This window comes from Oppia nitens, unplaced genomic scaffold, assembly GCF_028296485.1.
Source record: "Oppia nitens isolate AA-2021 unplaced genomic scaffold, nextdenovo-longstitch-racon4-pilon3 scaffold21_pilon_pilon_pilon, whole genome shotgun sequence".
Taxonomy (NCBI): Eukaryota; Metazoa; Arthropoda; class Arachnida; order Sarcoptiformes; family Oppiidae; genus Oppia; species Oppia nitens.
Window position 1 is genome coordinate 1,468,024 of NW_026533201.1, and position 127,930 is coordinate 1,595,953.

At 27.2% G+C, this 127,930-nt stretch overlaps 13 protein-coding genes across 15 annotated transcripts; 8 read left to right on the forward strand and 5 right to left on the reverse strand.

Moving 5' to 3' along the window:
- Window positions 1-26,487: 26,487 nt before the first annotated feature.
- LOC128953264 (cardiomyopathy-associated protein 5-like) lies at window positions 26,488-28,024 on the forward strand. Its single transcript, XM_054298741.1, has 2 exons — window positions 26,488-26,627; window positions 26,744-28,024. The coding sequence occupies exons 1-2, from the start codon at window positions 26,579-26,581 to the stop codon at window positions 27,880-27,882; spliced, it is 1,188 nt and encodes a 395-aa protein (XP_054154716.1). The 5' UTR covers window positions 26,488-26,578; the 3' UTR covers window positions 27,883-28,024.
- A 26,832-nt stretch (window positions 28,025-54,856) lies between these two features.
- LOC128953265 (uncharacterized) lies at window positions 54,857-58,742 on the reverse strand. 3 transcript variants are annotated; one of them, XM_054298744.1, is made up of 4 exons: window positions 56,514-56,575; window positions 56,377-56,442; window positions 56,077-56,223; window positions 54,857-55,367 (listed from the first exon to the last, which is right to left on the reverse strand). In XM_054298744.1, the coding sequence occupies exons 2-4, from the start codon at window positions 56,432-56,434 to the stop codon at window positions 54,919-54,921; spliced, it is 654 nt and encodes a 217-aa protein (XP_054154719.1). In that variant the 5' UTR covers window positions 56,435-56,442; window positions 56,514-56,575; the 3' UTR covers window positions 54,857-54,918. The 3 variants fall into 3 exon arrangements, with proteins under 3 accessions (XP_054154719.1, XP_054154720.1, XP_054154717.1); XM_054298745.1 differs by lacking the exons at window positions 56,077-56,223; window positions 56,377-56,442; window positions 56,514-56,575 and adding exons at window positions 58,240-58,386; window positions 58,486-58,593; window positions 58,678-58,742 and having other exon boundaries at window positions 54,866-55,367; XM_054298742.1 differs by lacking the exons at window positions 54,857-55,367; window positions 56,077-56,223; window positions 56,377-56,442; window positions 56,514-56,575 and adding exons at window positions 57,201-57,819; window positions 58,240-58,386; window positions 58,486-58,593; window positions 58,678-58,742.
- A 1,080-nt stretch (window positions 58,743-59,822) lies between these two features.
- Window positions 59,823-66,948, reverse strand: LOC128953261 (uncharacterized). The gene is made up of 7 exons (XM_054298739.1): window positions 66,909-66,948; window positions 65,913-66,767; window positions 64,631-65,870; window positions 63,615-64,018; window positions 62,514-62,931; window positions 61,495-61,862; window positions 59,823-60,787 (listed from the first exon to the last, which is right to left on the reverse strand). The coding sequence occupies exons 2-7, from the start codon at window positions 66,658-66,660 to the stop codon at window positions 59,841-59,843; spliced, it is 4,125 nt and encodes a 1,374-aa protein (XP_054154714.1). The 5' UTR covers window positions 66,661-66,767; window positions 66,909-66,948; the 3' UTR covers window positions 59,823-59,840.
- A 902-nt stretch (window positions 66,949-67,850) lies between these two features.
- On the reverse strand, window positions 67,851-70,302 carry LOC128953431 (arylsulfatase B-like). The gene is made up of 6 exons (XM_054298914.1): window positions 69,999-70,302; window positions 69,031-69,555; window positions 68,896-68,952; window positions 68,588-68,746; window positions 67,925-68,493; window positions 67,851-67,859 (listed from the first exon to the last, which is right to left on the reverse strand). Exons 1-6 carry the CDS (start codon window positions 70,300-70,302, stop codon window positions 67,851-67,853), a joined length of 1,623 nt encoding a protein of 540 aa, XP_054154889.1.
- A 1,037-nt stretch (window positions 70,303-71,339) lies between these two features.
- Window positions 71,340-72,872, reverse strand: LOC128953432 (arylsulfatase J-like). The gene is made up of 4 exons (XM_054298915.1): window positions 72,515-72,872; window positions 72,267-72,323; window positions 72,026-72,193; window positions 71,340-71,938 (listed from the first exon to the last, which is right to left on the reverse strand). Exons 1-4 carry the CDS (start codon window positions 72,870-72,872, stop codon window positions 71,340-71,342), a joined length of 1,182 nt encoding a protein of 393 aa, XP_054154890.1.
- Window positions 72,873-75,505: 2,633 nt separating this feature from the next.
- LOC128953268 (uncharacterized) lies at window positions 75,506-76,200 on the forward strand. The gene is made up of 2 exons (XM_054298747.1): window positions 75,506-75,622; window positions 75,720-76,200. The coding sequence occupies exons 1-2, from the start codon at window positions 75,583-75,585 to the stop codon at window positions 76,106-76,108; spliced, it is 429 nt and encodes a 142-aa protein (XP_054154722.1). The 5' UTR covers window positions 75,506-75,582; the 3' UTR covers window positions 76,109-76,200.
- Window positions 76,201-77,410: 1,210 nt separating this feature from the next.
- On the forward strand, window positions 77,411-78,486 carry LOC128953250 (proteoglycan 4-like). The gene is made up of 2 exons (XM_054298726.1): window positions 77,411-77,492; window positions 77,636-78,486. The coding sequence occupies exons 1-2, from the start codon at window positions 77,453-77,455 to the stop codon at window positions 78,484-78,486; spliced, it is 891 nt and encodes a 296-aa protein (XP_054154701.1). The 5' UTR covers window positions 77,411-77,452.
- A 3,022-nt stretch (window positions 78,487-81,508) lies between these two features.
- On the forward strand, window positions 81,509-82,720 carry LOC128953245 (uncharacterized). The gene is made up of 2 exons (XM_054298721.1): window positions 81,509-81,612; window positions 81,692-82,720. Exons 1-2 carry the CDS (start codon window positions 81,570-81,572, stop codon window positions 82,654-82,656), a joined length of 1,008 nt encoding a protein of 335 aa, XP_054154696.1. The 5' UTR covers window positions 81,509-81,569; the 3' UTR covers window positions 82,657-82,720.
- Window positions 82,721-87,366: 4,646 nt separating this feature from the next.
- Window positions 87,367-88,976, forward strand: LOC128953247 (uncharacterized). The gene is made up of 3 exons (XM_054298723.1): window positions 87,367-87,546; window positions 87,635-88,182; window positions 88,605-88,976. The coding sequence occupies exons 1-3, from the start codon at window positions 87,510-87,512 to the stop codon at window positions 88,935-88,937; spliced, it is 918 nt and encodes a 305-aa protein (XP_054154698.1). The 5' UTR covers window positions 87,367-87,509; the 3' UTR covers window positions 88,938-88,976.
- Window positions 88,977-90,323: 1,347 nt separating this feature from the next.
- Window positions 90,324-91,184, forward strand: LOC128953246 (probable global transcription activator SNF2L2). Its single transcript, XM_054298722.1, has 2 exons — window positions 90,324-90,396; window positions 90,468-91,184. Exons 1-2 carry the CDS (start codon window positions 90,360-90,362, stop codon window positions 91,073-91,075), a joined length of 645 nt encoding a protein of 214 aa, XP_054154697.1. The 5' UTR covers window positions 90,324-90,359; the 3' UTR covers window positions 91,076-91,184.
- Window positions 91,185-96,679: 5,495 nt separating this feature from the next.
- On the forward strand, window positions 96,680-98,209 carry LOC128953251 (low-density lipoprotein receptor-related protein 1-like). Its single transcript, XM_054298727.1, has 2 exons — window positions 96,680-97,149; window positions 97,881-98,209. Exons 1-2 carry the CDS (start codon window positions 96,731-96,733, stop codon window positions 98,176-98,178), a joined length of 717 nt encoding a protein of 238 aa, XP_054154702.1. The 5' UTR covers window positions 96,680-96,730; the 3' UTR covers window positions 98,179-98,209.
- A 2,900-nt stretch (window positions 98,210-101,109) lies between these two features.
- Window positions 101,110-103,404, forward strand: LOC128953433 (probable cytochrome P450 6a13). Its single transcript, XM_054298917.1, has 3 exons — window positions 101,110-101,152; window positions 101,283-101,438; window positions 102,093-103,404. The coding sequence occupies exon 3, from the start codon at window positions 102,121-102,123 to the stop codon at window positions 103,402-103,404; it is 1,284 nt and encodes a 427-aa protein (XP_054154892.1). The 5' UTR covers window positions 101,110-101,152; window positions 101,283-101,438; window positions 102,093-102,120.
- A 5,156-nt stretch (window positions 103,405-108,560) lies between these two features.
- Window positions 108,561-115,428, reverse strand: LOC128953434 (cytochrome P450 3A9-like). The gene is made up of 7 exons (XM_054298918.1): window positions 115,411-115,428; window positions 114,104-114,193; window positions 113,312-113,401; window positions 113,112-113,203; window positions 111,472-111,621; window positions 110,656-111,353; window positions 108,561-109,315 (listed from the first exon to the last, which is right to left on the reverse strand). The coding sequence occupies exons 1-7, from the start codon at window positions 115,426-115,428 to the stop codon at window positions 108,561-108,563; spliced, it is 1,893 nt and encodes a 630-aa protein (XP_054154893.1).
- Window positions 115,429-127,930: the final 12,502 nt, after the last annotated feature.

Sequence of the window (127,930 nt, forward strand, 5' to 3'; positions counted from 1 at the left end):
TAAATTAATTAAATTATTATTATGTAGATTTTTAAATTAAAAGTATTATCATGTAGATTTTTAAATTTATAGTAAAATTATCATGTAGGTTTTAAATAAATAGTGATATTATCTTGTAGCTTTTTAAAATTAATATTAGTATGATTATTATGGTAAATTATTATTTTAATTTTATATTAATTATACATGTAATCAAGTTAAATATTTTAATTTATTTTATTAATTTATTTAAAGTTGCCCTTGCTGCATTTATACCAAATATTGGTGCACTTACTGAGTTATCTGGAGCTTTATTTGGAAGGTATATATATATATAATAGATATTACTGTAAATGTTATTATTATCATCAACTTATTTACATACTGACATCTGTTATTATTGATTTTAATTAATAAAAAAAATTATATTTTTATTTTCCAGTTTTCTAGCTATAGTATTACCATCTATTTTACATACAGTTATGTATATATCAATGGATAATAATAATAATAATAATACTAATAATAATAATAATAGTAAGTTATATATTTATAAAAATAATATCTAATTTATTAAATTATGCTAAAAAAATTAAATTTTCTATTTTCTTTTTTTATATAAAAAATTATTAAATTTATATTTTTAATTTATTTTTTTTAAATAGATATGTTATGCAAAAATATTTTTATCTATGCTAGAAATTTTATTATTTTTAGTATAGGCATATTTGGATTGGGTATTGGTACATATTATGCAATGGGTAACATTGTACTAATATTTTAGCTTCCTAATAATAATATTAATAATTTACTATTAATAAAAATATCATGTATATAAATTATTTTATATAAATTGTATCATTAAATATATTAAACTTTTTATTTAAAAAAAATAATATTTATAATATTTTTAAATAATTTTTTTTCAAAAATTAACTATAATAAACTATTGTATTTTGTAAATTATAAAAAAACACAATTATAATTGTATAATATTTACGTTAATTTTTAAATTCAAAAAACAACAAGATAAAAAAATATAAATATTTTTTCATAATGTATTTAATTTAAAAGTTACATATATATTTTATCAATAGTGATATAATTAATTACTAATATTTATATATTTTTAGAAAAAAATTGTACTAATATTTTACCTTAAAATTAATTATAATATAATAATAATATTTTATTATTAATAATGGTATAATAAATATAAATTACTTTTTATAAAGTGTATCATTAAATATATTAAACTAATATTAAACTAAAGTATTAAAATAATATTTTTTTTTAATTAACTGCAAAATATATATATAAAAAATATTTGTTAATTTAAAATAAATTATTTACTTAAAAATATACATACGTTGATTTTTTTTAAAAAAAATAAACAAAAACAAACAACAAAAAATTATTATTTTTCATTGTTCATTTAATATTTAAATTACACAATACTGTATATATAATAATAATAATAATAAATATAAAAATTAACAAACAAACAAAAAAAAAACTTCTAAAAATAAATATTGTGAAATTATTAATATTTTTATATTTTTAGAAAAATAATATCAAAAAAAAACTTATTGATAAATTATATAATTAATACTTATTTAATTATTATTATTTTATTATTAAATGCCATTAAACTAATAAAAAAGTTTAATGATTTTTTATTTATTTTGTTTATTTATCCATTGTTAATAAGTGATTAATTTTTTTTTAGCTAGATTCATTGTTACTTTTATTTGAAGTAATTAATTTTTATTTAATTATTTATCGCAAAAACGTGTCTTTTAAATACTACTACTACTACATGTTTTTTTATAGTTAGTAATTATAAAAATATATATAAATTTATTTATTAAAAATATATATAAATTTTTTTATTAAATTAAATTATTGCAATTTGTAGACTGCAATCTAATTAACATTTAGACATAAAAATTTATTAATATTTTATTTTATGTTAAAAAAAATTTATGTAAAATTTAATAATACATAATTTATATATATATATATAATTTACTGTATATATTGTATATTGATATAAGTTATTAACTTATTATATAAGGATATACTGTATATATATRTATTGTATATTATAACCTTGCATATGCAATTTCATCATGCATATGTAAAAATAATATAATAATATATATACAGTACACACAAAAAAATTGTTAAATTGTTAAAAAATAATTTATTGATAAATTATTTATTATATATTTTTTTATAAATATATATATATATATATATATATATATATATATATATTTACAACTTTTTTCTTAACAATAAAACATTATTTAAGATGATGTTTGTTTCAGTAATTTTTCAACTCTTTTTAAAATTAATTGTTTGTTTAATGTGAATATTTTTTTTCAAAAATAAAAATTACCAAAAAATAATTATTATATTTGTTTTTTTTGTTAATATAAAAACAATGAGTGATAAAATCAATTCACTGCAAGCTTTTGCCGTATTTTGCAATTATTTTGTTGTAAGCGGTATATTGACTATGCCTTTGGGCTTTAGGTATGCCAATAGTTAATGTTATTTTTTGCAAATAAAAAATTTATTTAATTAAATTTTAAAAATAAATATATATTTATATATTTATTAAAATGAAATTTTAATAAAACATAAACTATAGATTATCTGTATAGTCACGCAGGTTATGTAGTGGGCATTACGGGCACCGTCCTAATTGGCCTACTGTGCACTGTTTGCATATATATGCTCTACGAAACTAATGAGTATATATGCCAAAAATTACAATGTGAACCAATGAATTATGAGGAGGTTAGTTTTTTTAATAATTTATTTATTTAATATATAATTTAAAATACAATATAGTATTTTAAAAAAAAAATAAAATAAACTTTTTTTAATAATTAAATATATTTTTTAAATATTTAAATATATTTTTAAAAATATTTAAATATAGATATTTTTAATTAGTTAAATAAATATTTATAATAATTAAATATATATTTTTTAAATATTTAAATATATTTTTAAAAATATTTAAATATAGATATTTTTAATTAGTTAAATAAATATTTATAATAATTAAATATATATTTTTTAAATATTTAAATATACTTTTTTAAATATTTAAATATACATTTTTAAATATTTAAATATACATTTTTAAATATTTAAATATACATTTTTAAATATTTAAATATACATTTTTAAATATTTTTAAAAAGATATTTAGATATATATTTTTTAAATATATAAATATACTTTTCTAAATATTAAGCATATTGTTAAAAAAAAATATTTAAATGTATCTATTGTTGTTACCTAGATAACTAAACAAGTATTTCTAACTGGACCATTCAAACTAAAATGTTTGGCCAATTATGCTAGATACAGTGTTACATTTTTCATAATATTTATCCAAATATTTACATGTTGCAATTATAATCTATTTATTGCCGAAAATATTGAAGCAGTAAGTACTGTATTATATAAAAAAAATATAAAATATATATTATTTATTTAATTAAAAAAAATACCTGTACACACAGTTTATATATAGTATTACCGGTTGGAAATCGGTATTAATGTCGACAAAAATCTACTTGCTTATCATATTGCCTGGTATTATATTGTTGAATCTGATAAAAAATATACGTATATTAAGCATAGCATCCATGTGCGCACATTTATTACAAATTGCATCGATAGCTATAATAATCTATAATTTAGTTCAGCCGCCAATACCATCCCTAACGTCCATCAGTATGGTTGGGCCGAAAATACCGCAATTTATTGGTATATCTATGTATATGTTTCGTGCTATTTCAATGGTATCTATATATTTTTAGTTTGTTTAAATTTTAGTTAATAAATATATATATTTTTTTAAATACTTATTTCATATTTACTTAAATTTTTTTTCGTCAAAAAACTAGGTCATGCCAATTTGTCGGGCTATGAAAAACAAACAGCATTTTGTTCAGTTATTTGGTGTACTAAACATATCAATGCTACTAATAATATCCATTTATGTAGCTATGGGACTATTAGGTTATTTGAAATATGGTGACCAAGTGGCCAGTGTTTTAACACTATCGTTGCCTAGCGATACGTTAAACAACAGTGTACGACTAATGTATTCGATTATACGTATAGTTACACATCCGCTACAAATATCGCTGATAGTCAATCAATTGTGGACGCCGTTAGAAATGCATTATAAAACTAAAAAACTATTCAACAATCATACAGAATTATTTAACAATTTATTCAGAAGTTGTATAGTTATTGTTACATGTATGTTGTTGTTGTTGACGTAATTTATTTATATAGACGTTATTTATTTATATATACCTTATTAATTTATATAGACGTTATTTATTTATAGACGTTATTTATTTATATAGACGTAATTTATATCTATAGACGTTATTTCTATAGACGTTATTTATTTATATAGATGTTATTTATTTCTATAGACGTAATTTATTTCTATAAACGTAATTTATTTATATGTACGTAATTTATTATTAATGACAATTTATTAATTTTTTGTTAAAAAATACTTACATTATAGTTGGGTTTTCGGCATTTATACCGCATATTAATCTAGTCATTGAATTATCAGGATCATTATCTGGAACGTAAGTTTTTTAAATTTCATTTTAAACTTTTTTAAGTTTAACCTAGTTAATATTTAACTTTATTAAAAATTATTAATTTATTTTATTAATACATTCCACACTATTTTATTATTTACCTGTTTATAGATTTATATGCTTAATAATGCCTGCAATACTTCATAGTATAGTTTATTATTCAATGACAATAGGTATGTATAATAATACTGTATATGTGTTAATACTGTATAATACTGTAGTAAATAATTTTGATATAAATTATTTATTTATTATTATTATAATTTTCTAATTATCATGTTATTGAAAATAGCAATAACTAATAATAATAATAAAAATATTTGTTTAAATAAACTATTATTTTATTTTATTTTTTTTTGTTATAGGAATTTATAAAAAAGTATTCATAATAAGCAAAAATCTATTAATATTTTCAATTGGCCTAGTTGCATTAGTATGGACTACATATTATTCTATACGTGATATTGTTAATATATTTTTAACATAAATATAATTTAGGTTATCTAGGTCATGCCATTATTTTTTTTGCATTATTATTATTATTATTTACTTTTTTATTTATTTATATATTTTTTTCATTTCAACTATGTATATATAATATTATATTAATAAGTTTATGATAGTAACAGATTAAATAAAATATTATTTGTATAAATAATTATATATATATATTTATATTTATAATTCAAAATAATTTTTTTTTATTACATAACTATAAATAAAATATATTTTTTACAATAATTATAACTTAATAAAAATTATTATTTATTTTTAAAAATCTACAATAAAGACTAATATTATAATAATAGTTTAATAAAAAAAATTTTAAAAACTATTATTATTATTTATTTATTATTTTGATTAGAAAAAATATTTACAAAATGATTTTTATTATTATTAATAATATATTTTTTTTAAATAAATTTAAGTACACTTAAACATTATAAACATTATGCCTGTTATCATAAATTAATTATCAAATATTATTTAATAGTTTTATTTTTTGTTTAAAAAAATATAGTGTAAAATAATTAATTATTATTAATAATAGTCATCGGATGTAATAATACTAATAATAATAATAGTAACACATGTTTTAAATTTTATTATCATTAGTAAAAAAAACATTAATAAAATAAAAACAATTAAGTTATACAATAATTTGAAAATAAATTTTTATTTAAATAATATAATATTTATATATATGTTTTATATCTTTAACTAATTTATTTTTATTTTAAAAAAATGTATCTAGATTATTTATTTTTATAAAAAAATAGTAATATTAAGCAAATTATTAATTATGTAAAGTTAATAAAATAAATCAGCGCCAATGAAAACCAAAAAATAAAAATAAAAATCAATATTTATTACATATTAATATTTTTTTAAAAAATAATAATTAATTATTAGTAAAAAGTACCAGTATAATTAATTGTAAAAATATGTTTTAGGTACATTGAGTTTGATTATATATTTTTTGTAGAAAACTATATAATTTGAACTAGCTAAACTAGCAAACAGTTAGTTGTACTGTCTCAATTATAATCTAGTTAATTAATTATACACGTGTATATAWATATAAACAATTTATTTAATGAGTTTAGTAAAATAAAACAAACAATCAACAATAAAAAAAAATCATCTACGTAAATACTAGTTCATGGACGTAAAATAATTTAACCATGATAAATTATCGTTAATCATTATACATGTGTGTGTATATATATATATACATATTTTTTTTTATTTATTATTAATTGTATTATTTTTTTACAATTTAAAAAAAAATCATCAATATTTCATTGATAAAAAAATCAACAAAAAAAATCAAATCAAATACCTATAAATACTAGAGTAATGTTAACTTTAAAATACATTATTAGTATTATTAGTGATATTAATAATAAAAAAAAGTTAAATTTTTTAATTTAAACTCAATATAATAGTTTGTTATAATTATCTAAAAAAAATTTTGTTGATGATAAACATGAAATCACAACAATTACTAGCCGTTTGGTGTTTGGTAGCACTGGTAGCCGCTATAGATGGTGGGTCTATAAAAGATATGCTAAACAATGCCCTAACGAAAGGTACAGATATGTTACACAAAGCCGACTGTTCAGCTGAACGATGGACACTGAAACAGCTGCTTAGGACCGGATCGGACATCTATATGGATAAACTTAAAGGTGATATGAATAGTCGGGTACAAAATATTACCGATTATATTAGTCAAGCACTGGGAGCTGAACAACAACAGCAACAAGTGGTCAAACGTAACATATTTGGCAATATGTTGGCCGATATGACCGATATGGGTAGTCGACTGACCAATCAAGTGGGCAACGATATCAAATCGATGGCCGACAATCTAAACACGGTTGTACACACCGGTACCGATATGGTCGACCAGGGTATCCAGGGTGCGGTCTCAATGGGTACCGGTATGGCACACCAAGGTACCGAAATGGCCAGTGGTCTGCTGGGTGCTGGCACCCAGTTGGCCACAAATGGTGTACATACGGCTACTGGTGCCCTGAACGGTATGGTCGCAGGGGGTTCGGAACTGGCCGGCAGTGTTGCCCAACATATACCGATTGTAGGCGGTTTAGCCCAACAAGGTTTACAGGCAATCAACGGAGCCACCGATTTGGCTACCGGTGCTGCTGATCGATTAGCCGACGGTACTACAGGTGCTGTATCCGGTATGCTAGATATGGGACGCAATCTGGCTGATAGTGCTGTCGATATGGCCGGTTCGGTGGCCAACAAAGGCGCACATATGGCTACCGGTGCCGTAAGCGGTACGGTTGACAAAGGTGTCGGTATGGTTGGCGAGGCCGTCGATAAAGTGGAGAAAATGGTCGACGAATCCGAGTGTCAAGTAGTTAAGGCTGTTATGAGGAAAATAGTGGCCAAAGGTATCGATATCGGGAAGTCTAAAGTTGCCGGTGCTATGGATAGTGTGAAAAATTATTTTAACAAAAATAATAATAATAATAATCAATAAAATCAATAATTATTATTATTTAATATAAAAACTTTTATTTTTTTAATTTAATTAAATCTATTAATTTTCATAAGTATTTAAATATTTTATTTTATTTTTTTATTTCTATCAATAATGTTGTGTAATATTTTCTATTATTTATTTATTATTGTATTTTTTTGTTAAAAATTTTGTTTTACTAAAAAATTATGTTAAAAATTTTATTATTAATTAATATTAATTGTTTATATTAATGTTTAAAAAAATTATATAATGTTATTAATTGATAAATTGGTTATTAATAAACTGTAATAGTTTAATTAAGCTATCTGTAATTTTTATATAATAATTTATAAACTATTTTATATATATTAGTTAATAAAATGTTTATTTATAAAAAATAAATTATCAAACAATTACTGTATATCAACTAGCAACTTGTATTAAATATTTTTTATAATAATTAATTTTTTATTATAACATAAAATGTTTGTACAGTATATTTAAAGATATTTTATAATTAATATCTATAGCTTTTATCAATAGTTTTTTTTAATAACTAATTAACTAATTAGTTGATGAATTAAATCCAATCAAACATATGATCGACACCATCGGCAACTTGATTGACAGCACCGGTACCAACAGCTTTAGTTTGACCATCGACAGCACCGGTAGACATACCGATACCACTATTGATAGCACCTTTAGCCATATTAACAGATCCGTCGACTAGGTTCAAACCATCATCAACTAAATTATTGACAGCACCGGTAACACCCGAGCTTAGACTACCAACAGTATCGGTACCAAAACTAACTGCACCGTCGACAGCATTCAGTGCTTGTTTAGTCAAATTGCCAACAAATGGTATATTACCGGCAATACTGTCTATTAGTTCAGTACCGGCTTTAGTCATATCATTGACAGCACCGGTAGCTCCTCTGATACCATCGTTAGCCAAATTCAATGCTGTATCCAAACCACTGCCCACTGCTTTGGTACCCAATTGTTCGACACCACTACCCATACCGATAGCACCGTTGATACCCTGATTAAGCATATCTGTGCCCATATGTACGGCACCGTTCAGAGCATCGGTACCTGATTTGAATAGATCGCCAAAAATGCCACGTTCTGCTACTATATGTGCACTGTTTGTGACATTAGCTACCAGTGCCACCAAAAATAATACAATCACTAGTTGAGGATTCATAATTGTTTTTGGATTATATTAACTTTTTAGTTTAACAAGTTTAAATTATACTAGTTAACTTTTTTTATTTGTTAGCTTAATCTAACTGTGCTGCCTAACTGGGTAAATTAATTTCACTATTTATACATTTTTTTTATCAATTAACAAAAAAGGAAATAATTAATCTAGATAAAAAATTAAATAAATATGATTAACACATTGATGAGTTAAAAACATAAAACTAAAAATATATAATTAACCTTAAAATGTCAATATTTATATTTTTTATAAATATTTATTATTTTTATTGTTTTAATTATTTTTGTTAATTATTGTCTAAACAAAATAGCAAAATAATTAGATTAAAAATATATATATATATATATATATATATATATAGAAACAGTTTTATTGAGTCATTAATTATTATTATTATTACTACTAAATTAATCATAAACCTAATGTTTGTATGTTTTTTTATTATCATTATTTTATATTAACTATAAAAAAGTAACTAATATTATGTTAACAAATGAAACTAATTTTTAAAAAAAATATATATATAATCACAATAGTTTAACCTTGTTAACTAACATAATAATTAATAAACGGAAATAATTAATCTAGATAATAAATATATAAAATAAAAATTTCCATAAGATTATTACAATAATTATAGTTTTTCAAATAATATTAATAAATTAATTGAAACAATATTTTAGTTAATATATATATATAAAAAATACTTATACTATTATTACTCAATGAAGTAAATAAAATTAAATAAAACAATTAACTTTGAAAATAAGTTTTAATTATCATATAATAAATTAATCATGATTAAAATAATTATTTATTTATTAAATTATTTGAATAATAAGCATATATCAAATATAAATTTATGATTTTAAAAAATTAAATTTTATCAAAAAACAAATCTATAATAGCGTTAATTTTATTATTATAAATTATAATATTTATTTAGTAGAAAATTAAATACCCTGTTTAAATTATTTTTTTATATTGATTAGAATAATATTTATATGTAAAGTTAATTTTTGATTATAAATTAATAATAAAATAAACTTTTAATTAATTCTATATTAATAATATATGCTTATAGAAAACTACCCTGTTTAAATTGTTTAACATATTTATTTATTTTTTAAAAATGATTAAACTGTTGATGAATAACACCGTTAACTACGGAACCGCCTATTTTTAGGCCCATTTGTACCAACTTTTTCAATACAGTATTAATTGCCGTACATTTGGCTCTATGTATCATATGTTCCACTTTATCCACAGTTTGTATGACAGCACCGGTAGTCGAATTAGTCAAATGGTCGACAACACCGGTAGACATATACCGATACCTTTATTGATCAGATCTGTGGCCATATCCAGTGATCCGTCAACTAAATTCAAACCTGTTTTAGTCGACCTAATCATGCCATTTTAATTGATACCAGTGCTTAGTTTATCGGCAATACCTGAACCAAAATCAACTGCACCGTCGACAGCATCCAAACCATGTTTAGCCGAAACCGCCAACAATTGGTAGCGACTATCGGCTATATTACCCGCTAGACCAGTACCCGTGTGAGTCAGTTGTTTGAACAGCACCGGTAGCCCGTTTGACGCCACGATCGACCATAGCTGTAGCCGTGTCATCCACCACTACATCGCCCACTACTTTATTGCCCATATGTGCCAAACCTGAGCCCATACTGACTGTACTGTCGATCGACTTTTTCAATCATATCTGTACCCATATGTATGCCATCGTTGACACGATTGACAACCTTTTTGATGACATCACTGATTATGTTACGTTTGTCGACAACATTTTGTTGTTGGTGTTGTTGTTGTTGATGATGGCCACCCAGTATACGGCCGATGACATTGATGGCCACATTTGATCCCGTTTTCAATGCTTGTTTGACTGTCCATCTCTAGGCTTCACACCCGACGTTTTCCAACTTTTCCCGGCCATTGGTCACCACAACACCCTTAATGGTATCGCCAATGTTGTTGAGGACATCATTGCCAATGTTTTTGGCACTAGACATACCAGTGCTGGCGGCTACCAGTGCCCGACAAATTATGTTAATAATATCAGTTGAGATTTCATTTTAAATTATTATTTATTAGGTATAATAAATAATTCAATTATAATATTATATATGTTTTTTTTAGTTATAAACTAATTTAGTTATGTTTTTCAAAAAGTTACACTGCTGAATTTATATATAATTTTTAAATCGGAAATAATAAATTATCACATTATAAAATATTGTAAATTTATATCATATTTTTATATTTTATAAATATAATTTATCTTGATAACATACACATAAAAAATTGACAATTAAATAAATCTAAATGTGGTTAGTAAATAATTATATTTGATTATAATTATATCATTAATAAATTGATTGATTAAATTGTTTTTAAAATTAAATAGTTTTTAAGTATAGTTAAAATAGTTAATGGGGAAAAACAAAATATTTTTTTTTTAAAAAAAAGGTAAACATAAAAGTAATTAATTATAATTAATGATTATCTAAGTTAATATAACTATTACGTAAACATTTTACACATTTTTTAGAAATTTTTAAATGATATATTGTTTCCGATTTTTAATTAGTTAGAAAATTATATATAAATTGAGCAGTGTAACATTTAAAAAAAATATAACAAAGTTAGTTTTTAACTTATAAAAACAAAATATATAATATTATAATTGAATTATTTTATTATACCTAATAAATAATAATAATTTAAAATGAAATCTCAACTGATATTATTAACATTATTTGTGGCACTGGTAGCCGCCGCCAACACCGGTATGTCTAATGCCAACAACATTGGCAATAATGTCCTCAACAACATTGGCGATACCATTAAGGGTGTTGTGACCAATGGCCGGGAAAAGTTGGAAAACATTGGCTGTGAAGCCGAAAGATGGACAGTCAAACAAGCATTGAAAACGGGATCAAATGTGGCCATCAATGTTATCGGCCGTATACTGGGTGGCCATCAACAACAACAACAACAACAAAAAGTTGTCGACAAACGTAACATAATCAGTGATGTCATCAAAAAGGGTGCCAATGCTGTCAACGGTGCCGTACATATGGGTACAGATATGATCGGAAAAGGCATCGACAGTACAGTCAGTATGGGCTCGGGTTTGGCACATATGGGCAGTAAAGTAGTGGGCGATTTAGTGGAGGTGACGGCTACAGCTATGGTCGATAGTGGCGTCAAACGGGCTACCGGTGCTGTTAAACAACTGACTCATGCGGGTACTGGTCTAGCGGGTAATATAGCCGATAGAATACCAATTGTTGGCGGTTTGGCTAAACATGGTTTGCACGCTGTTGACAGTGCAGTTGATTTTGGTACAGGTATTGCCGATAAACTGAGCACCGGTATCAACAATGGTATGATTAGGGCTACTAAAACTGGTTTGAATTTAGTTGACGGATCACTGGATATGGCCACTGATCTGATCAATAAGGGTGTCGATATGTCTACCGGTGTTGTCGACCATTTGACTAATTCGACTACCGGTGCTGTCGTACAAACTGTGGATAAAGTGGAACATTGGGTACATAGAGCTGAATGTACGGCAATTAATACTGTATTGAAAAAGTTGGTACAAATGGGCCTAAAAATAGGCGGTTCCGTAGTTAACGGTGTTATTCACCAATAGTTTAATAATAATAATAATAATAATAAAAACTAAATATGTTAAACAATATAATTTAAACAGGGTAGTTTTAAATAAGCATGTATTATTAATACAAAATATTAAAATTTTTAATTGATTATTAATTCATAATAAAAATTAACTTTACATATTATTACTATTTTAACCAATAAATAAAAATTAATTTAAACAAGGTATTTAATTATTAATTAAAATTATTATTCAATTTATATTTAAAAAAATAGATAAAAAGATAATTTAGATTTATTTTTTTAAAACTTTAATTTTTTTATTTTCTTAATTGTCTAATAATAGTAATATTATGTATAATTGTTTATTATAAATAATTATATATAAAATTATAATAATTATAAATATTTATATTATATTTTAAAAATTATGAATTTAACTTTTTTTCATATAAGTGTTTTTTAGTAAATGTCAAAATTATTTTAGTAAACTATTAATTTTACAATAAATATAAAAAACATAACTATTTTACAAGTTTTTTATATATTAAATAAAATATTGCTTCAATTAATTTATTAATATAATAATTAAAAACTATAATTATTGTAAACATCTTATGGATTTTTTTTTTAATAAATTTATTATCTAGATTAATTATTTCCGTTTATTAATTATTAGAGTTAACAAGGTTAAAAACAAACTATTGTGTTTATATGTATTTTTTTTAAAAAATAAGTTTTTTTTGTTAACATAATATTAGTTACTTTTTTTAGTTAGTATAGCTAAAAGCAAATAAAAAACACAAGTTTTATAATTAATTTAGTAATAATAATAATTAATTAATTACTTAATAAAAGTGTTTTATTTAATAATATTTTAATCTAATTATTTATCTAGTTTTGTTTAGATAATAAGTTAGCAAAAATAATAATAATAATAAAAAATAAACAAATATGTATTAAAAAAAATATTGACATTTTAAGGTTAATTAGTTTTTTGTTGTATGTTTTTTCCACATCATTGTGTTGATATTATTTATTTAATAAATTATCTAGATTAATTATTTCCGTTAGTTAATTATTATTTACAAAAATAACCATTGTCAAAAAAAATGTATAAATAGTGAAATTAAATTTACACAGTTAGTCAGCACAGTTAGATTTAGATAAAAAAAAAAAAAGTTAACTAGTATAATTTAAACTTGTTAAACTAAAAAGTTAATATAATCCAAAAACAATTATGAATCCTCAACTATTGATTGAATTGATTTTGGTGGCACTGGTAGCTAATAGTGCAAACAGTGCACATATATTAGCAAAACATGGAATTTTTGGCGATCTATTCAAATCGGGTACCGATGCTCTGAACGGTGCCGTACATATGGGCACAGATATGCTTAATCAAGGTATCAACGGTGCTATCGGTATGGGTAGTAGTGTCGAACAATTGGGTACCAAAGCAGTGGGCAGTGGTKTGGATACAGCATTGAATTTGGTCAACGATGGTATCAGAGGAGCTACCGGTGCTGTCAATGATATGACTAAAGCCGGTACTGACATAATARGCGGTATTGCCGATAATATACCATTTGTTGGTGGTTTGGTTAAACCAGYACTGRATGGTGTCGACGGTGCAGTTAGTTTAGGTACCRATACTGTTAATAGTCTAACCTCGGGTGCTACCGGTGCTGCAAATAATTTAATTCATGATGGTTTGAACTTAGTCGATGGATCGGTTAATATGGCTAAAGGTGCTATCAATAGTGGTGTCGGTATGTATACCGGTGCTGTCGATGATCTAACTAAAGCTGGTACCGGTGCTGTCAATCAAGTTGCCGATAGTGTCGATCATATGTTTGATTGGATTTAATCTATCAACTAATTAGTTAATTAGATTTTTTTTAAATAAAAAATAGATACATTTTTTTTAAAAAGTTATAGATATTAATAATACAAGTATAATATCATTAAATGTTATAATTAAAAATTATGTAAATGTAATTAAAAATGTATTTATTATTTTATTAATTAAACTATTATATTAAAAACATTTTTTAAAAATGCTATTTTAGATACACTTGATACTAAACTAAAATATTGTTTTAATTAATTTTTTATTTAATAAATTTATATTATTTGGTTACTTGATCACTTATTGGAATTTTTTTTTAATTAATTATCTAGATTAATTGTTTTTTGTTTAGTTTATTAATTATTGGAGTTAACAAGGTTAAACCAAACTAGTTGCTATCTGATATAATGTTAGTAACTTTTTTTTATAGTTTTTAGTTTATTTAATTTCTATTTAATATAAAGCAAATAAAACACATATATAATACAAGTTATATAATTAATAACTAATAATAATAATAATTAACGATTTAAAAGTGTTGTTTTTTATTAATTTAATTATTAGATTTAAAATTTTTAGTTAGACATAATAATTAATACTAAAAAAGATATGACGTATTTGTATTTAAAATAAATTGACAAGTTAAGGTTAAATTATATTTTTTAATAGTTTTAACTCATCATTTATATTAATCATATTTCAATTTATTATCTGAGATTAATTATAAACATTCGTTAGTAATTATATTTTTATTAAAAAAATTGAATAATTGATTTTATTTTTAAAAAAAAGTATAAATAGTGGAATAAATTTTGCACAGTTATCCAGAGCACAGTTAGATTAAGCTAACATATAATTTTAAAAAATCAGTTAACTTTATAAATGAATCAGTAGTAATTATCATATAAACAATTATGAATTCTCAACTAGTGATTGCTGTATTATTATTGGTGGCACTGGTAGCTAATAGTACAAACAGTAGTAGTGAACATATAGTGGTTGAACGTGGCATACTGGGCAATCTAATCAAATCGGGTCCCAATGCTGTCCAGGATGTCGTACACGTGGGTACCGAAGCTGTCAACGGTGTCGTACAAAAGGGTACCGATTTGGTCAATAAAGGCCTCACAGATGTTTTAAATGTGGGAACTGTTGCTGCTGTTGCTGTCCAACAATTGGCTACCATCACTCCAGTTAAACATTTAGTTTTAGATTTGGTTATCTCTGGTTTACAAGCAGTTACTAAACTAGTGGATAGTATTACAGCCAAATTACCAATTGTTGGCGATCTTTTGAAACAATTGATCAAAGATGTCGGTGCTGTCGATGGTAATTATAAAGATAGTTTAGATAAAATAATATCGTTTGCTAAGAATAGACTAGAAAACCTGGCTAAACGTATTGGAACAACAGCGAAAATAATCGAAGGATATGGTCAAACTTCAAAAATCAGTTTACCAACAATTGCCAATACTTTAGAAAATTTGAATCAATCACTTAAATTACTAATATATGGGTTATTAAAAATTTTCCAATAGATTTTATAATTTTTTAGTATTGTTGTTTTAATTAATTAATTAATTAATTAATAATATATATATACTGTATATAAATAGATATGTATTTTTTTTTTGCTTTATTATTAAAACTGGAATAAATAGTATATATATATATAATACTATAATAATAAATTTAAAGAAATTGAAAAAGAAAAAGATTTGAATAACAATATTTTTTTAAACATTTTTTTGCATTTTTAATATATGTAAAAAAATCAAATTAATGATCAGTGGGCAGTGGGTAGTGGGCAGTGGATACAGCATTGAATTTTTAGCCAACGATGGTATCAGAGGAACTACCGGTGCTGTCAAAGGACCTGACTAAAGCCGGTACTGAACTATTGGGCAGTATTGCCGGTAATATACCAATTGTTGGCGATTTGGTTAAAAAAGGACTGAATGCTGCCGACGGTGCGGTTAGTTTTGCTACCGATACTGTTAATAGTCTAACCTCGGGTGCTACCGGTGCTGTCAATAATTTAGTTGATGATGGCTTGAACTTAGTCGATGGATCGGTTAATATGGCTAAAGGTGCTATCAATAGTGGTATCGGTATGTATACCGGTGCTGTCGATGGTCTAACTAAAGCTGGTACCGGTGCTGTCAGTCAAGTTGCCGATGGTGTCGATCATATGTTTGATTGGATTTAATCTATCAACTAATTAGTCAATTAGATTTTTTTTAATAAATATATACACTTAAAGTTAAAAGTTATAGATATTAATATAATATAATATCTTTAAAATAAACAAATATTTTATGTTATAATTAAAAATTATATAAATGTAATTAAAAATAAATTTATAAATAAAAAAATGAAGTTATATATGATATCGTAATATTTTTATATATATTTATTTTTTTGTATATTCAAGTCTAGAGTTTTTATTAAATGTTTATAGATTTAAAATATAATTAATTTATTAATATATTTATCATTTTATTAAACTAAACTATTCTACAATAATTTCTAAAAAACAATTTTTTTTAAATATACAAAAAATATTGTTTTAATTAATTAATTATTTATATGACAAAAATTTTATTTTTAACTTAATCACTTAAYTTTTTTTTAATTAATTATCTAGATTAATTGTATTTAGTTAAATAATTAAGTTACAACATGGTTAAAACAAACTGGTTTTATCTAACTTTTTTTAAAAAAAAAAGTTTAATAACTATTAATATAAATCTAATATAATACAAGTATAATATAATTAATAATAATAATTAACGATTTAATACAAAAAAAACTGTTATGATTTTTATTAATAWAATTATTAGATTTCAATTTTTATTATAGACATAATAATTAATACTAAWAATMARTATGACKTATTTGTATTTAAAAAATWAATTGACATTTTAAGGTTAACTTATTTTTTTGAAAAATAGTTTTWAATGTTATTAAACTCATCCATGTCATAATAATTGTTTCAATTTATTATCTATCGATTAATTATTACWATTTAATTATTTAAAATTAGAAATTTTTAGTTAGACATAATAATTAATACTAATAATAAATATGACGTATTTTTTAAAAAAAATTGACATTTAACATCTAAATTTTTTTTAATGGCTTAAAAGCCATCATTTACTTATAATCATATTTCAATTAATTATCTATCGATTAATTATTAACATTTGTTAGTAATAATTTTTTTTTTAAATTGAAAAATTGTTTTATTAAAAAAGTATAAATAAATTGATAAAATTCGAAATACAACACATGGTCTACCAAGATTTAACAATGATTTACAAAATTTAAAAAAAAATCAATTAATATATTATTAGATAAGATTAGAATTATTTATGATGATAATTATAAAAAAAAGATTTAATTTAATTATATTTATATATATTAGTTATAATATTTAATGTAATTATAATAAATTTGAATCAAATAGAAAAATATACTTATTTTTTTTGACTAATTTTTTTTCAAAAATTATATTAGTAACTAATTCATACAAATAAAGCATTAACAGAGTTTTTTTTAATATTATTTATTTAGTAATTAATTATTGTTAAACTTATTATTTGTATCATTTTAAATCAGAAAAAAAGATGATACAAATTTTTTAAACGGATATTTTTTTTTAAAATTAATATTTATAAAAATTTTAAGAAATTATTTTCAAAACAATTATATTTCAAAAAAAACTATATAAAATATCTTAGAGCTATTATATTAATGAATAGTATCCAAATGTATTATTTGTTGTGTGGCTAGACTGACCACCCAATTTATTAGTAAACCTGTATAATAGTATAAAATTATTATTTTCACCTGTATTTTCCTGTATATTAAATATTATATTCCTGTATGTTAACCTGTACTTAAATAACTAAATATTCGTATATATTTATAATACTATAAAATAAATTTAATTTAGATACTATAATTATATAAAAAGTTGAAATTATTTTATATTGAACATGAACAATTTTACAAATATTTATAAATTTTTTATATTTAAAAAAAATATTTGAAATATTTAAACTGTATATTAAAAATACAAGCAATTTTTTACTAACAAAACTTAATTCATAGTTATTTTATACTTTTATTAATCAATTAGTTTTACATATTTTAAAACTGTATATTTTATTATACAGGTTAGCCCTTTCCTGTCACCTATATTAGACCCTTAATTCCTGTATAATACAGGCGGCACCTGTATGGGTGGTCAGTCTATGTGTGGCACTGGTAGCTAATAGTGCACAAACAGTGCTCATATAATGGTTTAATGTGGCATTTATGGCGATCTATTTAAAATCGGGTACACTACCGGTACATATGGGCCGTAGATATGCTTAATAAAGGTATCAACGATGCTGTCGACGGTATGGGTAGTGGTGTCGAACAATTGGGTTACCAAAGTAGTGGACAGTGGTGTAACAAAAGTTAACTAGCATATAATTTTTCATTAGTAAACTGTATAAAAAATATATCAAAAAAAAATATTATGAATCCTCAACTATTGTTTGTATTATTTTTGGTGGCACTGGTAGCTAATAGCGCAAACAGTGCACATATAATGGCTGAACGTGGTATTTTTGGCGATCTATTCAAATCAGGTACCGATGCTATCGACGGTGCCGTGCATATGGGCCTTAGATATGCTTAATAAATGTATCAAAAGTGCTCTCGATATATGGCAACTGGTGTCCAACAATTGGGTACCAAAGTAGTGGACAGTGGTGTGGATACAGCATTGAATTTGGCCAACGGTGGTATCAGAGTAGCTACCTGTGCTGTCAAAGGACCTGACTAAAGCCGGTACTGAACTATTGGGCAGTATTGCCGGTAATATAACATTTGTTGGCGATTTGACTAAACAAACACTGAATGCTGTCGACAGTGCAGTTAGTTTTTGGTACCGATACGGTTGATAGTCTATGCTCAGGTGCTACCGTTGCTATGAATAATTTAGTTGATGATGGTTTGAACCTAGTCGACGGATCGGTTAATATGGCTAAAGGTGCTATCAATAGTGGTGTCGGTATGTCTACCGGTGTTGTCGATGGTCTAGATAAAGCTGTTGGTACCGGTGCTGTCAATCAAGTTGTCGGTCATATGTTTGATTGGATTTAATTCATCAACTAATTAGTTTAATTAGATTTTTTTTATAAAAAATATATACACTATTTCAAAAAGTTATAGATATTAATATTTTATGTTATAATTAAAAATTAAGTAATTTTAATTGAAAATAACTTTTTATATAAAAAATTGTTTTAAACTTTTTATCTAAATTATTTGTTTTTTTTAATTAATTATTTACAACAAGGTTAAAACAAACTGGTTTTATCTGACATAATGTTATTAACTTTTTTAGTTTATTTAATTACTATCAATATAAAGCAAATAAAACAGACACATACAGTGTATATAATACAAGTTATATAATTAATAACTAATAATAATAATAATAGTTAATGATTTTTAAAAAAAACTGTTATAGTTTTTAATAATTTAATTAATTAGATTTCAATTTTTTTTGTTAGACATAATAATTAATACTTAAAATAAAAATATGACGCATTTGTATAACAAAATTGACATTTTAAGGTTAAATTATATTTTTGTAATAGTTTTAAATGATCATTGTCTTTTTTTAATTCATATTTCAATTTATTATCTGAAATTAATTATTACCATTTGTTAATAATTATATAATGAAAAAATTAATTGAAAAATTGTTTTATTAAATAAAAACGTATAAATAGTGAAATAAATTTTTAAACAGTTAATACAGTTTACAGTTAGATTAAACTGACATTAAAATAAAAAAAAAATAGTTAACTGTTTAGTGAATCAGTAGTAGTAATCGGAAAAACAACTAATTATGAATCCTCGACTAGTGATTGCATTGATTTTGGTGGCACTGGTAGCTAATAATACAACAAACAGTGCTCATATAGTTGCTGAACGTGGTGGCTTACTGGGCAATCTAATCAAATCGGGTACCGATGCTCTGAACGGTGCCGTACATACGGCCACAGATACGGTCAATGAGGTGGTCAGCAGTACTTCAAATTTGGTAACTGGTTTCCATCAATTGGCCAACAAAGCAGTAGGCAATGGTTTGAATATAGCATTGACTATTGGCAACTATACTATTCGTTTAGCTATCGGTGCTGATTCAAAAAATTTCATTAATACTACTACTACTACTGCTCCCAGATTAGATAATATTATTGTTTACAATCTGACCACACTAGCCAGTGATAGCACTATTGGTATTATTGATGATGATTTATTAATAAAAATAGATTTAAAATTTTAATTAATTATTTTTAGTTAAATATATATATATATAATATTTTATGTTATGTATAATAATTAATTAATTAATWAATTTGAAGCAATTAAATAAAAATGACTTTTTGATTTTTTTTTGATTATATTTTTTCATAATTATTTTATAGTTATGTATWATATTTGAAACAATTTATGGAAATTTTTAAACATATATTTAGTAATAATTTTATAAAATTTTATAATATTTTTAAGCAAATATATTTCATAAAAAATTTTTAATTAATTATTTAGTTATTTAACATATATAATGTTATATATAATAATTAATTAATTAATTTGAAGCAATTAAATAAAAATGACTTTTTTATTATATTTTTTTCAAAATTATTTTATAGTACTGTATTATATTTGAAAGATTTCTGAAAATTTTTTTAACATATATTTATAATATACCTAGTATAAATTTTATATTATATTTTTAATAATTATAGTATTATAAAAAATTTTATTTATACAATAAAAAATAACTACAAATATTAAATAAAACAGGTATGGCTTGTAGTATCTGTTTTGTGGCACTGGTAGCTAATATTTCAAACAGTGCTCATATATATATACTATAATATTTCTATATGAAATTGCCAATAATCAATTAATTATCTAGATTAATTGTTTTTTTGTTGTTTAATTTATTAATTAGTTTGGAGTTAGCAAGGTTAAACCAAACTGGTTATTACTGGTTAGTTACTTATATTTTTTTGATATTATTTTATTACTATTTAATATAAAGCAAATAATACTCATAAAAATATATTATTAATAATTAATTATAGATTTAAAAAAAATTAATTTAATTAATTTCAATTTATGCTAGACACAATAAATAATACTAATAATAATAAATATGACATATTTGTCTAAAAAAAAATAATTGACATTTTAAGGTTAAACTAAATAATTTATATATATATATATATATATATATATATATATATATTTAACTCATTATTACCTTAAATAGTATCTCAATCAATTATCTATGATTAATTATTTAACATTTGTTAGTAATTTATTATTAAAAATGGGTTAAAATTGTTGATAAAAAATGTATAAATAGTGAAATTATTTTTTTTTAAAAGTTATACAGTGCACTACATATTTATAAAAAAATAAAATAAATTAACTAAATGGTCTAGATGTTTATTATACAGATTAATTAGATTTAACTAAAAAAAAATAAAATATACTTTACTRTATATACAGTATGTAAAAAAATATATGACATTTTAAGGTTAATTATTTAATAAATAATTAAAACTCATCATAACTAATTGGTTATTATCTAGATTAATTATTTCCTGTTTGTTAATTATTATTTATAAATAAACATAATCATTGTTAAAACAAAATGTATAAATAGTTGAATTAATTTACCCAGTTAGACAGTACAGTTTGATTTAAGCTAACAATAGTTATATTAATTAATAAACTGTAGTGAATATATATACTATATATATATATATATAAAAACATTATGAATCCTCAACTATTGTTTGCATTATTTTTGGTGGCACTGGTAGCTAATAGTGCAAAATGTAGTAGTAGTAGTAGTAGTGCACATATTGTAGCTGAACGTGATGGCATTTTTGGCGATCTATTCAAATCAGGTACCGATGCTCTGAACGGTGCCGTACATATGGGCACAGATATGTTGAATAAAGGTATCAACGGTGCTGTCGACGGTATGGGTAGTGGTGTCGAACAATTGGTTACCAAAGCAGTGGGCAGTGGTGTGGATACAGCATTGAATTTGGCCAACAGTGGTATCAGAGGAGCTACCGGTGCTGTCAATGGTTTGACTAAAACTGGCACTGGACTAGTGGGTCGTATTGGCGGTAATATACCATTGGTTGACGATTTGGCTGAACAACCGTTGAATACTGGCGACGACGCCGATGCTGTCAGTATTGGTACGGATAGTGTCGATAGTCTAACCACAGATACTACCGGTGCTGCTGTAGTGGTGAATCAATTGGTCGATTATTTGGCTAAATTGGACATTGATGATATTATTGGTAGTCTAGAACAGCTGATTGGGAAAAGTTTGCCCAAGCTAATTTTATTAGCTAGATCAATTTTACAACCATTATTTAATACAAATACTATCGAAACATTAATTGGTTTTATTGTATATCCTTTTGGTATATCAGATAGTAATATAGCTACTATTGTTTTAAATCAATTAATTAATAAGCTAGGCAATTTACTCAATAAGGTAGATTCAATTGTTGAACCAATAGTAAAACAAAATGATCTACCAGTGCTTAGCAATGCTCTAGATAATTTTCATAAAGTTAGTCAAAATATAATTAGTTTACTCAAAAAATTAGCTAATAATTTATCAAAAACTAACTAACTAACTAACTAACTAGTTAATTAATTAATTAATTAATTAGCTAGTTAGTTTAATTAGTTTAGTTAATTACTTAATTAATTATATAAATAAATAATTAAATAAAGATAAATATATTATTATTATATAATGTTAATATGTTATAATAATATTATTAATACTAATAATAAATTTGAAACAATTATAAATAAAATGATTAAATYTTTTTTTAAAAAAATTGTCTATATTTTTATTTATACTACTTTTATTTTATTTTTATAATAATAAATATAGCAATTATTTTAATAAAATATTTAAATAAATATAAATATATAAATTTGCAAACTTATATATATATTATAAAAATAATAGTATTATAAATTAATTATTTATATATATTATTTGAAATAGATATATCATAATTATAAAAAATACTTTATTATAGTAATAAAAATTTTTTAAAAATAAAATAAAATTAATTGGTTTAAAAAATTAAATAAAAATTATTTTGCAATTATTTTTTAAAAATGTTATACAAAAAAATTATTTTGTATTGATAATAAATTAAATAAAACATATTTTAGTAGTATTTATAATCATAAAAAATAACATAAAATATAGCCTTTAAATACATATACAATAAAGTCTATAATAAGTAATTTGATTAATTGTATTGTTATTAATAATATATTTGATTGAAATGTTTTATTTTTATTTTTTATTAGAAAAAAATGATTATTTTGCTAAACATTATAATAAATAATAAGTATTTTTTATAAAAAATATATCTATAAACTTTTATAATAATAATTAACAAATTTTTATATGAGATCATTATATTACAATAATTTTTATATAATTTATTATTTCCGTTATTTAATTAAATAAATTTTWTCAAGGTTGTACAATTGTCAATAACAACAATAACATATTTATTTTAAAAAAAATAAAATAAATTAACTAAATGATCTAGATGTTTATTATACAGATGAATTAGATTTAACTAAAAAATAAAATATACTGTACTGTATATATATATGTAAAAAAATATATGACATTTTAAGGTTAATTATTTAATAAATAATTAAAACTCATCATAATTAATTGGTTATTATCTAGATTAATTATTTCCTGTTTGTTAATTATTATTTACACAAAAAAATAACCATTGTTAAAACAAAATGTATAAATAGTTGAATTAATTTACCCAAGTTAGACAGCACAGTTAGATTAAAGCTAACAAAAGTTAACTAGCATATAATTTTTCATTAGTAAACTGTATAAAAAATATATCAAAAAAATATTATGAATCCTCAACTATTGTTTGTATTATTTTTGGTGGCACTGGTAGCTAATGTAACAAACAGTGCACATATAATGGCTGAACGTGGTATTTTTGGCGATCTATTCAAATCGGGTACCGATGCTCTGAACGGTGCCGTACATATGGGCACAGATATGCTCAGTAAAGGTATCAACGGTGCTGTCGGTATGGATAGTGGTGTCGAACAATTGGGTACCAAAGCAGTGGGCAGTGGTTTGGATACAGCATTGAATTTGGCCAACGACGGTATCAGAGGAGCTACCGGTGCTGTCAAAGGCATGACTAAAGCCGGTACTGAACTATTGGGCAGTATTGCCGCTAATATACCATTTTTTAGCGATTTGGCTCAAAAAACACTAAATGATATCGACGGTGCGGTTAGGTTTGGTACCGATACTGTTAATAGTCTAAGCTCGGGTGCTACCGGTGCTGTAAATAATTTAGTTGATGATGGTTTGAACCTAGTCGACGGATCTGTTAATATGGCTAAAGGTGCTATCAATAGTGGTGTTGGTATGTCTACCGGTGCTGTCGATGGTCTAACTAAAGCTGGTACCGGTGCTGTCAGTCAAGTTGCCGATAGTGTCGATCATATGTTTGATTGGATTTAATTTTTAATTATATGTTTAATATTTTTTAGAGATTATTATTAACATTAATGATTTTTTATCCTAAATATTCATATAGTTTGTAACATTTTGTAAACTGTAATATTTTGTAATTTTATCTTAATATTCAATATATTTTTTTGAATTGTTTAAAAAATAATAAATAATTTTACTGTTTTATAATTTCGACTATAAATTATCTATGTTTTTAATAGTTGGGTTTATTTATTTTTTTAAATTAATTAATTATATATATTATTAATTGTTTATTTATAATAGTCATTAATATTATTATAGTTTATTTCAAATAATTATTTAACATTATTAACTTATTCAATAATTATTATATTTTTAATTAAATTAATATATTTTTTTTAAAAAAATACTTTTTGATTTGATATTTAGTTAATTTAGTAATAAAAATAAATTTTTAAAGATTAATAGTATTTTGACTTTAAAAAATAGTTTGAAATAAATTTAATCGCATTTTTCTAGAATATTTTGCTATTAAAAATACATTATATATTTAATTTAATAATTATTTAGTAAATATAAGTCTATATGTACTATATGATTGATATTTTTTAGTATAATAATTATTATTAGTAGTAGAAAACAATAAGCAGGTACAGTTTATCAAATAACAATAATAATTATATATTTGTTATAATTTTATTTTGTTATTGATAAAAACAATATATAAAAAATCACACTAATTATCAACTTTACACTTGACAATTTTTCTATAGTTATCTAGTTCAATTAAAAAAATATATATAATAATTTGTCACTAGAAATAAGCAATAATTAAATTATTGCATTTTTAAAATAAAAATTAGTATTATATCACATAAACAATATTATAGTACTTATAAACTGTCTAGGTCATTTGATTTAATAATAATAATAATAATTTTTTTTGTTGATATTTTAACATGATAAAATATTCCGTACTTTATAATTAATTAATTATGATATGCACCTAGACACCCCACTTAAAAATTTTTTAATAGCTGCAAACAAATTATCACCTTACTAATTTTTGTTGTTGCTGTTATCAAGTGTTAAATTAATTGTATAGCTATTTGTACTTTTAACACAAACACAAACACACAGTATATTTGTAATTCACACACGGTATATAATCATATATATATATATATATATATATATATATATATATATATATATATATATATACACACAGATATATATACACACACACACACAAATACACACACACATACAAACACACACATACACACATACAAACACACACACACATACACACATAGCTACATATACACACATACGTACCTACACACACACAAACATACAAAAGTGCCTAGATTATTGACAATAATTAATTTTTTAATTTAATTATCAAGTACAATTTACAACTTATGGTAACATAAAATACAATATAATAAAATTTTTTGCATCAATTTTATTAGTATATAAAAGGATCAGACACATCAATAATTTTTCATTAAATCAAATTGAACTAGTATAGTTTTTATTATTATTATTTGGAAATAATAATAATAATATAGTTACTACAAAAATGCGTCTAGTTTTATTAACATTGGTTACATTGGGCGCCTGTATCCTAGGTTTGTACTATTTGGGCTTAAACAAATTAAATTAACATAGTTAATTATTTATTTGTAAAAAATTTTATTTTGTTATTTTTAACTTAATTATTATTATTATTATTATTATCAATTAGCCGCCAATGCCGAGGATCATCTACCGGAGTTCCTCATTGCCCGGGCCCGGGCTATCATCCAACGTGCCGAGGCTGACCTACACCGCCATCACGAACACGGACGCCAACATTTGACTCACGAAATGGAACGGGAGGTCCAGCGAGTCAGGGAACTGGTCAAAGAGCTGATGCTTATGGATCAGTCGAAACATGTCGATCCGGTCAAAGAGCATGAAGTCGAGCTACGGTTGATTGCACACGAAAACCGTTTGTTGGAGGAATCGCAACGTATTGAACGGGAACACCATCACGAACTACACTTACCTGAGGCACTCATACTGAGAGCACAGTTATTGATTAAACGGGCCGAACAAGAGATTAAACATCATCACGATAAAGGACACGATAAAAAATTGGTAGAAGCTATGGAACATGAGATTAAGGTTGTCCAACATTTAGTACAGGAGCTCGAACGTTTCGAGCGCCATCATCGTATGGAACCGGCAGCTTTTTTGCACCTAGAACAAGCACTGTTACGTAGCGAAGATATCCTATTGGTTGAGATGCTTAAACTGGCTCATTTGCACCCGGATGATATACTCAGATACTCGGTTATGCCCGAAGTACTACTGGCCCGTGCCCGTGAGGTCATACATTTTGCCGAATCGGAACTCAAGCGTCATCACGATACGGGTCGCAAGCACCTGACCCAGGCTATGGAACAGGAGATACATAAGCTCCGGGAACTGGAACAGGAACTAGTGAAAATGGAACATACAAAAAAAGTCGACCCCATTAAGGCCCTGGAGCTGGAACAACGTATACTGGGCCACGAAAACGTCCTGATTGCCGAAAGCCTACGGCTAGAACGGGAACACCATCACGACCCCCAGTTACCCGAGATACTGATCAAACGTGCCCGTGCTATCATTGCCCGGGCCGAGATTGATTTGAAACGTCATCACGATAAAGGTCGAAAACATTTGACCCAGGCTATGGAACGGGAGATCGAAAAGGTTAGGGTGCTCGAGCATGAACTGATGGCCCTGGATCAACATAAACATGTACCCCGTGAACAGGTACTACTGGTTGAACAGTTGTTGATGGCTCACGAAAACTTTTTGCTGGCCGAATCCGAGCGCCTGGAGCATGAAAAATAAATAGTTACTACTATTACTAAATAATACATGTAATCTAACCGTCACTACCGCTTAATAAATAAAAAAAAATTATAATAAGCTTATATTGTTATGTTATTGTATGCTATAATCCATTGTTAATGTATTATATTTTAATGGCTATATAAAAAATTTTTTTTAATAGACATAAACTTAAAATAATAATATAATAATAAAAATTTAAAATAAAATATTTTTGTTGCATTGTACGAGCATATACTGTATATGATTTTATTTTAATTAGAAAAATTAACTAAAAAATATATGATATATAATAAAAACAAAACATTTTTTTAGAGCATTATATAAATGTGTTTTTTTAATGATTTTTTATGTAATTCAATATTAAACATTCAAATAGTATAAAAAATTAAAATCACTTTAAAAATATTTTTTTAAAAAAATAACAACTTCAAGTTTTATTTCATATATTATTTTATAAAAAAAAACAAATTAAAGAAAATTTAATAAAGTTTACAAAAAATTATTTTAATAATTATATATTATTATACAATATTACAGTTTAAKTTATATATATATATTACAGTATTGTTTTAATTAATTACTTAATTAAAATTAATTATCGTTTCTAGTTTGAAACTTTTCCGGCAGTTTCTTAAATTTTAGTACTAAATTGTAAAAATTTTTACCCCCATAATCCTGATAGGATTTACGTTTAATTGGCACCCTGGTCATCATCATCGTAGTATCATAATATTTATTGTTATTATCCATTGATGATGATTTTAAGCTACCTTTCCCCACCATATTATTAGCTGATTGTTGATTAGCAGCACTAGTATTACTACTACTACTACCGTTACCAGTTTGATGACGGTGCCGGGCCAGGTGTGTAATCAATATAATACCATTATCATTGTTAGTATCATCATTTATTATAAACTTGTTGTCTTTATCTTGTTGTTGTTGTTGTTTTTTATTAGGTTTGTTATTATTATTAATATTATTAGGCACCGGTAGCTTATTTTTCAACAACAATGATGATTTAGCCGCTAATCTATGCCAATAAACTGTACTTTTTGGCGATTTTAACTGATTTATTAAGGATTCACTTCCTATTTAATAATAATAATAATAATAATAATAATAAATATGATTAAGTATTATATAATAAATATATATGTATTTATGTATTATATTATGTATTAACTAATAATTAAATACCTAATAATAATTAGTTATAAATATATAGTTATTTTTAAACATATATACTGTATAATATACAGTGTATATAATTAATACTTTTATATTTATTTAGACTTTTAAATTAATAAATCTATAATTATTATTATTATTATATATTTATATTATAAATATGTAATAATAATAATAATTAAATATTTTATATTGCTAGAAATGTTTACTATTACTATATTATATATAATTGAGGTCAACAAATATTTAGTTAGATTTAAATATATATATATATATACTGTTAGATGTATATAATGTTTGTTTGTATTATATAAGGAAAATATTTAGCAAAATAATTAATTTGACATATAATGTAAAATAATAAAATATTTATATATTAAGCATTAAAATAACTACAATATATTAAATGTTAGATATTTTTTTAAAGTAAATATCATTATAAAATTTATCTAATATTTTTTAATTGATCAAAATAAAATTAATTACTTAATATACTTAAATTATTAAAAAAACACTTACCTATTAATGATAGCTCATTGCCAATGATAATATTAGCAATTGATAAATAAATTGTTGAATAAAATGCTAAAATATACATTATTATTATTATTATTATTATTTTATTAATTAAATATAAAACAATTATTATTTATAAAAAAAACAATAACATATAGTTATTAAAATATAAGTACACAATTAGTATATTAATATATATTTATTTATTTTTTCACTATAAATAAAAATAGTAAATATTTTCTGTTTATAAAATTAAATACATTATTATTATTATAACACTCTCGTATCATAAAATTTTTTACATAACTGTATAATAATAATAATAATGACAACATTTTTTTCAAATAATTTTGTTGTTTTGTATATACTTTTTTCCATCAAACAAACAAACAGTTAAAAAACATTTAAACTGTAATTATGACCGATAATTATTTATTTATTTATTTTTTAAAAAACATTTAAAATATTATATTATACAGTATTTATGATACTATTGTTTGTTTTGTTGTTATATTGTTTGTTGTAATTCTAGCAAAACTTGTTTAGCAATTAAAAGTGAAAAATAATAATAATTTTTAATTACATGTGTACTATTAGGTGCCTTATTTTGAAAACTAAATAATAATAATAATAATAATAATTTTTCTTTAAAAAATAAAATAAAATTACAACAAAAGAGTACATTAAAAATAATAATAAAATGAAAACTAAAAATTGAGACAAACAAACAAACAAAAAGTTTAGCTAAATTATAAAATGACCTAAAATTACAGGTACTTAAACATAGCATTTTTAAATAATAACTAAAATTTTCTAATTGTTTCAAAAAAATGCTAATAAATTATATTTAATTTTTTGCTATAATATATATATGCAAACTAAGAGAAAGTGTATATTTAAATAATAATTTTTTATTTTTAATTAAAAGCATTTCATAAATTTCAAGTGTAGTGTTAAATAATATACAGTATTATTATAGTATATGTAATTTTAGTGCAATTATATAAGCAATTATTAAAATGTTTTTTATAAATAATACTAAAAATTTGTTATCATTATCAAGATCATATATATATATATAAACTTTACTTTATTAGAATATTTATTTATTAAAAAAAATATAAAAAGTAAATTAAAAATTAAAAAAAATATTTTATCATTAAATTTTAAAACTAGTTCTAACACTATATTATTTACAGAAAATATCTATTTATTATAGCATTTAATAATTAATAAAATTAATGTTTTGATTTGATTTTACAGTTTTTTTTGTGTGTGAATTAAATGTTACTAATTATACTATTATGATGTTTAATATTTTAGTAATTAATAATAATTATTTAAGTTATAAAATTTAAAAAAATCAGATACAAATTATTAAAATTATTTTATAAAAATTTATTTATTTTATATACATTATAATTATATTAAAATTTTATGTAAAAATGTTAACTTAATTTGTTTATATTTATGTTATCTAAAAATAATTCAACAAAAGTATTTATTTTTTTATAAATTTTTATCTATAATAAAAATAATAAAATTAATTAGTTTAAAAACTTGTTCAAAAAAATAGTTAATTAACAATAATAATTTAATTAGTTAAAAACTATTATTTTAAACTATAAAAAATATAACTAATTTATAGATAAAAAAAAGTCAATTAAACACTTAATTACTTAATCAATCATTATTGAAAATATAAATAAATCACATTTTTATCTAACTTTAGTTTTTTTTTGATAATTTAGTAAATTTTTAAATAAATAAATGTTTTAAGTATTTCTAATAAATAAAATTCATTGATTTAGTTTAGTTACAATTTAAAAAAAAATATTAATTTAAATACTTTTAAAACTAATTTTAATTTTCTAATTATTTACAAATTTTTAAGTGCATTTCAATTCATCCATAGCTTAAACTCTATTATTTATGTATTTAAATAAATTATTTAATTTTTTTTATTAAATTTAAAGTATTTAATATAATACAACTTATTTTTTGTCAATATTTTATTAATAAATATCTATATTATTACTTAATAAACATTTAATTAATAAATACTTATAATTATTTATAAAAATTATAATTTTTCCAATTATTTTCTATTTAACAATAAACATAATTATTTAGTTTGTTTATTATGATTAAACAATTTTTAGCTATTATTAAAAATAAATAAATAAATGTTTGTTAAACTAAAAAAAACTATAAGTAAAGTATATTTAATTAATTAATTAACTACTATATAGTATTAGTCTAATTAGTAACTAAAAAAATATTTTTGATTAATTAAATACTAAAACATTCACAACAAACATATGGTTAAAATTAATATTATTTAGTTAATAGGTTTTTTTTACTAATTTGTTAATAAATTTAACATACAGTAAAAATAAAATTTTTTAGTATTTATTTATTTAATTTTAAATGTTATAGAATTGAAAATATTTATATTAATAAAAAATAAATATAACTATTAATAGGATATTTACAAAAATGTTGTTTTAGTATAAAATAAATAAAAAAAAATTTTCTATCTCTAAATTATAATAGACTATTAGTAGTATTTTTTATAATTATATAATAATATCTATATTTACAATAAAAATATAATACAGTAGACTACCTGTACTACTACTACTACTACCTGTACAACAAAACTAAAGTACTTTTATAGAGTAAAATGTTTGATAAAATGAAATAAAAACTGTAAATATATTTAATTATTTTTTTTTATTAGTTTGTTGAATAAGTATAGTATTTAATTATAACTGTTGACTAAATTAAAATAAAATTAATTAATTAAATACTCAGTCACTATTAGTGACTCACTAACATATGGTCACAAAGTTATTAAATTAATATTATTTATATGATTTTTGATGTACTGTTAATAAATTAATATTTTTATTTAAGCAATTTTTTTGTAACTATTTTCAAAAAAAATATTTTAATAATATTTAATAAAAATTATAAATTAAATCTCTCTCTCTCTCTCTCTCTCTCTCTCTCTCTCTCTCTCTCTCTCTCACTAATATGTGTTTTGAAAATAAAATAAAATATTTTAATTGACAAAAATAATACAATTAGAAAAAAAAATTTATTACAATAATTTAAGATATTTTTATTGATAGATAATAATATTAATTATCAAACTAAATGAATAAATTATTTTTTATAAAAAAATATTATAAGTATCTGAAAAATAATATGTTTTATACTATTAAAACATTTGTATTTTATTATTACAATTATTAATTGATAATACATTTTGAAAATATAGTTTTGAATAGTTTATAGTAAATAGAAATTTATTTATTTATATATATATATTGATATTAAAAAACATATTACAATACATTGTTGTTATAATGTTAGTATTACTATAATGGTAATTATTATAAATATAATATAAAAGACAACCTGTACTACTACTACTACTACTACTACTACTACTACTACTACTACTACCTGATCAATACATCTACAATACTTATATAATAAATACTTATAATATCTATATATATACTTTTACATAAAATAGTTATTCAGTAAAAAAACTAAACCCAACTATAGAMATGTTGGGTATCAAAYGACTCAGTATAAAAAACTAAACCCAACTATAGACATGTTGGGTATCAAACGACTMAGTATAAAAAACTAAACATGTTGGGTATCAAAYGACTCAGTATAAAAAACTAAACCCAACTATAGACATGTTGGGTATCAAACGACTCAGTATAAAAAACTAAAMACAACTATAGTTATGTGGGGTATCAAACGACTCAGTATAAAAAACTAAACCCAACTATAGAAATGTTGGGTATCAAATGACTCAGTATAAAAAACTAAACCCAACTATAGACATGTTGGGTATCAAACGACTCAGTATAAAAAACTAAACCCAACTATAGACATGTTGGGTATCAAACGACTCAGTATAAAAAACTAAACCCAACTATAGACATGTTGGGTATCAAACGACTCAGTATAAAAAACTAAACCCAACTATAGACATGTTGGGTATCAAACGACTCAGTATAAAAAACTAAACCCAACTATAGACATGTTGGGTATCAAACGACTCAGTATAAAAAACTAAACCCAACTATAGACATGTTGGGTATCAAACGACTCAGTATAAAAAACTAAACCCAACTATAGACATGTTGGGTATCAAACGACTCAGTATAAAAAACTAAACCCAACTATAGACATGTTGGGTATCAAACGACTCAGTATAAAAAACTAAACCCAACTATAGACATGTTGGGTATCAAACGACTCAGTATAAAAAACTAAACCCAACTATAGAAATGTTGGGTATCAAATAACTCATATAAAAAACTAAACCCAACTATAGACATGTTGGGTATCAAACGACTCAGTATAAAAAACTAAACCCAACTATAGACATGTTGGGTATCAAACGACTCAGTATAAAAAACTAAACCCAACTATAGACATGTTGGGTATCAAACGACTCAGTATAAAAAACTAAACCCAACTATAGACATGTTGGGTATCAAWCGACTCAGTATAAAAAACTAAACCCAACTCATATAAAAAACTATAGACATGTTGGGTATCAAACGACTCAGTATAAAAAACTAAACCCAACTATAGACATGTTGGGTATCAAACGACTCAGTATAAAAAACTAAACCCAACTATAGACATGTTGGGTATCAAACGACTCAGTATAAAAAACTAAACCCAACTATAGACATGTTGGGTATCAAACGACTCAGTATAAAAAACTAAACCCAACTATAGACATGTTGGGTATCAAACGACTCAGTATAAAAAACTAAACCCAACTATAGACATGTTGGGTATCAAACGACTCAGTATAAAAAACTAAACCCAACTATAGACATGTTGGGTATCAAACGACTCAGTATAAAAAACTAAACCCAACTATAGACATGTTGGGTATCAAACGACTCAGTATAAAAAACTWAAAACAACTATAGAYATGTTGGGTATCAAACGACTCAGTATAAAAAACTAAACCCAACTATAGACATGTTGGGTATCAAACGACTCAGTATAAAAAACTAAACCCAACTATAGACATGTTGGGTATCAAACGACTCAGTATAAAAAACTAAACCCAACTATAGACATGTTGGGTATCAAACGACTCAGTATAAAAAACTAAACCTATAGACATGTKGGGTATCAAACGATCAGTATAAAAAACTAAACCCAACTATAGACATGTTGGGTATCAAACGACTCAGTATAAAAAACTAAACCCAACTATAGACATGTTGGGTATCAAACGACTCAGTATAAAAAACTAAACCCAACTATAGACATGTTGGGTATCAAACGACTCAGTATAAAAAACTAAACCCAACTATAGACATGTTGGGTATCAAACGACTCAGTATAAAAAACTAAACCCAACTATAGACATGTTGGGTATCAAACGACTCAGTATAAAAAACTAAACCCAACTATAGAAATGTTGGGTATCAAACGACTCAGTATAAAAAACTAAACCCAACTATAGACATRTTGGGTATCAAACGACTCAGTATAAAAAACTAAACCCAACTATAGACATATTGGGTATCAAACGACTCAGTATATAAAACTAAACATAACTATAGTTATGTGGGGTATCAAACGACTCAGTATAAAAAACTAAACCCAACTATAGAMATGTTGGGTATCAAACGACTCAGTATAAAAAACTAAACCCAACTATAGACATGTTGGGTATCAAACGACTCAGTATAAAAAACTAAACCCAACTATAGAAATGTTGGGTATCAAATGACTCAGTATAAAAAACTAAACSCAACTATAGACATGTTGGGTATCAAACGACTCAGTATAAAAAACTAAACCCAACTATAGACATGTTGGGTATCAAACGACTCAGTATAAAAAACTAAACCCAACTATAGACATGTTGGGTATCAAACGACTCAGTATAAAAAACTAAACAACTATAACATGTTGGGTATCAAATGATTCTGTATAAAAAGCTAAACCCAACTATAGACATGTTGGGAATCAAATGACTCAGAATAAAAAACTAAACCCAACTATAGACATGTTGGGTATCAAATGATTCAGTATAAAAAACTAAACCCAACTATAGACATGTTGGGTATCAAATGATTCAGTATAAAAAACTAAACCCAACTATAGACATGTTGGGTATCAAATGATTCAGTATAAAAAACTAAACCCAACTATAACATGTTGGGTATCAAACGACTCAGTATAAAAAACTAAACCCAACTATAGACATGTTGGGTATCAAACGACTCAGTATAAATAAAAAAAAAACTAAACCCAACTATAGACATGTTGGGTATCAAATGACTCAGTATAAAAAACTAAACCCAACTATAGACATGTTGGGTATCAAACGACTCAGTATAAAAAACTAAACCCAACTATAGACATGTTGGGTATCAAACGACTCAGTATAAAAAACTAAACCCAACTATAGACATGTTGGGGACTCAGTAAAAAACTAAACCCAACTATAGAAATGTTGGGTATCAAATGACTCAGTATAAAAAACTAAACCCAACTATAGACATGTTGGGTATCAAWCGACTCAGTATAAAAAACTAAACCCAACTATAGACATGTGGGTATCAAACGACTCAGTATAAAAAACTAAACCCAACTATAGACATGTTGGGTATCAAACGACTCAGTATAAAAAACTAAACCCAACTATAGACATGTTGGGTATCAAACGACTCAGTATAAAAAACTAAACCCAACTATAGACATGTTGGGTATCAAACGACTCAGTATAAAAAACTAAACCCAACTATAGACATGTTGGGTATCAAACGACTCAGTATAAAAAACTAAACCCAACTATAGACATGTTGGGTATCAAACGACTCAGTATAAAAAACTAAACCCAACTATAGACATGTTGGGTATCAAACGACTCAGTATAAAAAACTAAACCCAACTATAGACATGTTGGGTATCAAACGACTCAGTATAAAAAACTAAACCCAACTATAGACATGTTGGGTATCAAACGACTCAGTATAAAAAACTAAACCCAACTATAGACATGTTGGGTATCAAACGACTCAGTATAAAAAACTAAACCCAACTATAGACATGTTGGGTATCAAACGACTCAGTATAAAAAACTAAACCCAACTATAGACATGTTGGGTATCAAACGACTCAGTATAAAAAACTAAACCCAACTATAGACATGTTGGGTATCAAACGACTCAGTATAAAAAACTAAACCCAACTATAGACATGTTGGGTATCAAACGACTCAGTATAAAAAACTAAACCCAACTATAGACATGTTGGGTATCAAACGACTCAGTATAAAAAACTAAACCCAACTATAGACATGTTGGGTATCAAACGACTCAGTATAAAAAACTAAACCCAACTATAGACATGTTGGGTATCAAACGACTCAGTATAAAAAACTAAACCCAACTATAGACATGTTGGGTATCAAACGACTCAGTATAAAAAACTAAACCCAACTATAGACATGTTGGGTATCAAACGACTCAGTATAAAAAACTAAACCCAACTATAGACATGTTGGGTATCAAACGACTCAGTATAAAAAACTAAACCCAACTATAGACATGTTGGGTATCAAACGACTCAGTATAAAAAACTAAACCCAACTATAGACATGTTGGGTATCAAACGACTCAGTATAAAAAACTAAACCCAACTATAGACATGTTGGGTATCAAACGACTCAGTATAAAAAACTAAACCCAACTATAGACATGTTGGGTATCAAACGACTCAGTATAAAAAACTAAACCCAACTATAGACATGTTGGGTATCAAACGACTCAGTATAAAAAACTAAACCCAACTATAGACATGTTGGGTATCAAACGACTCAGTATAAAAAACTAAACCCAACTATAGACATGTTGGGTATCAAACGACTCAGTATAAAAAACTAAACCCAACTATAGACATGTTGGGTATCAAWCGACTCAGTATAAAAAACTAAACCCAACTATAGACATGTTGGGTATCAAGCGACTCAGTATAAAAAACTAAACCCAACTATAGAAATGTCGGGTATCAAACGACTCAGTATAAAAAAAAAAACTAAACCCAACTATAGACATGTKGGGTATCAAACGACTCAGTATAAAAAACTAAACCCAACTATAGACATGTTGGGTATCAAACGACTCAGTATAAAAAACTAAACCCAACTATAGACATGTTGGGTATCAAACGACTCAGTATAAAAAACTAAATAAAAAACTAAAACTATAGACATGTTGGGTATCAAACGACTCAGTATAAAAAACTAAACCCAACTATAGACATGTTGGGTATCAAACGACTCAGTATAAAAAACSAAACTATAGACATGTTGGGTATCAAACGACTCAGTATAAAAAACTAAACCCAACTATAGACATGTTGGGTATCAACTATACCCAACTATGTKGGGTATCAAACGACTCAGTATAAAAAACTAAACCCAACTATAGACATGTTGGGTATCAAACGACTCAGTATAAAAAACTAAACCCAACTATAGACATGTTGGGTATCAAACGACTCAGTATATAAAAAACTAAACATGTTGGGTATCAAACGACTCCAACTAAACCCAACTATAGACATGTKGGGTATCAAACGACTCAGTATAAAAAACTAAACCCAACTATAGACATGTTGGGTATCAAACGACTCAGTATAAAAAAAAAAACTATAAATGTTGGGTATCAAACGACTCAGTATAAAAAACTAAACCCAACTATAGACATGTTGGGTATCAAGCGACTCAGTATAAAAAACTAAACCCAACTATAGACATGTTGGGTATCAAACGACTCAGTATAAAAAACTAAACCCAACTATAGACATGTTGGGTATCAAACGACTCAGTATAAAAAACTAAACCCAACTATAGACATGTTGGGTATCAAACGACTCAGTATAAAAAACTAAACCCAACTATAGACATGTTGGGTATCAAACGACTCAGTATAAAAAACTAAACCCAACTATAGACATGTTGGGTATCAAACGACTCAGTATAAAAAACTAAACCCAACTATAGACATGTTGGGTATCAAACGACTCAGTATAAAAAACTAAACCCAACTATAGACATGTTGGGTATCAAACGACTCAGTATAAAAAACTAAACCCAACTATAGACATGTTGGGTATCAAACGACTCAGTATAAAAAACTAAACCCAACTATAGACATGTTGGGTATCAAACGACTCAGTATAAAAAACTAAACCCAACTATAGACATGTTGGGGTATAAAAAACTAAACGACTCAGTACTAAACCCAACTATAGACATTGGGTATCAAACGACTCAGTAWATAAAACTAAACSCAACTATAGAAATGTTGGGTATCAAACGACTCAGTATAAAAAACTAAACCCAACTATAGAAATGTTGGGTATCAAACGACTCAGTATAAAAAACTAAACCCAACTATAGACATGTTGGGTATCAAACGACTCAGTATAAAAAACTAAACCCAACTATAGACATGTTGGGTATCAAACGACTCAGTATAAAAAACTAAACCCAACTATAGACATGTTGGGTATCAAACGACTCAGTATAAAAAACTAAACCCAACTATAGACATGTTGGGTATCAAACGACTCAGTATAAAAAACTAAACCCAACTATAGACATGTTGGGTATCAAACGACTCAGTATAAAAAACTAAACCCAACTATAGACATGTTGGGTATCAAACGACTCAGTATAAAAAACTAAACCCAACTATAGACATGTTGGGTATCAAACGACTCAGTATAAAAAACTAAACCCAACTATAGACATGTTGGGTATCAAACGACTCAGTATAAAAAACTAAACCCAACTATAGACATGTTGGGTATCAAACGACTCAGTATAAAAAACTAAACCCAACTATAGACATGTTGGGTATCAAACGACTCAGTATAAAAAACTAAACCCAACTATAGACATGTTGGGTATCAAACGACTCAGTATAAAAAACTAAACCCAACTATAGACATGTTGGGTATCAAACGACTCAGTATAAAAAACTAAACCCAACTATAGACATGTTGGGTATCAAACGACTCAGTATAAAAAACTAAACCCAACTATAGACATGTTGGGTATCAAACGACTCAGTATAAAAAACTAAACCCAACTATAGACATGTTGGGTATCAAACGACTCAGTATAAAAAACTAAACCCAACTATAGACATGTTGGGTATCAAACGACTCAGTATAAAAAACTAAACCCAACTATAGACATGTTGGGTATCAAACGACTCAGTATAAAAAACTAAACCCAACTATAGACATGTTGGGTATCAAACGACTCAGTATAAAAAACTAAACCCAACTATAGACATGTTGGGTATCAAACGACTCAGTATAAAAAACTAAACCCAACTATAGACATGTTGGGTATCAAACGACTCAGTATAAAAAACTAAACCCAACTATAGACATGTTGGGTATCAAACGACTCAGTATAAAAAACTAAACCCAACTATAGACATGTTGGGTATCAAACGACTCAGTATAAAAAACTAAACCCAACTATAGACATGTTGGGTATCAAACGACTCAGTATAAAAAACTAAACCCAACTATAGACATGTTGGGTATCAAACGACTCAGTATAAAAAACTAAACCCAACAGTATAAAAAACTAAACCCAACTATAGACATGTTGGGTATCAAACGACTCAGTATAAAAAACTAAACCCAACTATAGACATGTTGGGTATCAAACGACTCAGTATAAAAAACTAAACCCAACTATAGACATGTTGGGTATCAAACGACTCAGTATAAAAAACTAAACCCAACTATAGACATGTTGGGTATCAAACGACTCAGTATAAAAAACTAAACCCAACTATAGACATGTTGGGTATCAAACGACTCAGTATAAAAAACTAAACCCAACTATAGACATGTTGGGTATCAAACGACTCAGTATAAAAAACTAAACCCAACTATAGACATGTTGGGTATCAAACGACTCAGTATAAAAAACTAAACCCAACTATAGACATGTTGGGTATCAAACGACTCAGTATAAAAAACTAAACCCAACTATAGACATGTTGGGTATCAAACGACTCAGTATAAAAAACTAAACCCAACTATAGACATGTTGGGTATCAAACGACTCAGTATAAAAAACTAAACCCAACTATAGACATGTTGGGTATCAAACGACTCAGTATAAAAAACTAAACCCAACTATAGACATGTTGGGTATCAAACGACTCAGTATAAAAAACTAAACCCAACTATAGACATGTTGGGTATCAAACGACTCAGTATAAAAAACTAAACCCAACTATAGACATGTTGGGTATCAAACGACTCAGTATAAAAAACTAAACCCAACTATAGACATGTTGGGTATCAAACGACTCAGTATAAAAAACTAAACCCAACTATAGACATGTTGGGTATCAAACGACTCAGTATAAAAAACTAAACCCAACTATAGACATGTTGGGTATCAAACGACTCAGTATAAAAAACTAAACCCAACTATAGACATGTTGGGTATCAAACGACTCAGTATAAAAAACTAAACCCAACTATAGACATGTTGGGTATCAAACGACTCAGTATAAAAAACTAAACCCAACTATAGACATGTTGGGTATCAAACGACTCAGTATAAAAAACTAAACCCAACTATAGACATGTTGGGTATCAAACGACTCAGTATAAAAAACTAAACCCAACTATAGACATGTTGGGTATCAAACGACTCAGTATAAAAAACTAAACCCAACTATAGACATGTTGGGTATCAAACGACTCAGTATAAAAAACTAAACCCAACTATAGACATGTTGGGTATCAAACGACTCAGTATAAAAAACTAAACCCAACTATAGACATGTTGGGTAAAAACTAAACCCAACTATAGACATGTTGGGTATCAAACGACTCAGTATAAAAAACTAAACCCAACTATAGACATGTTGGGTATCAAACGACTCAGTATAAAAAACTAAACCCAACTATAGACATGTTGGGTATCAAACGACTCAGTATAAAAAACTAAACCCAACTATAGACATGTTGGGTATCAAACGACTCAGTATAAAAAACTAAACCCAACTATAGACATGTTGGGTATCAAACGACTCAGTATAAAAAACTAAACAACTATAGAAATCAAACGACTCAGTATAAAAAACTAAACCCAACTATAGACATGTTGGGTATCAAACGACTCAGTATAAAAAACTAAACCCAACTATAGACATGTTGGGTATCAAACGACTCAGTATAAAAAACTAAACCCAACTATAGACATGTTGGGTATCAAAAGTATAAAAAACTAAACCCAACGACTCAGTATAAAAAACTAAACCCAACTATAGACATGTTGGGTATCAAACGACTCAGTATAAAAAACTAAACCCAACTATAGACATGTTGGGTATCAAACGACTCAGTATAAAAAACTAAACCCAACTATAGACATGTTGGGTATCAAACGACTCAGTATAAAAAACTAAACCCAACTATAGACATGTTGGGTATCAAACGACTCAGTATAAAAAACTAAACCCAACTATAGACATGTTGGGTATCAAACGACTCAGTATAAAAAACTAAACCCAACTATAGACATGTTGGGTATCAAACGACTCAGTATAAAAAACTAAACCCAACTATAGACATGTTGGGTATCAAACGACTCAGTATAAAAAACTAAACCCAACTATAGACATGTTGGGTATCAAACGACTCAGTATAAAAAACTAAACCCAACTATAGACATGTTGGGTATCAAACGACTCAGTATAAAAAACTAAACCCAACTATAGACATGTTGGGTATCAAACGACTCAGTATAAAAAACTAAACCCAACTATAGACATGTTGGGTATCAAACGACTCAGTATAAAAAACTAAACCCAACTATAGACATGTTGGGTATCAAACGACTCAGTATAAAAAACTAAACCCAACTATAGACATGTTGGGTATCAAACGACTCAGTATAAAAAACTAAACCCAACTATAGACATGTTGGGTATCAAACGACTCAGTATAAAAAACTAAACCCAACTATAGACATGTTGGGTATCAAACGACTCAGTATAAAAAACTAAACCCAACTATAGACATGTTGGGTATCAAACGACTCAGTATAAAAAACTAAACCCAACTATAGACATGTTGGGTATCAAACGACTCAGTATAAAAAACTAAACCCAACTATAGACATGTTGGGTATCAAACGACTCAGTATAAAAAACTAAACCCAACTATAGACATGTTGGGTATCAAACGACTCAGTATAAAAAACTAAACCCAACTATAGACATGTTGGGTATCAAACGACTCAGTATAAAAAACTAAACCCAACTATAGACATGTTGGGTATCAAWCGACTCAGTATAAAAAACTAAACCCAACTATAGACATGTTGGGTATCAAACGACTCAGTATCAAACGACTCAGTATAAAAAACTAAACCCAACTATAGACATGTTGGGTATCAAACGACTCAGTATAAAAAACTAAACCCAACTATAGACATGTTGGGTATCAAACGACTCAGTATAAAAAACTAAACCCAACTATAGACATGTTGGGTATCAAACGACTCAGTATAAAAAACTAAACCCAACTATAGACATGTTGGGTATCAAACGACTCAGTATAAAAAACTAAACCCAACTATAGACATGTTGGGTATCAAACGACTCAGTATAAAAAACTAAACCCAACTATAGACATGTTGGGTATCAAACGACTCAGTATAAAAAACTAAACCCAACTATAGACATGTTGGGTATCAAACGACTCAGTATAAAAAACTAAACCCAACTATAGACATGTTGGGTATCAAACGACTCAGTATAAAAAACTAAACCCAACTATAGACATGTTGGGTATCAAACGACTCAGTATAAAAAACTAAACCCAACTATAGACATGTTGGGTATCAAACGACTCAGTATAAAAAACTAAACCCAACTATAGACATGTTGGGTATCAAACGACTCAGTATAAAAAACTAAACCCAACTATAGACATGTTGGGTATCAAACGACTCAGTATAAAAAACTAAACCCAACTATAGACATGTTGGGTATCAAACGACTCAGTATAAAAAACTAAACCCAACTATAGACATGTTGGGTATCAAYCGACTCAGTATAAAAAACTAAACCCAACTATAGACATGTTGGGTATCAARCGACTCAGTATAAAAAACTAAACCCAACTATAGAAATGTTGGGTATAAAATGACTCAGTATAAAAAACTAAAAGCAACCATAGACATGTTGGGTATCAAACGACTCAGTATAAAAAAACTAAACCCAACTATAGACATGTTGGGTATCAAACAACTCAGTATAAAAAACTAAACACAACTATAGTWATGTGGGGTATCAAACGACTCAGTAKAAAAAACTAAACCCAACTATAGACATGTTGGGTATCAAACGACTCAGTATAAAAAACTAAACCCAACTATAGACATGTTGGGTATCAAACGACTCAGTATAAAAAACTAAACCCAACTATAGACATGTTGGGTATCAAACGACTCAGTATAAAAAACTAAACCCAACTATAGACATGTTGGGTATCAAACGACTCAGTATAAAAAACTAAACCCAACTATAGAMATGTTGGGTATCAAACGACTCAGTATAAAAAACTAAAAGCAACCATAGACATGTTGGGTATCAAACGACTCAGTATAAAAAACTAAACCCAACTATAGACATGTTGGGTATCAAACGACTCAGTATAAAAAACTAAACCCAACTATAGACATGTTGGGTATCAAACGACTCAGTATAAAAAACTAAACCCAACTATAGACATGTTGGGTATCAAACGACTCAGTATAAAAAACTAAACCCAACTATAGACATGTTGGGTATCAAACGACTCAGTATATAAAACTAAACCCAACTATAGACATGTTGGGTATCAAACGACTCAGTATAAAAAACTAAACCCAACTATAGACATGTTGGGTATCAAACGACTCAGTATAAAAAACTAAACCCAACTATAGACATGTTGGGTATCAAACGACTCAGTATAAAAAACTAAACCCAACTATAGACATGTTGGGTATCAAACGACTCAGTATAAAAAACTAAACCCAACTATAGACATGTTGGGTATCAAACGACTCAGTATAAAAAACTAAACCCAACTATAGACATGTTGGGTATCAAACGACTCAGTATAAAAAACTAAACCCAACTATAGACATGTTGGGTATCAAACGACTCAGTATAAAAAACTAAACCCAACTATAGACATGTTGGGTATCAAACGACTCAGTATAAAAAACTAAACCCAACTATAGACATGTTGGGTATCAAACGACTCAGTATAAAAAACTAAACCCAACTATAGACATGTTGGGTATCAAACGACTCAGTATAAAAAACTAAACCCAACTATAGACATGTTGGGTATCAAACGACTCAGTATAAAAAACTAAACCCAACTATAGACATGTTGGGTATCAAACGACTCAGTATAAAAAACTAAACCCAACTATAGACATGTTGGGTATCAAACGACTCAGTATAAAAAACTAAACCCAACTACATGTTGGGTATCAAACGACTCAGTATAAAAAACTAAACCCAACTATAGACATGTTGGGTATCAAACGACTCAGTATAAAAAACTAAACCCAACTATAGACATGTTGGGTATCAAACGACTCAGTATAAAAAACTAAACCCAACTATAGACATGTTGGGTATCAAACGACTCAGTATAAAAAACTAAACCCAACTATAGACATGTTGGGTATCAAACGACTCAGTATAAAAAACTAAACCCAACTATAGACATGTTGGGTATCAAACGACTCAGTATAAAAAACTAAACCCAACTATAGACATGTTGGGTATCAAACGACTCAGTATAAAAAACTAAACCCAACTATAGACATGTTGGGTATCAAACGACTCAGTATAAAAAACTAAACCCAACTATAGACATGTTGGGTATCAAACGACTCAGTATAAAAAACTAAACCCAACTATAGACATGTTGGGTATCAAACGACTCAGTATAAAAAACTAAACCCAACTATAGACATGTTGGGTATCAAACGACTCAGTATAAAAAACTAAACCCAACTATAGACATGTTGGGTATCAAACGACTCAGTATAAAAAACTAAACCCAACTATAGACATGTTGGGTATCAAACGACTCAGTATAAAAAACTAAACCCAACTATAGACATGTTGGGTATCAAACGACTCAGTATAAAAAACTAAACCCAACTATAGACATGTTGGGTATCAAACGACTCAGTATAAAAAACTAAACCCAACTATAGACATGTTGGGTATCAAACGACTCAGTATAAAAAACTAAACCCAACTATAGACATGTTGGGTATCAAACGACTCAGTATAAAAAACTAAACCCAACTATAGACATGTTGGGTATCAAACGACTCAGTATAAAAAACTAAACCCAACTATAGACATGTTGGGTATCAAACGACTCAGTATAAAAAACTAAACCCAACTATAGACATGTTGGGTATCAAACGACTCAGTATAAAAAACTAAACCCAACTATAGACATGTTGGGTATCAAACGACTCAGTATAAAAAACTAAACCCAACTATAGACATGTTGGGTATCAAACGACTCAGTATAAAAAACTAAACCCAACTATAGACATGTTGGGTATCAAACGACTCAGTATAAAAAACTAAACCCAACTATAGACATGTTGGGTATCAAACGACTCAGTATAAAAAACTAAACCCAACTATAGACATGTTGGGTATCAAACGACTCAGTATAAAAAACTAAACCCAACTATAGACATGTTGGGTATCAAACGACTCAGTATAAAAAACTAAACCCAACTATAGACATGTTGGGTATCAAACGACTCAGTATAAAAAACTAAACCCAACTATAGACATGTTGGGTATCAAACGACTCAGTATAAAAAACTAAACCCAACTATAGACATGTTGGGTATCAAACGACTCAGTATAAAAAACTAAACCCAACTATAGACATGTTGGGTATCAAACGACTCAGTATAAAAAACTAAACCCAACTATAGACATGTTGGGTATCAAACGACTCAGTATAAAAAACTAAACCCAACTATAGACATGTMGGGTATCAAACGACTCAGTATAAAAAACTAAACCCAACTATAGACATGTTGGGTATCAAACGACTCAGTATAAAAAACTAAACCCAACTATAGACATGTTGGGTATCAAACGACTCAGTATAAAAACTAAAAATAAAAACTATAAAAAACTCAGTATAAAAAACTAAACGCAACTATAGAWATGTSGGGTATCAAACGACTCAGTATAAAAAACTAAACCCAACTATAGACATGTTGGGTATCAAACGACTCAGTATAAATCTATAAACAAATAGACATGTTGGGTATCAAACGACTAGTATAAAAAACTAAACCCAACTATAGAATTTTATATTATATGCAATATAATTAATACTAAAATTACTTATTTCAAAAAACTAAATCCCAACTATAGACATGTTGGGTATCAAACGACTCATTTAGTCAAGCCTTTAACTGCACCGTTAACTGCTCTGATGTCACAGTTTGACAAATTCAATGCTGTATCCACAACACTGCCCACTGCTTTGGTACACCCTATTGTTGGACACCAGTTCCCATACCGTCGACAGCATCGTTGATACCTTTATTAAGCATATCTATGCCAATATGTACTGAACCGGTGACAAAATCGGTATCCGATTTGAATAGATGGCCAAAAATGCCACGTTCAACTACTATATATGCACTGTTTATGACAACAGTATAAAACATCTAGATCATTTACTTTATATATATATAATCTTTTTGTTGTTGTTATTGCTGTTGTCAATTGTATAACCTTGCAAAATTCATTTAATTAAATAACTGAAATAATAAACCTAATTAAAATCCTATTACATTAATATTATTTTTTTTATAAGATTAGAGTATAAATTATAAATGTTTATTCAACTATTATTTTTAATAATATTCTGCAATATTTTATAAAAAATAATAACATTTCAAATTAGTTAATAAGTTAATTATAATCAAATATATGATCGACACAATGAAGAGATTGATTGATAGCACCGGTAGCACCCGAGCATTAGACTATTAACAGTATCGGTACCAAAACTAACTGCAACGTCGACACCATTCAGTACTTGTTTAGTCAAATTACCAACAAATGGTATATTACCGGCAATACTGCCCAATAGTTCAGTACCGGCTTTAGTCAAACCTTTGACAGCACCGGTAGCTCCTCTGATACCACTGTTGGCCAAATTCAATGCTGTATCCACACCACTGACCACTGCTTTAGTACCAAATTGTTTGAAAAAAATTAGTAAAAATTTAAAATATTTATATTTTATTTTATATATATTTAAATTGACTATAATTATTAAATAAATAATGGTTTTAATTATAACAATAATTAAATTTATTTATTTTGATTTAATTTTTGGTCATTTTTTTAATTAAAAAAAATTACATTAAATAATAAAAAAATACAATTTGGACAATATAATAATATTATTTATATAAATAAATTTTTTTAAAAAAATTATTTACATTGATAATTTTTTTAAAAAAAACTTTAAGTACATCTATTAGAACTGCACGTATATACACATTGTTTAGGCTCTGTACAATATTTGCCTTTCGTCTTTCTATCAGGTTCATCTAGTTATTTATTAAAAATTTTAAAATTTATAAACAAAATATATATTATTATATTGGTAATATTATTACTATTACATTTATACATTACATAATTATCAATTGATACCATTATTATTAGTATAACAAGTAGCAAAAGTTTTGCTATCATTTTATATTTTGACAAGATTTTTTATAACTATTATAATTCAAATAGTTTTAACAATTTTGATACAACAGTTTGGACTAAAACTCTATTAATATATATATATATATATATATATATATTGTAAAACATTTCTAAGACAAGTATTTAATTTGATTTATAATATAATTTTTTTTATTAAAAATTTAATTATTAATTAAGTAAAATTAAATAACTGCATTAAAATTTAATAGTAATATCAGTTACAAACATATGGGTTATGTTAATGTCGAAATATTTCTAAATTTTTATAATTATAGTTTATTAATTATAAAATATTATAAGCTTCCTTTAGCCATTTTTTAATTTTAATTGAAAAAAATATATTTCTATTTCATAAATTTAAATTTATACTATAATAAAGAAAATATTAATTATTAATAAATTTATTATTTTTTGTTAATTAACTATATTTGTTAGCTTAATCAAACTATGCTTTATATTGGATAAATTAATTTTATTATTTATATATTTTTTCAATAGTTACTAATTTTTTTATCAGTTAATAAACGGAAATAATCTGTTAAAAAATATTCTCTAATTATTTAGAAAAAATAATTTATTTTAACATTTATTTAAAAACGCATTTAAATACTGCATAATTGATAAATTATTATTTATTTATGAATAATAAATTTTTTTATTAATAATATTTAAATTTAAAAAATATTTTTATTAAATAAATTAATTGAATTTTTTTTGATAGTTTTAGTTTTGTTATAAAGTCTTAGTTATTTTATTTTTTAAAAATTACATCAAATAAATTAATTGAAAATTAATAGTTAATTTTTAAAAAAAAAATTTAACTGCATATTTTTTCAGGTAATACACACTCCTTTGCACATTGTTTTGAATTACTACATTTTTGGCCTCTCAACTTTTGATTTGATTCTCTAAGAGCTTAAAAAATAATAAAATTTGTTAAAAAAAAAGTTAGTTAAAAAAATATTTAAAATATAAATATATATATATATATATATTAATACAATACAAAATTATAATTACCTTTCGACATAACATAGTTATTAATAAATACCATAATTAATAGTATAATAAGAATTAATAGTTTCATACTAATCATTTTATTTTTTTTACAATAATTTTTTTAAAAAAAATATTGTTATAATTGTAATAATATCTTATAAATTAGTTATCATTTAATAGTAAATGAAAAGCAAATGAATATAAAATTGGTAATAAATTTTACTTAAAAAAATAATTAACAAACATAATTATTTAATTAAATTTACATTGACATTGACATACATAACTAATAAAATACTGTATTAGTTACAAACAGATTTTAATAGTAAATTTCGTAATAATTGTAAATGTATTATATATATAAAATTTAATATCAGCTACAAAAATACGGGTTACATATTTTTGATTTTTGTTTGTAAAAAAATATTTAACTTATATTTAATAATATTATTTTTTATTATAAGCATTTAAATTTAAATCTTAATATAAAATATTTAAATATTATATAATTTTATTTTTACTTAAAAATATTTCAATAATTTATTTATTTAACAATAAATATAAATCTTGTATTATTTTTAAACAATTTCTAGTAATTATTTACTTATAAATATATAACTATAAAAACTGTTAGTAATGTATATTTAAGTTTTTAATTTAGTAAATAAATATTACATATATTGTATACTACTATTTCTACTACTACTACTACTACTACTATTATTATTATTATTATTATATAAATATTATATATATATTATTATTAAAAACATTACAATTACATATATATTATTTGTATTAGTGTCATGGTAGTATTTTAATAGTTAAAATATAATAGACTACCTGTACTACTACTACAACTGCCTGTTCATTACATCTCTATTATATGTAATATGTATACATATAATATTTTTATAAAAAAAAATTCAATAATAAAAAATAGGTTAAATTATAGGTATAATTATTAAAAATATCTATTTGTATTTTATTTTATTATTAAAATTTACTGACTAATTATCACATTTATTTATTTTGTTATATAATTAAAAATATATTGTTAAAACATTAAATACTAATTTTAAAAATAATTTATATTGATATTTAATTTTATTTGATAATAATGTGATATACCACGTGGATTAGGTCAAGATTAAGGCGGTGAGAGAGCTAATCTTGTTTCGGCCGATGTCGGCTCCTAATGATTATCACAGGTACTCTTAGATTTATTTGAATACTATAAATATAACGGGAATGTTATATAAAAAATAGTATAAGTTTAGGTTCCATAAAGATATATCAATTATAGGTTCAGTTTGAGTTAAACTGCATTTAGAATAATGGGTGTAGAGGTAAAATAGGGCTTAACTATTAAATATACGAAACTAGATGTATAGCCAATTAGGTATAATCACGTCATATTGAAAAGTCAGTAATAGAAAAATAAGTCGACAGCGCATACATGCGCGATCGCTATGTTTTCACTGTGAAGAGAGTTAGTGTTTTACCAACTCTCAGAGAGTTCTCGTCAAGTCCTAAGAGTGAATAGACGTGAAGTGTTATACTCTAGTTGTATTTTATACTTGAAACACATAAATAAAGGGATTTAACACAACTAAAGAGTAAGTGTTTCGAGGGGCTCGGGCCTTTGGCCTTTTGTTACCTTAAGGTTTGTCTCTCAGTGGAAACACCGATCGAGACATAGTTTCAGACTGAAATAGTCAGTCTTAGGTATATTAGATAACATAAATGTTATCTTAAGGTTTGTCTCTCGGTGGAAACACCGATCGAGACATAGATTTAGTAGGTAACAGAAATGTTACCTTAAGGTTTGTCTCTCGGTGGAAACCCCGATCGAGACATATTTGCAGACTGTAATAGTCGAATAATGGGTTTAGAACTATGAAAACATAGATCTAAGTAGTAGTTCTGACTGAAGAGTCGGACATAGGTTAAGTATAATAGAGTAAGAAATTGGTATGTATAAAAATGCGTAAGTAGTGTAAACGCGTGAGTATATAGGGTAAGAGATGTCAAACAACGAGACAGCGGAACAAACAGCAGGATCGTAACGGCTCGACATAATCAGAGCTAAGTGAGGTTAACTTTGTAAGTGATTATTTTAGTACATATAAGGCACTTTGAAATTATAAATTATGAATAGAAATGCAAATGCGTTGCGATCACTGTTGTTGAGGGTGTCATCATTGTGGTGATGATGATCCGTGTAGCTTCTGTGTCAACTTTACCGCTGGAGAAGGTGATAGTAAGCGCGGCTTTAACAGAGAACTATCTCTGAACCTATATTCGTGAATTACCGCACGGAAATTGCTACAATATTAAAATATAAAATAACTTATTAAATAAATAATTGTTTTAATTAAATAAACAAAATTAGATTTATTTATGTAGTTTAGTTATATATTATTATATTAAATAATTTAATTTCATATAAAATAATATTTTTCAAAAATTTATAAATAAATAAATTTATTTTTCTACTTATTTAATAAATTAAATAAACTTTATTTTCAATCTTTAAGTGCATCTTTTATTTTCGCAACTTTTTAGACATTGAGTTGGTCTAGAGCATTTAAATCCTCTAATTTGTTTAGTCTCTATATTCTCATTATCTAAAGTTTTTAAACAAAAAAATTTAAAAAAATTAAAAATTTATAATAAAATATATACTGTAATTGTAAAATTTTTGTAAGAAAAGTATTTAATTATATTTATAATTAATATAATATTTAATATTTAATACTTTATTACTAATCACATAAAGTGAAATAAATATTAAATCAATATTAGTTACAAACATATGGGTTAAGCTTAGGCTATCAACAATATCGGTACCAAAACTAACCGAACCGTCGACAGCATTCAGTGCTTGTTTAACCAAACCACCAACAAATGGTATATTACAGGCAAAACTGCCCATTAGTTTAGTCAAGCCTTAGATAGCACCGGTAGCTCCTCTGATACCACTGTTGGCCAAATTCAATGCTGTATCCACACCACTGCCCACTGATTTGGTACGCAATTGTTGGACACCAGTTCCCATACCGACAGCACCGGTGAATCCTTTATTAAGCATATCTGTGCTCATATGTAGGACATAGTTGATAGATGATCATTTACTTAATTGATAATATTTTTGTTGATGTTATTGTTGTTGTCAATTGTATAACCTTTCAAAATTAATTTAATTAAATAACTGAAATAATAAATCTTATTAAAAACCTATTAATTTATTATTATTTTTATACAAGTTTATTAAATATAAGTTTTTATTTATATAACTATAATTCATTATAATATTTAGCAATATAATCATTTTTTTATTAAAAAAAATAATAATAACATTTCTAATTAAATAGTTAGTTAATAAATTAAATAGTTAATTACTTAATTAGAAATAGTTAATTAAATATAATCAAATATATGATCGACACTATGGATAACTTGATTGACAGCACCGGTACCATCTTTAGTTAGACCATCGACAGCACCGGTAGACATACCAACACCACTATTGATAGCACCTTTAGCCATAATAACTGATTTGTCGACAAGTTTCAAGCTATAATCAACTAAATTATTTACAGCACCGGTAGCACCCGAGCTTAGATTATCAACAGTATCGGTACGAAAACTAACCGCAACGTCGACAGTATTCAGTGCTTGTTTAGCCAAATTGTCTACAAATGGTATATTACCGGCAATACTGCCTATTAGTTCAGTACCGGCTTTAGTCAAACCTTTGACAGCACCGGTAGCTGCTCCTATACCACTGTTGGCCAAATTCAATGCTGTATCCACACCACTGCTTTCGTACCCAATTGTTCGCCACCACTACCCATACCGACAACACCGTTGATACCTTTATTAAGCATATCTGTGCCCATATGTACGGCACCGTTGACAGCATCGGTACCTGATTTGAATAGATCGCAAAAAATTGCACGTTCAGCCACTATATGTGCATTGTTTGAAACATTATCTACCAATACCTCAACTGTAATTAATTTCATTATTTATACATATTTTTCAATAGTTAAAAATTGTTTATCAATTATTAAACAGAAATTATCTAGATAATAAATAAAATAAATGTGATTAAATTTTTCCTTCAAATCCTAAACATGAAAATCAAAATATTTTTTTTAAATTTCTTAAAAAATTATAAAATTTATAGAAATTATTTATAAAATACAATTAATTTTTACAATGCTTATTTAAATAAATGGATTTATAATAGATAAATTATTATTTATTTATTTATATTTAATTTGATATATTATTTTTAAAAATTAAATACATTTTTTAAATAGATTAATAAGAAATTTAATAATTTATTGTTTTAATTATAACAAAAATTAGATTTTATTAATTAAATGATTTAATTAAAAAGTTTAATTTTTCCAATGATTTAAATTTTTTTAATTTTTCAATCTAAGTGCAATGACGTTTTATACATGAGTTTTTACATTCACCTGGACCATTGCAAAATTTTCCAGCATCCTTTCTTACAGTTTCTTAAAAAATCAGTTAAATTTATTAAAATTAAAAATTAATTATTAAAAAATGCTTATACAAAAATTTTTAATAATAAATTACAAAAATATATAAACATTAATAATATTATCTAGAATTCCCTGAGCCCATTTGAATATTATCAATAAATAATATAATTAATAATAAAACTAGAATTAATAGTTTTACAAACATTTTTTTTTAACAAGAATGATTCAAAACTATTTGTTTAGTAACTAAAAAAAAACTAAAACTATAGAAATTTAATTATATGTGATATGAAAATTAATTATTATTTCTATTTAGTAATTTACTATTTTTGACACGTAACATCTAATAACTTAAATAAATATGTGTTACAAACATATGGTTAAAATTTATGTTTTAATATAATTTATGTTTTTTTATTTCGATTGAGAGTTAATTTAATAAAATATATAATACTTTTTTTTAACCATTTTTTATAATTATTAAATAAGACAAAAATCACAAAAATCTTAAGCTTATTAATATTTATCAAAATTACAATTTTTATCTTTAGATATATCATAGTTATAAATAAAAACAATAATTTATAAAAAAAATTTTATAATCTTATTTTTGATAATAAATTTTCAAATATAGTTAGAAATCAAACACTTTTGAGGCAACAGTTTGTAAATTTAACTAAAACTGTTAATAAAATATGTTTTTAATTTATGCATAAACTTATAAATAACTTAAGTTTATTAATATTAATTAAACTAAAAATCTCAATATAAACTTATGCATGAATTTAGATTTTATAAAAAAATTTTAGTATTTAAAATAAACATATATTTTATTATATATAAATTTATAATTTAGTAAAAATACAATACATTAATCAAATCTCAAAACACATTTACATTGTTGGCGGAAAATGTAGATTTTCTAACTCTTTTTCTAACATATCTTTGACAACTTTGCTCAACAGTTCACGGGTTTGTTTGTTAAATACGGCCACAAAACCGTCGGCCAATGCATCGACAATATCGTCGGCAACTTTAATGGGACCTTTGAAATCGATTTTTACGTGTTTGAGTTCATCAATGTTGAACGTATTGACATGTAGTTTGCCCTTATCGTCGGCACCGATATCAACGATAACATCCAGTGTACCGGTAGTTGCGTTCAATAGGCCACTGGTTTTCAGATCCATAAACTGTAGTTCACCCTTATAGTGGATCATGAGGTTAGCGTCGCCAAACTGTAAATGTGCGGTCAATTTTTTGTCAATATGTACAACACTATCGCCCGATCGGACAATGTTTTTCAAACCGGTAATGGTACCCTCGGTCAATTTGGCATCACCTGGACAATTTGGGGGGGCGCGGTGAGGGTTGAGATAGGTTAGTTTATAGGTTTGAGTAATTAAAATATCTATTTGTATATTATATTGCTATGCTTTTTAAAAATAAGTTGTTTAAATTACTAAATAAAAAACTATTATCTAAAAATCTAGTTTTTTTAACTATTTTTATTTTAATATATATATATATATAGACTAATATTATTTTGTAATATTTTATTTTATACTGTATTTATATAATAATCTAACTAGCTTATTAATTGACATAACCTTGACAATCAAGAAAGGCGATAGGTTATATTATGGATTTAAATAATTAAAATATCTATTTGTATATTATTTTGCTATAATTATTTTTTTTTATTTAAAATACTAAATTAACTAAAACTATTAATTAAAAACTAGTTTTAAAGTATTTTTAGTTTAATATATAGACTAATATTATTCTATAATATTTAATAATGTACTGTATTTATTATATTATATTATTTTCCTATACTATTTAAAAAAAAGTTTTATTTATTTATTTTATTTAAATAACTAAATAAAAAACTATAAACAAAAAAATCTACTTTTTTAATAATCTATTTTTAATCAAATATATAAACTAATATTATTCTATAATATTTATAATACAAAATAATTATCTATTGTGTACTATATTTAAATATAATAATCTAACCTGGCTAATTTAATTATAATTATAATTACCATGCCAAGTTATTCCGGCAATTTTCTTATGAAATTCGGCCACCGTATCATTCAAATGCATTGGATCCAGTTTTTCGGCATATTTTGCTTTAACTAATGCCAACAATTGATCAACAAATTTGTTGGCATCATCTTTGGGATCGGCAACTAATATATATATATATAAAGTATTAATTAAAAAATAGTAATATTATTTTATTGTTAAATTAAGAAAATATTTTAAATTATTTATATAGTCGTAGACAATCATAAAAAAATATAATATTGTTTTTTTTTTAATAATTTAATATATTTTTTTACCAAATGGTGAACAGCTAGCATAGGCTACCAGAGCCAAGATGATAATTTTTTGCATCATTGTTTTGGCTAATAATTTGATTTTTAGAAAAAATTATTTATTTAATTTATAAATATATTATTTTTTATATTTTACTTACAATTAATGCCAATTATGATTTTGGATATTTTACATTAAAACTTTCTATCCCTTTTATACTTTAATTATCTATATATATATATTGTGAAAATTGAGTGATAAATATAAAGTTTATAATATATATATATATTATATGATAAAACAATATTTTGTTGTTGTATAATAATACTGTATTATTTGCACTAAAGTCTATAGAGTTCAATGTCAAGTGTTTACTTAACAAAAAATAAAATACAATAAGGATATTAGATTTAATTAATTAATTTTTATTTAATAAGTTTATCTGATTCAATTAATTATTAACTAATTATCTATAAAGCTATAAGTCATACACTACCTGTATTATTATAATGATAAAAATAATATACAATACTGTATATATTAATACTATGATACTGTATATCATTATATTTATTTCATAATAAATTTTCAAGTGTTATGTTCACAAAGTTTAAGTTCATATTATTTTTAGTTAAGTTATCTATAGTTTAAATAATAATAATAATTGTTTTAACTTACTTATAAAATATAACTAATTAGTTATTAAATTAATATTTTTTGCTCCTAAAAGTACTAAATAATCGAAAAAAAACTAATAATTTCAGGACAAATTAAACTATTTAAACAGTATTATAAATTATTCAATAAAATAGTTCTTTAATTAAAATAAATAATTTTATGCAAAGTATCAAATTATATATATATATATTTTTTAAAGTATGAATTTATTTATTTGGTTGTTTTTAAAAAAAATTATATATATATATATACATAGACAATTACAATTAAATGTAGTGAAAATTATCTAGGCACAATTTTTTATTTTTTAATAATTTTATTTGTACTGTATGTTCATTACATCATTGATGGGGGGAAATGCAAGTTTTGTAACTCCTTTTCCAACAAATCTTTGACCACTTTGCTCAACAGTTCACGGGTTTGTTTGTTGAAAATGTCGACAAAACCGTCGGCCAATGCGTCGATGATATGGTCGGCAACTTTGATCGGTCCGTGAAAGTCGATGCGTACGTGTTTGAGTTCATCGATATTGAAACCGTTGACATGCAGTTTGCCCTTATCGTCGGCACCGATATCGGCGATGACATCCAATTTGTCGACATAGGCTTCCAGCGAACCGCTAGTTTTCAGGTCCATAAACTGCAGTTCACCCTTGTAGTGAATTTTCAGATTGGCATCGCCAAACTGTAGGTGAGCCGAAATTGTTTTGGCAATGTCGATTTTTGAGTCACCCGATCGGCTAATGTTTTTCAAACCCCAGATAGTGCCCTCGGTCAATTTTGCATCACCTGGATGATAATTAACAAAAAAAATATGTTAGCAAAACAGGTGCTATGTACAGGTGCAGTATATTGTATATATATATATATATATATATATATATATATATATATTTGCAATTAATGTTGATTAATTAGTTAATTTTTTGTTGTTTTATTTATTAGAATAAATAACTTTTTTTATATAGAAAATTTAGCTAGTTTATACAGATAATGCCCCAATTAAAAGTTTAAATTTGAGTAATATCGGGTAAAGTTAACTTTACAAGCAAGCAAGGTAACTTTTGTATACATATATCTAATATTAGGTTGGTTATATAAAGTACCTTGGCTAAAGCATTATATAATATTACTCAAATTTCAAAATTTTTTAAGTGGCATAAACTATATAAATAGATTAATCAATCAAAAAATCAATTAATTAATTACCGTGCCATGTGATTCCGGCAATTTTTTTGTGAAACTCGGCAACCGTATCGTTCAAATGCATTGGGTCCAGTTTGTCGCCATATTTGGTTTTGACAATTTGAATCAATTGGTCGACAAATTTGTTGGCATCATCTTTGGCATCATTTACTGATAAAAAATTTTGGAAAATAAAAAAATTAGATTTTTTATATTAAAAAAAGTAATAATTTATATTTTTTAATTAAATATACTGTAGTTAATACTGACCCAATGGTGAACAGGTGGCATAGGCTACCAGAGCCAGGATAATAACTTTTTGAATCATTGTTGTTGTTGTTGTCAAACAATTTTGATTTGCAAAAAAACCAAAAATATCTATCAAGTATTTAAGTGTATTCAAAAATAAAAATAATAATTAAGTTTTTATTACTATTTGCTAATGTTTCAATAGTAACTTACATTGATGCCAAACAAATGTGGATGACTTACCACTGAAAAACTAACCTTGCTTATATACCTTAAAAAAATTTTATAACATTTTTTTTGTCTATGATTTTAATTTCAAAAAAAGATAGATAATTAATCACATGTTAAGGCACTGTATAAAAATAACACTTAAAACTATTTTTTACTGGTTTAAAAGTTAAGTGTTTACTGATATATTGTTTTTTTTAATTAAAATAACAATGTCTATATAGTATATTTTTTGTTGTTTGGTGATAGTTTATCATTAAATAATATAGTTATATTAAATGATAATAATTTTTAATGAAGTTTACTGGGCATATTATAAAATAATTAATAAAAAATTAATCTGCTTATTTTTTTCAAGTACTATATTTGAAGCTAATTTATAATATAATGTGACTGAAATAATACTATAATATTGCTTATATAAGTACATTAATTTTTAACACATAAAGTTATAAAATATTATAAGTTGTATATTTTTAGTAAAATATAAGTTAATATTTATTTATATTTTAAAAATAACTTATTGTCATTATATTTAGGGTTATAGAGTACATTAGATATTTATTTTTTTATATATATTAATTAATTTTATTTTTTATAATTATGGTTTTGAACGTAATATATTGACGCAAATATTTTTACCTGGGATAAAGTCTAATGAATTGTTAAGTGGTGCTTGATTAATTAAATATGTTTGATTAAATTTGTTTTAGATAAATTTTTTATAATAATAATAAGATAAATATTTTTTAATTTTGTTATACCATACATTATTATTATTATTTATGAAATTTTATTATAAACTAATTACATTATTTTGTAACTATTCATAATTTTTTGTGTGTAAATAATAAATATAAGAATAAAACTAAAAAATACAATTAAAATTATTTTAGTAGATTTATATATATCATACAAAATTTATTTTTGATTAATTGCTACACAAAAAAACAAATATTTTATTTGACAATAAAAATAAATATATCAATAAAAAAAATTATTAAAATAATTTTATAAGTTATATTATATTAAATAATTGTATTGTAATATCAAACAAAAATGTATAATAAATTTTTTAGGAAATAATTATTTTATTGTTTTTTTAAATTATAAATCTGTAAATATCATGTCATTTACAATAAATATGTCTAATAGTTATAACCATAATGATTATGATGACCTTGATCATTATGATAATTACCTGGACGATAATTAGATGGCCTACTATTATGATCATTATAACTATCATGATATTTATTATTATTATTATTATGTCGATAACCATGGTGCTTTTCATAATCAGCATCTACATCATAATATTTATCATTAGGATGTGGTGGACGTCGTTGTTGAGGTGGATGATAGCCATCATTGTCATCATCAAGTAGACCGGACGACGGCGGCGGCACAGGTAGGTCATGGGTAGGCATAACCTCAACATGCTGATTGCTAAAGCTATTTAGTGATGGCCTACTCTTTGAACGTACCTTTCCCAAATATCTGGGATCATCTAGACTATTATAATTTTGTAGATTGTCATCACCATCACCATCACCAACATTGTTAGCATAATTATGTATCAGTGGTTTACGATCCCTATCCCTATCTCCCGTTTCCCCTTTCCTACGATGTTTCTTGTCTTTAGCCTTATTATAATCAATATCTTCCCGATCATCATCATCATCGGCATCAATATCGCCCATAAAGTTGGCCACTAGATTAGCCATCGAGTGTTTCATAGATCTGGTCAATACATGCATTGCCCGTTCCTTGACTTCCTGTGCGTATTCAGTAGTTTCGTCATTCAGATCATTGTCGCCGTCTGTGTCGTCCATAAAGAATTTGCATTCGTTTTTCGTAACACATTCGCCTTCGGCTGTCCTATAGAAACCCCATCGACAGTGACAACCCGGATAACAGGCCGTCAGTTTTGTACACTTGGTTTTAGTGGCCGTCGGTTTTAGGTCAGTACACAGTCGGCCACAATCCGATCCGCAATCAGTATAGTATTCGTTTGGTTTGCATACCAGACACTGTGGCGATCCCTTACATTTTTCGCTGGGCACACACTTGCCGTTCAAATTGCGCAAATAATCTGTATATATATAAAGATCAAGGACGGGTGTGTGTGTGGATGTGTTGGGTAGGTGGTTGTAGTTGTGGTGGTTAAAAATGTATAAAAAATTATTAGTGAATCAGTAATTATCTAATAGTAGTAGTAATAATAATAGTGATCTAAATTTATATGTATTCATACAGTATATGTACAGGTATTTATAAAGTGCTTGTTTTGTGGTGTATGTGTGTTAATGTAGTAAATATGTTACATATAATTAATAACTTAATAATATAATACTCTATAATACTGTAATAGTTAGAAATAAAATAGAGTTTTTATAGTAATATTTTATTATGATTTATATACAGTATGATATTGTATGATATTTACGTGTAAAATAAACTCTACACTTATATTTTAGATATTGTATTATTAATTTAGAGTATTTTACTTTAAATGCTTTTATTTTCTACTTTTGTATTTTTATCATTGACTTTTTTTTGTACCAGGCTCAGCTTGTTTATATTAAATAAAAATATTATTTATAAAATATATACTATATATAAATATAATTTATGTTTACGTGTTAGAAAAGTACCTTACTCTATTGTGTACCTTTACTTTGAAACTAACATATATATATAATTGTTTAATGCAATTTACTACTGTATAATAGTATACTATATAAGTATCTACCTGTGCACACATACACATATACATATAAATTCACGACAAGCACCTACCGCTCAAACAAAAACATCCCGATTCGCAGGTTTTCTTGCATTTAGTCGACTCTATACACGATTCCTCGCACCGATTGCCGCACTCGACATAGTATTCAGTGTCATCGCAGTTGGGTTTCGGTGTAGTAGGTGTCGGTAAATTGCAGTCCAATTTAGTACCGCACTGACCGTCCACATCACGGTAGTAGCCTTTGTCGCAAAAGCAGGCCTTTTCGCAATCATTTGGCGGACAAGTAACAGGATTTAAGAGATCTTCGCAAGTATTGCCACAATGACTGCCACACTCTTTGTATATTTCATTGCGACCGCAATCAAGTGTGTTATCTATTGGACAGTCAGCTTTTAATACACAAGTACCGTTTCCATCTCTATGTTCAATAAGTAGCACAAAAAATAGATTTTAATTTTTTAAACTTTTTTTAGATTTAAAAAAAATTATTTAAATAGTAATCATCTATTTTTTTAACAATATGATACAATATTTTTTTAGTATTTTATTATAGTAGGGTGTATAAAAAAATAAATCTTATACCTGTATATTTTATACATGATATTATATTATAAAATTGTAATTTTTTTTTAAATAAATTTTCTATAAATCAATAAAAATATATTAAGATTTTATATAACTAGTCTTAGTAATTGTAAATATTATTATAATCAGTATAATACTAATTATTATTTTCATATAATTAAATTACAATAATATTAAACTAATATTGTTGTTTATTTGTTTAGTAGTAGTAGTTTCATCTAATAAAATATTTTATTATTATAAAATAAAAAAAATTTACTACTGAAAAAATTTTATTACAAATAATAATAAAATATTTTTAGTTTTTTAATCTAAATTAAATTGGATTCATTTATAGACTGTATTATACTTTTTAATTACTATAATTTTTTTTAAAATAAAAATCTAGTAAATTTAGCTAAAACTAAAATCCTATAAATATGATATAAATTGAGTTAAAAAATATGTGAGTTAAGTATATCGGTGCTGGCACACACCTACCTACCTATAATAACCATGTTTACAAAAACATCCCGTATCGCAAACTAGCGGACATCGGACACTCTTTTTCAAATCACGACACCGTTGGCCACAATTACTGCCGCAATCGCTGTACTCCTCATTGACCAAACAAACCGGCCGTTCGTTGCACTGGTCTTTCGGTACACATTTATCCGCTTTATTACGTTTATAGCCTTTCTTACAATAGCATCCTTCGGCACACTTCTGGGGACAGTTGTCCACATCAAACTTGGGCTGACAGTAGTCGGCGCACAGGTTACCACACTTATTGAATCGTTCATGCTGGCCCATACATTTGCTCGGTGGTTTCACTATAGGCTTGTCCTTCATAGTGGCATTCCGTACATCCTGACCACATTTTTCAGGCTTAACGCACACACCGTTTTCGTTGATCAAGTAACCTATTTTTTGGTTGGGTGGGGGGGGGTTAGGGAAGGGATGTTGTTATATACGCGGTATATAATAGATAAGTAATGTTTTTTTTATTACATTATGTATTTTTTTCTCTAACTTTATACTGTGTATATTATGTATAGATTTTATAAAAATTATTAAAAGTATTATTTTGTAATAAATATATATCAGATTATAGCTTGCTTATTTTTTCAATAAAAAAATGTATATAATTAATTTAATTGTTTTTTATGCCCTATTTTTAGAATAAATATAAAAAATATTATTTCACATAAAAAATCATATAAATATTTACTTATATTATATATTCAGTGATATTTTCGCTAAAACTAATACAAAAAAAACATTAAGTTTTATATAATTTTTATAAAAATATAATTTTGTTAGTTTGTTAGTATCTTCAAAAAACAATAACATAATCCCTAATATCTACTGTATATCCAAACCCATGTAATGTGTACTGTACTACAGATAATGCAAATTAAAAGTTTAAATTTGAGTAATTAATCGTGTACAGTTAACTTTACGCTAAGCAAGGTAACTTATTAGTATACAGTTACCTAATATAGAGGTAAGTTATATAAAGTACCTTGGCTAAAGCATTATATAATTTATTAATCAAATTTAAACTTTTACAGTGGCATAAACTGTACTAATATACTGTACTTACCCTGTTTGCATACACATCCACGGCCACAGGTATCCCGACATTTGGGTTCACTGTTGGCACACGATGGCACACAGTTATCTGAACATGGCTCATATACAGCATTGGGATCCGTACAGTTTAATGGTGGCAGATCACATTCACATTGATCACTGGGTACACAGTAGCCATAGCTGTCCCTATAGAAACCTTGTTTACAGAAGCAACCTTCTGAACATTTTGCCGGACAAACAGTATGGTTGGCATATTTGAATCGATCGCACGATTCCGAGCACTTGGATCCACAATTGGTCCACATTTCGTGACTATTTGGACACGTTTTTGGTGGCGTCGGCGTCGTTGTCATCTGGGTTGGTATCAGATCACCCCAACAGTCCATTTTTGGTACACATTCATCAGTTAAATTTCTATTGATTTTATTGTGTTGTTAAAAAATAATAATAATATTAATAAAAATTTTTTTAAATATATATATATATATATAATAAATCTATTTGTTTAGTTGTATAATAAAAATATTTTACTGTATTTAACAACTGTATTTACTGTATTGAATCCTAGCAACAAATACAAAAAAACTAATATTTAATTATTTAGATATTTTCATTGGAAAAGCAAATATATATACAGTATTTACTGAAATTTTATTTATATTTTGTTGTTGTTGTTATTATTGTAAATATTTATTTGAATTAATTTAAATTATATTCCACTTTGTATATTATTTTAATATTATTTATATATTAATTTTTAGTTAGTTAAACTATATATGCATTAATACTAATTTTTTTTTGAAAAACCAGCTAATAATTTAAATTTTCACTTAATTATCTAAATTACTTTAAAAAATATTGATATATTGTTATATAAAACATATAATAATACAATATATTAATTTTAAAAATAATTATATTATATACTCAGTGTATACATATAGAAAATAAAACCCAAAGATCTAGCAAAACAATAAAGTAATGTTTAAAAATAAATAATTTTAATTAAAAAATAGACATACATACCTAAAATGACCGGGCTTACAAAAACATCCAGGTAGACAATTCATATTTTTCGGACATTTTTCTTGGGCATCTGAATTTTCGCACCTTTCCTTACACGGCGATCCACATGTGTTATACATTTCATTTACCGCACATTCCTTATTACTAACCGGTTTGACCGGTTTAGGTGTCGGTGTTGTACATTCGGGTATGACTGGCGGACGTGTAGCTCGTTGTGTAGTCGTAGTGGTCGGCCTGTGACCCATCATAACTAAACAGTCGTCCAACGGTATACAATTGTTGTCGTCATCCCGTAGATAGCCTTCCCGACAAAAACAACCGGCCGTACATTCAACAGGACATTCGTCCATCAAATAGATATTGTGACACTTTTCTGTACACCGATCGCCACAATTGCTGTACTCTTCTCTTTGCGAACAATAAGATTTCATTGGTTTCTTATCGCTGTTCAGGTTGTCATCGGAATCGTTATGTTTTCCATGTTTTTCAGTAGTCATCAACTCATCTGTTTGATCGGTGCCAGTGGTAGTAGTGTCAGTATTGGTCTCAATTTTATTAGTACTACTACTACCAACAAGGCCAGGTATGCAAACTGAATCATTCAAATTGGTATCGTTATTATTATCTGGTTTAACAGTATCTTGGTAAGTTGTCTCTGAAACAGTAGATTCTTCAGGATTAACAGTTGTTCCATCGGATTGATCAGGATTTGCAGTAGTAGTAGTAATAATAATAGTTTCATCATTTGGATTATCAGTTGAATGTTGATTATCTGTAGAAATAGGATTATCGGTTGAATTTGGATTATCGGTTGAATTTGGATTTTCGGTTGAATTTGGATTTTCGGTTGAATTTGGATTATCGCTTGAATTTGGATAATCGTTCGAATTTAAATTATCGGTTGAATTTGGATTATCTGTTGAAATTGGATTATCGGTTGAAWTTGGATTATCGGTTGAATTTGGATTATCGGTTGAATTTGGATTATCGGTTGAATTTGGATTATCGCTTGTATCTGGATTATCGGTTGAAATTGGATTATTGGTTGAATTTGGACTATCTGTTTCATTCGTATTATCAGTACTATCGGGTCTGTCAGTTCCTTTGGGTTTTTTAGTATGTTTATGTCTATCTGGTCTATCAGGTCTATCAGGTCTATCAGGTCTATCTGGTCTATCGGGTCTATCGGGTCTATCGGGTCTATCGGGTCTATCGGGTCTATCTGTTATATCTGTTATATCTTTTATATCACTAACATCTTTTATATTAGGAATATCATTACCTTTATTTTTATTAGGTTTTCGAGTTACGTGTTTGATTTCATCAGTTGTATCATCACCAGTAGTAGTAGTAGCATCATCAACTGGTTCAATTGCTGGTGTTGAAATATTATTATCATCCAGATCATTATTATTATCATCTTGTTTATTAGGTTTTGTAGTTTTATTTCGATCTGGATGACCTTGGTGTTTATTAGGTTTATTATTAATATCATCATAATCATGATCATTGTCACCATGGTCACCGAATGTTCTATTAGATTTAAATTTACCGCCAGTAAATTTGCCTCCTCCTCCTCCTCTACGCGTTTCATACCGTATACCTGTCCATTGCTTAACCTCTACGTAGACGACACCCAAATCGTATTTGAATTTATCGCAACCTTTTTGCATCATTTGTCGACACTTTTGCGGCTTAACACAGTCACCGTTATACGATCTCAACCGTCCCGGCATACAATAGCAACCCGGATCGCATTGCTGATCAACTGGTAGACCACCATCATGGGAACATCTCAATGGATTGTTCAATTTTTCGCAATGATTCAAACACCGATTACCGCATTCACGATAGACCTCATTTGGCGGACACTGTTTGGATTGTTCGGTTTTCGGTGGTACTACTTGTTGGCCCTGGGGTTTTGGTTTAGGCCTACCCGTACGGCTGTCACCTACAATATCGCAACCCTCCAACGGTACACAATCCCAGTTAAGATTGCGATAGTAGTTTTTATCGCAAAAACAGCCCATATGATACTGGTGCCATTTACATTGGACACTGGTACCAGCTTGGTGACAAAATTTGCCGCACTCAGTACCCCAGTAGTTAAATTTGGTATTTTTATAGATTTGACATGCTAATGTAATGTTTATTTTTTTGAAATATAATAAAATTAAAATTAATTAGATAATGTTTATTTTTATTTTTTTTAAAATTAATAAATTTTACTATTATAATAAAATATAATTTTATTTTACAGTAATAATAATTAACTTACATTTTTCCGAATCGCCACCAGTACATTGTATTAAAAATATTAGATTATTTAAAATTAATAAATAATATACTAATATTAATAATAGTTTTACTATCATTATTTATAATAGTTCAATTATTTTATTTTTTTTAAATATTATATTATATAACCTCACAATATAGTTGAAATATTATTTTAAAAATATCTATCATAGATCTATATATAGATACAGTTTTGAATTTTAGTATTAAAACTTAAAATTATTCATGATAAATTAATAGTTGTTTATTATTATTATTATTATTATTATTATTATTTTAAACAGACGCCATTATAATTTATATATTAAATTTTAAGAAATTTTTTTTCTATATGTTATATTTAAAAAAACTAATGAATCGAAATTAATTAAAGAAAAAAATTATAATTTTTAATTAATCAAAATGTTTTACATCAATAACGATTATTAAATTATATTATTAACATTATATAATAATAAACTATGTAAAATTTTTGTTATATATTATTTGAATTCAAATATAAATTTATCTTAAATTACTAAAAAATATAATAAGTTGAATAAGTTTATATAAAAAAAAACTATTTAAAAATTATTTTTTACTACACTATATTTTTAAAAATATATTTTATATTTAATTTAAAAAAAAAATAATTTCTTAGTTTAAATATAATATCAATAGAGTTCAGTAATTTGAAAATATACTGTAATTTATAATTATAATTGTTATGTTATGTTATGTTATATATTTTTTTGCTATTATTTAGCAATATTAGCAAAAATTTGAAATAAATTGTTTGATTTTGATTTAAAAATTATTATTAAAAATTAAAACTATACTATTTAATTAATACGATTGATAAATACTACTAGTAATAGTAAAATAGTATTTTTATTATTTTGACAAAATTATCTAAATTAATCTTAGCTAGGTAAATTATAATTCATTGTGACTATTGATATCATAATTATCAACAATAGCATCATTATCATCATCATTAGTATCCAACCAATTAACCCACGCTCCTCCATGTCTATCGGGATAACTGTCTGAATCGGCAGCTGTAAGCGCCAGTGGCTCTACGGCTGTCCTATTCAGGTGTTGTATTCGTCGCCACATATAGTCCACTAAATCGTGGTTATCGGCGGCAATGTTCCGATGTTCGCACGGATCACGTCCGACATCAAACAAACACAACTCCCGATCCGTTTGACAATCGTATAGACTATTGTCGACTGTGATAGGCCTAGACTGAGGACAGGTAACGATTGCTTGATTGAGAACCTGATAATCGGGCCGGCGATTCATTGACGTCAATATACGGTATGTTCGACTAGTTAGCCGATCGGTACGTTTAAGCTTATCCAGAGTTGGCTGATCAAAGTCAATATGTTGACTGTCCTCTGCTGGTATGGTTGGAAACCATTGCTGTCCATAGTCTACACTCCATGAATCGCTGGGACCCTGTACCAATTTCCAATTGTACCATCTAATTGCTGAATGATTATACACTGAATCAATATTATGCAATAGTTCGGTACGCTGTGATACATGTCGATTGGATAGAGTTTTCCATTGTGACATACCTGTGCAACAATGGTGTGGGTGGGTGGATATCAATTATTAGTTAAACAAAAAAAACTAAGCATCATAAATATAAGTTTTATATTTATACTGTACCATAACTTATGTTATTTTTGGTAAATTCCTTTAAATTACTGTCGCCGCCAATTGCCTCCAATAGTGTGGGTATAATATCGGTAACGTGTATGAGTTCATCGGACACGTAGCCACTGGTGTTGAACAGTGGACTCCATATGAATGTCGGCACACGAATACCTGTAGTTTAGAAAATAATAAAATGTATTTTTTTTAAAAAAACAAAAATGTTTTTTTTTCAAAAACTTATATTAAAATAGATTAATAAGTTTAGTTATTTTTTAGTAAATTTTTCATATTGTGTGGGTGTGTCTATTGATTAAACTTACCTCCCTCAAACAATAACGATTTTGCACTACGCAATGGTACAGTTGAACCATAATTAGCTAGAATCGGTAATAATAATAATAATTTATTAATATATATATTAATAAATTAAATTTATATACAAAATAGATATATACAAAATGCATTGGTAAAGTTTATAGCTAGCGGTCCGTTATCACTGGTAAACACAATAATACTGTTGGCCAACATTGACCGGTCGTATAGTTTGCCAACAATATTGCCAATCGATTCGTCCATACAGTAGGCCATAGCGGCATACGTTCGGCGATTCTGTGACCCTATATGTGCAAACCGTTTCATATAGCTATCGGGCGGCGCCTGTACGATATTGTTGGCATAGCTGGCATGCAGGGACTGGTAGGCAACATACAGAAACAATGGTCTACTGATATTGTGATTGCGTATAATATCTATTGTTTTATTAGTATAGACTAGAGTTGAATACTCGTCCGGTTGATTAGTTAATAGTTTCAAATTGTGCCGGTAGTCTAGGCCACAGTGATCGTATGATTGATAAATAGCACCCGTACACATGGTATGATTATAGTAGTCACCGAAACCACCCCACGTACCAAAATGAGAGTCAAACCCCCGATAGGTGGGCGTGTATTCACGTTTATAGAAACCCAAATGCCATTTACCTGACGAAAAAAAATTAAAAAACTTTTTTTTTTAAATATTTATATTCATTATTTTACTTATTAATATAGTGTACAGTATACTAGAGTCTAGACACCCCCTCATAATCTGTAAGTGTAGGTGTATTAGTGTAAAAGTATTCACGTTTAATACAGTACAACAAAAATAAAAGTTTAGTCTCTAATATACAATACTTTATTGATATACTATTAGTAAATATGATATATTAACATACAGTTCAAATTATTTTACTGTACTGTTACAATGATTAGTAAATTTTTTAATTTTAAAAAGTTTTAGATGTACTCTATAACTAGTTTTACTGTATTGTATGATATATTGAATATATATATACTTTATTATAATTAATTTCTATTATAAATTCATAATTGTTTCTAAATATTTAGATATTTTTTTCAAAAAATTTTATTTATATACTACTAACCGATAGCATGTGTTGCATAATCCGATTGTTTGAGATACTCGGGCAGCAGTTTGTGGTCTAATGGGTAGCCAATAGGTGTGGCGTCATTGAACACCTGGTACTGAGTACCTGAGTGTATGGGATGTATACCCGATAACAGTGCACCGCGACTGGGCGTACATAACGGTTGAGTATAATAACTGTTTAGTGTTATACCATCGGCCGATAGGGAGTCGATATTAGGTGTCAGCATATGATCGGAACGGTAGCCCACGTCAGACCATCCCATATCGTCCACCAAAAAAATTATAATATTTGGCGGCATTTGATTAGCAGTTGTTGTTATTAATGTATTGCATATTATTACTAAAAATACTAATTGACTAATTGTTATACACATATTTGATAACATTTTTATTTTTTTATATATATTAATAATTAGTTAATAGTTAATTTATAACTTAAAGTTATTTTTTAACTATATTTTTAAAAAAATGTTTTGAAAAATCATACTATTCATACAAAAAAATAGTATAATTTTAGTAAATCAAGTAAGAGTTTTCATTTGTAAAAAAATTATTAAATATTTGCTATAAACTAAACTTTCAATTTTATAAAATTTATATAATTTTATTTTATAAAAAAATTCTTTACTATTTAATTGTTATCAATGACACTAAATATTTGCTTCAATCATACAATGATTTTTATAAATATAAATTATACTAAACTGTATAAATGTATACAAAAAAAATTTGTATAATACAATGTTTGTCATTTATTTTTTCAATCTAACACTATATAGCGCCACCTTATTATTAAATAAAGTTAAAAATTAATAACATATATACCAAATAGATTAGATAGCATTTTTTATTTAATTTTTATTATAATAACTTTTAATAATAATTTTTTATATATAATAAAATTTATAATTTCTAAACTTTGAATTAGTTTAAAAAAATTACAAAACAAACAATATATTCTATAAATTATAAAATACTGTATTATTATTATAAAGTATAATAAACTTATTTTATACATTATATTTATTTCAAACTTAATTTTTTAACAATATATTAATTGAATCTAATATTAATATTTGACTGATTGATAATACACGTTTTTTATAAAATTAAATATTATATATTGAAATAAAAAAAATAAATATGTTTGTAATTTTAATAAATAAATAATTGTATTACAAAATATTAATAATAAAAATAATAGAATATTATTACTAAGTAAGTATAATCAAATAACATCTATAAAAATATTGTTTTATTTTTAAAAAAATGAGTTTTAAGTAAATTTAGTTAAAAAAACAAAATTATTATTTATTTTCACTATTTTACAACTAAATCAAAGCCAATTAACCCAAGCTTGTCCATGTCTATCGGGATAACCGTTTTGATCACCCGGTGTCAGTGCCAATGGCCAGACTGCCGACTGATTTAATTTTTGTAGTCTATTCCATAAATATGATACTAAATGCCTGTTTTTAGAGGCAATGTTCCGATGTTCGCACGGATCGCTTCGGATATTAAACAAACAAAACTCCCGATCCGATTGACATTGATGTCCACCACCACTGATATCAGTTTCGGTGGTTGAGGACACTGACTGACAGTTAGTTATTGCCGATGTTTCTAATAGATTGTAATCAGGAAGCGGTCTGTGCATTGCCGTCAACACACGGTATGACCGACTAGTCAGACGATCGGTGTGTTTGAGCCGATCTCTGGCCGATTGATTCATATCTATACGCTGACTATCGTCAATGGGTATGGTTGGATACCACTGGCTAAGCATATATGCCAGATTAGGATCACTAGGTCCCTGTACCAATTTCCAATTATACCATCTAATCGATGACTGGTTCCAAACAGGGTCTATATTGTGCAATAGTTCGCTACGTTTTGTCCCCATACGTTTCGATAGGGTCTGCCATTGAGACATACCTGTGCGCTCAGTCAGTATAAATTAATATTAATAATTATAGTTAAATATTTTTTAATATGCAAATAATGTATTATATATATATATACCATAGCTGTTTGTATTATTGGTAAATTCATTCAACTGAGTATTGTTGGCAATACCGCCAATTGCCTCCAATAGTGTGGGCATTATATCGGTAACGTGTATGAGTTCATCGGACTGGTAGCTACTGGTGCTAAGCAATGGACTCCATATGAATGTCGGCACACGAATACCTGCAAATACCGTATAACATAAGTTATATAAAAATAATGTTTTTAATTAAAAAAAATTATAAATAAAACTAACCTCCCTCAAATAAGGAAGTTTTAACACCACGCAATGGTACATCTGATCCAAAATTAGCTAGAACATTTGTTAGAGTAGTATTATAATAAATATATTGTAAATATTTACTAATGGATTAATTATGATGAAAAATTATACTTTTTTTTGTTTAACATTTAATAATAATGTACAGTTAAATAGATTTTTTTTAAATAAAAATTACATATTTAATCATATATAGTAATATATGATATTAATTAAATACATACAAAATACGTTGGGTATATTGATAGCCATTGGTCCGTTATCACTGGTAAATATAATGATACTGTTTGACAACATTGACCGGTCATATAGTTCGCCAACAATATTGCCAATCGATTCGTCCATACAGTAGGCCATAGCGGCATACGTACGGCGATTCTGTGACTCTATATGTGCAAACCGTTTCATATAGCTATCGGGAGGCGCCTGTAGTATATTGTCGGCATAGCTGGCATGCAGGGACTGGTAGGCAACATACAGAAACAATGGTCTATTGATGTTGTGATTGCGTATAATATCTATAGTTTTATTAGTATAGACTAGAGTTGAATACTCTTGCGGTTGGTTAGTTAACAACTCCATATTGTGCCGGTAGTCTAGGCCACAGTGATCGTATGGTTTGCCAATAAAACCCGAGCACATGGTATGATTATAGTAGTCACCGAAACCACCCCACGTACCAAAATGAGAGTCAAACCCCCGATAGGTTGGTGTATATTCACGTTTATAAAAACCCAGATGCCATTTACCTAGTATCATTTTTTAAAGAAAATACAATAATAATAAAATAATTTATAAAAAAATAAAGTAATTTTTAAAAATTATTATTGCTAATGTATATTGTAGATAACTAATTATGTTAATCTTATTTAATAAAAAATATCAAAAAAGGACCTTATAATTTAATCAAATAGTCAAAAATTTAAATAAAAATTTATTTAAATTATTATTATTTTTTAAACTATTAATAATTAACATTTTTATAACAAAATTAATAAGATCATTTTTTTATAGTATATAAATAAAATAATATAGACATTATAATTAACTTTATTATTAATTTAAATTTTAAATATATACTTAAAAATAGTAATTATGATCTAATATATAATTATTCTTATCTTAGTTTAGTTATATCTTTAAAATAAATTCAATTTTATTTAAGAATTTAATTTATTTTTAAGTTTAAGTATTATTTTTAGATTAATTTAAATTATTTATCTATTATTACTAACCGATAGCATGTGTTGCATAATCCGATTGTTTGAGATACTCGGGCAACAGTTTGTGGTCTAACGGGTAGCCGACTGGTGTGGCCTCGTTGAACACCTGGTACTGAGTACCGGCGTGTATGGGATGTATACCCGATAACAGTGCACCGCGACTGGGCGTACACAGCGGTTGAGTATAAAAACTGTTTAGTGTTATACCATCGGCCGATAGGGTGTCGATATTAGGTGTCAACATGTGATCGGAACGGTAGCCCACGTCCGACCATCCCATATCGTCTACCAAAAAAATTATAATATTTGGCGGCAATTGATTGGTAGTTGTTATTATTATTATTGTATTGCATAGTATTATAAATACTAGAATAATTGTTATACAGATTTTGGGCAACATTTTTTTTTGTTGGCAAATATTTTTGTTATTTACAAATAATTAATTAAACTATATATATTATTTATTAATATTATAAAAAAATAAATAAAATTCATTTGTTTATAAAATTATTTATCAATATTTATAATGTTGCCAACACTACTAGTTGTTATATAACTGTATATATACAGTAATTTATCTAATATAATGTATTCATCTAAATGTTTGTCTGTTTATTATAATAATAATACAGTAATAATAATAATACTGTGTATATGTATAATATATACAGTATACATAAATATATTGTATAATCTAATAAATAGTAATTAGTAAAAATTTTTTACTAACAAACAATAATAATAATTATATTATTTTATAATTATTCAAAAAAAGTAAAATACTATTATTCAATATTATTTAATAAAATATTTACTATTAACAGTAGATGCATAAAATAACAATTTATTTGTTATTTATCAATGATTTTTTGAAATTTTATTAAAAGTGCTAATGCATCTAATTAATTAAAATAAATAAATTTATTTTAATGTAATTTTAAAATAATTTATTTACTATTTATAATTATTATTTATTATATTAGGATTATTTGATTTTTGTTGGTATAATTTACTTTTAACTGATAATTACAATTTTTATGTATTAATTGTAAATATAACGACTATTATAAAGTATATTCATTTTATTTAATAATATATAGAAAATTTAATTTTATTAATTTTTCAATTATTACTATTATTAGTACAAATTTTATTAATTTACTAATAGTAGTTCAAATACTCACTATTATCTATTACTAGTAAAAAAATACTAATAATAGCTAATATAATATTGTAATAATATAAATAATAATAATATCTTAATAAATAAATTGCTTAACTTTAATCAGTTTATATACATCCTTATTAATTATTAAGTTTTATATAACTATAAGTTCTTAATATTTTATTTATCTTGATCAATTATCGTTAATTATCAATAATAAGTAATGATTATTTTATTTCCTATTATTAATTAAATTTAACTTAGGTTTAAATTTATTATTTTATACTTAAGTCTTATATTTTTACTTAATAAAATTAATAAGTTTTTAGTTAAAATTGATTAATTAAAAAATTAAAAACTATTTATTTTTTAAAAAAAAAATATTTATAATTATATTATATTAGTTAATTATTTTATACTATATTTTTTGTAGATTATAATATATTTAACAAAAAAAAATAAAAAATAATATGAAAAATAAAATTGTATAACTTATCTAAAAAAACTAATCCACAATTACATAATTATCATTTTTTTTAAAAAAAGTTCTAAATTTATCTGAAAGTGTGCTTGATAAAAGTTTAACTGTTTTAGTACATTTAAGTTAATTATTACAAAAAAAATACAATCATTTATAATAAGATTAATTAAAAAAAATTACCCGACATGAACTAGAAACGTGTGTTTGATATGATATATATATATTGATATTAAATTTATAAGTAAAAGTGATAAAAGTTTTTTAGTCGGATTGCACTAAAAAAATAGAAAATTACCTGTTATTGCAATTATATATATATATTATTTTTGTAGTTAAGGTATAAATAGTGAAAACAAATTTTATAATAAATCATAAATTTGTCATAAATAAGTTAAAAAACTTATTATTATTTTTAAAAAAATCATGAAATTTGTCATCGCACTTTTAGCACTGTTTGTCTATGGTAAATATATATAAATATAGATTAATTAAAAAAATTATAAAATAATTAGCTATATAAATCATTATTAAATTATTATTATTATTATTAACAACAATAGCCGTATCGGCCGCACCCACATCGGGACCGTCGGGCAGCACTCGCTCGCCGTACGACAAGTCTGAACTTGAGCGTCGGGCCCGAACACTTGAGGCCCGATTGGAAAACGATATCCAACGTCTACAGGAAGTACATAAACTGACCCGCGAGGAACTGGTCAATCTGGTCGGTCTGGACGGTGAACTACGTATATTGTCGGCCGAACTGGCATTGGCCCGAAAAGACGATGAATTACTTAGACTGGAGAAGCGATTGGATGCACTGGAAAATGCTGTCGAAGCCGAGTTGAAACGTATTGAAAAATTGTTGACATCGCCTACAGCTGGCCCACAGCCAACTTCGGCCGCACCTCAACCAACTACTGGTGCACCGGCATCAACAAGAAAATAGATTTTTTTTAAAGTTTTTATTTAATTAAAAAAAATAAAGTTGTTAGCTAAAAATTAACAAATAAATATTTTATTAATTAATTAATTTTAAAAAATCATTGTATTTAACTTTATTATCTATCATTAATGTAGTAAATATAAGTACAGTATAAAGCATAAGCAAACAAACAAAAAATCATGAAAATAAAGTTATCAAGCAAATATAAAGTTTATTTATAATACAATACAAATTATATCCATTTTATATGATGTGAATAATATGTTAGTATTCAATATTTCCAAAATTGAAAATATTTTTTTTGAAACTAAAAAAAAAATCTCAATAAATTTATACTGTTTTATATTTTTTGAATATTATATATTTATATACTGTATAAATGTGAAGGTTATGTTTTTCTATTACTAAAATCAAATAGCTTACCTTGTCATCTACAATATGATTAAATTAATCGATAAATTAACTAGATCATACAATGACACATATATTTATTAAATTATATATATACTAAATTTGGGCTAAAATTATGATTTTATCTATTAATTATAATTTATAGATTCTATTCATTTATAATTTAATGTTTATATAATAATAATAACTAAAAATAAAATTATTAAATTGTTTATATTAATAATTAACAAAATTTTTATTGTTATTGCATCGTTTATTTAGTATGAATCATTTTTTTAAAAAATGTGATAGCTAATGTGACTAAATACTGTATATCTTTAACCTGTCAATTGTCAATTAATATCAGCTAATAATAAATTATGATTCATAATAATTGACATAAATTTTCAAGTAGACTATAATGATCATTGATGAAAATAAAAATATATACTTAGAAAATTATTGATGCTATTTATAGAGTGACCAAATGATGCTATGTTTTAAAATAAAATATAGATAAAACATAAAAAATTTATAATTAGATATATAGCTATATAGTTTGAAAATTGTATTCTATAAGTTTAGTTTGTTCATAAATAATAATTAAAATTTATTTTTGATAATTATTTTTTATTAAATTATTGAATTTTTTATAGATTTTAATTAATTAGATGAACTAAAAATGATTTTTATATTTGGTAACTCTATAATGTATTGTTTATCTTATCAATAAATAAATACATTAATTGAAGAAATGATCAAAAAGAAATTATTGTATTTTATGGTGCAATAGTGCCAATCCTAAGAAAAATATTATTAAATTGTTAATTAATTAATTTTATATTTAAAAAAATCGTATAAAAGTAGTCAATTTTTTTATATAATAAAATATAAACTAAATTATTAAAATTTTAATTAATTATTATTAAACATAGTCATCATACATAAGCATCAATTATGAAAGTGTTTCTAACATTTCTAGTATTGTTTATTTCGGGTAAACTAACTTTTAATTAATAAATAAATAAATAAGCATGCTAAATAATTTTATATTTTTAATATAATTAATTTTTTTAAAAATTAAAAATGGTATTTTATTATTTTAATTTATACTAATATTTTTTCTAAATGTATGTTTAGCCGCATTATCAGCACCCGATGGTTATCGGTTACGGGATGATAAAGCGGAACTGGAGAAACGTGCGGCCGAACTGGAACTCCGTATCGAACGGGATATCCGACGATTGGAAACTGAACACAAACTAACTCGTCAGGAGTTGGTCCGATTGGTCGAGTTTGACGGTGCACTGCGTATACTGTCGGCCGAGTTGGCCATAGCCGTAGAGCCGCATCGTATCGCCGAAATTGAGCGCCGATTGAAACGTTTGGAGGACGATGTCGAAGCCGAAGTGCAGCGACTAGAACGACGATTGTCTACACCGGCGCCGCCAACCACTAGTGCACCTACTACTAGAGCTCCGGCACCGACAACCAGAGCACCTACTACTAGACCTCCGGCACCAACAACTAGAGTACCTACTAGTAGAGCTCCAGCACCGACAACTAGAGGACCTACTAGTAGAGCTCCGGCACCGACAACTAGAGGACCTACTAGTAAAGCTCCGGCACCGACAACTAGAGGACCTACTAGTAGAGCTCCAGCACCGACAACTAGAGGACCTACTAGTAAAGCTCCGGCACCGACAACTAGAGGACCTACTAGTAAAGCTCCGGCACCGACAACTAGAGGACCTACTAGTAGAGCTCCAGCACCGACAACTAGAGGACCTACTAGTAAAGCTCCGGCACCGACAACTAGAGGACCTACTAGTAAAGCTCCGGCACCGACAACTAGAGGACCTACTAGTAGAGCTCCGGCACCGACAACTAGAGGACCTACTAGTAAAGCTCCGGCACCGACAACTAGAGGACCTACTAGTAGAGCTCCGGCACCGACAACTAGAGCACCTGCACCATCGACTAGAGCTTAAGCAATAATATTTTCAAAAACATATATATATAGTAAAAATAAATATCATAGAAAAGTTTATGTACATCAATTATTTTTAGCTATTTATTAATTTAACTTAATATTTATTTTTTAAATTATAGTTAGACTAATAAAAATAATTTAAAATTATAGTTTTTCAGATGATTATTATTATTATTAATAAAAATATTGTATAATCTAAAGTATTAAAAACAAATATTAGAAATGTTAATCTAATATTTTTTTGTTTTTTAAATTTTGATTGTTGTTATTTATAATCAAATATAAGTGATTGCTAATATTTCAATAAAATTATCTTTAAATATTATTTTATTAGTCATAACTAAAAATTAGATTTGATTATAATTTATATTGAATTTAATAATCTAATAAATAAAATAATACTGTAATCATTTGTCAATAATCTTATATACATTGAATAAACAGTTTTAATCTTATAATTTATTAATATAAAAAATAATAATAATAATAATAATAATAATAATAAGACTTTATTGGCATCACTTTCAGTTATAAAACTGGTATACATAGTAAGCCATAATAGACTTTAATAATTACAACAATGAAATAACAATAAATATAAATTATAGATATTATCAAAATTAAAATTTTTTAAATAATTTTTAAAATCTTTAAGAATTCTCTCATATAAAGTAAATTATTCCAATGTTTAACTCCTTTTACAAAAATGCTGTTTTGAATATAATTATTAATTTTCGGTAAATTAATATAATTATCATGAACTAGTACGGTGTGTGTTGTATTTAAACAAAATTGTTATTTAATCCAAATAGCTTTATATATATATTAATTTAACAGAATTTGTAAAAGAAATCCAATTTAACTTTTGAAACAAAGGTTGAGAATTATCCGTAAAACTTGATTTAGTTATTACTCTTGCAAATCGTTTTTGTAGTTTTATTAACGGATCTAAATGTGTGTTATATGTATATCCAAATAATATACATCCGTATTCTAGTTTTGGTTTAACAATAGATTTGTAGATAAAATTTAATGTTTTTTCAGGTAAAATATGCGCTAATCGTGACAATAATTTTAGTCTAGTGTTTAAACATTTACATAAATCATTTATGTGATCATTAAAGTTAAGCGAGTGATCAATAGTTAGTCCTAAAATTTTTGTTGATTTTACTTCAATAATAAATTTTTCGTCAATTTTTACATTAATGTTGTGATTAATGTTTTTTAAATTGCATTTTTTATGATTTAATATAAGATAATTACTTTTTAACCAATTATTAATTTTTGATAAATCATTTTAGTTTGAAGTTTCAAATTGTTTTTTGCTTTAATTATATATCATCGGCAAATATTAACTTTCCATTTAGCTGTAGATTTGTTAATGTTTATATCTGAAACCAATGGTTTTGATAATTTATTATTTATAGTTTTATATAAGATATGATTCAAACCATTTAATTGTATTGATATCACAATAGTTTTTTAGTTTTTCAATTAAAATTTTATGATTTATAAATCAAAAGCAGATTTTATCAAATTATATCATTATTATTTAGTCCATTAGTTATATCATTTAAAATAGATATTAATGCATCATTTGTTGAATGTTTAGCTTTAAAACCAAACTGATAATTGGATAATAAATTGTTTTCATTTAAAAAATTACGAAAATTTATTTCAACAAACTATTAAACTACAAAATAAACCTTAGGTATTGTAAGTTACAGTAAATATGATACTGAATTTTAGACAAAATTTTAATTAATCAATGATTTATTAAAAATTTTTATAATTTCATTTGTTTTTTTTGTTTTATTTATTTAATTTTGTATAGTATAGTAAATTTATAATCAAGGTTAATGCGGACATATAAAAAATAAAAAAAATTGTATTTTATATTTAAGTTAAAAAATATTTTTATATTTTATACAGATATATAYAATAATTTATATAAAATTAAACTTTTATCAATAACTTATAGTTTTTTATCGGTACATTATTTTTTAATGCTATTATCATCTATTGCTTATTATTAATATATTTGTCTACATTTATTAGTAGTTTATTATTTCTAATATTAAGTTTATCTTATTCTAGTGTTTTCTTCAATAATAATAATAGTTATAAAAAGCAACTTAACATTTATAAACTACTAAATCAATATAATATCAATATTTAAGCTATAAATAATAGGATAACATTTTGATTGAGATAATTATTAAAACTTTCAATTGGTTTCAGTTATTACTTGTATTTATTTATGCCTAAACTAATGGCACATATTGTGCAATACCGGTAAATATAATATTTCAGAGAAATTTTTTAAAATTTAATTTAATAAGTTATTTATTAAATAGTTTACGCAATAAACAAATAAAAAATAAATGTTTTTTAATTTACACTAATTATTGTTGAAAAATAATCTAGATAAAAAATAATAATATTGCAATTTTAATTATAAGTTAACCAATTAAATTAATATTAACTAAAAAAATCCTATCTACCTTGATCATTTATTTTATCTACAACTCTATCTATCACTCATTTACTTTTTTTTCATACAAACAGATAAAAAACATAAACGATATAAAAAACAAAATAATTATTAAAAAATAGTAAATTTATCTATATATATAAAAGATTAAAAGTATTATAATCAACAAAAATGATCTTTTATAAAATTGAACATAATGTACTTATTGGTAATACACAAAAAAAATAATATTTTTATAAAAAATAGCACGTAGTCAAAATTAATATTATATTATTATTATTTATATTACTTATTTTTTTACTAATCCATCAATGTTAATATTTTATTGATAAGTTATAACACGGATCTTAATTAATCAATCAGTTATTTACTAATTAAAATAAATCAAATACTGTACAAATAATATATAGTTTCGCAATTAGTTAATCAAGCACAGTTATGCAATTAATTTTTTGTTTTTGATAATCAAAATTTTAGTATTTTATTTTTTTATATAAAAAGACAATTTATTTTCTTTTTAAAAAATTAAAGTTTTTAAAGTTTAAGAGAACATTTAGATAGAGAAAAAAAACTTTACAAATAAAATAATGAAATTATTGTTAATATTAGGTTTTGTTGGTGTTATTTGCTGTATGTATTGTTTAATACATTTTCTACCACTATTATAGCATAGATTTTAAATAAAAAAAATTTTGTTGTTAACCTACAGGTGCAACACTAGTTAAACGTGATATCAAAGATGATCTGTTGAAAAAAGCCGTAGAATTGGAGGCGAAAGCGGCCGAAGAGGTCAAGAAACTTGAGGCCGAGGGTCGCAAACATGAAGCGGAAATGCTTAGCCGTGAGGCTAATGTACTCAAACGTGTGGCCGACGAACTAGAGAAAGCTACCGACCAGAAACAAATTGAACACTTGGAACGGGAACTGCAGTTTATTGAGCACCGATTGGACGAAATTATTAAACACGACGAACGCACACACCCTCCGCATCCGACACATCCGACAGCGCCGCCGACTACCAGTGCGCCTCAAATAGATAAGCGCGATATCAAAGCCGAACTGTTGAAACGGGCCCAAGAGTTAGAGGTGAAAGCCGAAGCCGAGGCCAAAAAACTGGAAGCCAAAGGCGAACATAGAGAAGCCCAACAGCTCAGACACGAGTTAGCCGAACTGAAACGGTTGGCCCACGAATTGGAAGTCGGAACCGACGTCCGAGTCATTGAACATCTGGAGGTTCGGCTACTGGAACTGGAGAACCACATTGAAGATATCATACGACGCGATGAACAAACTAGACCACCGCATCCGACACATCCGCCCAAACCCACTGACACACCAGCACCGACTGGATCATCCTATATACAGAAGCACAACGATATCAAGGATGACCTATTAAAACGGGCAGCCGATGTTGAAAAGTTGGCAACCGATGAAATTAAGAAACTAGAATCGGACGGCCGTAAACACGAGGCCCAACTACTCAGTCATGAAGTTGAAGCCGTCAAACTAGTGGCCAAACGGCTGGCAGAGGCCAAAGAACAACACGAAATCGATCGGTTGGAAGTGGAATTGTTGGTCATCGAGAATCGGGTAATTGAATTGATTAAACGCGATGAACGCACACCCAAACCGCATCCCACAAAACCCGCACCGTCTACTACTAAGGCTTATTAAGTCTTGTCTATATTGTTATTATAGTTTAAACTTTAAAACATTTAAAAAATAATACTTTATTAATTAAAGCTAATAATAATAATTATTATTATTTTATAATAAATAATTATTTAAATAAATAAACAATTTGTTTTTACAACATTATATTTATTTCAAATTGTAAATATTTTAATTTTTGTGCATGTATTTTATTTCAATTAAATTGTCCATGATATTTTTAATTAGTTTCAATTTGCATTAATTTTTCTTAATTAAACAATAACTATAATATATTAAATTGTTGTGCCTGACGTTGTATGTTTGAACACAACTTAGAGGAATAGGAGCACCGGTTGTTATGCGTGGGTCGGTATGAGACCTACAACCGATTATCAACCAATTCCTTATAGATTATCACCTGAAGGGTCGGTATGAGACCTATCTGATGATAAAAGGGTAGATCACTTGCAGTAGTGGTGGCCAAGCGTAAAGCTAGAGCTGATTCCAATCTGGATGTCTGTCCTATCTCTTGATATCACGCGATACGGAACGGTAGGTTAGAGTTGATGGACAACCGGGTTGTATGTATGTCTTGAATGATATGGACAACCGGTTGGACTCTTGAAATGAGAGTTTCAATGATGATAATAGCGATGGTAATGAATCGTATGATTAACACAGGTATAAGATAATTATAACAATTTATTGATTAGTTTAAGACAGTTGAGGATACAATGGATTGTATGGTTAAAATGGTGCTATCAGTGGAGCACATGTATGATGTGAGTACAGTATTGTATGAGAGTCAGTATGACTGCTATGTATGACGGCTGGCACTGTACTAAAGTATGTGTATACTGTAGTACAGTATTTATAGTGTTTGAGAGAGGACGGGTAGGTATAGGGAATGGTTAGCTATCATTGGATAGTTTGAATGTGGGAACCGTTGAACAGTTAGTTTGGTGCCAGAGGTCTGAGGTCAGCAACCGGTAAGTATAAGGAACTGTATAATCGATTGAAAAGCAATACTAAGAATTTAGCACAAAAATAGGATATAAAATAAATGTATACAAAATTACTGGGAATTTAAATACAAAAATAATTTATAACTAAATTAGCTTAAGGTAATGTAGTGGACACTACACTCCCCGGCGGTTTAAGACTGGTCAAAGAGTTAAACGGTTGAGTGAGACGATGTGGACCAGGAGTGAGACGTTTAGCCGGTTGTGATGGATGTCCGCGTTGAGTCCGGTAATTGGAGTCGAGGTGTGTTACGGAATCGTAGAGTGGGAGAGTTGGATGGGATGCGATGGATATTACCGGAAATATGTTTGTTGTATGTATCGATGCGTGAGAGTCGGGACTGTTGAGGGCGAATAACCGGATGTACAGCGCGTGGTGGTGTACCGGTACTAGTAGTTGTGATGTCCCTTAAGTAATGCCGATGTTTGTATGGATGCAATGGTTTTGCGGCATTAGTAGTCGTATTGATTGAACGGTAGTCTTTACACAAGCGAGGTTTTCCGTCTGTATTCAGCGTCGAAGTGATCGGTAAAGCGTTACGTCTGTCCCGAGAAACATGGATTTGGTGATCTTTCACTTGACGTGCAGCTTTGGCTGCAAATGGATGCGATTGACGGGTGCGCTGTGCGGTGGACTGTTGGTCTATCTTTACGATGCGGTGCTTTTGTTTGTATATATGGCCATTGGATTTGTTAGGCAACCGGTTTGGAGAAGGTATACGTCTGATGAGATTGCAGTAACCGGTTGATGGCCCTGAAGTGGATGAGTTTCTCTGTTGTTGCCATTTGAATGATACGGTTTGTGTCTGTGTGTCAATGATGACACCGTATTGGCCAAGAGATTGGAGAGATAGCAGTAATGTGTAATGAAATCCGTTGATGACCTGTGCTTTGATGGTGCGGGTCATCCGATTGATGGTTAAGTCAAATGTGACTTCTCCGAGAGTACGAGCTGATCCACGCGCCAGTGATACGTCGGTAGAGCGGCGGCGGTCAATATGGAGTCGGAGGTGTTTGACGACATCTAATGGTATGATGTCTACAGTTGATCCGGGATCGGCGAAGGCTGATAGCTCGAAGCGATTGATGCGGCCCGGGATCAATATCATATCCAGTGGTTTGGCTTCGGTAGCCATAACTTTGTTACGGATTAGATGTGAAGATGCGGCTGATATATGGGTAGGTGGTCCATTTGTGGAACCTGTGTTTGGATTGATAGCTGCTGGAGAACCAGATTTGTTTGGGCAATCCTTATGGTAATGCCATGAAGTGATGCCAAGATCTCTGCAGATACGGCAGGAATAGGGCGGACGTTGTTTGTCTTTGTTGTCGCGTTTAGGTAACCGGTTGTCATTTCGTTTGTCATCTGTGTAATGTGATGATCCGTGAGGTCGGTTGATGCGGTTACCGGTTCGTTGCTTGTCGGTCTCGATGTCCTGAGCCATCTCGAGCCATTGACTGGGAGTCTTGAAGCGTCGGCCATAGAAGTATTCACGGTATTCAGGGAGTAGGCCTTCCGTGAGTAGGTTTGCTCTTTGAGTGTCGGTATAGTTTTGGAGACGTCTTAGGATCTCCATTTTATCATCGAAGTATGCGCGGATTGACTCCGATCGTTGTTGGCGCCGGCGGTTGGCGGCCACTTCTGGAGGAATGTCCAGTCGGGTATATCGGTTGGTAAGCAGTTGCTTAGCTTTAATCCAATTGATGGATCTGTCGATGAGTAGATCTGAGCCGTAATAGTTGGCTGCGTCTGATTCGAGGAACTCAACGATTTTGATGAGTTTGTTATCATCTGTGAGATGAGCGAAGACTCTGTCGAAGATTAAGAGGAATGCTTCGATACGTAGAGATGAGTCTTTAGTACCATTAAACTTTGGTATCTTCACTGAGAGCATCGGTGCTGAGCCAGTGGTAGAGGATCCGGTGGTTACTGAGTTACCGTTTGTACCGATTGGTACACAATTAGATGAGATACCGGTTGTGTTGTCTGCGATGGCATTAACCGGATTTAGTGTATCGTTGTCTTCACCATTGATGGACATGTCTGATGTGTTGTTGGTTACTGTGTTGTCTGAATCGCTATTAGTTGAGATATCTCGTCGAAGATATGGAGTTCCGTGTCTAGTGAACCCTGTATTGATAGTCGTCATCCAATACGCGAAGATATGGATCTTTTAATGATCTGTGCCGACTGCGCCAATTGTTGTGCCTGACGTTGTATGTTTGAACACAACTTAGAGGAATAGGAGCACCGGTTGTTATGCGTGGGTCGGTATGAGACCTACAACCGATTATCAACCAATTCCTTATAGATTATCACCTGAAGGGTCGGTATGAGACCTATCTGATGATAAAAGGGTAGATCACTTGCAGTAGTGGTGGCCAAGCGTAAAGCTAGAGCTGATTCCAATCTGGATGTCTGTCCTATCTCTTGATATCACGCGATACGGAACGGTAGGTTAGAGTTGATGGACAACCGGGTTGTATGTATGTCTTGAATGATATGGACAACCGGTTGGACTCTTGAAATGAGAGTTTCAATGATGATAATAGCGATGGTAATGAATCGTATGATTAACACAGGTATAAGATAATTATAACAATTTATTGATTAGTTTAAGACAGTTGAGGATACAATGGATTGTATGGTTAAAATGGTGCTATCAGTGGAGCACATGTATGATGTGAGTACAGTATTGTATGAGAGTCAGTATGACTGCTATGTATGACGGCTGGCACTGTACTAAAGTATGTGTATACTGTAGTACAGTATTTATAGTGTTTGAGAGAGGACGGGTAGGTATAGGGAATGGTTAGCTATCATTGGATAGTTTGAATGTGGGAACCGTTGAACAGTTAGTTTGGTGCCAGAGGTCTGAGGTCAGCAACCGGTAAGTATAAGGAACTGTATAATCGATTGAAAAGCAATACTAAGAATTTAGCACAAAAATAGGATATAAAATAAATGTATACAAAATTACTGGGAATTTAAATACAAAAATAATTTATAACTAAATTAGCTTAAGGTAATGTAGTGGACACTACAAAATAAATTATATTAAAATATTTTTCTACACAATTTGATGTATTAGTTATTTTTAACTTTTTTTTTATTAATTTATTAATGAATAATATTGTTTTAAATACAGTATTTGACTTTTGTGTGCTTAAACTTTTTTGTTGTTATGAGATTAATAAAATGTTCATAAATTTTAAAAATATATTTTTATATTTATAAAATTTAGAGAAAAAATATTAATATTATAATAATACCAATAAATTTAAGTTTAAATTATTCGTTTAATTTGCAATAAAAAAAATATTAAACATTACATTTACTACTTTTTTATAATAAAAATAATATTTACCTTCAAATTACAAATAGATAACACACAATACAAACAGATAGTAAAAATTAATAACAATTGATAAAAATTAAATTAGCTTTAAATAAATTTGACAAGTATATTTATCAGTTTTCAATTAAACTTAAATTTATACTTTGTAAAAATATAGAAAATTAAATTATTATACTATAAATAATAGATATATCTTATCATTTAGATGAACAACTTAATTGTTAATTAGAAAAATGTTATATTTTAATAGAAAATAATAGTTTAATCAAGGTTTCAATTTCAAACACTACTAGATTTTACTATATTTTTTAAATAAAAGTAAATAATATCCTGGTACAATAGGCTTAAGTAATTTTTAAAATACAGGTATACATATAAATAGGGATATATCTTTATTTTAATTTTAGTCATAGTTTTGAAACTACAGTATCTGGTGGCTGGTTAACAAAAAAAAAAATAAAATATTATATTAAGTTAATATCATTTTTAAAAAATGAAACTTATTTTAGTTTTTGCTGCACTATTGTGCTGTAAGTGATAATAAAAAAATTAATTTATATATATAAATAGTTTAAATTATTAAAAATAATAATATCATTAATATTTTTATTCTATTAGATACCTGTGCCGCACCTACTGGAGCACCTGCACCCTCTACCGGCAAACCACCTGCACCTACAACAGGCAGACCACCGGTACCTACAACAGGCAGACCCCCTGTTCCTACAACAGGCAGACCCCCAGTTCCTACAACAGGCAGACCACCGGTACCGACAACAGGCAGACCACCGGTACCTACAACAGGCAGACCCCCTGTTCCTACAACAGGCAGACCACCGGTTCCTACTACCGGCAGACCTCCGGTTCCTACTACTGGCAGACCACCGGTACCTACAACAGGCAGACCACCGGTACCGACCACATTATCACCATTGGAGCACGAGCGACAAGTGCTTCTCCAACGTGGCGCTGCCCTACTGGCACGTGTACAGAAAACTGTCCAAAAACTAAGAGACGAGAAACGCCAACATTTGGCCGGCGAATTGTTGGCCGAAGAGGAACGCCTACATCGACTGCTCGATGAACTCAAAGCTGTTACCGATGTCGACGCACTTCGGCTTCTGGAGATTGAAGTCGGACTCGTTGAACGACGTGTCGAAATTGAAGTAAGTTTTTAGAAAAATAAAATAAATCATTAATTATATAATCTAATACTTAAATCATTAATTAAATTATACTATAATTAATCTTATCTTAATTCAATCTAAGTTCAACATATTTAATATATATTATATATAAGAAATAAATTAAATTAAATCTATATAACAAAAATTTTTATACAATTAGTACTATAGTTATAGCTATATATTATATTTTATGATTTATAAAATTTAAATAGAGATATGTATAGCTCATACAGTTTCTATTGAATATTTAAACTCAAAAAAATAATATCTTTAAAAAAAATATTTTAATTATAATAGATATTTTTTAAATAATTTCTATTTATAGAAAAATTATCTTTTATTTAATAGTAATTTTTTTTATAAAAAAATAATTTATGTTTGTTTTTTTGACTAAAAAATAGGAGTCATTGTTGGAAAAAGAGACCGAAAGTCAGGAACAGTTACTGAAAGATGCGAAAATACTTAGTGAATACGTTAAGTTGGAAATTGAAAAACTAGAAAAAACTACGGGTCCTGATAGACATAAGGCTCACGAAGCTGCCCGTGCTCTCAGACATGAGGAACACCGACTGTTGCAGGTATGCGGCGAACTGGTACACGCACAGACTGTCCAACGTATTGCCGAATATGAGGTCGAACTCAGAACCATTGAAGTCCGTATCGCCGAAATACTCAGACACTTGCACTTTCATCCACCGACACCTACCGGTGCGCCCACACCTCCTGTGTTTTAGATTCTCTACATAATACTAATAACATATGACACTACTACCTGTATATTTAAATTTATAATAATTTTTTATTATTATTTATAATTATTAATATTATTAATATTATTATAATTATTAATATTATTATAATTATTAATATTATTAATATTATTATAATTATTAATATTATTATAATTATTAATATTATTATAATTATTAATATTATTATAATTAGTAATATTATTAATATTATTATAATTAGTAAAAAATAATGATTATTACTAAAAATTATATAACAAAAATTTATTATTAAAATTTTTTCCTATTATTTTTTTCTAATAAATAATTTTGTTAATTATAAATTTATATATTTAGTTAATTTGTGTGTGTGTGTGTGTGTGTGTATCATATGTGATATTGTAAGTTTATTATTATAAAAATAATTATAAAATGATTGTGATAAAAAAATATATATATAAAGTATATGTACTAAAATTCTAAAAATATATTAATTTTCAATTAATGTTTGACATACCTAATTTTTATTAATATATCATATTTTAGTACATTATTTTATAAAAGTAAGTAATTGAAGTATTATTTTTTAAAATTTATATTCAATACTATTATTTTACTAAATAAAAACATTTTCTTAGAAAAATAATATAATTATTAATCAAAAATAACTTTTATCTAATAATCATATTATTTAGTGTAAATAAACTTGACATTAATTAATAACTTAGATTATTAAAAAAAAGTCATACAAGCAGTAAATTATATTTAATTAAAATATAACATTTGCTAAAATTCACATAAAATTTTATGTTTTTTAATTTGTAAAATTATCAATTTCATGTTTCTATTAACTATAAAACTTAAATATATATGTAATTATACTTTTAAAATGTTAAAAAACATCTCATTATTTATAACTTTATTAAATATATCAAATAAATTAAATTTTATTGTAACTAAGCATTTAGTATACTAATCTAATTATAAAATATTTTATTTTTTCTAATAAATTACAAAATAATAAAAGATTAATGACTTTGAATGTCCTGAAAATATTTTTGTAGACATCTTTAAAAAAAATCTGCAAATATTCCCAAAAAAACAACAATAAATATATCAAGATATAGATTACTAGTTCTTAATAAAAAATTATAATTATTTTAGTATTATTATTAGCATTTATTATATTAGTACAAAATAACTGTGATATCATGTCATTAATTGTAATCACATGTAAATAATTTTCTTAATTAAGACTAAATTAGTGTAATAGATATAATAATTTGCGCACAATTAATACAATATTTTTTTTATATAAATTATCTATATATATAGAAGTTGTTAAATATAATTTTTTATTAGTTATAAATATTAAAAAAACATTTATATTATTATATTATTAAAATAATAATATTAATAATTTAAACAATGAAATTGATTATTGTAATTGCTGCTATTGTTTACGGTAAGTACAAGTTTGCAATATTGCAATTAAATAAATTTTGTGTGTATTTTTTCTCTAATATGACATAATAGTGGCTACTTGTGCACCACCGCCACCAACACCAGCACCGACTAAAGCTCCTCCTCCACCACCAACACCAGCACCAACTAAACCCCCGACAGCACCACCGACAGCACCACCAACACCGAAACCCATTGACAAAGATGAACTATTGAAAATTGCGGCCCAATTGGACAAACTGGCCACCGATGAGATCAGCAAGTTTAAGGCTATCGATCGGGTGTCACTGGTAGCCAACATACAGATACTCCAACAAAATGTTCGCGATTTAGTCAACAAATTGAAGACCACTACCGGTGCCCTGCCGTTAGAGGTAATCAAATCGCAGTTGTTTTGGTTGGAACGGCAACTGGGAGTGGAGATCGAAGCTACCGAAGCTGCCTATGCTTTGGTCGTCAAATTGTTGAACAATGCGGCACAGCTGAAGGTACGCATAGATGAGGGTATCAAACGTATGGGCGCCGACACACCCGTAGGTAAAGCCTTGGCCGAAGAGGGACAGTCGTTGGAGAAAACTGTTACCAATTTGAAGAATGCTACCGATGCCCGTACTATACAACTGTTGGAATTTGATTTAGCCCTAATCGAGGAACGGGTCAAAGCTGAATTAGGACCATAAGTTTATAAGAATATAATGTTATACATAATGTTAAGTTTAATATCTAAAAAATTAAATAAATTAAAAAATTAAAAAATTAAAAAATTAAAAATATCAACTAATTTTTACTAATTTTTATCAACTAATACAGTACAGTAGGTTTTCAATCATTTTACTTTAAAGAAAGATTGTAATTAAAAATAAATAAAATGTGAATAAATACTTATATTATAAAATATATTGTTTAATTTTATATACTTATTATCAGTGTAACTGTCTTATTAGATTTAAAACATTTAGTTAATTTAATAATATTGTAGTTAACTATTTATTTTAATATTTTTTAAATATAAAATTAATTAATGTTTAACTTTCTACTTAAGAATTTTTTTATTAACTAAAAAATTACAACTAAATTACTATTAATTTTTAATATTTATAGAAAAATATTTTAAATCATTAATATAAAATAATTAAACATATTAAAGCTACACAATATTAAAATATTTATATTGAGCAAAAAAATTGTATCATATTAATCGTATACAATGTAATTTTACTACAGTTTATTATAAAACAAAAATTTAAATATTTATGACATATTTAATGATCTAATTAATTTTTAAAAATAAATATTTTATTTATCTAATAGTATATGTATTAGAGTAAATACTATATTAAATGATTAAAAACTTAATGTATATTTTATATGCTAAATATCAAAGTCATCTTTGACATACATGCAGTTAAAACATATATTTTCTTTTAAAAAAATCTAAAAAATTTCTGAGTTTAATATACTATTAGATATACTGTATTATATATACAATATAGAAATATTTATTTTATACAATTAGAAATTAATTAAAGTTTTTTTGTAAACACAAATCATAAAAATATAAAAAAAAATATTTTTAATAATTAACCTTAAAATGCATTTTATTGTTACTCTTTTTTTTATTTAATATATAATTGTATTAAATAAAAATATTATTTATTGTAGACGTATTTTTTACAAGAACTTAATTAATATTTTATTTTTTCCAGATATACTAACCGTTTATTTTGTTTATTAACAATGATGATTATTATTATTATTTAAAATATTGATTACAATCATTACGTATTATATTATATATATATAAAAAAAGGATTCACATGTTTTCCACTTAAATTTGCAATATATAGTAAACATAAGTAAAAAATTATTTAAATTTTATTTGCTTGTGTACTACTATACAATAGCACACTTGTATATAATAATATAAAATTTTTAATAATTTTTTTTAAAAGTAAAAACTAGTAAATAATATTTTTTTCATACAAAATTTAACTTAACATTGACCGTCAATAACTAAATCCAATAATTATCATATAATAATAATAATAATATAGATATGAATAAAATTATTATAACAATGAAGTTATTATTGTTAATTGCCGCTCTAGTATTAGGTAAATACAAATCACCATCAGCACCAGTACCTCCGCAACCACCAGCGCTGAAACCAACGTTACCGCCGCCGCCATCGACATTGCAGCCTCAACTAACTAAAGAGGCCTTATTAAAAAAAGCGGCCCAATTGGACAAACTGGCCAACGATGAGATCAATAAGTTTAAGGCCATCGATCGGACATCGCTTGTACTCGACATACAGATTCTTCAGCAATATATGCACGACTTAATTGATAGGCTTAATCAAGCTACCGGTGCCTTACCGTTACAGGTAATCCAATCGCAATTGTTTTGGCTCGAGTGGGAACTACAGCTTGTGATCGATGCTACCGAAGCCAACAACGATATGATTGTCAAACTGTTGACAACTGCCGAACAGCTAAAGGTACGAATTGATAGGGGTATTGAACGTATGGGTGCAGACACACCGGTAGGCAGAGCACTGGCCTACGAAAGAGTGTCGCTCGACAATAATGTCAATAGCTTGAAGAAGGCCATCGACTCCCGTACCATACAAATAGTGGAGTTTGATTTGGCACTAATAGAGGAACGGCTTAAAGCAGAATTAGGTCCATCCGATTAACACTTACCGTATATACAATATACAGTATATATACATAATATATATAACTATGATTTTGTTTTAAAAAAACAAATTATAAATATTATTATTTAATATATAGTTAATTTTTATATAAATTTTTATAATATAAAAGTTTAAGTTTCTAATAAATTACAAAATAAAAATTCTATTAAAAAATTTAAAAATAATAGCTGTAAAAAGACTATTTGTTAATTAATATGATTAATTCAAACAGTATTATTATTATTATTATTATTATTATTATTATTATTATTATAGCATTTACATTTAATTATTTACAGTATCAGATAGTACAGTATCTTTGCTATTAATTTACTTAAATATTTTTAAACTTGTTCTGTATATTATACTATATACTGTAATACATGTATATTCCTAAATACTATATGTTTTTTATAATAAATATAAATTTACTTAACATTTAGTTTAATTTACTAATTTTAAAATTAAGTAAAATATCTTGTTCTAATAGCAAATATTTAATAATTTACTTAAGAGCATTATTATTATTTTTTTAATTTTAGTGTTTAATGTTTAGTAAAAAATTATTAAAATTAAATATACTTATTAAAAAATACAAAAAATAGATAGATAATTAAAATAAAATTTAATATATATGTACAACGTGTCTTATTATCTAATACATCATATTATAAAATTTAAAAATATGCTTATATTCTTATTTAAATATACATATATAAAATTTTTGTTTTTTTTTACTTTAAAATGATAATCATTATTTTTATTAAATTATTTTTGATGATCATTATATTTCATAATAATTAAATATATTATTAAAATAATGTAAGTTATTTGTTTGTGTGTCAAAACAAAAAATGTCGTCAAACTGACGCTTTATATTGAAAATATAAAATATTTTTATTTTTTAAAAAAACTATATTTTAAAAACATTTTTTACTGGGAGTTAATTACAGAATATTTTATTAAACTGCAGAAAAAAATGCTAAAAGTTACTAAAAATTTAATTAAAATGAATATAATTATTAGTATTATAACTATAATATTAATTTTACAAAATGCTGTTATTGTATTGGGTCAGTCATCATCTGAATCGGAATCAATATCAACTACTACATCATCTACTGAACTACCGTCACCGACATCACCGTTACCATCGACGGCCAAACCTAATAATATAACCAAAGAAGATCTACTGAAGATAGCCATCCAATTGGACAAACAGTCAACAGATATAATCGCAAAGTTTAAGTCATTGAATAAGATGTCATTAGTGACAAACATAATGATTTTGCAGCAAAATTTGAAAGATTTGTTTAACAAATTAAACTCAACTACCGGTGCTATACCCGAACAGGTACTTGAATCGCAATTGTTTTGGCTGGAAATGCAACTACAGATTGAAATCAATTCGACAAATGCCAACTACTCAATGATTGTCAAACTGTTGAAAACGGCTGACCAGCTAAAGAAGCGCATTGATACCGGTATTGAACATATGGGTGCCGACACTCTAGTAGGTAAAGCACTGGCCGATGAAAGACAATCACTGGAAAAAACTGTCAATAAATTGAAGATAGCTATTGACGAACGGGTTATACATCTATTAGAGTTAGAATTGGCACAAATTGAGGAACGGCTTAACGCAGAATTAAATATATAAATAATTATTATATTAAAAAAACAAATAAAAATATGATATAAAAATATTTTTTAACAATTATATAATATTTTTTAATATTAATCAAAAAATAGTTTTAAATATTTTTTTAAAAAATAAATCATAATATGTTCAATAGTATACTTATGTTTAAAAAAATGTTTGTTATAGAGTGTTAAACAATTATTAATGATTTCTAGTGTAATATTTACTGTAATTAATTTTAGATTTTATTATTAAATATAAAAAGGATAAAAGGTTGTTATGTAATATTTATTTATTTTGCATATAATACTAATAATATTTTATTTAAAAATAAATTTGAAACGTATATTAACTAAATTTTTATTTTAAAATTATAAACAACTTAGAGACAAAAAAAATTTAGATGTTATTTATTATATTTTTTTGAAAGTTTTGAATAGCATATTTTATTTTCAGTAATTAATTTTAATTGATGAAAACTACAATTTTATTTACAGTTATTAGTAAATGATTCATATATTATGATATTGTATGTGAAATAATTTAGGAAAATTAAAAACTCTATTTATAAATACAACAAAATATTAAATTATTATTTTTAAATAAAATATAATAAAAAACAAATAAATTATTTAATAACTTATTCTATAATATACATTAAATTATACTAATAGTTTTTAGTTAATAGTTTATAAAGTTTAAAAGTATTTTATTAATTAGACTTAACTGTACATACAGATGCTTAAATATTTATAGAAATTTATTTTTAATAAAACTTTTATATACAGTATATATTTTAATATATTATTCATTGATATATATTTTGTTATTTCAATATAATTTCAGTATAATATGATAAAATATTTGAAACATTATACTTACCAGATTTTTCATAACAATTATTATACTAAAAATAATATATATATTTTATATATATATATATATATTACAAAATTATAAACTATAGTATACAACATAGCCTTATTTAATTAATTAAAAAAAACTATGTCTCAATTAAGCTCAAGTTTGATATTATTATGCTTATACGTGTTGGTAGCACGTGGCACGTGCTGTACATTTGATTCTGAGTGTACAATCAACGGAGTGGCACAACGTTGCATAAATCAGTCATGTGTTGTCATCAATCAACCGGCAGTACCGGCAGCACCCGCAGCACCCGCAGCACCGGTAGCATCCGCAGCACCCGCAGCATCTGCAGTACCGGCAGCACCCGTACAAGTAGTGGTCGTACACCATGATATCGGGTCTCATGAATGCGACAAAAATCTGGACTGTCTGACCAAACGGGGCATCTATTCAAAGTGTAAGCACCATAAGTGCGTCAAAAGCGATCACAAAATATGTGTAACCGATGATGACTGCAAAAATAATAAAGTACACCGAAAGTGCAAACATAATCAGTGCAATCTTGGATTTTAGCATTCAATTCAATTATAATTACTGTATAAATATACCGATAATATCCAATAAGTACTAAAAAACGGTATAATAAGTAATAATATTTAACAATAAATGTTTTTTTTACCACTAATTTGAATTGTTTCAAAATATTTTATAAATAATATTTTCAATGTAAACTTAAAATAAAAATTTTGAATTTTATTTTTAAATAAATTTTTTCTATATGAATTTGTTTATTTTATAATTAATTCTATAATATATATAATACATTAAATTGACTAATAATTTATTATTAATTGAACTTAGTTATACATATAAATGTTTAAATACTTTTTTTGTAATATTCATTAATGTATATTTTTATTTCAATATAATTTCAATATAATATTATATGATAAAATATTTGAAACATTATACTTACCAGAATGTTTTTTATAAAATTTTTTTTATAACATGTTTATAATAAATATATTGAAAATAATATATATATACAGGTATATATATAAAAGTATTACAAAATAATAAACTATAGTATACAACATAGTCTTATTTAATTAACTTTAAGAAAATATGTCTCAATTAAGCTCAAGTTATCTATTATTTTTGTGCTTATATGTGTTGGTAGCACGTGGCACGTGCTGTACATTTGATTCTGAGTGTACTATCAACGGTGTAGCACAACGTTGCGTTAATAAGGTGTGTGTTGCCAGCAATGGATCGGTACAACAGGTAGTGGTCGTACACCATCTTAATAACAGTCAACCACTACTACATCAGCCGCAGCCGCAGGTAGTGGTCGTACATCATCTTAATACCGGACTTAATAAATGTGATACACATCTGGACTGTCTGGCCAAACGTGGCATCTATTCAAAGTGTAGACACCATAAGTGTGTCAAAAGTCATCGGAAAATATGTGTTACCGATAATGATTGCAAACAAAATCGTTTGCACAAAAAGTGTAAGAAAAATCAATGCAAATTTGGATGGTAATTTGGATCATTAATATATATATATATATATAATATATACAGAAATACTATAGTAATAAAAAGTTTAAAATTATAAAAGTATATTTTTTTAACAATAGATGCTTTTTTCACACTAATAATTGTTTAAAAAATTTTTGTGTAATATCTACAATGTAAACTTAAAAAATAAAATTTTATTTTAACATAATTTCTTTTAGCTATGATATTGTTTATTATTTACTAATTAAAATATATCTGTAATTGCAAAACAAGAAATATTTATTATATTAAAATATTAGTGTATTTTTTAGTATTTTATTTTATTTAAAAATTTATTACTAAATAGTTAACTTAAACTAATTAAATAAATGTTACAAAATAACGTTGCAATACACACTACTAATAAGTATTGTAATCATTGTATTATAATTACTAATAAAATACAACACTTTCAATGAATTTAATTAATAATAATTGCAAAGTCACCCAATAATTGCATTATGTTTAGGTAAATAACAAAATATAATACTACATCCTATTTATTATTGCAACAAAAAAATAAATAATTAAATTTATAAGTCTATTACTATAAACAAAAAAAGTATATAAATAAAGGTTAAAAATATAATGCTTTCAAATAGATTAACAATTATAATATAATAGATTTTTTTTTTTTGATTTAAATTGTCTATACAGTGTAATACAGTAATGTATAAAATTATAGTATCAATAACTATTTTATTTGTTAGCCTATTGTTGGCACCGGTAGTTGTTTATGGTATACCATGTACGGTGGACGCCGAATGCACTATTAACGGTATTGTATACCGGTGTCAAAATGGCCAGTGTGCACTAACCAATTGGTCATCATCTAGTGGCCCTATAAGGGAGTGTTACGATGACATCAATTGTTATACACGAGGTATTTACTACAAGTGCCGGGACAACCGGTGCGTACCGGCCGATCATAAGCTATGTTTATCGGACAACGATTGCAAGAAAAATTGGCTAAACCGCCGATGTCTGGCCAATCATTGCTCTAAATAGACTTTAGTTTCTTTAAAAAAAATATAATATAATATTTGTAAAAATATAATGAAAACTTATAATACTGTATATACTGTGTATTTCATTATATGATTTTTATAAAAGCTAATATACTGTATTATAAAATTAATGTTTTTTTTTATAAGTTTTTTAAAAATAAATTTGACTAAATGGACTATTTTACTATGGTTTAATATAATGTAATTATTTACTTTTATTTACTTTTTTATACTGTATTATAATTATTATTATTACTGTAAATGTAGAATTTTTAAAAGTTTAAATAATTTTTACCACTAATTTATTGTAACTGCAATTTATGTTTTAATATTATTGTAAATATTATTTAATTGAAAAAAACTACTCAAACAATTAAAATAGCAAATCATTTTTAATTGCCACTAAATTTGCAAGACTATTAAAATTACGAAAAAAACAATTACAAAATTTTTGTATTATTTGCTAATATTTATATAATGATAAATGATTTTTATATGCCTTTAACTATTAACAGATTATAAACAATCTCAGAGGAAGTAATAGTTGGTCACCAAAAAAAAGTTTACATTATATTTTACATTACTAATTTTTAATTAAAATTTTTATTAAAAAAATATTAACTAATAGCTAAATAATTTATATATATAAATTATAATTTAAAATATTATAAATCAGTATAGAATATATAAAATATATTTATTTATAAATACGGCATTAATTTAATAGACATATGGCTTTATTCAATTCAAAAAACACAATTCATGGAGGTTTACAAATTATAATAATTTTTTTTAACTTAAAACTTAAAATCTAAACTATATAAACATCATATAATTGCAATTTTAATATACAACTTGGAGTTATATGAAAAGTTAAATTGATAATCACACAATATTAATTTTTAAACTTGTAAATTTTAAATTATTTGTTTATGAAATGTACAAAATAGCATTGCGTTTATTGGTTTCCAGTTTAATGTTTCCGTTAATTTATGGCATACCCTGTACATTTGATTCGGAATGTACTGTCAATGGTGTTGTGCACCGGTGTGTGACTGGCCAGTGCGTTATCACTGACCAACCTCCTCCTGGTGGTCCCACATACGAGTGCTACACTGATGTCAACTGTCTTAACAGTCGTGGTGTTTACTACAAGTGCCGAAACAATCAGTGCGTTCCGTCCACACATAAAATATGTCTAAATAATGATGACTGTAAAGACAATCTGATGAATATTAGATGTATTAATAATCATTGTTCACTATTTGGATAGACTTACTATCAAAAAGTACAGTCAAACATTTAATACATATATTTTATTTTATTTTTTTCTAATAAACTATTATTTTGTTTCAATAAGTTTTAAATTATTTTAATTTATAAATAAATATTTTTATTAACAAATATACTGTATGTTTAAATTTTAAGTAATACAAAAATATTTTAAGTTTATTACTATAATTATAAGTTTAATTACTAATGTATTAATTTTTTTTAATTATTTTACTGTATTATCTGAAATATTTATTATATATTAGAAAACATTATACATAAAAATATTTGTGTAAATTTTTATTTATTAGAAAAATAAGTATTAAATATGTATTTTGATGTGTATTTGTTAATTAATTTGTATTTCAAACATTTTTAACATTAAAGATTAAAATTTATATTTTATATTTGTTTTAATTTATTCTAAATTAATATTAAACTGCTTGTCATCGATAATTTTTATGTTTTATGAAGTAATTTGTAATAAAAATTTTTATTGTATTAAACATAACTATACAGATTATTTCACTAAACTATTGTAATTGATAATTACAGTAACTATAAATACTAAACAAGTTATACATATTATTAGTAATAAAATAATTATTATCTATTTTAAAACAATAGAATATTTATTTTAACCAAATAATAATTGATTTAATTATAATTGATATTATTGGTTAAAGTCAAAACAATTAATTGTAATAATGTACAAATTATTTATTATTAGTATTACAATAATGATGATGACTGAAACACTAGTGGTGGGCATACCCTGCACTTTTGATACCGAGTGTCGGATCGGCAATGTTTACTACCAGTGCCTCAATAGCCAGTGTTATATAACTGATCAACACTTGGGTCATCATTTGGAAGAATGTTACGAAGATATCAATTGTTATCATTACGGCATTTACTACAAGTGCCGAAACAATCGGTGCCTATCGGCTAACCATAAGCTATGTATTAGTGATAATGATTGCAAAAAAAATTTGTTAAACCGACACTGCAATCATGATAATCATTGTGGTTGATCTAAATGTTTATATATTTAGATAGTAAAATAAATTTATATTAATTAAAAATTATACTAATCTAACTAAATTATTATTACTATTTATATTTCTAATAGTTATAATGAATAACTAAATTTATGGGGACATAATTGTATAGTAATTATTGTATTTGATTTGTATTATTTTAATTGCAAAAATCTGTATTTTTAATTACTTATAGTTTAATAAAAAAATAACATTAATAATATGTTTTCTTAAATTAAAAATTTAATATTTTTTTGTGTCAAATATAATTTTATATTAAATATAAATTATGTTTGTTACAACTACATTAAACAATTTTTTTAAATATATTTTTTACTAACACAATTAAATGGTAAAATATTTACTATACAGTAGTACAATATAAAAAATTTTATAATATACTTTAGTATCCAACAACAAAAAAATCATAGTCATTGGTAAATGTACATATTTTAAGTAATATATTTTTTATTATTTACATTTTATAGTTTACTAAGTAAAATATGCATTAGTTATAAGTAGTACTTATTTTTAAAAAATAATATATTTTAAGTTTTGTAAATTCAGAAAATATTATACAAAATTTATATTTTATTGAAACATTAAAATGATTTTCTTAATTATTTATCTCATTTATAAATTCGTTTTTGTTTACATAATAAAGTAAATTTATTGTATTTTTTTATTAGTTATTATATTAGTTATTAGTAGTTTAATATATATATATATAATATTATTTGAATATTAAATAAATAATTACTTTTAATTTATACATTTAAAAAAATAATTTTAGAAAACTATTACTAATTGGTCCACTATCTTATTGGAAATATCGTGGCATCAATGGCCCGGAACCGACACCTATATTTGGCAATACATTGACCACATATTTGAAACCATTGGCTCAGTTAGATAGCGACTGGTGCCGGAAGTATGGAACTGTATTCGGGTTTGTAATAATCTAATTCATTTATTTAAACAAAATGATAGAGTATATAATAAGACATTAAAATATTAAAGTATGTTAGTTAGTATTCTCTAAGGCTGACATAAAACTAATTAAATATTTAATAAGTAAAGCGTATTATAAAGTATAATACATAACTAATTTATCAAAAAAAATATATAATTATTGCCAACATGTATATGTTATTATATATTTTTACAAAATTTTTAAACACAGTATATTTGCTTTTTAAAATATTGTAAAATAAATTCTATATAAATTATATTATATTAATTTATGGAATACAAACCAAAAAATTCAAAACCTTGTAATTTGCAACCCTATACTGTATGACAAATTTTTACTTATATACAAAAATAAGCGCCTCCTTATATAAAAAAATATCAATTAAAGTACACTTTATAACCATAACTTATATTATATACTGTATACTATACATTCATAATTCATTTATAATTCATAAGAATACTAAAAAAATTCCAACAATTATACTGTAGTTTATTTGATTATAGAAAATAAAGATCATATTTAATAATTTATTCAAACAACTTAATACATTATGAATAATTAACTAATGAATATTATATATTAAACATAACATAACATATCATAATAATGTTTGTCATATGTTATCAGAATCTACCGAAACTGTTACCCAGAGCTGATGGTCAGCGACCCGGAGCTTATCAAACAAATACTGGACACTGAATTCAGGTCGTTTGCCGACCGCCGACCGCCGCCAATAGACGTTAAAAGTAGTTTTTCGTTTATATTGCCGGCGCTTACGGGCGGTGATTGGGATCGCATGCATCGCATCTACAAATACGTGTTCACACCTGAAAATGAGCTCAAAATTATACCAAAAGTCAACGACTGTTGCGATCAACTAATCGATGCGTGGAATCAGCGAATCTTCGATAAGGACAACGAGATTGACACCGATGTGTCGTTACGTAATCTGGCACTGGATATGATAGCCTGGACAGTGTTCGGCACTCGTGTGTCGCCAGAGTTTACCGAAGGCACCCGTAAATTGACTCAATGTTTGCTACCGATGCGCTTCATTATGACATTGTTTCCCAAAACTGTTGAACGCATGTCCCGAACAATACAACCTTATGTTGATAGTCATGACAAATATTTTCTCGATTATCTTAATCAGGAAATTATATTACGTGACCGTAACGATGATTGCGGTAACGATTTTTTACAGTTATTTATGAATTTGCGTAAATCAAACAGTTTTGGTCAACTAATTTGTTCAGCGAATTCGGTACCCGATGTCGACCTACTCAACAAACAGGAAATGATTTGGCAATTATTTACGTTCCCGTTTTGGGGCTTTGAATCAATGTCCGCTACACTTGGATTTGCATTGTATGAGTTGGCATTGAATCCCGACATTCAGGATCGACTACGCAATGAAATTATTACTATTTGCGATAATCATAATAATAATAATAGATCAGTAAATATAAACAGTTTTGATAAACTCATATATTTAGAGGCATTCCTACTAGAAGTGCATCGCAAGTATCCGGTATTTTATCGCCTTTCCCGTCGACTCACTGAAGATGCAGTGGTCGGCGCCGATACAGGTATTGTAATGTCTAAGCAGCAGATAATTAACATACCGGTGCATGCCTTGCATCACAATCCTAGTTATTATCCGGAACCTCAGTTGTTTGAGCCTGATAGATTTATGCCCGAAAACATTGTCAATATCAAGCCCTACACATATCTGGCCTACGGTTCCGGTCCGCGTCAGTGTATAGCCAAACGATTTGCACAAATGCAGCTAAAGTTAGTGTTGTGTCGAATGCTTTGTGAATACGAGTTCTACAAACTTATCGATACAACAGTACCACCAGTTTATCGCAAGAATCCCGAAGCCGTTACTGTTTCGCAACCTCTAGTGTTGGGTATTAAAAAATGGATACAAAATTAAATTTTATATAATTAATAATTTTATATCAACAAAATATTAATTTCTAGCAATAAGAAATAATTTATTAATTATTAGATTTATATTTTTTACTTAACTCACAGTTTGTTTTTTAAAATATATTATATATTTATTTTAATAAATTTTTAACATTTAATTTTAACAATAATTAGTAAAAATGTTTTTTTAAATAAATCTTAAATAATTTATTAATACTTTTAGTATAATTTTTGTTTAAATATTATAATTCATCTTCTTCAAACTCAATTGAACAATTATTATTGATATTTTCTACAATTAAATTAGTTTGCCATGATAATATAAATATTATTAACACAGATATAATTGCCAATGCTGAAAGTCCTAAATTTATATAAATAAATAGTATGGGAAAATTGACTAGGTGAACACCTACGGCAATTGGCACCAATACGCCCACTATATTGACGCTAATTGTTTTAATAATATTAAAAGTTTGGTTAACTGGAACTACAGTTTCTGGTAAATCATATAGTGTTGGTATCAATGGCCCAAATCCGATGCCGTAAATCAAACTGGTTGTCCACATAACTATAAGTGTTTTTGACGCATATAGTAGTATCAGATTAGCCAACAATATCATAATCAATCCGGTAATTAGTATAATAAATTTGTTAACATATTGACCAATTAGTGTACTAACAAATTGACTGCACGCTGCACTTATGAATATAGCAGTGGCCATAAAGGCTGCAATATGTGTGTTCATATAATGGCCAACTAGATAAGCAAATGTAGGAAAATAAGCAGTATATGTATAGTTTATAAATGATACTTGAGCAATTAACAATGTTGTCATTATCATTTGCCAAAATTGTTGACAATTTATATTTAAATCTTTTTTAATTTGTCGGAAAATATTTGAATAAAATTGATGTGAACTTTGTTGTTGTTGTTGAACTGTTTGAATATCATGTAATGTTGATTGAAAATTATTTTCAATATTACTAAATCTAATATTATTATTATTAATTTCATTATTATTATCATTATTATGTTTGTAAATATATTTAGTATAGAAATATATTGATGCCATAGTAGTGCCACATGTGACTGTCATAATTCCTACAAATGTATGGGGAATCCATAATACTGAGTTAGTAATAGTAGTAGTAGTGGTCATCCTAAAATTATAACTATCAATTGTTGAATTATTATTATTTGTAGATTGTATTATATTAGTCAAAAATGTTGGATGATCAGTTAGAAATGGTGCAACAATTAGTGGACTAATGATTGACGACATAATACCCATCAATCGTAGAACCTGTATGTATGGCATGTGATCGCTGTTTGGCCATAATTTTACTAACCATACATCATGTATAGTAGAAGTGCCAAATAATACGATATTCAAAATGGCATTATTAAGCAGCAAATAGTTGAGTGATGGTAGTGAAGGTATTAGTGCTGAGGTTATACCGTTGATAATGAGCATACAAGCATAAACAAGTTGTATATTACAATGGCCACATATAATTTTGACTAGAAATACAACAATTTTTTATTATTTTTACTAAAATAATTAAAATAGTAAAATTAAGTTAAATTACATAATATGGCAAGTGGTGTAAACAAATATGATAATGCCAATATATAGGATATAGATTTTAAATCAGTTGCATAAAGTTGACATAAGTTTGTTAACGATACACCAATAAATCTAGCCACTAGAGACTAAAATATATGAAACAATTTAGTAATATTTATTAAACTATACTAAATATTAATTAATTTTTAATTAGTTTTTATTTAGTTATTTAAGTAAAAAAAACAAACTTACATTAATTAACGCACATATGCATATATAAAATGATAGCATGTGCTTTAATTTATTGAAATTCATTATAGTTTATTTAAAAAAATGCGATTAAAATAATAAATTTATAATCTAGGTAAAAAACAAAACTAATTTTTATCAAATTTATATAAGAATTTATATTTCTACGATTTTATTTTATATTATATATATATACAGTACTTAAATAATGATTAAGTTAATACCAATAATGTATTAAATATTGAATATATAAAATTAAATATAAATTTTTTTTAAAAATGTATTTTGTTTTATCATGCTATAAGTAATTAATAATGTATATAGACATATTTAAAATATATCTAACAATTGGAATTTTATTTTTTTTATTATAATTATACAGAGTTAACATACAGTATAATCTAATAAATTAATATATTATTAAAAAATATTGTACTCTTAATTTCAACTTTATATTATAATTAATAAGAGATTTTATGCTAGATTGATTATTTAAATTAAAATAATTTTATAAATCATAAAAATTTTATTAAAATGACACTTCAATAATAAATCTATTCAAATGTGACTATTATTTTAAAATATTTTTTGTTTATGAAATAACTAATACAAACAATACATTTATTTTATATATAATATAATATATTATTAAAAATCAAATTAAATTCAAATTCAATGTTTTAATTATATTGTAGTTAAATCAATAAAATTAATGTTTCAAAAAATCTCGATAATAGATTACTTATTTTTTAGTAATGATTTTTTACTATAATGTATTTAATAATTTATATTTATATATTAATATACAGTATCTGTATATTTGATATTAAAGTATAATGTATTAAAGTAATTATTAATATAATCAATAATGTTTATATCTTATTATTGCATCATTTATAGTTAATATCTATATTTTTAGTAATTATTGAATAAAGTTTTTGTAATAATTATTACTTTTTTTTAATAAATATTCAATATTCAATATTTATTGATTATTYGCACTAAACTATTATATTTAATAAATTACTCATAAAATCTATTAATATTATAAAATAATATGAATATTATAACATAAACAAGTAGTAGTATTTATAAAAATATAATACTTGCCTAAAATTATTAAACTATAAAGCTAGTATTATTATTTTWWWAAAAAATGTTTTTAAATAACTTAAAATTGTTAAATTCTATAATTATTACTATTATTTTTGTTCAACAAGCTTATGATTCAAAGCCAGTAAAATGTATTAACTTTACAGATAATAATTTTATGTTTAATTTTACAAATACAGCACCAAATGAAACAATAAGTTTATCTACAGCGATGACCGAACCGTTTAGTGTATTAACCATCAAATATGATGATAAGGGAAATGGATATTATACTGAATGTGGGGTTGGGTTGACATTGATTGTGGAATGGGCTCGACGTGCAAATGTATTGTAAGTTATTTACAATTATAATCAATTTTTACAAATAAATAAATTTATAATATATTGCGTAATTGACATAATTGAGATATGTTAAATTAAGATTTAAAACACCATTTTTAAAAAAACAATTAATTAAAATAACAAAYATATAATATATGGTATGTTAATCATTACTTAGACAAAAAAATAAATGTTTATTAAAATTTAAACAATAATTATAATAAATGTTTATATTATTAAAAATTGTATATAGATTAAAATTAAATGCTCCACGTCGTCCAAATGAAAGTACCTTGGACAATTTACTCAATAATGATCCTGATATTCTTGTTTGTGCACTCGACTCTTATTCGTTTTATGAATATTTTCAAAAATATCAATTACCATTTCATGGATCCATAATTATTGATCTATCAATGATGGCACACATAGCCTACAAAATTATCCCTGGTACAATGAATGTACTTGATAATTTTGCTACTCTAGATCCGTATATTTTAATATCAATAGCCATGAGTATCATGATTATCACTATATTAATTACACTGAACTTAAGTTTAGATAAATTTCACAAAAAACTAGCGATAGATTATCTAAAAATATTTTTCATGAATTTATTTGATGTTTGTACAACAATAATATCGCCAAATTCACCAAGTATATATAGAAATAATAATGATCACAGTATGATTATTGGCTACGAATTTATTGTATCAATTTGGTTAATTATGGCCATGATAATATCAAAATATACTGGTAATTTTATTATGGAAATAATGATCCAGGCAATACCCAATCGCTTAATTGATTCATGGTCGGATCTATATACAATGCCTGACCAAGTTCAAATTGTAGCAATTAATTCAGATTATTTAACACAATTTGCTCAAACTCCCGGATCAGATATGGCTAAAAATTTTTTAAAAAGATTACAAACATTTGATTATGTTGATTATGCTAATCTAACATTTTTGTCAACCCTAATCAAACATTTATCAACTGGTCGTTGGGCTTATGTTAAAAGTCAGGAACAATTAATTTATCATTTATTACAATATCAAGGATTGGCTAAAAAAGTATTGGGTCACCATGGTGGTCAGTTTCTTGAAAATCTACACGTATCGCAATTGGGTGGCTCATCGGTCGGCTATTTTGTGCCGATATCCGATCATCTTAAGCCCGAATATAATCAATTATTTAATAAGCTGTAAGTTATTAATAAAATAATTTAATACTATTTATAGATATTTATATTAATAAAAAAAATTAAATATTTGTATCTGAAAAAATATATTATTAATTCTAACACATTTTTTGTGTAGTATTGTCGGGACCCGTGAATCGGGTATTTATCAAAAATGGAAATACGATATGTTTGCCACTATTGCTGGTTATAACTCATTAATGAATAGTCACAAAATTGATCGCAATTTACAAAATCAAGTAAAATACGAGACACTAATGTTAGCTGACATTCAATATTTATTTGTTATTTATTTAATTTGTTTAGTTATTGCTATTTCAGTATTTATAACTAGAAAATTAGTAAATTATTTTATTAAAATAGAAAATCTAAATAATTGCAAAAAATCTAAACCTAAATCAAGAAAAATAGATTTAAATAAATTTAATAAAAATTACAAAATTAGATATTTAAACAATGTATATATTAATAAAAACTATTATTAATTATCTAAAAATATTACTTCAAATAAAATAATATTGAAATATTTTTTTAAAAGTTTATTACTAGTAAATTATTAAAATAAAATTATTGACCTTAAAATCTAATATACTGAAATTATAAAAAAAATTATAAAATAAAAAACTGCAAATAATAAAATTCTAAATAAAACTAATTAATAGATAATTAAAATCAATAATTTATTGTTTTATTTAATATTACTCAAATTGCTGACCGCCTTTCAAGTCTAATAATAACACGTTTGGGTGACACTAGTGTTAATGTTTTGTCATATTTGAGCGGAATATCGGTTTGTGATGTCGGCATAAATTTGTATTTAGTCACCAACTGAGCTAAACATGTCTTAACTTCAAGCAATGCAAACCGCATGGCTATACAATTACGTGGACCGACACCAAACGGCATATATGTGTATGGCTTAATCAGGTGACGATTACCAGGCATAAAACGCTCCGGTAGATAGGTATTGGCGTGCCTGTAGTACTCTTCATTACAATGAATGGCCGAAACCGGTATCTCAATTTGTTGACCTTTTGCTAATTGAATGCCAGTGCCCGGTATGGTGTAGTCGGTGGCGGCAATTCTCTGAAGTACCTGATTTGGTGAGTGTAGTCTCAGTGATTCAGATATACAGGCGTCCAAATAAGGCAATTGCAGACATGTTTCATAATTGAGTTGTTGTTGTTGTTGTGTGTTATCATCCCTTTCCCTATCGTCATCCATATGAGTAGTACTGGTGCTGGCGTTAAGCGATTCTGTGATTTCATCAAAAAGTTTTTGTTGTGCGCGCGGATTGAGAGCCAGCTCGTAGACAGTAAACGTTAGTGCAGTCGATGTGGTTTCATAGGCCGCCACCATAAACACCAATCCCTGCGCCACAATCTCATCCTCACTGAGCTTTTTGTTGGCTACTTTCAAATTGAGTGTCCGACGACTAGCCTCCTGTTCCTCTGAACCTGAATTCATACACATATATTGTATATATTATTATTATATTATTATTATTATTATTATTATTATTATTATTATTATTATTATTATTATTATTATTATTATTATTATTATTATTATTATTATTATTATTATTATTATTATTATTATTATTATTATTATTATTATTATTATTATTATTATTATTATTATTATTATTATTATTATTATTATTATTATTATTATTATTATTATTATTATTATTATTATTATTATTATTATTATTATTATTATTATTATTATTATTATTATTATTATTATTATTATTATTATTATTATTATTATTATTATTATTATTATTATTATTATTATTATTATTATTATTATTATTATTATTATTATTATTATTATTATTATTATTATTATTATTATTATTATTATTATTATTATTATTATTATTATTATTATTATTATTATTATTATTATTATTATTATTATTATTATTATTATTATTATTATTATTATTATTATTATTATTATTATTATTATTATTATTATTATTATTATTATTATTATTATTATTATTATTATTATTATTATTATTATTATTTATTATTATTATTATTATTATTATTATTATTATTATTATTATTATTATTATTATTATTATTATTATTATTATTATTATTATTATTATTATTATTATTATTATTATTATTATTATTATTATTATTATTATTATTATTATTATTATTATTATTATTATTATTATTATTATTATTATTATTATTATTATTATTATTATTATTATTATTATTATTATTATTATTATTATTATTATTATTATTATTATTATTATTATTATTATTATTATTATTATTATTATTATTATTATTATTATTATTATTATTATTATTATTATTATTATTATTATTATTATTATTATTATTATTATTATTATTATTATTATTATTATTATTATTATTATTATTATTATTATTATTATTATTATTATTATTATTATTATTATTATTATTATTATTATTATTATAACAAATATTTAAGATAGTATTGTTGTTTTAATATTGATATTACTTATTTAATAACATTATACAGCTGTTGTAGTTATGTACAGGTAGTATTTAATGTAAGATTATACTGTATCATTGACATACAAATACATATACAGCACATACACTTAAATAACAATCATAAATTATTAAACTCTATACTAACTATAGAATTACACATAAAAATAATATTAAAAATGTATTAATATAACTTATTTTTATAGAATATAAAAAAAAGTTTATAAACTAAATAATAAATTAAGTTAATATAATAATAATTAAGTTTTTTTAAAAACCTTGTAACTGTGAGCTATCCATATAATCCATGGCATCACCAAAACCACTGTCGGCATCCATAAGCAACTGAACGAAATCATTGTGTCTGACATTGGATTTTCGTCGTTCAGCCAAAACATTGCGAATTGTTGTGAAAAAAAAGTTTTTGATTCTTGTTTCGAGTGAACCCAAAAACAGTTTGTAGGCCCAACCGGGCATAAACACGTTTATCAAAACACGTGCCAAATTGGCATCAAAAATCATGCGCGCATTTTTCACAAATGGACTGTCGGTTGCGGCGGCACCAGTAGTAGTAGTAGTAGAAGTACTATAGGGATTAGTTTTAATACCAAACGCTGTCCGTGCAATGATATCCATAGCCAGCGAACCGAACTCTTTTTTGGCATTTATAATATCCGTCGGTTTGGTATTCATATTACCCTTAATTACTGTTTCCAGATGTCTAACAAAATCAGTACAACAATCGCCGATAATTGGATACATAAGTTTCATTTTGGCCGATGAAAATGTCGGCGAAACTATTGACCGAATACGACGCCACTGATCACCCGTGGCTTCGGCTAAACTCTTCGATACTATCGGATCGCTCGGATCGTAAAGTTTTCGGTCAACAAATATAGTAAAATCTTTAACAAACATTGTTTTTATCAATTGTGGATCACTTATACGTAAAATTGGATCATTTGATATATATATTCTTTTTAATGTTATTAATATAATTAAAATGTTATAATTGTAAAGTAGAAAAGTAAAAAAAAAACAAACATATTATTTAAATAAAATAAATAATAAGCAAATTAAAATAGCAAACAAACCCATAGATTTTTCCATATTTTTTGTGCCACAATTGTTGATGAATAATGTGTGGCACACGAAGTAATTGATAAATGTTGCCAACAATTGGATATGGTTTTGGTCCACAAACGCCATATTTAGTCCAATAATTATAATTGTGTGTTAAATACCTTTTCATAATTAGAAAATTTATAAAAAATGTTAGTTATATTTTTAAAAAATTAACAAATGTTATAAAATAAAATATTTTTTAAGTAATAACTTAAGAATAAACTATGTGATGTATATATCTTACCAGTAAATTACTGTTATCATAATTAAAATTAAAAATAATAGAATTAGTTCCATAAATAAATAATTATTAATTTTTTTAAATATATTTTATTTTCTTAATTATTAAAATTTAATATATATAAATAAAAAGAAAATATATTTATAATAGTAAAAATGTTAGATTTTAAAATATATATTTAATAATAAAAAAATTATATAGTTAAAATACACAATCATGATATTTTTATTATGATATAGCAGTTTTTTAATTTAAATTGTATAAATTATTAAAAAATTTCATAGAAGGTTATCATCAATGTATTTGATAAAAATTATAAAATGATTTAATTTTAGAACAAAATTATTAAAATTAAAATAAACAGAAACTATGAAAAAAATTATACAAACCTTGAAATAGGAATAACTCGAGCTATAATACACGCTCGAGCTATAATACACGCTAATTGACACCGCAGTCAGATCTGACGCCTTAGTCACATCTGACACCTGAGTCACATCTGACACTGGAGTCACATCTGACACCGCAGTCACATCTGATACCGCAGTCAGATCTGACACCTTAGTCACATCTGACACTGGAGTCACATCTGACACTGGAGTCACATCTGACACCGCAGTCACATCTGATACCGCAGTCAGATCTGACACCTTAGTCACATCTGACACTGGAGTCACATCTGACACTGGAGTCACATCTGACACCGCAGTCACATCTGATACCGCAGTCAGATCTGACACCTTAGTCACATCTGACACCGGAGTCACATCTGATACCGCAGTCACATCTGACACCGCAGTCAGATCTGACACCTTAGTCACATCTGACACCTTAGTCACATCTGACACTGGAGTCACATCTGACACCGGAGTCACATCTGACACCGCAGTCACATCTGACACCATAGTCACATCTGACACCTTAGTCACATCTGACACTGGAGTCACATCTGACACTGGAGTCACATCTGACACCGCAGTCACATCTGATACCGCAGTCAGATCTGACACCTTAGTCACATCTGACACTGGAGTCACATCTGACACTGGAGTCACATCTGACACCGCAGTCACATCTGATACCGCAGTCAGATCTGACACCTTAGTCACATCTGACACTGGAGTCACATCTGACACTGGAGTCACATCTGACACCGCAGTCACATCTGATACCGCAGTCAGATCTGACACCTTAGTCACATCTGACACCGGAGTCACATCTGATACCGCAGTCACATCTGACACCGCAGTCAGATCTGACACCTTAGTCACATCTGACACCTTAGTCACATCTGACACTGGAGTCACATCTGACACCGGAGTCACATCTGACACCGCAGTCACATCTGACACCATAGTCACATCTGACACCATAGTCACATCTGACACCTTAGTCACATGTGACACCTGAGTCACATCTGACACCGGATTCACATCCGACACCGAAGTCACATCTGAAACCTTAGTCACATCTGACACTGGAGTCACATCTGACACCTTAGTCACATCTGACACTGGAGTCACATCTGACACCGGAGTCACATCTGACACCGCAGTCAGATCTGACACCTTAGTCACATCTGACACCTGAGTCACACGTGACACCTGAGTCACATCTGACACCGAATTCACATCGGACACCGGAGTCACATCTGACACCTTAGTCACATCTGACACTGGAGTCACATCTGACACCGGAGTCACATCTGATACCGCAGTCACATCTGACACCTTAGTCACATCTGACACTGGAGTCACATCTGACACCTTAGTCACATCTGACACTGGAGTCACATCTGACACTGGAGTCACATCTGACACCGGAGTCACATCTGATACCGCAGTCACATCTGACACCGCAGTCAGATCTGACACCTTAGTCACATCTGACACCTTAGTCACATCTGACACTGGAGTCACATCTGACACCGGAGTCACATCTGATACCGCAGTCACATCTGACACCGCAGTCAGATCTGACACCTTAGTCACATCTGACACCGGAGTCACATCTGACACCGCAGTCACATCTGACACCGCAGTCACATCTGACACCGCAGTCAGAACTGACACCATAGTCACATCTGACACCGAATTCACATCGGACACCGGAGTCACATCTGACACCTTAGTCACATCTGACACTGGAGTCACATCTGACACCGGAGTCACATCTGACACCTTAGTCACATCTGACACTGGAGTCACATCTGACACTGGAGTCACATCTGACACCGGAGTCACATCTGATACCGCAGTCACATCTGACACCGCAGTCAGATCTGACACCTTAGTCACATCTGACACCTTAGTCACATCTGACACCGCAGTCACATCTGACACCGCAGTCAGATCTGACACCTTAGTCACATCTGACACCTGAGTCACATGTGACACCTGAGTCACATCTGACACCGAATTCACATCGGACACCGGAGTCACATCTGACACCTTAGTCACATCTGACACCGGAGTCACATCTGATACCGCAGTCACATCTGACACCTTAGTCACATCTGTCACTGGAGTCACATCTGACACTGGAGTCACATCTGACACTGGAGTCACATCTGACACCGCAGTCACATCTGACACCGCAGTCAGATCTGACACCTTAGTCACATCTGACACCTGAGTCACATCTGACACCTGAGTCACATCTGACACCGAATTCACATCGGACACCGGAGTCACATCTGACACCTTAGTCACATCTGACACTGGAGTCACATCTGACACCGGAGTCACATCTGATACCGCAGTCACATCTGACACCTTAGTCACATCTGACACCTGAGTCACATCTGACACTGGAGTCACATCTGACACCGGAGTCACATCTGATACCGCAGTCACATCTGACACCGCAGTCACATCTGTCACTGGAGTCACATCTGACACTGGAGTCACATCTGACACTGGAGTCACATCTGACACCTTAGTCACATCTGACACCGGAGTCACATCTGACACCGGAGTCACATCTGATACCGCAGTCACATCTGACACCTTAGTCACATCTGACACCTGAGTCACATCTGACACTGGAGTCACATCTGACACCGGAGTCACATCTGATACCGCAGTCACATCTGACACCGCAGTCACATCTGTCACTGGAGTCACATCTGACACTGGAGTCACATCTGACACTGGAGTCACATCTGACACCTTAGTCACATCTGACACCTGAGTCACATCTGACACTGGAGTCACATCTGACACCGGAGTCACATCTGATACCGCAGTCACATCTGACACCGCAGTCACATCTGACACCGCAGTCAGATCTGACACCTTAGTCACATCTGACACCTGAGTCACATGTGACACCTGAGTCACATCTGACACCGAATTCACATCGGACACCGGAGTCACATCATGGTTAGGTTAGGTTAGGTTAGGTTAGGTTAGGTTAGGTTAGGTTAGGTTAGGTTAGGTTAGGTTAGGTTAGGTTAGGTTAGGTTAGGTTAGGTTAGGTTAGGTTTTTTTTTTTTCCTTTGCATAAAATAATTTATTAGAGTACTTTTAAAATGATAAATACAAATTGTTAATATAATATAATATAAATATAAATTATTTAAGTTGATAAATTAATTATAGCTGAAGTACTAGGAGTACTCTAAATATATAATAATAAAAATATTAAGAAACCTTGCTTTTGATACAAGGAGTATTGAAGACATTATGTTAAAATTGATTAATTAATAATTCAATGATTACATATAATATTTTGTACTTTAACAATGGCGTACTTTAACAATGGCGTACTTTAACAGTGGAGTACTTTATATAATTAATAGATTACATTGCTTTAAATATATATATATTTTACAGTTAGTGATTTATTTATAGTTTACAATCGTATTTAAATGTAGAGTACTTTAAAAGGATTAGTGTAGTACTAAAAATTATTTTTAAGTGGATTACTGTGGATCTGATAAATATTTTAAATAAATTAAAGTAGTACTACTAAGAAGTACTTTTAAATGGATTACTGTAGTACTAAAAAGCATTTTTAAGTGGATTTTTGTAGTTCTGATGAATAATTTTAATTAAATTAAAGTAGTACAACTAAGAAGTACCTTTAAATGGATTACTGTAGTACTAAGAAGTACTTATAAATGGATTACTGTAGTACTAAAAAGTATTTTTAAGTGGATTACTGTTGACTAAGAAGTTCTTTTATATGGATTACTGTAGTACTAAAAGAGTACTTTTTTAAGAAATTTAAAATTAACAAAAAACAAAAATAATGATAAAGAAAGTGATTAAATATTTTATTGAAGAAGTACTTTTAAGAGTACTGTATTATTTATTATGAAAAAGAAGAAGAAAAAAAAAAAAAAAAAAGAACAAAATTGAATATAATTGTCATGAGATGATAGTGAATAAATAGAAAATAGATTAATACTATAAAGTACTTTTAATAGTACTTTTAGCGTATGTAAACTTATACATTATAAATATATACATTAATTGATTGATAAATATTTCATTTTAGGGCGTTTTGTTTGCGAAGTACTTTGAGCTCTTCGTATCGCGCTTCGAGTTTAGCCAGTTTTTCTTCGGTCAGATCTTCGGCGTACGCCCAACCTCTGCCATCATCAGGCATGATTTTTTGATGGAATTGCGACCAATGCTTAGATATATTGCCCTGTTTATCGATGAAGGGACAGAGTTCTCTTATGTTGTCAACTTTGACGTACGCTGAGCATCGTTTCGGTTTTTTGCCTGATTTTGCAGCGGATTTGGAAGTACTTCCTTGGGTTTTTGACGTATTGGAAGCAGATGTATTGGGTACCACTTTTTTGGTGTTGCTTACGATCGGTTTTCCAGTTGGAGGTTTCTCTTTGAAGTACTTCTTGCGTACTTCTTCTAGTGATGGAACCGATTGATACGCTCTGATAATCTCATCTCTGGCTCTGATTTCCTGTTTCAACATTTCGATCTTCTCTTCTCTTTTTTGGTCTCTTTTGGCCAGCGTATCGGTCACAGTTTTTGCGTACTCCGCATCGTACGTTTTCTTGACCGAGTACTCGATTCTTTTAAACATTGGTATGTCATTAGGTGGTGGTGTTGGTGTTCGCGGTTGCGGTGTTTGTGTTGCTACATTTCTAGGTGGAGAGCGTACTTTCAGCGACTTTCCTTTATCGATCTTCTGTTTCTTTTTCACAGGTGAGGACGTTACCGTTGGTGATTGTGTCGGAGGCGTAGAGGAATAGTCTGGAGTACGTGGCAATACTTCATTAGATTCGACGGTTATGAGAGAGTACTCCGAGTCGTCCGATGAGCTCGCTGACAGATTTGGTTCGTATGACATTTTTGCGAGTACTTTCACTGGTGTAATCACTGGTTATAAATTTCACTTAATTAACAATTTGATGTTATCTGTTTGAAGGACAGATCACAAATGAGGTATTTTGCTGTGTGTCAATTCTTTTTATAGATTTTTGTGGTTGCTATGGTAACATAAAGTACTTTCAAGCGTACTTTCTATGTATTGTTTATATATTTTAATGTATTTATAATGCTATGAATAAAAATTTTGAATTCTGAGAGTACTATGTTATTAGTAATTATTTCTAAAATATCAAATGTTTTTATTTTATTATTGTCGAGTACTCTATCAAAAGTATTTCTTCGTAAGTTATAAATAGGACAAAAACGTATAAGATGATCGAGACTTTGAGTTGAATGTTCATCGCAAGGGCAGGCGTCTGATGTTGTTATGTTGAATTTCTTCAAGTACTCCAGATGATATCCATGTCCGCTGAGTACTTGCGTCATTTCGAACGTGGTTCCTGTTTTGTTGTGAAGTTTGAAGACGTCGTGTATTGATGGGAAATGAGTTTTGAGAGTACTTCCTGTAGTCGAACTTATGTATTGTTGGTTCCATTCGTATATTGTTTTTTCTCTTATGTTTTTCTTCAGAGTACTTAATGGCATATCTGTGAGTATTGGCGCTTTGTGTGATAGAGTAGCATTTTTGGCTAATATGTCGGCTGTTTCGTTACCGTCAGTACCTATATGCGCTTTGGTCCAATAGAAACGTACTTCTTTCAATTGTTGTTTTAAAGTGTTTACAAGTATTTGTATGTTGTATATTTGCTGATTTGAAGTACTTCTATTTTTCAGTGATTGAAGTGCTGATCTCGAATCTGAGTATAATTTGATATATTTTATTTTTCTTCTTTTGGAGTACTCTAGAGCTTTCTCTATTGCACATAATTCACTTTGAAAAACTGAACAATTATCTCCAAGTTTATGCTTTTCGAAATATTTTGGCGTACTTTGTTCGTATACTTGGAATGCGCATCCAACTTTTCCATCCAACTTACTTCCGTCAGTGTATATCTTAATTTCATTTGGTTGAGTTGTTGTTGTTGGAGTACTTGTATCATTGAAAGAAATTGACGTACGTTGACTGGGGTGTTTTAATAATGTAAATTTTACTTTATGTTGTAGCTTGAAATCCATATATTCTGAAGTACTGTTTCGTTTGGCGTTTTCAATTTCGGCTATTTCTTTAATTTTGAGATCCAATGGTATTACATTTGCCAGTGCAAATGCTGTTGTGAACGATAGCGTATGAAAGCCTTTACAAATGCGTATTGCTATTGAGCGCTGGAAAGCAAGAAGTTTTTTCTTTGCGTACTTTAGTTTGAGACCATCGATCCAAGTACTGCATCCGTACGTTATTGCAGGTTCTATAGCTCTCAAATATATTATGCGTATTATTTCAGAGTCGAGTCCCCATGTTGGTGCAGCAACTCTTAATAAAGATCTGTATATTTTTGAGCATTTATTTATAGCGTACTCTATGTGTTTGTTGAATTTTAAGTCTTTATCTATTATAATTCCAAGTACTTTAATATGATTTTCATATTCGAGTACTTTATTATTCATTAGTATGGGTATATTTTGTTGTCTTTGATTAAAGGATATGAGTTTAGTTTTTTCAGATCCAAACGTAAGTTTTACTTTTTTACCCCAATCGATAATTTCTTGAAGTACTTCTTCTGTGATGTTTTTCAAACGATGTTTGTCCTTGTGATGTGTTATTAGAAGTACGTCATCTGCAAATGCTTGCATATGTGCGTTTGGTGGAAGTGATTTGCTTAATAAGTCGTCTATAATAATATTCCAAAATGTAGGGCCGCCGATTGAACCTTGGATACAACCTTTAGTAAGTACTTTAGTTGCAGTATTATTTCCATAGTTGAGAAGTACTTTGCGATCTTTAAAGTAATGTTTGATTAGATCTAAAGTGTTTTTTGGAGTATTTTTAGTTTTTAAGCCATTGATAACTGCCGGCCACCAAGCATTGTCAAACGCTGCTTTGATGTCTAAAGATATTGCCATAACGTACTCTTTCTTTGATTTAGCGTACTTGATTATGTTTAATGCGTTGCTTATTGCGTCAACAGTTGATGTTTGAGGAGTAAAGCCGTACTGTTTGTTTGACAATTGGCCTCTTTTATGTAAGTCCCATTGTACTCTTCTAATTATTACTCCTTCAAGTACTTTTCCAAATACAGGCAGTAGTCCAATAGGTCGATGTGATGACAACTCATTATAATTCTCTTTTCCAGGTTTAGGGATGATCTTAACGTACGCTGTTTTCCAATAAGTAGGAAAAAGATTTAGAGTATAACATACGTTAAGTAATTTTGTTACAATATTAGGGAAAGTTGTTGTAAATTGTTCTATTATGTCTGATGTTAAATTATCGAGTCCTGGGGCTTTCTTGGGGTTCATGTTATGTAGTACTTCCAATATTTCTTCATACTTAATGGGGCTATCATTTGGCTGGGTATTGTAATCATCTTCTGATGACGTACGCAGAATTTGTTGTTCAAGTGTATCGTTTTGAGGTGTGTCATCAGGATAGAAGTAGTTAAGTAACGTTTCTGCAGAGTCTTTAGCGTTTGTAGTGTACGTGCCGTCGATTTTGAAAGTACTTTTAAGCTGTTTATTTGGAGCGTCTTTTATGACTCGAAAAATATTACTCCATACGTCGTCCTTATTTTGTTTTGAAATGTATTCTTTCCAACTTTGAAGAGAATGCTTTTTAATGAGTTGAGTGTATTCAACTTGAAGATTAGAGTACTCGTCGACTGCATTTTTAGGAGGTTTTCCTATCGCATTTTGTAATCGATGTTTACTTTTAAGAAGTTTATCTTTGAGTACGTCTAATTCCTCTGTCCACCAGTGACAGAGTACTTTATTGTGTTTGCGTACAGGGATTGAGTCATTGCAGGCTTTATGTATTGTAGTTGTTAGGTCAGAAATAAAATTGTCAAGAGTACTGAGATTATTAATCATTTCTATGCGGTGATCGTTTATATTATAAATTTGTGAGTACTTTAAACAACGTAATTTAAATTGTTCCCAATCGGCGTACTTTGTTCGAAACTTATGAGTAGATGTGTTATACTTTTCAATGCACTCATCGAGTAAAATGTCAAAACATATTGCATTATGATCGCTGCTGCTGATTAACTTAGGGTTTACCTGCCAATTGATGATTTTTGTAGACAAGTTTAGAGTACTTGCTGTAATGTCTATAATAGATTGTAATAAATTTTCTCCTCTAGTAGTTTGAAAGGTAGGCACATTGCCGACATTGAGTACTTCCATGTCGTTTATTATTAAAAAGTTTTCGATTTTATTTCCGTTGTCATCATTGTTGAGTACTTTAGTCCAAGATAAATGTTTTGCATTCACGTCTCCGCCAATTATCAAGTATTTGCTTGTTTTCTTTATTTCACTAAGAGTACTTAGCTTTGATGATATATCGGTATGTGGAGGATTATATATTGAACAAAGTCTAATACTATATGTTTTAAGAAGTATGTCTATTGTTGTTATGTTTGAGTTGGAGTACTTTGATTGAATTAAATATTTGATGTTAGGATTGAATATAAGTATTGCTGATTTTACGTCAGTGTCGGATTTTTGTTGTATGACTTCAATAGATTTTGGACAGCGTATTTCGCCAATGTTTGAAACGTACGGTTCTTGAACTAAGGCTATGTCGTAATTGTCTTTGTGATTTTGAATTAATTCGTTGAGTGTTGTTCTTTTTCGTTGTAAATTGCATTGGAGTACTTTGAGTTTGAGTTGTTTGGCGTTAGTATCCATAGTCGATTGTTTCGGTGATTCGCTGAGTCATTCGATACACGTGAGGACAACTTAATGAAGACGCTGAGTGTGAAGTACTTTCATTTGTGTCAAATTTTATGTTGTTGTTGTGGCAGTTTATACACTTTATTTTGTTTTTGTTGGTTAGGTGTGGACATTCTTTTCTTTTGTGTGATTCAGCGCAATGACCACAAGTATCGGTAGTTGAAGTACACTTAGCGCTAGTGTGTCCGAAACCAAGACATTTGAAACATTGAACCAACGGTGAGAAGTCTTCGAAGTACACTCTTTGATGATGTAAGTTGAGTCTATTAATGTCTTTTATTGAAGAGTACACTTTGGGCGAAACTTCGAGTACGTAATTGATGAGTGAAATACTTCTATTTTTGCGTTCAAATCTAATTTTGAGATGAGTACTTTGGTCGTCTAATTTTATTGATGACTCTATTTGTGGGTTCTGTTTTACTATGGCATCTATTATGTCGTCTTTTGGCGTTTCTTTGAGTACTCCTTTTAATTGGATTAAAGGATTTCTTTTGCGTGCGGGTTCTGATGAGAGTACTTTTGTTTTGTTCACTTCATTGATGACTTTGTCTCTGTCTTCAGTACTTTCAAAGTCCAATCGGATAGTGTTATTCGAAAGACGAGTTTTGTTTGCTATACCGCATTTGAGTACTTTTGGATGGATATTTGTTGTGAACTTTTTCCATACTTCTTCATGTTTGTCGTTTTCGTTGTTTGATTTTATGATTGATGAGTACTTTGGTTTTTGAGGTTCTTCAGGTTTAGTTGTTTTTGGAGCGGTGAGATATTTAGCTGTTGCTGAGGCGTAAGTTTTTGTAGAGTTTTTTAATGATTGAATTTCCTTCATCATTAAACTTTGGTTCTCCATCAGTGATGTCAGAGTACTTTCAAAGGTATTGTTTGACGATGTACTAATGGGCTTTGTTTGCAAGTACGCGGTTATTGTGCGTATTTGATTTGCTGAATTAAGAATTGATTCTTTGATGTTTGTCTTTATATTTCCCGACTCTGAAATATTAGACTCGATGTCATTAGCGATTGTCGTGAGAGTACTTATTACTTCGTTTATTGATGAGACGCTGACGTCTTTTAAAGTACTTTTAGCGATTTTAGGAGCCATAATGGAGTACTATAATATATAACTGTGTAAAATAAGTAAAGTATTTTAACACATAAAATAAACACAAGTATAAAGTACTCTGAAGAGCAATAAAAAAGCACAATAATGATGCGACTGCTCTCTTTGACAGTCAAACTGCAAGTGGTTAGGTTAGGTTAGGTTAGGTTAGGTTAGGTTAGGTTAGGTTAGGTTAGGTTAGGTTAGGTTAGGTTAGGTTAGGTTAGGTTAGGTTAGGTTAGGTTAGGTTAGGTTAGGTTAGGTTAGGTTAGGTTAGGTTAGGTTAGGTTAGGTTAGGTTAGGTTAGGTTAGGTTAGGTTAGGTTAGGTTAGGTTAGGTTAGGTTAGGTTAGGTTAGGTTAGGTTAGGTTAGGTTAGGTTAGGTTAGGTTAGGTTAGGTTAGGTTAGGTTAGGTTAGGTTAGGTTAGGTTAGGTTAGGTTAGGTTAGGTTAGGTTAGGTTAGGTTAGGTTAGGTTAGGTTAGGTTAGGTTAGGTTAGGTTAGGTTAGGTTAGGTTAGGTTAGGTTAGGTTAGGTTAGGTTAGGTTAGGTTAGGTTAGGTTAGGTTAGGTTAGGTTAGGTTAGGTTAGGTTAGGTTAGGTTAGGTTAGGTTAGGTTAGGTTAGGTTAGGTTAGGTTAGGTTAGGTTAGGTTAGGTTAGGTTAGGTTAGGTTAGGTTAGGTTAGGTTAGGTTAGGTTAGGTTAGGTTAGGTTAGGTTAGGTTAGGTTAGGTTAGGTTAGGTTAGGTTAGGTTAGGTTAGGTTAGGTTAGGTTAGGTTAGGTTAGGTTAGGTTAGGTTAGGTTAGGTTAGGTTAGGTTAGGTTAGGTTAGGTTAGGTTAGGTTAGGTTAGGTTAGGTTAGGTTAGGTTAGGTTAGGTTAGGTTAGGTTAGGTTAGGTTAGGTTAGGTTAGGTTAGGTTAGGTTAGGTTAGGTTAGGTTAGGTTAGGTTAGGTTAGGTTAGGTTAGGTTAGGTTAGGTTAGGTTAGGTTAGGTTAGGTTAGGTTAGGTTAGGTTAGGTTAGGTTAGGTTAGGTTAGGTTAGGTTAGGTTAGGTTAGGTTAGGTTAGGTTAGGTTAGGTTAGGTTAGGTTAGGTTAGGTTAGGTTAGGTTAGGTTAGGTTAGGTTAGGTTAGGTTAGGTTAGGTTAGGTTAGGTTAGGTTAGGTTAGGTTAGGTTAGGTTAGGTTAGGTTAGGTTAGGTTAGGTTAGGTTAGGTTAGGTTAGGTTAGGTTAGGTTAGGTTAGGTTAGGTTAGGTTAGGTTAGGTTAGGTTAGGTTAGGTTAGGTTAGGTTAGGTTAGGTTAGGTTAGGTTAGGTTAGGTTAGGTTAGGTTAGGTTAGGTTAGGTTAGGTTAGGTTAGGTTAGGTTAGGTTAGGTTAGGTTAGGTTAGGTTAGGTTAGGTTAGGTTAGGTTAGGTTAGGTTAGGTTAGGTTAGGTTAGGTTAGGTTAGGTTAGGTTAGGTTAGGTTAGGTTAGGTTAGGTTAGGTTAGGTTAGGTTAAATATAAAGGTTAGGTTAGGTTAGGTTAGGTTAGGTTAGGTTAGGTTAGGTTAGGTTAGGTTAGGTTAGGTTAGGTTAGGTTAGGTTAGGTTAGGTTAGGTTAGGTTAGGTTAGGTTAAATATATATTAGGTTAGGTTAGGTTAGGTTAGGTTAGGTTAGGTTAGGTTAGGTTGGGTTAGGTTAGGTGATGAATAAAAATTTTGAATTCTGAAAGTACTTTGTTATTAGTAATTATTTCTAAAATATCAAATGTTTTTATTTTATTATTGTCGAGTACTCTATCAAAAGTATTTCTTTGTAAGTTATAAATAGGACAGAAACGTATAAGATGATCGAGACTTTGAGTTGAATGTTCATCGCAAGGGCAGGCGTCTGATGTTGTTATGTTGAATTTCTTCAAGTACTCCAGATGATATCCATGACCGCTGAGTACTTGCGTCATTTCGAACGTGGTTCCTGTTTTGTTGTGAAGTTTGAAGACGTCGTGTATTGATGGGAAATGAGTTTTGAGAGTACTTCCTGTAGTCGAACTTATGTATTGTTGGTTCCATTCGTATATCGTTTTTTCTCTTATGTTTTTCTTCAGAGTACTTAATGGCATATCTATGAGTATTGGCGCTTTGTGTGATAGAGTAGCATTTTTGGCTAATATGTCGGCTCTTTCGTTACCGTCAGTACCTGTATGCGCTTTGGTCCAATAGAAACGTACTTCTTTCAATTGTTGTTTTAAAGTGTTTACAAGTATTTGTATTTTGTATATTTGCTGATTTGAAGTACTTCTATTTTTAAGCGATTGAAGTGCTGATCTCGAATCTGAGTATAATTTAATATATTTTATTTTTCTTCTTTTGGAGTACTCTAGAGCTTTCTCTATCTCCAAGTTTATGCTTTTCGAAATATTTTGGCGTACTTTGTTCGTATACTTGGAATGCGCATCCAACTTTTCCATCTAACTTACTTCCGTCGGTGTATATCTTAATTTCATTTGGTTGAGTTGTTATTGTTGGAGTACTTGTATCGTTGAAAGAAATTGACGTACGTTGACTGGGGTGTTTTAATAATGTAAATTTTACTTTATGTTGTAGCTTGAAATCCATATATTCTGAAGTACTGTTTCGTTTGGCGTTTTCAATTTTGGCTATTTCTTTAATTTTGAGATCCAATGGTATTACATTTGCCAGTGCAAATGCTGTTGTGTACGATAGCGTATGAAAGCCTTTACAAATGCGTATTGCTATTGAGCGCTGGAAAGCAAGAAGTTTTTTCTTAGCGTACTTTAGTTTGAGACCATCGATCCAAGTACAGCATCCGTACGTTATTGCAGGTTCTATAGCTCTCAAATATATTATGCGTATTATTTCAGAGTCGAGTCCCCATGTTGGTACAGCAACTCTTAATAAAGATCTGTATATTTTTGAGCATTTGTTTATAGCGTACTCAATGTGTTTGTTGAATTTAAGGTCTTTATCAATTATAATTCCAAGTACTTTAATATGGTTTTCATATTCAAGTACTTTATTATCCATTAATATAGGTAGATTTTGTTGTCTTTGATTGAATGATATGAGTTTAGTTTTTTCGGCTCCGAAGGAAAGTTTGACTTTTTTACCCCAATCGATGGTTTCTTGAAGTACTTCTTCTATGATGTTTTTTAAACGATGTTTAACTTTATGGTGTGCAATTAGAAGTACGTCATCTGCAAATGCTTGCATATGTACGTTTGGTGGAAGTGATTTGCTCTATAAGTCTATAATAATATTCCAAAATGTAGGGCCGCCGATTGAACCTTGGATACAACCTTTAGTAAGTACTTTAGTTGCAGTATTATTTCCATAGTTGAGAAGTACTTTGCGATCTTTAAAGTAATGTTTGATTAAATCTAAAGTGTTTTTTGGAGTATTTTTAGTTTTTAAGCCGTTGATAACTGCCGGCCACCAAGCATTATCAAACGCTGCTTTAATATCTAAAGATATTGCCATGACGTACTCTTTCTTTGATTTAGCGTACTTGATTATGTTTAACGCGTTGCTTATTGCGTCAACAGTTGATGTTTGAGGAGTAAAGCCGTACTGTTTGTTTGACAATTGGCCTCTTTTATGTAAGTCCCATTGTACTCTTCTAATTATTACTCCTTCAAGTACTTTTCCAAATACTGGCAGTAGTCCAATAGGTCGATGTGATGACAACTCATTATAATTCTCTATTCCAGGTTTAGGGAGTATCTTAACGTACGCTGTTTTCCAATAAGTAGGAAAAAGTTTTAAAATATAACATACGTTAAGTAATTTTGTTACAATATTAGGGAAAGTTGTTGTAAATTGTTCTATTATGTCTGATGTTTAATTATCGAGTCCTGGGGCTTTCTTGGGATTCATGTTATGTAGTACTTCCAATATTTCTTCATACTTAATGGGGCTATCATTTAGCTGAGTATTGTAATCATTTTCTGATGACGTACGCAGAATTTGTTGTTCAAGTGTATCGTTTTGAGGTATATCATCGGGATAGAAGTAGTTAAGTAACGTTTCTGCAGAGTCTTTAGCGTTTGTAGTGTACGTGCCGTCGATTTTGAAAGTACTTTTAAGCTGTTTATTTGGAGCGTCTTTTATGACTCGAAAAATATTACTCCATACGTCGTCCTTATTTTGTTTTGAAATGTATTCTTTCCAACTTTGAAGAGAATGCTTTTTAATGAATTGAGTGTATTCAACTTGAAGATTAGAGTACTCGTCGACTGCATTTTTGGGAGGTTTTCCTATCGCATTTTGTAATCGATGTTTACTTTTAAGAAGTTTATCTTTGAGTACGTCTAATTCTTCTGTCCACCAGTGACAGAGTACTTTGTTGTGTTTGCGTACAGGGATTGAGTCATTGCAGGCTTTATGTATTGTAGTTGTTAGATCAAAAATAAAATTGTCAAGAGTACTGAGATTATTAATCATTTCTATGCGGTGATCGTTTATATTATAAATTTGTGAGTACTTTAAACAACGTAATTTAAATTTTTCCCAATCGGCGTACTTTGTTCGAAACTTATGAGTAGATGTGTTATACTTTTCAATGCACTCATCGAGTAAAATGTCAAAACATATTGCATTATGATCGCTGCTGCTGATTAACTTAGGGTTTACCTGCCAATTGATGATTTTTGTAGACAAGTTTTAAGTACTTGCTGTAATGTCTATTATAGATTGTATTAAATTTTCTCCTCTAGTAGTTTGAAAGGTAGGCACATTGCCGACATTGAGTACTTCCATGTCGTTTATTATTAAAAAGTTTTCGATTTTATTTCCGTTGTCATCATTGTTGAGTACTTTAGTCCAGGATAAATGTTTTGCATTCACGTCTCCGCCAATTATCAAGTATTTGCTTGTTTTCTTTATTTTACTAAGAGTACTTAGCTTTGATGATATATCGGTATGTGGAGGATTATATATTGAACAAAGTCTAATAGTATATGATTTAAAAAGTATGTCTATTGTTGTTATGTTTGAGTTCAAGTACTTTGATTGAATTAAATATTTGATGTTAGGATTGAATATAAGTATTGCTGGTTTTACGTCAGTGTCGGATTTTTGTTGTATGACTTCAATAGATTTTGGACAGCGTACTTCGCCGATGTTTGAAACGTACGGTTCTTGAACTAAGGCTATGTCGTAATTATCTTTGTGATTTTGAATTAATTCGTTGAGTGTTGTTCTTTTTCGTTGTAAATTGCATTGGAGTACTTTGAGTTTGAGTTGTTTGGCGTTAGTATCCATAGTCGATTGTTTCGGTGATTCGCTGAGTCATTCGATACACGTGAGGACAATTTAATGAAGACGCTGAGTGTGAAGTACTTTCATTTGTGTCAAATTTTATGTTGTTGTTGTGGCAGTTTATACACTTTATTTTGTTTTTGTTGGTTAGGTGTGGACATTCCTTTCGTTTGTGTGATTCAGCGCAATGACCACAAGTATCGATAGTTGAAGTACACTTAGCGCTAGTGTGTCCGAAACCAAGACATTTGAAACATTGAACCAACGGTGAGAAGTCTTCGAAGTACACTCTTTGATGATGTAAGTTGAGTCTATTGATGTCTTTTATTGAAGAGTACACTTTGGGTGAAACTTCGAGTACGTAATTGATGAGTGAAGTACTTCTATTTTTGCGTTCAAATCTAATTTTGAGATGAGTACTTTGTCGTCTAATTTTATTGATGACTCTATTTGTGAGTTCTGTTTTACTATGGCATCTATTATGTCGTCTTTTGGCGTTTCTTTGAGTACTCCTTTTAATTGGATTAAAGGATTCCTTTTGCGTGCGGGTTCTGATGAGAGTACTTTTGTTTTGTTCACTTCATGTTTGTCGTTTACGTTGTTTGATTTTATGATTGATGAGTACTTTGGTTTTTGAGGTTCTTCAGGTT

Excerpts from the sequence above, each read along its gene's own strand:
- LOC128953264 (XM_054298741.1), top strand. The coding sequence starts at position 26,579 with ATGCGTCTAGTTTTATTAACATTGGTTACATTGGGCGCCTGTATCCTA. Across the intron at positions 26,628-26,743 it reads ATTGGGCGCCTGTATCCTAG|CCGCCAATGCCGAGGATCAT; the intron begins GTTTGTACTATT and ends ATTATCAATTAG.
- LOC128953265 (XM_054298742.1), bottom strand. The coding sequence starts at position 58,543 with ATGATTCAAAAAGTTATTATCCTGGCTCTGGTAGCCTATGCCACCTGT. Across the intron at positions 58,387-58,485 it reads TGCCACCTGTTCACCATTGG|TAAATGATGCCAAAGATGAT; the intron begins GTCAGTATTAAC and ends ATTTTTTATCAG. Across the intron at positions 57,820-58,239 it reads TGCCGGAATCACATGGCACG|GTGATGCAAAATTGACCGAG; the intron begins GTAATTAATTAA and ends ATTATCATCCAG.
- LOC128953431 (XM_054298914.1), bottom strand. The coding sequence starts at position 70,302 with ATGCCGCCAAATATTATAATTTTTTTGGTGGACGATATGGGATGGTCT. Across the intron at positions 69,556-69,998 it reads TTATGCAACACATGCTATCG|GTAAATGGCATTTGGGTTTC; the intron begins GTTAGTAGTATA and ends TTTTTTCGTCAG. Across the intron at positions 68,747-68,895 it reads ATCGTTATTGTTTGAGGGAG|GTATTCGTGTGCCGACATTC; the intron begins GTAAGTTTAATC and ends TCTAAACTACAG.
- LOC128953432 (XM_054298915.1), bottom strand. The coding sequence starts at position 72,872 with ATGGAGTTGTTAACTAACCAACCGCAAGAGTATTCAACTCTAGTCTAT. Across the intron at positions 72,324-72,514 it reads CAATATACCCAACGTATTTT|CTAATTTTGGATCAGATGTA; the intron begins GTATGTATTTAA and ends CAAATGTTCTAG. Across the intron at positions 71,939-72,025 it reads CAATAATACAAACAGCTATG|GTATGTCTCAATGGCAGACC; the intron begins GTATATATATAT and ends CTGAGCGCACAG.
- LOC128953268 (XM_054298747.1), top strand. The coding sequence starts at position 75,583 with ATGAAATTTGTCATCGCACTTTTAGCACTGTTTGTCTATG. Across the intron at positions 75,623-75,719 it reads TTTAGCACTGTTTGTCTATG|CCGTATCGGCCGCACCCACA; the intron begins GTAAATATATAT and ends TAACAACAATAG.
- LOC128953250 (XM_054298726.1), top strand. The coding sequence starts at position 77,453 with ATGAAAGTGTTTCTAACATTTCTAGTATTGTTTATTTCGG. Across the intron at positions 77,493-77,635 it reads TCTAGTATTGTTTATTTCGG|CCGCATTATCAGCACCCGAT; the intron begins GTAAACTAACTT and ends ATGTATGTTTAG.
- LOC128953245 (XM_054298721.1), top strand. The coding sequence starts at position 81,570 with ATGAAATTATTGTTAATATTAGGTTTTGTTGGTGTTATTTGCT. Across the intron at positions 81,613-81,691 it reads TTTTGTTGGTGTTATTTGCT|GTGCAACACTAGTTAAACGT; the intron begins GTATGTATTGTT and ends GTTAACCTACAG.
- LOC128953247 (XM_054298723.1), top strand. The coding sequence starts at position 87,510 with ATGAAACTTATTTTAGTTTTTGCTGCACTATTGTGCT. Across the intron at positions 87,547-87,634 it reads TTTTGCTGCACTATTGTGCT|ATACCTGTGCCGCACCTACT; the intron begins GTAAGTGATAAT and ends TTATTCTATTAG. Across the intron at positions 88,183-88,604 it reads AACGACGTGTCGAAATTGAA|GAGTCATTGTTGGAAAAAGA; the intron begins GTAAGTTTTTAG and ends ACTAAAAAATAG.
- LOC128953246 (XM_054298722.1), top strand. The coding sequence starts at position 90,360 with ATGAAATTGATTATTGTAATTGCTGCTATTGTTTACG. Across the intron at positions 90,397-90,467 it reads AATTGCTGCTATTGTTTACG|TGGCTACTTGTGCACCACCG; the intron begins GTAAGTACAAGT and ends ATGACATAATAG.
- LOC128953251 (XM_054298727.1), top strand. The coding sequence starts at position 96,731 with ATGTCTCAATTAAGCTCAAGTTATCTATTATTTTTGTGCTTATATGTG. Across the intron at positions 97,150-97,880 it reads AATCAATGCAAATTTGGATG|CCTATTGTTGGCACCGGTAG; the intron begins GTAATTTGGATC and ends TTTATTTGTTAG.
- LOC128953433 (XM_054298917.1), top strand. The coding sequence starts at position 102,121 with ATGGTCAGCGACCCGGAGCTTATCAAACAAATACTGGACACTGAATTC.
- LOC128953434 (XM_054298918.1), bottom strand. Across the intron at positions 113,402-114,103 it reads AGGTGTCAGATGTGACTAAG|GTGTCAGATGTGACTCCGGT; the intron begins GTGTCAGATCTG and ends GATGTGACTAAG. Across the intron at positions 111,354-111,471 it reads AAATATGGAAAAATCTATGG|AATATATATATCAAATGATC; the intron begins GTTTGTTTGCTA and ends AACATTAAAAAG.